The 144179-nt window shown below is 41.2% G+C and overlaps 6 protein-coding genes across 16 annotated transcripts in view; 1 reads left to right on the top strand and 5 right to left on the bottom strand.

Annotated features, from left to right (window-relative positions):
* Positions 1–10738: 10738 nt before the first annotated feature.
* On the bottom strand, positions 10739–19319 carry LOC307004196 (uncharacterized protein). Of its 2 annotated transcripts, none has more exons than XM_079623291.1 (5): positions 19267–19319; positions 12482–12788; positions 12008–12326; positions 11384–11680; positions 10739–11294 (listed from the first exon to the last, which is right to left on the bottom strand). In XM_079623291.1, exons 3-5 carry the CDS (start codon positions 12246–12248, stop codon positions 11146–11148), a joined length of 687 nt encoding a protein of 228 aa, XP_079479417.1. In that variant the 5' UTR covers positions 12249–12326; positions 12482–12788; positions 19267–19319; the 3' UTR covers positions 10739–11145. The 2 variants fall into 2 exon arrangements, with proteins under 2 accessions (XP_079479417.1, XP_079479418.1); XM_079623292.1 differs by lacking the exon at positions 19267–19319 and adding an exon at positions 13194–14996.
* Positions 19168–35116, bottom strand: LOC307004195 (uncharacterized protein). The gene is made up of 7 exons (XM_079623290.1): positions 35037–35116; positions 34496–34912; positions 21521–22252; positions 21272–21441; positions 20931–21185; positions 20543–20842; positions 19168–20456 (listed from the first exon to the last, which is right to left on the bottom strand). Exons 2-7 carry the CDS (start codon positions 34848–34850, stop codon positions 20331–20333), a joined length of 1938 nt encoding a protein of 645 aa, XP_079479416.1. The 5' UTR covers positions 34851–34912; positions 35037–35116; the 3' UTR covers positions 19168–20330.
* A 435-nt stretch (positions 35117–35551) lies between these two features.
* Positions 35552–99560, top strand: LOC307004308 (uncharacterized protein; the record flags this gene model as incomplete). Of its 5 annotated transcripts, none has more annotated exons than XR_013799005.1 (4): positions 35552–35611; positions 36254–36388; positions 60943–61984; positions 63348–63446. XR_013799005.1 is itself a non-coding variant. In XM_079623432.1 (4 exons), exons 3-4 carry the CDS (start codon positions 65599–65601, stop codon positions 76141–76143), a joined length of 801 nt encoding a protein of 266 aa, XP_079479558.1. In that variant the 5' UTR covers positions 62412–62531; positions 65322–65412; positions 65493–65598. The 5 variants fall into 5 exon arrangements, 3 of the variants coding, with proteins under 3 accessions (XP_079479556.1, XP_079479558.1, XP_079479557.1); XM_079623432.1 differs by lacking the exons at positions 35552–35611; positions 36254–36388; positions 60943–61984; positions 63348–63446 and adding exons at positions 62412–62531; positions 65322–65412; positions 65493–65608; positions 75353–76143; XM_079623430.1 differs by lacking the exons at positions 60943–61984; positions 63348–63446 and adding an exon at positions 75353–76143.
* On the bottom strand, positions 65136–65620 carry LOC307004309 (uncharacterized protein; the record flags this gene model as incomplete). The annotated part of the gene is made up of 2 exons (XM_079623433.1): positions 65501–65620; positions 65136–65410 (listed from the first exon to the last, which is right to left on the bottom strand). Exons 1-2 carry the CDS (start codon positions 65598–65600, stop codon positions 65136–65138), a joined length of 375 nt encoding a protein of 124 aa, XP_079479559.1. The 5' UTR covers positions 65601–65620.
* A 10448-nt stretch (positions 99561–110008) lies between the features above and the next one.
* Positions 110009–118059, bottom strand: LOC307004480 (uncharacterized protein). 3 transcript variants are annotated; one of them, XM_079623798.1, is made up of 3 exons: positions 117930–118059; positions 117005–117155; positions 110009–111573 (listed from the first exon to the last, which is right to left on the bottom strand). In XM_079623798.1, the coding sequence occupies exons 2-3, from the start codon at positions 117087–117089 to the stop codon at positions 110381–110383; spliced, it is 1278 nt and encodes a 425-aa protein (XP_079479924.1). In that variant the 5' UTR covers positions 117090–117155; positions 117930–118059; the 3' UTR covers positions 110009–110380. The 3 variants fall into 3 exon arrangements, with proteins under 3 accessions (XP_079479924.1, XP_079479925.1, XP_079479926.1); XM_079623799.1 differs by lacking the exon at positions 117930–118059 and adding an exon at positions 117754–117892 and having other exon boundaries at positions 110065–111573; XM_079623800.1 differs by lacking the exon at positions 117930–118059 and adding an exon at positions 117479–117514 and having other exon boundaries at positions 110065–111573.
* A 14892-nt stretch (positions 118060–132951) lies between these two features.
* The window catches only part of LOC307004456 (uncharacterized protein), an 11271-nt gene continuing 43 nt past the window's right edge, over positions 132952–144179 (bottom strand). Inside the window, exons 1-15 of one of the 4 annotated variants that reach the window (XM_079623755.1) lie at positions 143488–144179; positions 143317–143405; positions 141696–143196; positions 141208–141262; positions 140856–141057; positions 138036–138114; positions 137641–137753; positions 137426–137545; positions 137284–137340; positions 136978–137115; positions 136704–136887; positions 136443–136602; positions 136259–136353; positions 133552–133643; positions 133050–133241 (exon numbers count right to left, since the gene is read on the bottom strand). The exon at positions 143488–144179 is cut by the window's right edge and continues 43 nt beyond it. In XM_079623755.1, the coding sequence (XP_079479881.1) occupies positions 133157–133241; positions 133552–133643; positions 136259–136353; positions 136443–136602; positions 136704–136874 (603 nt within the window). In that variant the 5' untranslated portion in view covers positions 136875–136887; positions 136978–137115; positions 137284–137340; ... (6 more) ...; positions 143317–143405; positions 143488–144179 and the 3' untranslated portion in view covers positions 133050–133156. Of the gene's footprint in view, positions 133242–133551; positions 133644–136258; positions 136354–136442; positions 136603–136703; positions 136899–136977; positions 137116–137283; positions 137341–137425; positions 137546–137640; positions 137754–138035; positions 138115–140855; positions 141058–141207; positions 141263–141695; positions 143197–143316; positions 143406–143487 lie in introns of all 4 variants that reach the window. The other 3 variants (XM_079623754.1, XM_079623756.1, XM_079623757.1) reach the window with 3 other exon arrangements.

Here is a 144179-nt window from a genome sequence, read left to right on the forward strand (position 1 = left end):
TCCCCAGCCCGAGGTTGACGCGTCCGTCGAGACCACGGTGCGCTGTGTCACTATACCCAAAGGAACTCCTGGGCTGAACATATCCGGGTTGCTCCACGGTGTCAGAGTGCTGACGCAGCTGTGAGTGATCGTAATGCGCTTGTGGCCTGTGGACAACGCCCTCGGCGGAACTCTAGTTTTCAGCCAAAACTGCAGCGGCCGCATATGCAGCAGGCCCAGATGGCACACTGAAGAAGCTGCCGCCATCAGTCCCAGAAGCCTCTGAAATTCCCTCAGTGAGACAGACCTGCCCGGTCTGAAACGGCGCAGAGTCGATGAGATTGTCTCTATGCGCTCTTGAGAGAGGTGGGCTCGCATCGCCACAGAGTCCAAACATACTCCTAGATAGGTTATAGTCCGATTCGGGATAAACACGCTCTTCTGCATATTCACACGCAGTCCCAGTGTATCCAGGTGGCGAAGCAGTGTTTCCACATGACTGATTAGCACATCTTTTGAGTGGGCCAAAATCATCCAATCATCCAGATAATTCAGGATGCGCATCCCGCTCGATCTGAGGGGGGAAAGCGCTGCGTCCACACACTTTGAAAATGTTCGGGGAGCCAGGGCTAGTCCGAACGGTAGCACCGAATACTGATAAGCCGTGCCTTCGAAAACAAACCTCAGGAAGAGCGCCTGTGGCGCGTCGCTATTTGAATATGAAAGTACGCGTCCTTTAAATCCACTGAAGCAAACCAGTCCCCGGGACGAATCTGTGGCAGGATCTGTTTCAGTGTTGTCATTCTGAACGCGCGCTTGTGAAGCGCTCGGTTGATGGGTCTCAGGTCCAGTATCGGACCGAGTCCTCCATCCTTCTTTGGCACCACGAAATAGTGGCTGTAGAATCCGCTCTCCTGCTCGCTCGGAGGGACACGCTCTATCGCGCCCTTCTCGAGCAGACCGAGAACTTCCTGCCTCAGAACGGGAACGTTTTGGGGCAAAGTCAGTGACGGGACCACGCCATTGAAGTGAGGTGGCCTGCGTTTCAACTGGAGAGAATATCCGTGCTGAATTACTCCCAGTACCCACAGCGAAACGCCCGGAATAGCCTCCCATCGGCTTCAACTGGTCCAAAATGCAGCAGCCCGTTTGCTTACAGGCATTCGCAAACGAGATCACATCACACCTACATTACGTATATTGAACTGGCTACCTGCTCAGTATCGTATTGAATTTAAAGTCTTGTTGTTTGTGTATAAAGCATTAAATAATCTCGCTCCTCAATACCTGACTGAGCTGGTTATGGAACACAAACCAGTCAGATTGCTCAGATCACAGACCAATTATCTGATACGAGTACCCAGATCCAGATTGAAATGCAGGGGTGATAGAGCCTTTGCGATAGCTGGACCCAGGTTATGGAACAAATTGCCATTATACATCAAAACAGCGTCCACAGTGTCTGAGTTCAGAAGTCTTTTAAAAACCTATGTACTCTTATGGGTTCAATGTCTTGTGAAACTTGTACAGCACTTTGGTCAACCAAGGTTGTTTTAAATGTGCTTTATAAATAAAGTAAACTTGAAACTTGATCATTGCAACTGAACGAGAACCCTGGAAGACAACTTGGACAGTTTAGTCACGTGGGAACAAGATTCTGATGTCCAGGCAAGAGTACAAGTTGCAGCAGCATCTTTTAAGGTCAACTCAGAGAATCAACAGAAACGCAAATGTCCTAAGAGAGAGGGCAGTTGTTATTGCTGTGGTAAGCACGGACATTGGAGAAGAGAGTGTAGAAAAAACAAAAATAATTTTAGAGACGTTAACAATATTACTCTATGCTGTTCCCTGCTGCAGTTTAAAATTTAGCGACCCCTAGAGGCAATCTCAGCTCTTCATGCAGGACCAGCACCTTGGATTATGGAAGATTCTTCTACGCCAATGGATGATCATGATGGGGACCAAAGTGAAAGTGCAGCAGCTGCCACTACCTCCATGTGTACTGAAGTGTGCGGAGGAGGACTCAATGGTAAATCCTGCTCTAAAATCTGTCTTGTAAATGTCTTTCCAAAGGGTCATCCCGAAAAGAAAGAATGTATGTGCTATTGGATGACCAGAGTAATGTGTCGCTGGCTAGATCAGCTTTCTTCGATGTTTTTAAAATCCAAGGCGCTGCTTGTCCATATACGCTTAAGACTTGTTCTGGAACGGCAGATGCTGCAGGGAGGAGAGCAAGCGGTTTCATTGTAGAGTCGGTAGATGGAGAAGTCCGCTTATCACTGCCAACTCTCACCGAATGTGACTTAATTCCTAACAACAGGGATGAAATACCAACTCCAGAAGCTGCACGCAGTTATACCCATCTTAAAGCTGTAGCTGACAAGATGTCGCCCCTTGACCATGATGCAGAGATTCTCTTGTTGCTTGGCAGAGATATCATTCGTGTGCATAAGGTACGAGGTCAGTGCAATGGTTATCACAATGAACCCTTTGCTCAACGTTTGGACTTAGGATGGGTTATAATTGGTAACGTTTGTCTTAATGGTGTTCATAGACCTGTTTGTTCTTATAAAACTAACCTCCTCTGGAACGGACGTCCCAGTTACCTGACACCATGTGAGAACAGCATCTATATGAAAGTACGGTTGTCAGGTGAACAAAACAAGCCACCTGTCAGATCAACACACACCGATGTGGGCAAATTGATTTTCAGTCAGGCAGACAATGACTATAGGCTTGCTGCTTCATTTGAGGATGAACTCTTCTTAGAGATCATGAATCAGGAATTCTGTAAAGATGGTGCAAATAGTTGGGTAGCTCCTCTGCCATTTCGCACACCAAGACAACGTTTACCCAACAACAGACAGCATGCTTTGAATCGACTCCTGTCACTCAGTCGCACTCTGAAGAAGAACACTGAGATGAAGAATCATTTTATAGATTTTATGGAAAAGATTTTTGAAAACAATCATGCTGAAGTAGCACCTCCCATCGACAGAGACAAGGAATGTTGGTACTTACCAAGTTTTGGAGTCTACCACCCTCAAAAACCTGGGCAAATTAGAATTGTGTTCGGTTCAAGTGCACGGTTCAATGGCGTGTCGTTGAATGATGTTCTCCTTCGAGGTCCAGACCTTAATAATAGCTTGCTTGGAGTCCTCATGCGCTTCAGAACTGAGCCAGTTGCGGTGATGACAGACATCAAGCAGATGTTTCATAGTTTCCTTGTGAAAGAGGACAATCGCAACTACCTCCGTTTCTTGTGGTTCCATAACCACCAACTTGACGGTGAGATCATGGAGTATCGCATGAGAGTTCATGTGTTTGGTAACTGCCCCTCACCTGCCGTGGCCATTTATGGTCTGAGAAGGACAGCCATGGAGGGGGAAAGAGAGTTTGGAAAAGAGGTGAGAAAGTTTGTAGAAAGACACTTTTATGTCGATGATGGCCTCAAATCATTCCCCATGGTGGAGGAAGCGGTCAGCGTGCTGAAATCAGCTCAAGAGATGTTAGCCCAATCCAATCTTAAGTTGCATAAAATTGCATCCAATAAACTGGAGGTAATGAAAACCTTCCCTGCTGCCGATCTTGCCAAGGGCTTACAGGACCTTGATGTTGGCCAAGACCTTTACACTGTGCAGAGAAGTCTAGGCCTAAAATGGGACCTTGTTGCAGACACACTCACTTTTCAAGTGGTTGATTCTGAAAAGCCATATACTCGACGTGGGGTGTTATCTGCTATAAATAGCCTGTTCGACCCGCTTGGGTTTGCTGCTCCTGTGAGTGTTCAAGGTCGAACAATTCTAAGAGATCTGACCAGCGACATCTGCGATTGGGATGCACCTCTCCCTGATCACAAGTTCGAGGAATGGCGGAAATGGTGTACTTCTCTACAACATCTGAAAGAGGTGAAGATTCCAAGAATATACACATCAATTCCTTATTCACAAGCTCAGGAAAGAGAAGTCTATATATTCTGTGATGCGTCAACTAAAGCCATTGCCGCTGTTGGCTATGTAAAGGTTACAGATGCTCATGGACAGACTGAAGTTGGATTCATTTTCGGTAAAACAAAACTGGTGCCAAAACCTGACCTAACCATTCCCAGACTTGAATTATGCGCTGCCGTTCTCGCAGTGGAAATAGCAGAAGTAATCTCGGAAGAGCTGGACCTGGAGCTGAAGAACATGAAATTCTATACCGACAGCAAGGTGGTTCTTGGTTACATATTCAATGAATCAAAACGCTTCTTTGTATATGTTAATAACCGAGTGCAACGGATTAGACGTTCAACTCAGAAACATCAGTGGCACCATGTTCAAACTGATCTCAACCCAGCCGACTGTGGGACAAGAGCGGTTTCAGCAAATCAGCTTACTGTCTCTGCATGGCTTACTGGGCCAAAATTCCTGTCGCAAACCTGCCAACCAGCTGTGGAAGCCTTTGACCTCATCCATCCTGAATCTGATGCAGAACTGCGACCTGAGGTAATGACATGTATAACCAAACTTTCTTCATGCCTTGGAAGTGCACGTTTTGAAAGGTTTTCAAGCTGGACGTCAGCTTCAAGAGCTGTAGCACGACTCTCACATATAGCTCATTCCTTCTCAAAAGAAGTCAATCAGGATTCCTGCCATGGCTGGCATATGTGTAAGGAACCTTTGAGTGCAGTCCAACTGGATGAAGCAAAGACTAAAATCATTCTTGCTGTTCAAATTGAGACCTATCCAGAGGAAATGCAGAGCATCAGAAAGGGAAAATCTGTTAATAAACGAAGTCCCCTTGTCAAACTGTATCCATTTGTTGATGCTCAAGGAATACTTCGAGTTGGAGGAAGATTGTCGAAAGCACAAATTCCATCAAATGAGGCTCATCCAATTATAATTCCAGGTAAACACAATGTTGCTTCTCTACTTATTAGATATTACCATGAAAGAGTTTGCCACCAAGGCCGCCATTTCACTGAAGGAGCTGTCAGAGCAGCTGGATTCTGGATCGTTGCCGGTAAGAGACGTATCAGCAGTCTAATACACAGCTGTGTAACATGTCGTAAGTTACGGGGTAGGTCTGAAGAGCAGAAGATGGCAGACCTACCAGTTGATCGCTTGAGCACCGATCCTCCGTTTACTTATGTAGGTCTAGATGTGTTCGGTCCATGGTCTGTCACTGCCAGAAGAACACGTGGAGGACAGAGTAATAGCAAGCGCTGGGCAGTCATCTTCACATGTATGAGTACACAAGCTATTCACATTGAAATCATTGAGTCACTTGATACATCTAGTTTTATCAATGCCCTTAGACGATTCTTTGCAATCAGAGGACCTGTGAAGCAACTGAGGTCTGATTGTGGAACAAACTTCATAGGGGCCAGCAAAGAACTACAGGTTGGTTCTATGCATGCCAACAAACCTGTAGAAAGCTACCTCTCAGAGCAAGGTTGTACTTGGTTGTTCAATCCGCCACATTCCTCACACATGGGAGGTAGTTGGGAGAGAATGATTGGAGTGTCTCGTCGTATTCTTGATGCCATGCTTCTCAAACTTGGATCTGCTAGACTGTCACATGAAGTTTTAACAACTTTTATGGCCGAAGTTACAGCCATCGTAAATTCAAGACCATTGACTTCTGTGTCCTCCGATCCAGAACAACCTCTCATTCTTACCCCTGCTATGCTCCTTACGCAAAAGATTGGAGCACATTCTGTACCACCAGGGCAGTTTGACGATAGTAATCTCTATAAACGGCAGTGGAGACAAGTCCAGCATCTGGCCAACGGATTCTGGAAAAGGTGGAGAAGCGAGTATATCTGTGGTCTCCAGAAGAGACAAAAGTGGACGGATGAGAAAACAAATGTGAAAGAAGGAGATCTTGTCCTGCTAAAGGATATTCAAGCCAAAAGACACGACTGGCCTATTGGTTTAATCACTCAAACCTTTCCAAGTGATGACGGGAAAGTAAGGAAGGTCGAAGTGAAAATTGTCAGGGAAGGTGGCTCTAAGCTGTTTTTGCGACCGATCTCTGAAATTATTATTCTCTTGAGTAAGGACGGTAAAGGACTCTGTGGTTAGTTCTATAGAATGGACACTAAAGGTTTATTTGCTTGTATGATTTGGCATCTTAAAGATGCCAGGTGGGGAGTATGCTGTTCCCTGCTGCAGTTTAAAATTTAGCGACCCCTAGAGGCAAGGTGCCTCTATTTAAGTAGAGCATGTGCTATTCAGCCATTTTATTATCAGGCATTTGAGAGAGCACACGGATGAATTCCATCTCCATTCATGTTTTACCCTTGGAAAGGCATTGTCTGTAAGTGTTTTCTAAAATTAATGTTATGAAAGTTATTTGGTGCTTTGTCATATAACGTAGTGTTGTATTTGAATATGTTAGATGCGTGTACACATTTAACTATGAATATTGTCTATGCTATTATGTATGCTATGCTATCTATGTTTAGAAGGCATGTTTTAGAAGATGTTTATGCTCAAAGTGTCTTGTAAAGTTAATGTATTTCTATTGTTGTTTTTTGCAGTTTTACACCACTTCCATTAAATTAAATTCAAGTCAACTCTGTCTTGGGTACTTTTTGGAGGAGTGTTAAGCTCGCTGCATAGCTATGTATCAATACACATAGTGAGGACAGAAGATACTCAGCTTTTACTCAGTCTGCTTGCTACTCTGAAGCAGCCCCTCCCCTCGTCATTAAACTTGTGGGGCAACTTGTTGAGGTGTTAGCCATTTGTGCTGTGAGTGCTTAATTTCCCCAGTAACTTACAACAAAGATGAAAGACTTGTTTTTGTTTAATAGCACAAAAGGAAAGTGACTGTCACAGTTTTCCTTTGGGGGACACTGATTAAGTAAACTCACAGCCTAAAATGTTATGCTACAGCACAGGCTTCATCAGTAATGGTGTTAGGTCAGACTGTAAATGTAAAATGCCTTCATGCAGTGACTAATGAATCAAGCAAAAGAAATTGGTTAACTACCCTCACACCTCTGAAAATTGTTTTACAGCGTGCACCAGTAACGAACCCATCCTCATCATGTATGATGTCTACAATGACTGAAGTTGTGTTAGAGGATGAAGGAGAAATGACTCACAATTGTGTTACGCTTACATACACACCTACGAGGGAAGTAAAAGAAACTCCCATAGAAAATTTAGTTTGAAAATAGTTGTTTTGTTGATGGTTCAGCTCAAGAAACAAGCCGTTAGAACCTAAGTGGTACAGACCACATCGAGTGATGTTGATTACAGCAGCTGAAGTATTGTGTCAGGGAAGGGAAAACTTGTAACTGAACATGTCACACTGTTCCCCCACCTACAGGGATAGGATAGGACACGGACCAGTGAGGTGCCCTGGGAAGAACTGAACGCAACAGGCGTTCGGGGGTGAACCCAGGGTGAAGATTTCCCTTATAGGCCCTTCCCCTCCCCTAGTCCATCCTTACCTCACTGGTTCATAGGTGTCTCATGAATTAAGAATTAGGGAAAGAAGGAACAACAAATAGCAGACTCAGATTGAACAGAGGATACAACCAGTCTTTACAAAGAATACTGCTCTGTTGCCGTTTTCTCTTTTGTTTTCTTTCTTCCTCTGTGCAGATACCACATGGCTGTCCCGAGACCCATATGCACCGACCTCCTCACCTGCGTATGAAGCCACAAACTTCCAGAAAACGACTCGACCCACTGCTGAGCCAACTATCACAAAGAAAAATGTCTCATTCCCGCCTCTCAGGGAACCGAGGTTACCATAGTAACCGGAGACGTTTTCTGTCCCTACAGGGTAAACTACTCAATATCTTGATTAAATCAAATTCCTATTGTAACATTTGTATAATAAATTTGTATTTATTGTAATGTTTTCATTATTTATTAAAGAAAATCATTGAAGATCATAATTTCCTTCTTTATTTCATCCCTATATCATAAAGAATGCAAAAACACAAACACTGCTGACTAAAGTTGGTTAGTATTGACAATGTTTCTATTTAAGTTTAATTTATTTCAATGTTTAGTTTAAATTAATACATTACTAAAAAAGTACATAAGTACACATAACCTACTAACATGCATAGCTTTTCTAAATGTACATTAAAAACTGAGCACGGGCTCACAGTCTTAACATTTACTAAGCTTGAATTTGGTCTAAATAATAAACGCCTAAATTCATTTTCAGTACTAAATTTGGTGATTATGAATTCATTTAACTACAATGTTTCACTTTACTTTATCCACCACAGCCCCCAACGAGCCCAACGGCTCAACAGTGCAACAGACTAATATTTGAGAGTCACTTTTTAACTTTTTAAAGTCTATGGTTATAGCGCCACTTCACAAATTCACACTTGCATAAAATTAAGTAGAGTAAGGGTTATGCGTATTTGGCGTGCTGTCCGGGGGGAGGGCTCCGAGCTCGGAATTTGGCCCGAACCCAGTGTACTCCCCCCGTTGTGATAAGAATAGTTTGGACTACAAGTGAGGAGATGGGGGCGACTGATAAACTGTCAACAAACAGTGGCAAGCCATGCATTCTCATTCCTAAATGACAAAGATTCGCCTGTCTATTAAACCTTTGACAATATAACACCGGAACTTTAAAATTTGCGTTGGCATAGTCGGTGTTCGCAAAAAACAGCATCGCAAAGTTGTGTGGTTGTCTGAGCTTTCGACCTGTGGTTAGAGGCATAGTTTGTTTGTGTGGCAAGGCGGGTTAGATTCCGCCCTGTGATTTGTGTTGAGTGACGGGGATGACAACCTATCGGCAGCCACCCCTGGCTTACTTAGGGCGGAGTTCAGGTCACCCGGGGATACGTCATCGTCACAGACGTTGTTCTGGGTGCGTGTGCAGTTCCGTGGGAACCAGGTTACTGTTCGAATCAATGCGACGTTGTTTTTGGGTACAGGCTGTCCCTTATGGGGTTATTATTGTTGCAATATTCCAAATAAATAGATTAATATTCACAAATAAATGTAAAGAGATTCACACAAATGCATCGAATGCACAAATTAATAGATTAAGATCCACAAATAAATGTAAAGAGTTTCACAAAAAATTATAAAATTCACAAATAAATAAAATGAGATTTGCAAATAAATAAAATATTTACAAATGTTTTCTTATTTTACAAACACAACTCTGCCTGGCATTTATTTGTGAATCGGTTGCTGTGCATTTGTGAATCGGTTCCTGTGCATTTGTGAATCCCCTCACGCATTTGTGGATTTTGAAACACTTCTAGCGTAGACGTGCAGAGAAATCCACAAATGAGTGGACTCCACCCACCGCCTACTCAAGCCAATCAGATAACGGCCACATCGAGCTGGCCAATAGTAGCACGTTATCGCTTCAACCAATCACGTTTGAAAGAAAGGAGCACTGGAGCGCAGTAGTAGCGCTGAACTGTGTGTGGTCCGCTGCAGTTTCAAATAATGTAAAACTAGCATGTTTGAAATGTGTTAACACATATTCCCTATGTGACGTCTGCTTAGCTGCAGACATGTCTGCATAATCGTGCTCTTAACGGCTCTGATCGTAGCCTGCTTATTGACTAGTGCTGGTTACTTAAATCATATTTCGTGATAGTGTACTGGACGCGGGGCATTCATTGATAGTAAACGGATGCCCGCACTTCTGATGTAGCGGATGTGCAAAAACATTTGTCCTAATTGCGTGAAGTAGCCGCTACATCAGAAGTGCGGGCATCCGTTTACTATCAATGAATGCCCCGCGTAGCTACATGTGATGGTATAATTTAGCCCCACTTAATGTATATTACCACCAGCCGTTTGGTTATCCTTGAGCCCTGTGTGTTCCTCACAGACTGTGAAGTGAGCAACATCTTCTTTTCTGTTTTGTAATCCTGGATTCGATTTCTGTGATTTAATGTTTAAATTGTATTTTTGTTTGTGTGTGGTTCATTTCATTTTTATTCATCATAGCCTTTGGCTGCTGTAACGTGGCCACATTGTAAACCTGCTAGGTCCCCACCAGCCAGGTTAACTACTGTGCTCAGTAATTTGCAGAGTGTTGATTTCTTTGTTGAATTTGGTTTATTATAATTTCATAAGTTTGCAGCCAACTGTGAAAGTGTATTATATTGTTTTTTTGTTTCTTTCAGGAGCTGAAGGCCCACCCCGTGCAGGGGAGCTGGCTGTCTGTCCCCTTTTGGTGGTGGTTTCTTCACAGAGTGTTTTGCTGTTGGCACCTGTGTCTTTCACCTAGTGAGTGTGAGTGTAGTGTGGAGTGGAATTTGATGAGTGGTGTGACCTTAGGACACTCACTGTCCAGCTAGCTCCCTGCACGCAAGACCAGGCCAAAAGTGTTTTTGTGTTCTTTACTTTTGTTTTTCTTTATTTCTGGCCTGGTGCACACTTAATAGTGCAAAACTTTTGTCTACCTCAAAGTTTTTATATATTAAATTATTGTTGCTAAAATAAAAAAAGGTATTTTTGTATTCTGATCCACGTCTCTTGTCGTCTGTGCTCACAAACCAGCGTGTCTTGTATAAATTTCTCCGTTTAGTGAAACGGAGTGGCGTAGTCTGCTCTTCATTTAGTTATACTTTTCCTCATAAGTGTAACTGTAATATACCCGATTCACCACCTCGCCACATTTGCATGACATGTGGACTCAATAAATCCTTATATTGAATAAGCAAAATAAGCAAGCTGACATTCAGTACAATCTATATCTTTTATTTAGAATACATACCAATGTCATTTACGTCTTTTAGTTTATCAAGAGATTTAAAGCATGGTTTTCGTCGTTTCGTGCTAGTACGTAAGAATGAAATTTAATTGAATCTGGAAATAAAGCAAAATAACTGAGAAAAATAAGAAATAGTTCACCGATGCCATGTCCGTAATTTATAGCAACACATCTAGCATTAATTCGACCTCAAACAGATTCATTAAAAGTAGTTACAGTATTACTCTACCACCTGCGTGACATCATTAACCAAAGTGGTTATACGACCAATTTGCGACAATACGGTTTCGGGAAACAGTCGAGACTAGCTAGTTGATTTCTTCAACGATGCATCATATTATAGTAGTTAAGCAGCGAGTTACGTAGTTGTATGGGAAACGCACTCCTGGTTGAGAACCATCTGTATGAAGTCATATAAAGCCAAAAAAAATTAAGATCCAGAAATTGCATTATGATTTAGTTTCCTGATGTGGGAATTTGTTCTCGGTCATGTTCAGCTCTTCTGGATCTGATGTCATAAACCAGCACAACAATAGCAGCTGAAGCAGCCACGCCCACCAGAGCAGTAACAACCAATCGGACCACAGCTTCAACAGCATCAGAGTCTGAGGAGTAAAAGCATGAAACTGAGATCAGCTCAGTGAATAAATGCTAATATCACTGCCGACATCAACTAATATCAGTGCTGCCGTACCTGAACATGTGTGACAGAGTTGACTGATGTCGAGATGTTGAGTCATGGCAGTGAATGAATTGTTCAGCACACAACTGTAGGTGTTTTTATCCTGATATTCCACCTCCAGAGGCAGAGAGAGACTGATGCTGAAATCAGACACACTGGTGCTGGAGAATAAACTGTTTCCTTTGTACCAGGAGAGAGTCGCTTGACTCACATTCAAAACTGAACACAGCAGCACATGTCTGGACACTGATGATGATGATGATGGAGTTGAAGGACAGTAACAGAAGATGACAGGAACAGGCAGAGGTGCTGGAAAAAACAAGAGAATAAAGATAAATGAGCATGAATGGAGATATTAAATTAGATGAGAAAGAAACATTCAGAGAAACCAAGACTGATCAAAAGTAGAGCATCTATAAAACATGCAGTAGAAGATAAATATAATAGAAGTTAGATGATATAGAAGTGCTACATTTACCTGGAAATCAATTAGGCAATTTAAAGTTAAGGATCTAAAGAAGTGTGTTATCTTTTACATGTTATTTTATATGACGTCTAAATGATAAGATACATATTTAGATCCACTTTAAAGCTGTAATAAATAAGAGGTAAAAATCAACTTATTATTAAACTCACAATAGACACTGAGAATGAAAACCTTCTTCACACGGTTAGTCTGCAGTTGATAAAATCCAGTGTGTTCACTTCTGGTGTTTGTGATGTACAGAGATCCAGTTTGAGGATCCACCTGCAGTCTGTCTCTGAATCTCCCTTCAAGAATATCATCATATACAGTAACGTTATCAGCCGTTTTATTGATTTGAACTATTAAATGGTTTCCAAAACTCCATTGAATCAGATCATCATCATCCTCCATTTCGCTTTCACTGTGTAAATTGACAGTCTCCCTCCATCACTGACAATAACTTCACCTCATCTTTATCACCAAATACACCTAAAGAACAAGCAGAAACAGGGCTTGTCACAGATCAAGACTTTTAAATACCTTTATGATGGTAAACAAATACAACATTCACTAAAGTAAATCACTTGAAATTACATACAAAAAACTTTATAGAATAAAAAATATGAAAGTGATATTTAACATACCATTTAAAGTGACGATAAAAAACTTCTTCATACGGTTGATCTGTAGTTCATAAAGTTCCAGCATGCTCAATTCTGGTGTTTGTGATGGTCAGACATCCAGTTTGATGATCCACCATTAATCTGCCTCTGAATCTCCCATCATAATCATCATTTACAGTCACACTGCTGTCCGCTACATTGATTTCAGCTATTAAAGTGTTTTCAGGTCCAAACCTCCACACAATCAGATCATTATTCCTCATTTCTCTATCAGTGTGTAAAGTGACAGGGTCTCCCTCCATCACTGACACTGGCTTCATCTCAACACCTAAAAAAACAAACAGAAAAACAGAGTGAGACTTTACGATGGTTTACAAAAGAAAATAATTTGAAGTCTATATTTGAAATAAATAATACAGTACAATAAAACAACAGAATTGCTACCAAAGAAGAAAAATAGTGTGTGGATTAATAATTGTATCTTTGTGGGGATTTTGAATAAAACACTCATTCACTGAACTGAACTTCATTTGAACTCCAAACATCATACACAGAAAACACTTTTCTTAAGAAAATCGGTTATACGGATGAGAATAACGTCTCCAATAACAACTAATGCTGCTGGTATTTGAGCTTCAATGTAGTTATATAAAGGATACTGAGGAAAAACAAACACTGAATCTGCTGCAGAAAGGACTAAAGTCATTAAAGTAAAAAAATATTTAAAACTCACCAAACAGAAACCACAGACACAAACAGATCCCAACCATGTTCAAAATTTCTTTCAACAGTAGTCCACAAATATAAATGACAGATGCACTGATGTAAGACTTTGCAGTCTCTCTTATTTTACACATCCGATTTAGATAATCAGCTCAGTAGGAAATATGTTCTTGAACTGAATAAATTGCGTCAGATAAGAGAAACAACATGAACATGTGCATTGCAGTAGGACCTCTGGACTGGAATTGATAACCATCTATAGATTGATGATAGAGGTGTAACTGGTAGTGGCCTTTCTTGGGCTTGTACTTTCTTGTTTCTTGCCAGTTGTGCTGCTGTGTTTTGAATCATTTGTAGAGGTTTCATTGCACATGTTGGAAGAGCATTTCAATAGTCCAGTCTAGAAATGACAAGGGCCTGAAGGAGACCAGGGTGTGAATTATGGGGCTTGGAGGGTTCTAACCCCCCTAAAGAAGGCGTGATCCTAGGGGGTTTGTAAAGAGTAGCCTACTTGTAATGAGAAGCTTTACTTATAAATATGAAGACACATTTTTATTGCTCTGACTGATTTTAAATAGTAATTTCTGCAGCCTCTGAAATGGATCCCATTAAATGTACCTGAGCAGTTGAATTATGAAAACCCGGCTCATGCAAGGATATGCATTTATTGCATGGATGGATAATGTTTAGAAATGCACATGCACAGTTCAGTTGAATGATAAAGTTTTAATTTACTGTTAAACTGAATGTATGAAGTAAACTCTTTGCACGCTGTTTATCTGCGATTACACGTGTGATTTGTGTTCCTTTCTATTGCAAGAGTGATCCTGTCACTTTTTCTATCAGAATTATCTTTGGCTGATAAAAAGTTTTTTTTTTTTAAAGAGCAGCATTTTATTTCAAATGTATAATAATAATAAATTGATCAAGTTGATTTGTGTTAGACCCATCTGTAAGATTATGCAGCTTTTTTAATGAGTTTATTTTGTGTTATATAGTATGTGTCAAATTTACAGATGCAGAAAAGTGCTGAGATATTCTAAGAGTGTCATGTCATCACTGCTCATCACAATACAATATTACTTGTAATTACAGCTGGTCATCAAAGATTACCCCAAAATCTCTAGCTAATCACAATCTCAATGGGATTATTGTTGATGATCCTAGCTGTAGATGTAGTGTTGGTGATGTAGAAAAAGTGATATAGAGTTGGAGTGGCTGGAAGGACGAGAAGCTCTGTTTCGCTAGATTTAGTATTGAAGGCACGGGTCGGGTATTGGTAAACATAATGACCGCTCACCACTGTCTTTTTGTGCCTCTGATTCATGTCTCCATGTCACTCCGCATGTAGTTCATTCATTTGTCATAATGGAACTTCATTCAAAGCAGAGCTCCAACAAAGAGCCTGCACTCATTGCAGAAGATTATCTAAAGTGTGCTAAGAATTTTGGACGTGTGGGGCGAACTATTTATTTTCTTATTTGAAGCCGACAACGGGCAATGTAAATGTAAAGGACAAATGTAAAGAGAGACATAGTGGAGTTCCTATTTTCGTTTTGACAAGTATTATAAATTCTGTAGTCTACCCCTTACATGACCTGGCAAGTGACATTATTCTAAAACGGATAAGATATTTTCATGCAGTAATGTGATGTACATGACACCAAGACACGAAGTAAGCAAAACAGAGAAAGGAAGTAAACCGTGCCCAACAATCTACTCACGTGAACAGCTTCAGTAGACTGACAGACGATGAACACGGATGATTCAGGTGGGCAAAGCCAATATGGTCTTTCATTTTTAAATGCGGTCACAGGTGTATGTTTGTTGAGTAATTTACCACGGCTTTGAATGCGGCTCAACCAATCAGGTAAAGTTTTGTCTAGGGTAAGGAGTAAACAGTGAAAAGTGAAAAAAAGGTTGGAGTGAGTGAGTGCGCCAGTCCCCTGCCCTGCACGACAGACACATCAAATTTCAGATCAAAAATGTATTAACAAAATATGTGTATTGACATAGTAAATCAAAAAGAAGCAAAGCAAACTTCAGGAGGGGGTAAAGGCAAAATAAAAAACATGAGTACCTTCTGACTAGTTAGGGAGTAAAACTACTTAACCTGCCAAAAGAAAACAAATAAACAACAGAGAAGTACACTAACTCCCTAACTAACCAAAAACAGGAGAAAATATATAAAAAATAAAATAAAACAGGCACCCACCACCTACGACTTCCAGCACATTTGGGCTTGTGAATGAAGTAACAGCAATAATAGACCTCAGTAGGCTACAATAAGAATTAGCTTGGTGATAAATATTGCACAATCTTAATGCTACACAATACAACAGCAAAAACAAAAGCAGGTGAGGGACACAACACTCTGGAAGGCAAGCTTCAGTTTGAATATTCTTCCAAGCCTCTTTTGAGAGCAGGTGTGAGCGATCACATCTCTCTCTTCCGCACCTGGTAGAGCGGCAGAGACATGCAGAGACACAGAGGCTGCGTTTACACTTGGCATTAACATGCGACCTGTATCTGGATGTTGTCCACATACAGTAGGTAGTCAACCAGAATGCCTATTACCGCCGTGCCAGCCACCGCGGCAAAACTACCGCGGTAAAATAATCCAGTCGCATTTCAAAGTCATTCGCGAAATGACCGCCAGGTGGCGCAAAGGGATATTGTGCAAAACAGCAGCATTTGCCGTATTTTGAAACTTGGTTAGAAATTCTGTGATTATTCACGATAAAAAACCTTATGTTTTTAATATATTTTATAATGTCATAATTTCACATTTAATCTCCAAATTAATGTAGAAACAACAAAGACAGTATGTCTTTAGTATTTGTCTAAAAGGTAGGAAATATACAGACATTTAATAAAGTTATCAAACAGTTTGCACTGCATAAATGTTAAATTATACATAGATGAATCCTTATTAAAGCTACACATGTTTATTCAATTTCCAACGTCGATCTGCGCACGTCAACAGCGCTACTGAGTTGAAGGTTGCCAGGTTGAGCTCACAAATGGGTTGAAATGTGTATGATGTGTTGATTGCGTGAGTAGGATGGGTTTCATGCAAGATCTGGTAACTGGGCAACCTTGGAATAATATATTAATGTGATTATTCATATAATGAATCGGACCATCTCTCACTGTTCCTGGTCCCTGCATACACTCCCCTTAGGAGGAAATCAAAACCTGCCATAAAGAACGTTCAAACCTGGCCTGATGGAGCACTCTCTCAGCTCCAAGATTGCTTTGAGTGTACAGAGTGGAGCATATTTGAGCAACTAGATTTACAGGAGCGCACAGAGACTGTACTGTTCTACATAAAAAGCTGTACTGATAATGTCACAGTGGAGAAGCGCATCCGGATATATCCTAACCAAAAACCTTGGATGACTTTGAACGTCCGGACACTCCTGAGAAACCGTAACTATGCTTTCAAGTCGGGTGATAGAGAACAGTACAGGGTGGCGAGGGCAGAGCTGCGGAGAGGCATTAAAGCTGCTAAGACGGCCTACAAAAGGAAAGTGGAAGAACATCTCGTCAATAACAACTCAAGGATGGTGTGGCAGGGGTTACAGAGCATTACCAACTACAAAGGGCCCTCACCTGTCGCTACCATCACCGATGTATCACTGGCTGAAGAATTGAATATTTTCTTTTCCCGCTTTGAGAGTAAGGCACCACACACAGCAGCGCGGCCACCACAGACCTTCAGTCACAGCACACTCACGCTCCAGGAGCATCAGGTGAGGCAGGTGTTGAAGACTGTGAATACAAAAAAAGCAGCTGGTCCGGATGGGGTACTTGGTAAAGTACTTTTTGCCTGTGCCGAACAGCTAGTGGGAGTTTTGACTAGGCTTTTCAACCTCTCACTGTCACAGGCTACCATCCCTCAGTGCCTGAAGTCAGCTACCATCATACCTGTTCCAAAGTCCTCGGTTCCAAAGTGCCCAAATGACTATAGACCTATCGCTTTAACATCAGTTGTTATGAAATGCTTTGAGAGGCTCATTTTGCATCACATCAAGGCCTGGCTTCCCCCAAACTTAGATCCATATCAGTTCGCATACAGAGAAAACAGATCGACGGAGGATGCCATCAATACAGCTCTATATACAGCACTTAGCCACCTGGAGCAGCCAGGGAGTTATGTCAGGATGCTGTTTATAGATTACAGCTCGGCATTTAACACCATTGTTCCTGATATCCTAGTGGATAAACTGACCACCATCGCTATCCCTCCTTCCATTTGTGCCTGGATTAAGAACTTCTTGACTGACTTGCCCTCAAACGGTTAAGGTAGGCACCACCTGCTCCCCTACCCTGTCTCTCAGCACAGGCTCTCCCCAGGGCTTTGTGCTGAGCCCTATTCTGTATTCTCTGTATACGTATGACTGTACATCTACATACTCCTCAAATACCATCATTAAGTTTGCCGACGATACTAAGCTCATCGGTCTCATCAGCGGAGAGGATGAGTCTGCATACAGGGACGAGGTAAACAGGCTGGTTGACTGGTGCTCTGAACATAACCTACTGCTTAACACCGGTAAAAACAAAGAAATGGTTATAGACTTCAGCAAAAACAAGGGGGAACCAGATCCACTGAACATCAATGGGGATTGTGTTCAGCGTGTTTCCTCTTATAAATTCCTAGGTACACACATAACCGATGACCTCTCCTGGTCTGCTAATACTTTTGCTGTAGTAAAAAAGGCTCGACAACGACTCCACTTTCTAAGAATACTTAGAAGAAACCACCTAGAAGAGAAATTGTAAGTGGCCTTTTATCGCAGCACTATTGAGAGTGTTCTGTCATATGGTATCACGGCCTGGTATGCCAACTGTAAAGTGGCGGACAGGAAAAACTTGCAGAGTTATTCGGACGGCACAATACATCACTGGCAGTCGCCTACCCTCACTGGAAGATATCGCCAGCATGCGGTGTCTCAGAAGAGCTAAGGCTATTACTGCTGACTCCTCACACCCAGGGCAGCACCTGTTTAACCTCCTGCCCTCTGGAAGAAGGTACAGGTGCATTAAGTGCAGGACTAACAGACTGAAAAACAGTTTTTATCCTTGGGCCATCAGGACACTGAACTCATAACCCATAATTCATGTGTACAATATGGAGTGAGCCGTAGTCTCTATTTCTTTTATTTTTATATATTCCTTTTATTTTCATATGTTTCTTATATATTGTTTTAACAATTTTTATATTTATTATTTATTATGCACAGGCCGTAGAGCATTGCAATTTCATTGTATACTTCATGTACATTGACAATAAAGATTCATTCATTCATAACGTTTGGGAATACAAATTACGGGAGTTTCACGGGAGAAAGGACAAAACGGGAGGGTGGCGGGAGATAGGTGTGAAATACGGGAGACTCCCGGGGAAAACGGGAGTGTTGACAGGTATGAGTGTAAACGCGTTTCTGATCGGAACACGTACAGCAACAGAGTGGCACGTTCCCAATAATAGCTTGTGATTCGGTCCACGGAATACGTGCTTTTCTATGGCAAGCAACTATGTTGGGCTTGTTTCAACAGTGACAAGTCAATGGTCTGAAGAAGAACAATTAAGTGTAATTGCCATTTGATCCCTTTATAAAGTAACCACTATTCACAAAGTTTAATCTATCAACTAGCTCCGCTGGTGGGAAAACGCATGCATAGTGGCTCTGACTACGTCACCTTCTTCGTTGCTCTGGTTGGTTGTAGCGCTATCCTATTCAGTGCAGAGGGAATTTGAAAGACGACCATTTATCCCACCCCTCGGATTGAGCCCTGGCAATGATGTGTGGCTTGTCAGGCTATTGCAGATCTTTTTTATGCTCAAACATGCGATATTAGACTTACTAAAGATAAAAAAGTGAAAAGCATAAAAGGAACACACAATTTAAATTGCTAAAATTATAAATGTGAAACACAGCAAGACTTATTGCTTTTATAAAAAATAAACTACAGTGTAGAACCAATTAAGATTACTTTATGAACATATGAACATTTTCATATTATTATGAAAAAAAAATAAACACGCTGGACCACTGCACAGTTTTTATATTCACCTAAATGGTGCTTCTTTACAGTGAACAGTTGCTAAGGAGGTCTGGGAATTTCCTCTTATTTGCCACACACAGCAACTGAACTGGTGATATGCAGAATACTAATACTCTCTGTTGTCGACCCCATGGTCCTGTCAGTCATTGAGAGCAACAATGTTGCTCTCTGTCTGTCTATCCAAATGTACGATGCTCTCATCAAGACAATACCATTCCAGATGGACATTCCTGCTCAGACTCCAAAATCTCTTTGGATTTTGACTTCAACAATTATTTTCTAGATCTGTTGGCATAAACTGGCAGTTGAGGCATGTGCACCATGCAGGCTCTCCTCTGTTTTGTACATGTGTTCCTGTTGTCGCTCGCTGGTAATCCATAATGTCCAGAAAAAACCTGGCAGACGTGTGACTACCATTTGCAGGACTTCGCCCCTTTGCTCCGGTGACAGCTATTGCAAGTCTCTGTAGAAATTAAACAAGAATGGCTAGATTCACATTTTGGTGCTGTTTTGACACCTCTCTCACAATCCACCTGCACCTCTGCCTGGACCCCTACCTGTAACATCATTGTCACTGCTCTCATCTCATGAAAAGCAATGAAATGTTATGCAACTGATATGCTTTTTAATAGTAACAGTGACAATGTTAATCTAATAGTTCAGCAAAGTAAATTCTACAATGACCTATGAAATGAATGCTTCTACAATGTTCAGAATAATGCCATAAGACACATCCTGTACTGTCAGGTTACATGAGTTAAAAAAAGAAGCATATTCCATTATTATAAAACAGTGCATTGATTTATCGAGAGATATTTATATGAGAGTTGTGATATGAAGTGTGACAACATGTTTATGATGTGCCATCTATTTTTACAAACAGTTACTGTTATCTTCCACCAAATTTAACTTGCTATTAATACAGCTGGCTAGCTAGCTAACGCCAACATTCCCGCACTGGAGGGTTAAATGTGGGGCCTGTCCAAATACCCACACTTGGGGTCTTGGCCACTTGAAAGCGTGTGCATGCGTGTGCATGAAAAATGGCAAAGCACGGTACACTTAACGCACACTAAATACACACTATTGGGGGGGCAAGCTTGTTGAAAAGTTCTTTTTTTTTCTTTTTTTTTATCGGCATGAGGTTTATCTTCTTTTTCGGCCTGAAGATCTGGCGCTTCGCTGGGCTTTGTCCCTCCTGAAAAGAATGAGAAAGGCAAAGACTCAGCGAACACGCCTACTCGTCACAAACGATAAAACCAAACGATGAGAAGATGGACTTACCAAAGCAGACTCCCTCGCCTCTGGACCTTCTTTCATCCGTGGAAGGGTGGCGAAGGGTGATGGGCTGGCTGCGGTTGATGGGCTGGCTGCCCGCTTGCAGGGCCTTTTGCTCCTCTTTGGCCTGGAGGTTGCAGGGTGCTTCCGGGTCTCGCCCTCCACAGCTGACTCAAAAAGGTGGCGGTGTTCTGCCACCTGCTTTGCATTTAAGTTCAGCACATAAAATCCATCAACTGTGGAGGTATCATAACACATGAATTGTGCCACTTTATACCAGTCTCCAGGGCTGTGGGTGTTTTTCGCCTGTACGGAGAGAGGAAAGCATATGTGACGAGTTAGAAACAAACACATCAGAAACTCATACAGCAGAAACAGGCACAGAAATACTTACATGGGTGGCGATGGAGGTCCTGACATCAGTGAACGTGGGCGTCCCAGGCAAGCCCATGCCAGCCCATGCCTCCTGGAAATACTGGTTCAAATTTTTGCAGGAGCCGGGCTTGGACGTAAAAAATAAGTAGTTGGCATCCTTCCCACCCACCAAGGTGGACCTCATGGATAAAAATTCCTGCAGCCACCCATATTCTTCAGCATCCAAGGCCAGCTGGGCTGTCCAGAAGGCCTGGTTGGTCTTGTGAGTTGATATCTGCGGAAAAAGTGACTAGCAGGGTAAGCATTTGGGGTTTTACGAGACAACTGTGCAGAGAGAGAGCAATAAATAAAACCACTCACATTGATTACATAGCTGCCCTCTCTGGCGGTCTGCTGGCCTTTCTCCACCTCCTTTATGGTCATGTTCTGGAACACCTCACCGCGATGGCCATAGATGCAGGCCAGGTACGCGGTGAGGTGTCCGTAAAATGACCACTGGTCCTTCTTGTCCCCCGACTTCCTGAGGCAAGCTGCACAAAGAAAGGGAGAAGCATTAAGGGGCTCTTTGGGACGCCACAGTTTGATAGGTGAGGTGAAGCAAAAACTTACCCAGAATCTCTGGAATCTTCCGCTTGGCGGAAGAGCGGCACTCTTTTAATACTGCCTTTTGAATGAGGCAGCCTTCCGTGGCCTGATTTAAGGCCACCTTGTGCACCACTACCTTCCTCCGAAGCGTTTTTTCCATTGCTGTGGCCTCCACTTCCTTCTCGGGGGAGCGAAGAGACGTTAGAAGTTTTCTTGTGACCCGGGCAACCTGGGTGGAGGGGGTGGACCGCAATCTCCTCCTCAATATGCGGTAGCGGCGAGTCACATCTCTGAGGGCGCTGCTCAGTGTGTCTACCTGCCTGTTGAGTTCCACCACCTGATCCTGGAGCTGTTTGCGAGCCTGCTGGCAGCAGGGTTTGTCACAGGTCCCCTCCTCTGGAGGGGGTGGGGCATCCTCCAGATCTTGAGCTTCCTCCAGATCCAGGGTCGAGGCCATAGGCACGGCCGGGTTGCTAGCCCGTAACTCTGTGAGATCATGAATAATCTTCTTTCTCTTCAGAGCCTGCATGGTCTCTTGCTGGGCCACCTTTGTTAACTCGGTATGGTCCTTAAGGTGGCGATCCATGCGGGAGGTGGACTTGCCGCAGGAGGGCACGGGGCAGGTACCCTTGCGGACATCGACCCTACCCGAGGAAATGGCAAGCAGCAGCTTGCGCTCCTGGCTGTTGATGACCTTATGGGTCACCCTCAGATGCTGGCTGAGCTTGTGGTACCCATGAAGGCACAGCGGGCAGTCTTCAAGACCCATGGCAACAGTATAGAGGAACGTGGCAGGAACCAAATGCAAATGGACAAAGAGTATGCATTAGGGGTTTATTTATGCCCTTTACAGGTTAAATTTGCAGTCTATTTGATCAAAGTATAATAGATCAAAAAATTGGACCACTTTTTCATCCCAGATTATTTAGTGGCCGCCAAATAGTAGCTTTGTCGACACTGCATAAATAGATGCTATTTCCTATTTAATACCAATTCTTGCTGATTAAACCACATCTACTGTACTAAGCACTAGGGGTGGGAATATTTTGGTCTTGAGGTCACGATTCGATTCAAAATTGATTATCGTTTTTGACTAAAATTTTGATTCGATATGTGCATAGATTTGATTGTAGTTTATTGTTTTGTGTTACTTTTCTTATTTGACTGCGGTAGACAGTTTAATAGGTCTAGAAGGAAAAAAATCCTACTGAATTAAATGTGAAACTTGACATTTATTTAGTTTTTCTTCCCTTTTTAGTCAACCCAATATTATAAAACAAATGCCCCTTAAGCTGACTACAACCATTATTTTTTTTATTAACATTATGAAACGTATGACAACAGTTATGAGGCTGCTAGCTGTCCCTTTAAGAAAGAATGCATGGATATAGTTACATATCCGATTTTCTCCCATTTGTTTTCGTTTGCGTAGGGCATAACCATTGGACATAACAGACTCTGTTTACATAGAATGAATAGAATGATGTACTACTGTACACCCAAAGCACTTTATTACAATCATATCAGGGGGTAGGGCTGTGCAATTAATTGAATTTCAATTTAGGCTCCCAACGATCACCAAAATAGTACAATCGAGTAAAAACTATTATTTTGCCATGTTCTGTTGAGCAAGAACACTCTTATTTTGTCTTGTGTTCTGAATGACACGCGCACATGCACGCGGGGGGGGTTGTTAGTTGCTTACATTAACTAAATGAGCCTACAATAGCAGACATAAGCCCTTGAAATAAAAAAAATGGCCATGTTTTATAAAAAGGTTGACAAAACTAAATAAAAACATAGAAATTCGCCTTTGGCTAAGCCACGCCCTAGAATGTAGATTGACCAATCACAGCGCAGCCAAGAACGAGCTCCCACAGAGGGTCCGACACTTTTTCACGGCGCTCCATTGACTTCAACGTAGGCGGCTCATAAGTTTTGGGCTCGGCAGGCTATTACGTCGTCGTTTTATAAAAAATATGGTTAAACGTTGTGCCTGGGGCATTTGTAACACAGATACGCGTTTCCCAGAGAGGTTGGAGGGGGGTGTCCGTTTTTTCCCTTCCCAAAACCGAAGTTAAATACTGACAAGTGTCGTCTTTGGATTAAACTGTGTGGACGTCCTCACAGTCAGCGAAACCCCTCAAGGATCAACAAGCTCACTTTTGCTCTAAGATACATTTAGCTTTTAACCTTACTGTGAAGTTATACTAGTTAGACAGTTTTATGCTGGTTTAGGTTATGATTTCGGTGCTCTGCCCTGTTGATACGCTAGCACACGCTGCTAATAAATACAACTTTATACTCGCGTAGTCCGTTTGCTTTGTAAATAATAACGATTATAGAAGTGAACAGAGACCTACCCAGCTTTGCATGAACAGTGTTTCTCCTGATATTGTTAGTCACAGCCTCCGTCTCGATTAGGATATGCTGTGGTTAATTTTTTGACTGTGACCGTTATGCTTTTGCCTCTATTTGGATGCCTTGTTGTTGCTTGCGTTTCTCCGGTATGTCTTGAATATAGCCTTCGAACGCATATTGCAGCCCATTTTGCCTACTTCTATCGGACACTTTATTTGCTGCTTTATAAAAGTTTGATAAAATTTCAGCAGGAAGAGCCGTCACAGCATAAGCCATGTTGATACCAAACCAGAGCCCAGATGAGGTTGTCGGAGGTAGCAACAGTAACTAAGGGGGGCGGGGCTTAGCCAAAGGTGAATTATGTAAGATAACTTTAATTTAGTTGTAGATTACATTCTCATATCCATTTTTTTTTTCTAATGTCACAAGGAATAATCTGTTTTACTGCTTTGCACGATTCTTTCGTAGTGTGGTTTTGGTGTAGCCTACTAAAGTGTACTAAAATAAACATTCACGAGTGTACCTGACTTCTTCTCACCGCTGATTCCTGATGGTTTAGAGGACAATTACACCGAGTCGCACCCTGTCTTTTCAAAGAATAGTACACCGGCGAGCGCGAATACCTTTATTATTGTTCGGTCTGAAACGGCGCCCAGTGACGGATGGTGTAGCAATACTGTTGTCCAGGTGGAAATCGGGAGAAATTCGGGAGAAAGGTCGGTCCGGGAGATTTTCGGGAGGGGCTTTGAAATTCGTGAGTCTCCCGGAAAAATCGGGAGGGTTGGCATGTATGGCCATAACCTCTCTCAGCTTGAATGTTTAAAGGGGTCATATAATGGTACATGCACTTTTACAAGTTGATTGCACTGAAATGTGTGTTGGCAGTGCCTGTACACCATCATAAAATGATAAAAATCCATCCAGTTTTTTTTTTTAAATCTCCTTAGGCTATATGTTTTACCCTGTCTCAAATTGAGCTGTTCGATTTTGTGATGTCACAAAATCGACGCCCCTCCCACGATTGTTGATTGACAGCAGCGTTTCAACACAGACCCGCCCTCGCTTGTGAGCGAGCTGTCAATCATAGACCGCGCGTCATTGTTGATATACGCTGGAGCACTGTCTATGAGGAGAATGGCGTCTAAGCGATTGTGGTGTTCTGTTCTCGGGTGCAATAAGGAACACAGCAGTCATTTTAATGTTCCTAGATCAGACCCGCTGAAGACGCAGTGGCTGAGTTCAGTGTTGCCAACTATTTTCAAAGGAAAGTAGCTAACGCCTTCCCTAAAAGTCGCTAAATGGCGTCATACGTCAATTAGCATATTAATGACGTCATCGCGTCGTACTTGCGTTCTGCTTGCCTAATGTGTTTTCTCTCTAAATGAATGCTCACATAGGCCTACTGTATTTAATATATTGTAATATAATATAATATAGCCAAATTAAAAATAAAGCTGTTCTCATTTCCTATAGCCTATATTTTTTTGTCAGACAATAGGCTAGAACGACTATAATATAGGCCTAGTGAATGACAAAAATAAATAAAAATTAGCCTAGGCATATGTGGAAAATTATCTGAATTGAGAGCTCTGTGATATTAGTGATAGTCTATTAAGTAATAAGCACAAGAAAGAAAGGAACTTAAAATGGTCCAACTAAATTATTTAAATAAAAACCCGAAGAAAAGCAGATAAGAGATAAGTCTGTGAAAAAACACTGCTCATTCACGTCTGTCAGCAGCCGTGCGCTCAACAGATGAACAGGGTAGACGCAGCTAACAGTGAGTGACGGCCGGGAGAAAGCAAAAAAGTCGGGGTCTGAAAAGTCGCTAAAAATAGCAACAAAGGCGCTAAATTAGTACATTAATCCCGCACATGCGCGATTCATGTGGCGGAGGGGTTAACATCTCCTGCTCTGACTGCAGCTGGGAGCGGCTGCTGCGCGAGGACTGGGCCGCCTGTGAGTGCTTTGGGACGCGGATGGGACCCACGGCAGCACCCGCTGTTGAGAAGACAATATTTGCTTTCACTTCAGAGAGTCGCCAAAAGTCACCAATAACACCAGAAAAAGTCGTTAGATTTGTCGCTAGTCGCTTTTTTGAAAATGTGTCGCTAGAGGGGTCTGAATACTCGCTAAATATAGCGACAAAAGCGCTAAGTTGGCAACACTGGCTGAGTTTTGCTTTAGAAGGGAATATTCCCCAGGACAAATGTTTTTTTGTTTGCGCAAATAATTTTTCACCAGACTGCTTTACAAATGAGGGTCAATATAAAGCTGGTTTTGCTAAGAAGCTGCTCCTGAAAAAAGGATCTGTACCAACTATTCGTGTTCCTGCTGAACCTCCAGAAGAAGCGAGTGTAACGTTTTATTAACCTTTATATTAATCCTTATATTCATCTTTGCAAATCGCTAGCACGCTTCACGATGAATGCGGCTAACTTAAAGGGACACTTCACTCATTTGCATTAAGCTTTGTATTGTTAGAAACTCGGTCATATATTATAATGCGTATACAGGCAGAACCCATCTTTGAAAAACACTCTCTATCAGTCGATCTCCAACGCCGATCCAAATGCGCTGGACCATATGAGATTCTAAACAGTTCAGCGCATTTGGATCGGCGTTCGGAGATCGACTGATAGAGACTGTTTTTCAAAGATGGCTTCTTCCTGTATTCGCGAAGTTGACTGTATGTATAAAATATCTTCTTATTAAAGAGGCTATATGCGTTTTTCTGAAATTTAAACTCGCGACTGACACCTGTGGCCAAAAAACCGAACTGCTCTTCCTTTCTGCTCGCTCGTACGTGCACACTTCACAAGTCATCTGCTGCAAGGAGGTCAGGTCAACATTATGTTTACAGAGGTAAGAACAGTCAAATACATATATTGTTTGAGACAAGTGTTCTGAGTGATCTGAAACGTTTAACAGGAACGCGCTTGACGTCACATCCGCAGACAGCGCGGGAAAAATCCGACCCGACAGAAAATAGGAAAAATAGGATACAGGCTTATAGGTGCACCCACTGTGAGCAGACAAGGTGTCGGTATGCTCATCAGGAGATGTTTGAGTCATAAATGGTAAAATAAAAAGGCTATTGTTTCGTTTATTTTGGGGAAAAAGTTCCATATAGCCCCTTTAAACTGTCTGGACACTGTCAAAGTTCTCAATGCTTCGGTTTGAAGGTAGGGACCCTCATTATGCTACCGTGTTAGTGTGGGGCTATTTTGAGCCTTGTTAGTGGTATTAACAAGCGATTTTTATTTGTCATTACTCAATGCCCTATATACTACCGTTATACTAGCGTTATAGGCTAAACTGTTTTTAGAGATAAAACTATTTACATTCAATAATCATGAAAACAAATCTCCATTTCAGTGGTAACAGATAAGGTGATGATGATCATCATCTTTCTTTATTATTGTTAGCACTACCTCAAACTAAAGTGGCTTCTCTTCGGTTCAGAGCTGTCATTTTCTTAAATGAGCCGCGGCAATGTTTCAAATGAGCTTCTAACGCTAGACAAACGCCTTTATTTTCAACGCGATCACCTTGTACCCAAACCATTTCGAAACTAAGGAGCCATTTGTCCTCCGATTACATACAAGCTCCTCAGTGTGTGTGTGAGGGGGAGGCAGAGCGGCAGAGAGATGCGGCAGAGTTGCGAAATTGCAGGCGCGGATCGAAATGGCTGTTATTTCATATAGCGTAGCATATTTTAGCGTAGACCTAAGGGAATTAAATGTGTGGTTAGGACCTAAGGGCCTCAAATTATTGTTCATGGGGCCCTCAGATACAACAAATTAAAGAGCCAAATTCCTCAGCATTTTAAAAAAATCATCAAATATATTCAGCGGAAAATACAGACATGTGCTCATCCCTTTTTTGATCTTTTGACCCCCAAACGAGGCTATAGGGCCACCAAATTTTTACACCCGCTCCAGGGGCCCATGGCGAGATGCGAATGGCACCCTCTAGTCGATCTGCCCTTTCTGAGCAGCATTCTGAGAAACCACTACGGTAAGCCAATTCAAACTGCTATGGTAATACCATTCAAATAAATGGCGAGTGGGATTGTTTTAGAAATGTTTGGGGTTGTTTTAGAAATGATTGGGGTTGGTCCAAATTTGACGGGGGAGTTTGGGGGGGTGCCCCGGAACTCAATATCGAGATCAGTCAGACGGTTGATCCCGCTGTGATTTCGGCCCAAAAAACGACAAAAACCAAAGCAGACAACAGAAACAGACAAACATAAGCATGGCGGACACCTAGGGGTTGCCTCGCAGTCGTGCCGACTCGTGCTTTTTGTAAATTTGTTAGGTAAGCAGGATGCTGACCCCCCACCTGAGTGACCCCTACATGACTTGGTCAAATGGACAAATAGTGGCTTGGTGGGATGTAGGGTTGTGCCGATAGACGATAGTATCGTGTATCGACGATAGTCAGAGATATTGCCGGCAGATGCCTTTGACAATATCAATACGATAATTGGCTCGTTTTCCAATTAATGTATTAAATTATTATTATTATAAAGCTAGTAGTGTTGTCAAAAGTACCGACTTCGGTACCAAGTCGGTACTGAAATTTTAAAAATGTGACGCTTTGAGCGCTGTTGAGCGGAATCATAAACACCTCTGATTGGCCATTGTGTTCACGAGCTCATCGGATATGTCTGTGATTGGCTACAATGATCAACGCACGGGAGCGTTTGAGAGCACACGGAAGTGTTTGAAAGTGTTTTGAAAGCAGGAGCGTTTGAAAGAAAAAGGAGGCGTCTATCAGCGCCAGTGGATCGATCCGCTGACAGACGCCTGCTTTCAAACACTCCCGTGTGTATCTGTGTAATCGCTCGCTGAAGAGCGTTATTGATGTATATTTACAACATGTTTTTGAAGCGCTGATCATTGTAGCCAATCACAGACATATTTGATGAGCACGTGACAATGGCCGGCCATTCCGAGGTGTTAACGATTCTGCTCAGCAGCGCTCAAAGCGTCACATTTTTTACATTTCAGTACCGACTTGGTACCGAAGTCGGTACTTTTGACAACACTAAAAGCTAGTATTGTTATTAAATTAATATTAGGAACTACAATTAATTTGCCTTGCCTAAATTCATAACGACATCACCACAAAGGCCAACACGCGCGTATGAGGACTCCTCTAAGAAAATGTTTTTAAAACAGACTAAAAAACTACATCCCACATCAAAATTGAATTGCAAGGTGATTCATTCACAAGTTGTCAAGAGTTCTTGTTTTAACAGACGGCGCATCGTTCTTAAACGGATGAAAACGGCCTCGTTGTTCGTCAGTATTTTGTTTCCATAGCACATAAACAAAACATGTAATGACACTAATAACACTAAAAACAATACAATTACAAAATATTAATAATAATAATTACTAAAATGATATAGGCCTAATAACAGTCTTTAGTTAACGAACCCAGCACAACTATTGAAAATATATAGGCTAGAAATATTCTTCTTATTTTTTCACTGTCATTGATCTAGATTCCACAAGAGAAATATTAAGCCAGTAAATTAAGATAGTTGCTATACCGTTATATCCATCACGTCTCTGAGAGAACGCGCCGTTAATGCAGCGACAGATGCCGAAACCTCAGTCCGTTTCTACTTTCAGGGAATGAGCGCGTTTACATGCACGTTCTTAACCCTATTATCTGAATAAACTGACAATGCATGTGGTCATGTAAAACGCATTAACCCGTTTTCCTTTATCAGAGTCAAGTCATTAGTTTAAGTATAAACCGATCGACTTTTAGATTTTTGCCCCTTACTCTGAATTCTCCCGGTATTTGCGTTCGTTGGGCTTAGTGTGCATATAGGCTAGTGCATCCAGACAGAGAGAGCACTGGTAGGAGGACATATCGCAAACTCCGACTCTTTCTTGACCCAAGAAATTATTAAAACGTCATCTTGTGCAGATATACAGTCAAAATGCTGCATCTGTAACGGCATGAAAGGATAATGTGTGTCCGTAAATTTCCCGCTGACATGCTGAAATACTCTGAGTCAGATACAAATAAGATTATCTGTTTTTTACCTCACTATACCGGGAAATAACCTGATTTATTCAGGTTTAACAAAGCAACTATGCATTATTTATGCATTTAACAATGCAACTTTTCAACTTTGACTATCGACGTGCGGAGGATTCTTCAAAAGGTGAACCCCAGGAAGGCTGCTGGTCCAGATAATATACCTGGGCGTGTGCTTAGAGACTGTGCTAACTCACTTACAGATGTTCTCACAGATATCTTTAACATCTCTCTGAGCAAAGCCATCATACCTAAATGCTTCAAAGCCACTATTATCATACCGCTACTAAAGAAATCACCAGCCACAACACTGAACGACTACCGGCCTATAGCACTCACGCCCATTATGATGAAGTGCTTTGAAAGGTTGGTCAAGGCTCACATAACATCTAGCCTACCTGCCACATTTGACCCTTTCCAGTTTGCATACGGTCCCAAGCGCTCCACTGATGATGCCATAGCAGCAGCACTTCACCTCAGTCTGGCTCATCTGGAGAACAAAAACAGCTGTGTGCGGATGCTGTTCATTGACTTCAGTTCTGCCTTCAATACAGTTATTCCACAACACCTGGTGAATAAACTCAGTGCTTTAGGCATCAGCACCCCACTTTGCAACTGGTTACTAGACTTTCTCACCAACAGACCACAGACAGTCAGAGTTGGCAAAAACTCTTCACAGACCACCATCATGAACACTGGGGCCCCTCAAGGATGTGTGTTGAGTCCTCTGCTATTTACACTGTTTACTCATGACTGTTGTGCCAGATACAACTCAAACAACATCATCAAGTTTGCAGATGACACAACGGTGGTGGGCCTCATCAGCAACGACGACGACTCGGCATACAGAGATGAGGTACATCAACTCATCAATTGGTGTGACACTAACAATTTACATCTAAATGTAAATAAAACAAAGGAAATAACTGTGGACTTCAGGAAAAATCACAGGCCACACACACTCCTCACCATCAATGGCAGCGCTGTGGAATCAGTGAAAAGCATCAAGTTCCTGGGGGTGCACATCACTGATGACCTATCATGGTCTACCAACCTCACCTCCCTTGTCAAGAAAGCTCAGCAACGCCTCCACTTCTTACGCAGGATGAGAAGAGCCAACCTCCCCCACTGGCACTCACTACCTTCTACAGGGGTGCCATTGAGAGCATCCTCACCAGTAGTCTCTCAGTCTGGTATGGTAGCTGCTCTGCTGCTGACCGGAAAGCTCTACAGAGGGTGGTGGAGTCAGCTGAGAAGATCACCAGATCAGCCCAATCACCCATCCAGGACATATACCCATCCCGCTGCCACTAAAGAGTCACCAACATCATCAAAGATCCCACCCACCCCACATATAAACTGTTCACCCTTCTACCATCTGGCAAGCGCTACAGCAGTATGCGTTGCAGGACTACCAGTCTCAGCAATAGCTTTTTCCCACAAGCCATCAGACTGCTCAACTCACTCATGAAAACTGGATTACAACACCCCCCTCCCCTTCCCCCCCCCACATCCCACACACATAAAGACCTGTGAGACTGTGGGAAAGGCATCTCAATGGTTGCAAAATACTCGTACGTACACATGCCAATATCCCCTTGCACAAGAATGAAACAAGTTTACAAAAATGTATTTCCATGCTGCTATTTGCACTTTGCTATACTGCACCTTATATGCGCTGCAGTGAAATACCTTAACCTGACTATATTTTGAACCTCTGTGATAGTCTGGTAACTGTAAGTTCACTGTAGGCCATATGCTATGTTGATCTGTCTATCTGTTGAATATCTATTTTGTACTTGTTTAGTGGTGTCCTATGTTAACTGTATATCTAGTTTATACTTAGTATGTGTCAAGTTTTGTTTTAATATTGCACCATTGGAGTATGGGAGAAACGCAATTTCAGTCTGCTGCGTAATGTACTGTTGCATGGTTTGATTGACACTAAAGTTGACTTGAACTTGAACTTGATTTAGCCTATTAAAAAAAACTCCACCTTAGTAAAATAGAAAAAGATTCTCATATATAAAACAAAGCAATAAAATTAGTAAGTTAACGTTTTCTAATGTTAGGCTAACGTTAGCCTAACCTTATGTTAGAGATGATAAAGCTAACGTTCAAATACGTTGTTGGTGACTTTCCTTAGAACAGATGTAGACATCGTTGTTTAATTTATCCACGTTTAGTTGGTGTAGTGCCAACTAGTCTCTCCCTATGGAGGATCCCTTTACCACTCAACAGATAAAGCATTGTGGAAATTTCGCGTATCTACCCCGTAGTGATAAAATAAAATTCTGTATAAAATTTATAGGCAGGACAAGTAGTTTGTATAGGCATGGTTTGTAGAGAATTACAAACATGCGCACATATATTCAAACACACATAACTATAGAATTAATCATTGATGCGCACGTGAGCGCCATCATTGTTTATCACAGGTTCACGTTTAAAGTCTGTGTAGAAAGAACGGTGTCGTCTTAGCGGCCTCTAATTTAATAACAATTTATCCTTTCGACGGAAGTGAATCAATCAAAACTAACTTTAGCTGGAAAGTAACATTATTCAAGAACCGCTATAAAGCCAAAACAATCTGTTACCTTAAATTATACGTTTATCTCTGTAAAGCAGCTTTGAAACAATCTACATTGTTAAAAGCGCTATATAAATGAAGATGACTTGACTTGACGTCTACCGCATAACTTAATCCAGAGCAGACACTTATCTCGGTTGAGATGTGGCTTGGGAAAGGGTAAAAAATACACACCGTCGCCCAGCCTCTCGGAATACCTAGTGTCGGAGTTGCATTACCCTATGCACAACGTTTGACCATTTTAAACTTAAAATGACAAGAAAAAACATTTAAAAAAACGAATGAAAACTGACAAACTGCAATGCATTTCAATGGACGAGGAAGCAGAGAATGTCTGAGTGAATTGGGTTAGCTATGCGCACTGTGATTGGCTCATCGCGTTTGAGGGCGTGGCTTAGCCATAGGTCAATTATAACTGCAGGTTAGTGCTTGGTATTTATCATGGATTCACTGCATTTACAGCCAGCAAAGCAACATAATAAAATTCGAATAGCATTTTATTTTTCGAATAATAATTATAGATTGAATATTCGAGTGCACAACCCTAGTCATAACTGTTATAACGTTTTTGCAGAAACAGTTTCACGAACAGTAAAAAAATATTCACGGCCGGTACATTTACTTAAAGGAACACTCCGACTTTTTGGGACTTTAGCCTATTCAACGTATCCCCCAGAGTTAGATAAGTCCATACATACCTTTTTCATCTCCGTGCGTGCTATAAGTCTGTTTGACGCACCCACCGCTAGCCTAGCTTAGCACAAAGACTGGATGTAAATGGTTGCAGCTAGCATAATCCAAATAAGTGACAAAATAACGCAAACATTTTCCTATTTACATGTTGTGATTTGTATAGTCACAGAGTGTGCAAAAAACAAAGTCACATGAAACACAGACATATTTTAACCGTATAAATACTGGGAACTATATTCCCTGAATATAGGGCGGAGTGATAACCGCAATCACCTGAGACGCGCTCTGAACGAACTCTCTGCTCCTCACCACGGCGCGTCTCAGGTGCTGCGGTTATCACTCCGCCCAAGTAGCAGTGCTTCGCCTTCAGAGAATATAGTTCCCAGTATTTATACGGTTAAAATATGTCTGTCTCATTTGACTTTGTTTTTTTGTACACTCTGTGACTATACAAATCACAACATGTAAATAGGAAAATGTTTGCGTTATTTTGTCACTTATTTGGATTAGTATGCTAGCTGCAACCATTTACATCCAGTCTTTGTGCTAAGCTAGGCTAGCGGTGGGTGCGTCAAACAGACTCATAGCACGCACGGAGATGAAAAAGGTATGTATGGACTTACTGTGCGGATGAATATGGTTATCCTACTGCTCATTATTAAGATTATAACCATTTATTAAGAGATATAACCAGTTTAGATGGAAAGGACCTCAATCTGAAGCTGAAGATGCTACTATAGCTTTACACATTAATATAATCTGTACTTCCGTGAAAATAAATTCTGGCACACAGCGCTAGATCAACCATAATGAAATGACCCTTCACAATAGATGATGCTTTACAATTAACTGTTAGAGAGCTACATGACAATTAACCTCTGTTCCGGCGAGTTTGATTCCCGGAGGTTGGAGAATTAGCTGCTTCAAGTCAACCTTTCTCACTTGTTGTGACAAATAACTTAGGCCTATGCTACTCCCACACCATACATGTGTCAAAGTGTCTAGAGCGAATTTTCTCTATTTACGGATATGAGACACACATGGGTGAGTGACGTACAGTTTCCCATGAAAACCATCCTGACAGGTCTAAAATATAGGCTAAACTTATTATAGACTACCCAAAGTGAATCAGGTAAAATCTAGGGCTATGAAAGTTTTGATTATATGCTGTTTAATGTTGATCTGCTAGCATATGATATCGTTTGTTTCTGCTTATTTTTTTGCCTGTGTTTTGATCTGGAGAATGATACTCTTTCAGAAGATGTGTAATTAATTTTGAGAATAAAACCAACCTGTAAAGTCAGTGTTGTCTTGTTTCACTCTGAATGATTCTTCAATAGTCATGCCTTCACTGTTTTTAATAAATACCATATTTGTTTGGTCCTCACAATCCTCAGTATCTTCTTGTTTCACTCTGAATGATTCTTCAATAGTCATGCCTTCACTGTCTTTAATAAATACCATATTTGTTTGGTCCTCACAATCCTCAGTATCTTCTTGTTTCACTCTGAATGATTCTTCAATCTTCGTTTCTTCACTCTCTTCTTTAATAAACACCATTATTGTTTGTTCCTCAATATCTTCTTGTTTTACTCTGAATGCTTCTTCAATCTTCGTTTCTTCACTCTCTTCTTTAACAAACGCCATCTTTATAAGTGTATCTCGTAACGTTATATCTCAACTGCTTCACGAGGAGTTTTTCTGAGTGGCTGAACAGTTTGACATGATTAAGATGAGAATATTTAACAGAAAGAAAAATAAATCCAAACTAAATCTCCGTGTGCCTCTCAATCAGATCCCTAGTTCACCGTTTGTAAAAACTTAAATACAAACCTTTCTCCAGCAGTATCACAAGTTCACAACAGACGCAGGAGCATGGCGCAGCCTTATGACGTCACATGGAAATAAACGTCCAGTTCACATGGTTCTGTCTTTACTTTATTTTTGCATTACTTTATTTTTGTATTACTTTATAACTCTATCTTTGTGTTATTCTTGTAGGTGAAACTGTTCTCGTTGTTATGTTTATTCAATAAAAAAAAAAAAAAAAAAAAAAAAAAACATGGTTCTGTCTATAACCACACAAGTGCAATGATAAAATACATGTCAGAGAAATTTAGAGTTGGAGCTTGGATAAATACATAAAAGGATGCGATGTAAAAAAAAAAAAAAGATTTTTTTTTTGCATCCTCTTTCATTAGTAGCTCTTAATATTTTCGTCACGTAATTTGACAACATGTATTTAAAAATTTATTTATCCAATAATTAAACTCTAGATTTCTTTAACATGTATTTATTATTGCAATTTGGTGATTTTAGACAGCAGAACTGGACTTGTATTTTGGTCTGGGGACATGACCTCATAAAACTGCGCCGTGGTCCTTCTTTTATTATTCGGCTGAAGAAAGGTTTGTATTTTACGCATTTAAAGTGTTTACATCAATGCAACTCGGTCAGGCAGTTATATATATATATGAACGATGTATAATTGCTGAATCATTATTGAAATTAACATTGTAATACTTTATCTAACATTAATTAACTTTAGTTTGTGTGTAAAGTGCATCCACACATGAGTATCAGAAAAGGTGCGTCTCATTTCGCTCCCAATTGTGAACAAGTTGGTCGTAAACATGAATTTGGTCACTGGCGAGTAGTGATGAAGAAACTTTAAAATTTAAACTCGAAAATCTGTGTTAATAATTGAACCAGTTGTGTCTGAAAATGATTTAGTTATTCGAAACGCTCGATTCAGCGCACGTGCTGTGTAAACAGTGTAATCTACAAATAATTGACATGTCTAAATATGAAGTGTCAGTATAATTTGTGTTCTTTTATTAATTTGAAGCACTTGTTTAGAAAGGTTTTGTCTAATCAGGCCATTTAAGGCCATTATCTCTCACTCTAACTGACTTGCCCTAACCAGTGTGCTGAACTACTGAACTAGAGCTGATTGAGACGAACCCAGATATTTAGTTTGGATTTATTTTATATGATTATATCTGTTGATTATTTTCATCTTAAACCTGTCAAACTGTTCAAACACGCAGAAACACTCCTGGTGAAGGTGCTGAGATCTACGTGACACATTATTATAAAGATGGCATTTATTAAAGAGGAGAGTGAAGACATGAAGATTGAAGAAGCATTCAGAGTGAAAGAAGAAGATACTGCAGAACAAACAGGTTAGTTTCATTCTCAAAGCTGAATACACTTCTTAACTCCTTAAGTGTCCAAAGTCATATTTAAAACAGTAATATCCTATACTAAACCTAAACTAATCTTGACAAACTATATATCATTTGAAAGCTTACAATCTCTAGTTTGCATATTTGGTGACTGATTTTCAAAATAAATTACAGAGGAGCCGTAATTTATCAATGTGCAACAAGGATATTTTCATACTCCTATGGCGTGTTCAGTCCTTTATTTTGAAATGGTGATGAACGTGGAAAATCACGGAAGAATGGTAGAAACCTCAGTTTGTTTTCATGCCAAGAGTTCAAAAGATAGCATCCGTTCAATTATTTTAGAAAAAAAAAGTCAAGAATTTTTTTCAATATAAAGAAAAAACACATATGGAAATTGAGGTGCCCTTATATGGGCAATAATGGAGTAAAGTTTGGTACTGCGCCAAACAAAATCGCACTGAAAGCTAGTTTTTTGAGATCAACCTAAAATTTGAAACACAACTTGTTCAGATTTTTGCCTTTGATTTTTTTGCAGTTTTAGAGTCCACCAGGTTTTGAAAAAATATATTTTATATAAATTATGAATAATATTTTTTTTTTCGTTGTACATTTTCATAAACTCAAACTTCTACAACTTTTCACTTTCTTAATTTATTTCACTTCTACAAAAATCTGACATGTCTTTAAAACAATGTCTATTCAAAAAAAAAAAAAGGGGGGGGGGTGACACTTAAAGTACTGAATCTCAAAACACAGGCGAAAAAGAAGCAGAAACTAAAGATGTCATATAAGCTATTATGACTCCTAGTATGTTCGAATCAAGGGGTAAAGTGGTGTAACATTAAACTCTGGAGAAAACACGTATAGATACAAACGCATATGTCATAACCAGGGGCCTCATTTATAAAACTGTGCGTAGGATCCTTACTAAGTGTACGTGCGCCCAAAAGCCAAAAATGCGCAAAAAAATATTCAGACTTATAAAACCGTGCGTATGCCAGAACCTGCGCAGGATTCACTTTATAAATCCCAGTCAGCGGAAGATTGTGCGCACATGCGTCTCGTCTCCTCCCCGAAATAACCATATATGGAGCTTACAACGCCTAGTTTTACTATGCATATCCTCATCTGCATATCATTTGCATATGATTATTCATCCACGTGATAACATGTTTAACGGTACAAGACATTAGGAAAATATGAAATACGGATGTGCCGTCACATTACATTAATACAAAATAATTTACCGGTAGTAGCCTATCCTTGCCTTGTTTTTGAATAAATAAATCAAATAGTGTAAAATACATTTCAGAGAAAGTTTTTCTTAATCTTTTCCACTGGCCAAATAGTCTTTTTAAATGATTTATTTGTAATGGGAACCGATAGACCTTGTTGTGCATTATATTTGCACAATCTGCTATTATCACGATAAGCATTATCTCTGTAGTTAAAACATTGAAACACAGCACGCCAAAGAAAAAGTGTTCAAAAGCATTGCATCCACAACAAATATTTATAGGCTATTTATTGAATATATATATATATATATATATATATTATATATATATATATATATATATATATATATATATATATATATTATATATATATATATTTTTTTTTTTTACTTTTCAGTAAATGTCATGTAGTTTAAGTGTTACACTCCGTTAATGATATGGCGTATTTAATCTTAATGATATGGCGTATTTAATCTAAATGTTTATATCAGAAATAAAACATAGTTTAAATCATTGTTTTATATAAACTGTAGCCTATTTATGATTAGGACTCATAATGAAGATTTACAGTTTTACTTCATCTGCCGTTAGATATGCGTCAGTTTCACTAAACGGCCCAACGCGCTCGCTGGCGCGGACATTTAAGGTGTGGATATTTGCTTAAAGTGATAGGCTTGGTGAGTGAAATTATATGTATTATCTTTCTGTATATGTATAATTTTATTTTGATTTTCTGTCTAAAAGTGACCAAAAAGACATTTAACTCCAGCTCACCATCGGCGTCGCCAAACTGCTCCGTCTCCAAAACGTTCGTACGCATGGGTCAGAGTTTGCGTGCAGGTGCGCAAAAGAGAAAATGGATCATAAAAACACTTTTCAAAAACAAATGATTACAGGCCCGACAATATATTGCTATATGAAATGCCAAATGTAAACATTTACAATAACAACGTTATTTTATCACTGTTAAATTTTTATTTGCCAGTCAACCAATCACAAATTCAAATAGTACAGATATTGAAAAAGTAAATATCTAAAAATACCTCCGCTTCGCATCGGGCTCATAATCAGCCTGTCGGGAGTTGTATTCGCTATAACAACCGCCTCGCTTTACATTATCCCTTACTTATCGTTCACTTTAGATAGGCTACTGTAGCCTTCATATAGTATGAGTCATATCAAGCATTTGATGATGCCACTGTCAAAACAATATTTAGCCCAGGCATACCTCTTCATGCATTTACTGAACATTTGTGTAATAATTCATGGCAAGTTAATAAACTGAATATGATGGTGGTCCAAGAGCAGACCATGCACCGGACCATGCATCAGACCGGTGGCGTGGTGCACTTTCTGGATGATCACTTTTTAATTTTCACTTGTTGTGGATATTAAGATATTAAGAAAATACATTAAATGTTATTACAATTAAGGATGAACTATAACTTCATGAATAAATGAGCATGGACCTCAACCTGTCCTGTCAGCAGAGTGTCCTGCGTCATAAAGGGTTTTGAAATAAACACACAAACTGACTGAACACACGTGTTGACGACTGAGCGGTGATTGCAGTCAGGTACAAAGCACTGCACCATGTTGCTAACGTTATCGTTAACCGCTTTCACACACGCACACGATATAAAATACACGATGATAAATATAAAATTCAACAAACAATAACTATATAAAACACTATTATTTACACGATTACTACTGAAAGAACTGCTATTAACTGCACATTCACTATATAAAATTCACTTTAAAACTTTTAACACAAAGTTTGCGTGGTCGTCGTCAGATTCACGTCAAAAGGCTCTTTCGCGGCTGTGGCTTCAGTCGACTTCAGTGAGGCGCGGTGGTTTATGGGATGAGTAGTTCCTTCGCTCGGAATTACATCGCTCGGCGTAAGAATCAAGTAACTGTGCGGCCGTACCATGGGTGCAGCAGGCGTAATGATATGACAAAGCACTTGCCGTCAACAAACCAACGTGACAACCTGCTTGCACATGGAGCGTGCCTTGTAGCATGGAGACATTTGTGAGAGACGATTTAGATGACATTTACTTTGGTGCTGATCCCGAACCGTATTTATTAAAACTACACAAACTTAGTCCCGGTCATGTTGGAAGTTACCGAGCTGGGGACTATTTTTGGGGGCCATATAGGCTTGGAAAATCGCAACTTTTAATTTTCCGTCGATCTTAGTACACGGTTTAACTACAGAAGAGTCAAGTTTTAAATAGGAAAGATATTGAAACTCGTTGGTCATTTTGAAAGAAATGCTACTGTACTCATCAGAATCAATGATCTATGCTAAGCTATGCTAAAAGTGGTACCGTCAGACCCGGAGTTCGGCTGAATGGATTCGAAAACGGTAAAACTCAACTGTTTAACTCTGGGGGAGTTGTAAAATGAGCCTGAGGAGGCTGAATAGGCTAAATTAACATAATCCAGCGAGTCCAACAAGTTACCGTTAAGCAAGTTCACCAAGCTCCCACGATCTCATTCCACAGCACTGAATCCATTAAATTCTTCCTCTGTGTCGCTTCTGAACAACTCCGCTAACCAGAGCGCCCTCTCGCGGCTGTAGACGGTAATGTTTTCTCTTGGTTCATCTCAGTTAATATTAATTAATTTTGATATATAAGTCGCACCTGACTAGAAGTCGCAGGACCAGCAAAACTATGAAAAAAAAGTGCGACTTATAGTCAGGAACATATGATAAACCGAAACCGAAAAGGCCTGGCCAGATGGCTCAATTTGGGGAGACATTGACGGGGTATGATCAAAAACTCGAAACCACTCATAACTCCTAGACCGTTTGCCATAACCCGCTTTTCCACTGTCGGGCCGCCTGGCTCTTAGAATGTTAAGGAACGGTTCCAGTTGTGTTTCCACTAGAGCCTGGTTCGGGACGGTACAATTACAAACCGTTCTCGGCCCGGAATTCTCAGCATTCCGTGCTGGTAGAATCTGTGAAGTGACGTCGCCACTCAGGATTGGTCATTTGTCAGTTGCCTGGTCATTGGTCATTTGTCAGTTGCCCGGTTACCAGTTTCTCTTGAAAAATTCTTAGAATTTGAGTAAAGTAAACAAAGCAATAATAAAATGAAAAGCAATAGCTGATCCATCTCATATCATCAGTAAACTGTCGCGTTACCAAGGCAATGACTGACGCGTTTGTATACATTCCAAAAAGCGTCCCGTAATGAGAACCATTCGGCCCGACGGTGGAAAAGCGGCTATAGACTCAAGTGCTTTATATCATTGGAATCCTCCATAAATTAATGGACAAAAAAAACACTTATTTAATTTCTGCGATTAAAGGGCACCTATTATGTAAAATCATCCTTTACATCGTGTTTGGACATAAATATGTGTTGGCAGTGTGTGAACACAATCACCCTACAATGATAAAATTTAGAGGGTGACCGATAGTGGATTTTACTGATATTTAGGTTTTGACCATACGTGCCGATAACCGATTAATCAACGGATATTTTTAAAATAGATACTGGATTAAAAAAAACATAACACTCCAACTAAAATAGTGCTGAACTGAAATGTGCTAAAAGAAAGAAATATATAAATATGAATATATTAAAATGAGAAGTTCTACAGAACGAATTCTACAGAAAATTATTTAAACATTAAAACATTACAGGTTTCTTTAGCTATAACCTAGAAACATAGGTAATTTTCATAGGTAACACTTTACCTATGAACTATTCCCATTTGTTAACAAGGATGTATTAGCTAGCTTTCATGAACTATATGCTGTAAAAAAAATTACAGCATGTATTAATATTCGAGCAAGACAATTGTACCTTGATCATTCATGTTAGTTCATAGATACAATAAAAATGTAAAGTCAATTTAAAATGTATTCGTAAATGTTGATGTTAACAAACTAACAATGGACAATACTACAACATTTGTTAATGCTAACAATGTAATCTTATTGTAAAGTGTTACCATTTCATTTAAATCCAAAGAGTCTGCTATGCTTAAAGGTGGCCATCTTTAAATATCTGCAAAGGCCAGAGCATTAAAATGTCATAAATGTATGTTACATGTATAGTCTCTCACTTTATTTGCTTCTATTTTAGAACACTTGATGATTATCTAATCAAAATAACAATATGTATTGCAGTGATAAAAAAAAATTGAATCGAATGCATTTCTGATTTGTTAATGTTTGTGTCGGCTGCATGAACATATCAATGTTGAGAAGGCAATCACATCACTAGCTTTAAATATGCAACTTCGCCAGCTAATGAATGCATACAAGTGACCAGCTGGATATAAACTAATGCAAATAGATGGTAACAATTGTGACATTAAACATTTGGGTCAGGCCCACAAATATATATTGATAATCCATAATATTAAAATGACAAAATCACATAGTTACAATATGCTGTCGGTAGGAATAAAAATTCACAAGACTCAATTTTACATCCGTAAAACTGAGAAATGTTCTTTATTTGCCTAGCAGCTTGTGCCCCCATGTTAGCAATCCCCCTATCAAAAGCAGAAATGGTTTGGCCTTGTTGTCCAGTGAAGCGGCTGCGGTTAAAGTCAGCTTGTGGCATGGAAAGGAGCCTCGGCTCACAGTACAAAAAATAAGCCTAAGTCAGGTTATCAAAAGAGTGAAGAGAAAGGGAAAGAAAGCCGCAGGAGGGCAGACAACTTCTGACTAGTTTTTTTTTTGATGGGAAGGAAGAATGGTGAGGCTTGTGAGAGAAAAGTGTAACTTATTACTTATCACTTTAACTCAGTGAAAGTAGTATTGTCAAAAGTAGCCTACCGGTACGTTAAAACAAAGTAAATCATTAAATTGGGCAAATGTGACGATACCAGTCTCTCTGCACGGTTTTACTGAGTACAGAGATTTAATTAGATACATGCAGATAGATGGCTGCTGCATTCAAAAGGTCCACGTTTACAAGCGTTCCTGTTTGCAGCACTGAGCACTATAGCCAATCACAGAGAAGTCTGTTGAGCGTATGAGTGTAGCAACAAATCAGAATTCCGGCCGCTAAAAATGTAAAAATATTTGAAGGCTACATTTTAATGTAGCTATTATTTATATTTATATTATTAATGTTAATAATTCACTTATTTAATTTATTTTTTATTTTCTAATAAATTAAAGGTCTGTTGTATAGGACTAGATGTTGATATCCCTCTATAATGGCATAGTTGAGGCACCGATGGGACTCCGTGAGATGGTCAAATGAGTGATGGCACCTTTTGGGTTATCAAGTGGGCGCCTTCCTTCCTTCAGTGTTTCGCTGATCGGCCCACGACACCTCCAGAGGGTTCAGCAGTGGTCGCAGCGTCCCAGGTTCACTCCCTAGGTGCCTTCAACTTACTTGAAGGCCCAAACGGAGACCCTTCTCTTCATCCACAGCCACTGACTCCCCTTTTCAGCAGCCCCGGAGAGGTCTTTGACTGCCTGCCGATGGGCCTTCCCTCGCATTCCCATCTCCCTCAGTAGCCTGGATGTTGAGGTGGCTACGAACCCTTTGCAGCCTACTTCCACTGGGCGTATTCGCATTCCAGCCTTGTTGTTGCGCATCGGCTGCAAGTTCAGCGTACCTCAGCCTTTTCCGTTCGTAAGCCTCCTCCACTGCACCCTCCCAGGGCACGGTGAGCTCGATGATGTAGACAAGCTTGAATGAGGCTGACCATAGAACAAGGTCTGGTCGCTGGTTTGTAGCTGCAATCTCATCTGGGAAGCAGAGTTTCTTGCCCAAGTCTGCCAGCAGCTTCCAGTCCCATGCACTGCCCCGCTGCCCAGTGTCTGGTCTTGTGGTGGTGAGGCTGGCTTGACCCTCGCCCTCCCGAACAAATGGTGTCGGCTGCCACCGAGATGATGGGAGAGGAAGCGCATTCAACACTTGTCCGTCGACTTTCTAGTACTGCTGCAAGACTCTTTAGCACCTGGTTGTGCCGCCAGGTATAACGGCCTTGGGTGAGGCTGGTCTTTCATCCCACTAAAATGTGCTTCAGTGTTGCTGAACTTGGACATAGAGGTCACGTGGGGTCTTCGGCATACCACTGGCTTAGGTTTGCGGTGGAAGGCAGGACATCGTAGGCAGCCCTGATTGTAAAACTTGCCCTGAATGCCTCCATCTCCCACAACTCTTTCCAGGAGATCCTCCTCTTCTCCACTCCTTTCCATGCCATCCACTCCCCTTGCTTTGCCTGCACCACAGCTTGGACGCACCTTCCTGCGTCTTCCTCCCGACGTACCTCCTGGACCACCAGCTTGCGTCTCTGAGATGTAGAGGCCTTGCTCCATGCTGTTGCACTGGCCCCAACACCAAGACCACTCCTCCCTTCCTGCACTCGGCCCACGATGTCCTTGTCTCGGAGTGCTGCCTTTGCCTGCTCAGTAGCAGCCAATGGGGTCCACTTCCTCCCGGTGGCTAGGATGGGGGCAGCTTGGGCTACGAATGGATCACTCAAATCCAGCAGCATCATCTCCAGTCTGACTGTCAGACTGGAAATGGGCAGGTGTAACATCCCTTTGCCGTAGAGCCCAATTCTGCTTAGGCACCTGGGAAGGCCAAGCCACTTCCTTATATATGAGCTGACCAATCTCTCCAGCTTCTCCACCTTTGAGAGCGGAATTTCATAGAGGGTTAGCGGCCACAGGAGACGTGGATGTAGTCCATACTGCATGCACCAGAGCTTCAGCTTGCCAGGAAGCATAGTTCTGTCGATGTTCTCCAGGCCACTGGCTACCTCCCTCCTGAGCTGCTCTACTTGCTCTTTGTCTTTGAGGAAAGCAATCATACCAATGACCTAGGCTCTTCACTGGCTTCTCGGAAACCATTGGAATGGGTTCCTCACCAATGTGAAAGCGGTGGTCTGACAGCTTGATAATGGAGATGCTTCTGGACTTGCTCGGCTTAATGGTCATTTTTGATAGAAATAGTTAACATTTGTCTGTTTTAATGTGTCTTATGTTATTGCAATTGGTACACTGAATTTAACCTTGTGAAAATAAATGCTTTGAATAATAGTGAAAATAAAGCAGTGTTGTAAGGGGCCCATCCCTTTGTTCTGTGACCGGGGCCCAACATTTGGTGCTACGCCCCTGCCTGCATTACCATAGTTTCCGCCCTCAGCGAGTTGTACGCTATCTGCCATTTTTTTCCGCACTCGAGTGACATGTCTGACAATGTCTCTTAAGCAATCCAGGTGTTCTGTTGTTGGATGTAAGAGTGGACATAAGTCTTAATTTTCTCCCATCATCCGAGCCACTAATGGTTGCAGTGGATTAGTTTTGTAATGCGCCGCAAAATCGCCGCGGTTGGCAAAAGTGAAAAGCTATTTATTAGGGCCCAAGCCTTGAAAAGGCGAAGGCCCTATTGTTTTTCTAAGGATTATTATTCTTCTTCTTCTTCTTTATTATTATTATTATTATTATTATTATTATTTTACTACCTTTTGGGCACTTTTGGGGGCCTTAACGTGCTCAAAAACTCTTGAAACTTTGCACAAATGTCAGAACCCGCGGCCATTAGGGCCGCGCTGAAGCTGGGACCCGGGCGTGGCAGGGGGGCTCGGCAGCGCCCCCTGGAATGGGATTCAAAAACATGTCCATATATCAAACACGCTTGCATGTAATAATATGAAACTCGGTACAAATATAGATCTCATCGGGCCGAACAACTTTCGTGCTCTAAGTTTTACGCCAGTCCAACAGGAAGTCGGCTATTATGGGCTGTATGGAAACGCATGTTCTGGCATTTGAAACACTTCTCCCAGAGAATTCATCCGATGACCACGAAACTTGGTGTGCATGAAGTCAAGACATGGAGGATGCTAAATTGCGAGGGGATTTTTGATATCTCGAACGGTTTGGCCGTGGCGAGGAAACAAATTTATGGCGAATATTGGAAACAGGAAGTGTGTTATAACATCCTCATACATTAATTGATCTTGATGAAACTTCAGCAGTGTGTTTGTTGTAAGAGGCCGATCACATGGATGTGACTATTGTGAGTCAAAGTTATAGCGCCACCAACTGGCAGCAGGAAGTGTGTCACTTTCAAAATGCTTTGAAATCACCCTCTTATTTTTACCGATTTGCTTCAAACTTCATCTGTATAATGTAAACACACGGCAGATGTAGACCTGTGAAAGGATTATTGATATCTTTAATACTGTCGCCATGGCAACGCATCAAACTTTAATATTCTTTTTTAAAGTTTTTGAGACTCTTAGCATACTTCAAATTGCATGAAACTCGACAGACACTTTACATTTATTGCCTAGTACACTTGTGCACAGTTTCAGAAACGGGCGTGGTAAGGGGCTCAGTAGCGCCACCTTTAGTCAAAAATGGGGTATTAGTTTTACCTACAGTAACAAAAATCGGTATCTATATTTATCTCCCCGATCCGGACAACTTTCTAATTGACAGTCATTAGCTCCGACCAACAGGAAGTCAGATATTTTGGTTTGAATGTGATTTAATGGGAATTTTGCCAGTCTCTCTCAGTGTCTGTGTGTGTGAGAGAGGAGGGGGGCTTTATTTTAACCCTTTCTCTGCTGTGTGGGACTTCTCGGGCACTTTTGGGGCCCTTAACGTGCTCAAAAACTCTTGAAACTTTGCACAAATGTCAGAACCCGCGGCCATCAGGGCCCGACTGAAGCTGGTACCCGGGCGTGGCTGGGGGGCTCGGCAGCGCCCCCTGGAATGGGATTCAAAAACATGTCCATATATCAAACACGCTTGCATGTAATAATATGAAACTCGGTACACATATAGATCTCATCGGGCCGAACAACTTTCGTGCTCTAAGTTTTACGCCAGTCCAACAGGAAGTCGGCTATTATGGGCTGTATGGAAACGCATGTTCTGGCATTTGAAACACTTCTCCCAGAGAATTCATCCGATGACCACGAAACTCGGTGTGCATGAAGTCAAGACATGGAGGATGCTAAATTGCGGACGGATTTTTGATATCTCGAACGGTTTGGCCGTGGCGAGGAAACGAATTTATGATTAAAAAAGGATGCATAAAGTGTGTTATAACTTAGTTATAGTTTTACCTACAGTTACAAAACTCAGCGTGTATATTGATCTTATCAAGCCGAACAACTTTCTAATTTACAGTCATTAGCTCCGACCAACAGAAAGTCAGATATTGTGGTTTGAATGTGAATTCTGTCTCTCTCTGTCTCTCTGCCATTCTGTGTGTGTGTGTCTGTCTGTGTGGGGTGGGGAGGGGAGGGGGGATCTGTGTATGTGTGTGTGTGTGTGTGTGTGTGTGAGGAGGGGGGCTAGTTTAGTTTAACCCTTTCTCTGCTGTGTGCAAAATCTCGGGCACTTTTGGGGCCCTTAACGTGCTCGAAAACTCTTGAAATTTTGCACACAGGTCAGAACCCGCGGCCATCAGGGCCGGGCTGAAGCTGGTAACCGGGCGTGGCAGGGGGGCTCGACAGCGCCCCCTGGAATGGGATTCAAACACTTGTCCGTATATCAAACACGCTTGCATGTAATAATATGAAACTCGGTACACATTTAGATCTCATCGGGCCGAACAACTTTCGTGCTCTAAGTTTTACGCCAGCCCAACAGGAAGTCGGCTATTGTGGGTGGTATGAAAACGCATGCCCCTGGAATTTGAAACACTCTTTCTAGAAAATTCATCCAATCGCAACCAAACTCGGTCAGCCTGACGACAAGACATTGAGGATACTAAATTGCTGACGGATTTTTGATATCTCGAACAGTTTGGCCGTGGCGAGGAAACTAAATTATGGCGAGAAAAGAGAAACACGATCTGTTATAACGTCTTAATACATTTATTGATCTTGATGAAACTTCAGTAGCGTGTTTGTTGTAAGAGAGCGATCACATGGATGTAACTAATGTGAGTCACCCCCCTTTTCTGTGTGTGTTTGGAGGGGAGCAGAAAGACTCACACTGATACAAGCTCTAAAGCAGACTTCTTCTCGACAGTCAAAGCGGGGTTACGTTATTGCCCGTCGTGCACAGGAACCCGAAAGGCAACGGGGTGGCGGCTTTTTATATATATATATATATATATATATATATATATATATATATATATATATATATAAATAAATATAGCTGCAAGCAGCGATGGAGGGCCCAAGCCGGTGGCAGCGCCAGCCCGGTGCCTTTAGTGTAACTAAAGGCACCAGGGTGGCGGTGCCACCGGCTTGGGCCCGTAATCGCTGCTTGCAGCTATATTTTTACTTTTAAGTTTTAAATATGAATATTTTTCTCACACAAACTCATTACTTTGCTTCAGAAGGCCTTTATTAATCCCCTGGAGCTGTATGTAGTACCGGGGTGGAACGGTACATGTATTTGTATTGAACCAAAACGGTACGGGCGTCACGGTTTGGTGCATGAATTTACACAGAGAATACACGGTATAAAAATAAATATAACTCGCTTGCAAATTAATGAATGTAATGCGGAACTACTGTTAGATACGCGGGTTCTTTATGGATACCTAATCTGTAGCCCCGCCTTAAGCTAGGTTTGTTTATACTCAGTGTAATTGTCCTCTAAACCATCAGGAATCAGCGGCGAGAAGTAAGGTACATTCATGAATGTTTATTTTAGTACTACACTTTAGTACACCAAAACCACACTACAAAGGATCGTGTAAAGCAGTAAACCAGATTATTCCCTGTGTGACATTAGAGAGAAAAAAATGGATATGAGAATGTAACCTACAACTAAATTGACGTTACATATTTTCTAAACATTTTTGTTTAGTTTTGTGAACCTTTTTATAAAACATGGCCATTTATTTTTATTTAAAGGGCTTATGTCTGCTATTGTAGGCTCATTTAGTTAATGTAAGCAACTAATTTAGATGCAAGAACTGGATGCCGGTGCTGTGAGATGGACATGCTCGTCCAGATTCGGCTTGAAGTCGTGCATCTTCGGATGCGGAGCCGCGAGCGCTGTTACAAAAAAAGCTGTGCACTGTACACCGCCACGCGAAATGTGGCCTTGCGCACCCAACGTGCACGACCACACACACCGCAATGATGACATTTTTGCCGCGCGCACTTTCGCGCTCGTGTATCCGCACATAAATAAGAGATGCTGTATTTTCAGTTAAGTCACCAGGTTTTTGCGTAGTTTAGAGTAACAAATCGTACTAGTGTACTTTGAGGTCAAAATGCGTGCCCGCTATGAAAAATGTGTACAGGTTGGCAGGTCTAGAAATGTAAAAGCACCTATTTAAGTGCTTGTCATTGTACTTGTCATTTTGTTGTTGTTTTTCCATTAAGAATAATAATGAACTAATTCAAAAGCGAAAGTAAAATGTGCATGGCCGGACAGGCATTCCTTTATAAAGGTGCGTACTGATGCTCAACTTCCATATGAATTAATTAAAAACACTTACTCTGCTCCACAGCGTAATGAATGCCTGTATGAACTAGCAATTTAAAAGCCAGGTGCAAAAGAGGAAAAAACTCGTCCCTCCACCCGCTGATACTGGTATTATTGGTGTTGTCACACGTCGATTAACCGGTGGGAAAATTTCCAGACCGTCACAAGGTAGACGCACATCCGAAACATTCGCCATTAGAATAGACAAACAATAACACACAATAAGAGTGATGAGTCTAAACAGGACAGGCGATAGCTGAGACCACTTTAGTGATACTAATAGGCTAAAGCTAGTAGCGGATGTTTGGAAAATATAATTAAAGTAGCGATATCAGAGTAATCTGATTGTTTTCGATGTAGAATAATATTGGGAATATGTTCACCCACTGTAAAAAATTGGAAATAATAGTTTATAAAATTGATATAGAGAAGAAAATAGAGGATTAAGAATCAACTTTGACAGAGCTCCAAACTCGAACCATGCGGCAGCAACAGACACAAAGTGGCGTAATGAAACTGGGTGGAGTAAAAACACCAGTTTAAAATAATAAATTTTAATGAACCCTTTTCACATTACACAAGTTGGAAGTTAGGTTAACTTGTATAGTGGTGAAAAGTAGACTACAGTAAATATGATTTTCGCTTTCCAATTTGTGTAAATTATGGAAATGAATAATTTAAAGGTACAGTTCAGTTCAGTTCAGTTTAGTTTATTGTCCCCTAAGGGAAACTTGTCTTGCAGCCAGGTAAACATACAGGTAGCACAACAAGTAAACACCAAATATACAGACAAATAAACAACACAAAACTACTAATTAAAACACTGTTACACCACTACTCATTTAGGTCAACGAATTGTGCAAATTTAGCAACCGAATTGCACTTGGTATAAAAGAGTTCTTTGTCCTATTGGACTTAAAACCAGGGACTCTGAATCTCCTGCCTGAGGGGAGGACCTCAAAAGAACAATGAAGGGGGTGCTTTACACAGTCCAATATGGCATCTGCTTTCCTCATAACCTGCCTCTCATAAATATGTGTCAAGGAAACCTGTGGACACCCTATTAACTTACCAGCCACTTTCACAATATGGCTGAGGTTATTTTTCTCCCTCAGGCTGATGCCCCCATACCAAGCAATAAAAGCAAAAGTAAGGACAGATTCAATAAAGGATTTATAAAATAAAGACAGGATAACCTTATCAACATTAAAAGAGTTAAGCTTCCTTAGGAAGTACAGTCGTTGTTGTCCCTTTTTACATATCATCTCTGTATTTATGTCAAATTTGAGTTTACTATCTACCACAGTACCCAGATATTTATACTGCTCCACCACCTCTATGCTGATTCCTTTTATATAGGTGGGTGGAGGAGAACCAGGTTGTTTTCTCCTAAAATCTATGAGCATATCCTTAGTTTTAGAGGTGTTAAGCTGGAGAAAAGACCTGTCGCACCAACTAACAAACTCGTCTACCACTGGCCCATGCTGAGATTCATGTTTCTGCAGTAAACTAACAATAACTGTATCATCAGCATATTTCAGGATGTGTCTATTTCTATACTGGCTCCTACAATCGTTAGTGTAGAGGATGTATAGTAGAGGTGAAAGTACACAACCCTGCGGGGAGCCAGTGGAAGAGACACGCCTTTCAGAGAGACAACCGTTTACCTTAACTCGCTGTGTTCTGTTTGTTAAAAAATCCATAATCCAGCTCACAAGATTGCTCTCAATATTAAATTCTGATAATAATTTACTAACTAAAACATGTGGCTGGATAGTATTAAAAGCAGAAGAAAAATCCAAAAACAAGAGCCTGGCATGTGTACCAGGACCCTCTAAATGTCTGTACAGAAGATCTAAAAGTGTAATCTGGGCATCCTCTACCCCCCTGCTGGCCCTGTACGCAAATTGCCTGGGGTCCAGGGCCCCACCCACCCTGAACAACAGAAGCCGCTTTACAATCCTTTCAAATGACTTCATGACCAGTGAGGTCAATGCCACTGGTCTGAAGTCATTTAATGTGCTTGCAGAGTTGCACTTTGCCACCGGAACTATGATAGACTCCTTCCAAGCCGTTGGGACCCTTCCCTGTTCCCAGGACATCACAAAAATGTCAGCAAACACCCCACAGAGCTGCTCTGAACAGCACTTCAACAATCTCCCAGTAATTCCATCTGGTCCTGGACTCTTATTTACCTTAGTTCTCTTAAATACAGACCTAACCTCCTCCTTTGTAATTGAGAAGGGTATAGATTCTACCTGAACCTGTTTCTCAGTTAATTTCTTTAGTTTGTCTGAAAAATCATGAATATCAAAACGTGAAAAAAAGGTGTTCAACGCTTCAGATAACTCGCTATCATTTTTATACATTGGCAATTGGACTGATTTATTTTGTGTTTTTTGCAGACCTATCATTCTTTTTACACCATCCCATGCTACCTTCAAGTTGTTACTGCCCAGCCGTTCCTCTATCTTATTTTTATATTGCAATTTAGCCTTCTTGGTTTCTACTCTGACCTCCTTAGTTGCCTCCCTAATTTCATGCTCATCCCCCTTATGAAAAGCCCTATGTTTTTTCATTAACACTTGTTTCAGTGAGCTAGTGACCCATGGCTTATTATTTGCATACACTTTAACATACTTTTTTGGAATAATTGAGTCCACACAAAAAGAAATATAACAACCTACAGTGTCAACAAGCTCATCAATGTCTGAAGCAGAGTCAATGAAGACAGACCAATCGGTGCAATCAAAACAACCTTGTAATTTCAGAACAGACTCATCCTCCCAGGTCTCAATCTCTCTAGCTTTAACTTCTCCCCTTTTAAGCACAGGTCTGTACACCGGGATGAGATTGATAGTACAGTGATCTGAGGATCCTATGGGAGCCAAAGGGGAAGCCTTATAAGCCTCCTTAATTGAACCATAGCACTTGTCCAAAGTCTTATTTTTCCTAGTTGGACATGTGACGTATTGATAAAGGTTGAAGGTTTTACTCAATTTGCAGTTATTAAAATCCCCCATAAGCAGACACGGGGCATCCGGAGAAAGAGATTGTAGTCTTTGAGTCACTTTGCGAATAATATCGGCAGCATTCTGTGTGTTTGCTTTGGGGTGTATATGTTACGGTCACAAATATCTGGGGAAATTCTCTCGGGAGATAAAACGGGCGAACGGAGATGGAAAGCAGTTCGATGTCAGGAGTGCATATCTTTTCCCTGACGGTGATGTTGCTACACCACCGCTGGTTTATGTATACACACACACCGCCACCCTGAGATTTCCCCGTGGCTTCTGCGTCTCTATCCAACCTGACAGGTGCCCCAAAGCCGCTGATCGATAGATCCGTGTCGGTGTCTTTAGACGACAGCCACGTCTCACTGAAGGCTAAAATACAGGCGTTCCTATATTCCTGTAAATAGTTAGAATTTGCTTGAAGCTCATCAATCTTATTTCTGAGCGACTGAGCATTTGCCAGTATTATTGAAGGGAGCGGAATACGGCGTATTTTTTGTCGTTTAAACCGAAGTCGGACGCCACCTCTCCTTCCTCGCTTCCTCACTTTGCGGGAGTTTTTGCGATCTTTTCCAGGAGACCTGCGCCTAGAAATCTCAGCTAGGATGTCTTCAGATACAAGCGGGTCCAAGTATATATTTCCCATACACGGATTGTCCCATCGCATCAAACATTCCCGAGAGTATGTCCTTACCGGCTCACGTTGCTGGCTGCGTTCGCCTTGGGCGTAATAAATCCATAAAGTCCATAAGATGACAGCATAATATATCTCCATGGCGACTGCTTGAATGGACAATCGTATCTAGTCCATTTGTCAAACAATGTATCAAAACAGGAAACTTATTCAGCACTTCTGACAAACAAAACGCAGACAAACAAACACACCTGCTGCTAGTCGCTACAACAGAGTAGCGCCACGCCATAGCGGTACACTATGTAATGTTTTTTATCTTCAAAATGAGGTTCATTCTTGTTACGCAGCACGTTTGAGCTTCAGCAAGAGGTTTGTTCTCGCGCATCAAGCAGGTTCAGTTAAAGGTCCCATGACATTGTAGGAAACTTTTCCTTCTTCTAAGCAAATACCAGGAGACGTTTGGATCACGTTCAAGCAGAAGTTCTTCTTTATTGCGCGTGGCTGCAATTCTTTCAAACAGTCTAAATCTAAACAGTATACATTGTAGTTATATACATTCCCAGGGGGAGGAGTCTTCTTATCCAGCAAAAACCGGTATGGCAGGTTCTCTAGATTGCTCTAGAGAACCCGAGCCAATCAGCTATTGTATTGCTAATCCAATCATCCTGACTTGATTGCTCAAACCTTAACATTATCATAGAGACAAAGGCACCGCTGTACCTTGAGCAAATGGCTCTGAAAGTAATTTGCAGAACTAAAGGTGAGAGAATTCAATGATTTGACTCATTTACAAGTCTGGCCGGAATCTACTGCTGGAAACTCAATAATCATCAGTTAAACCTAAAATGAAATAGATTCTTAAAATTTGTTATCCTTCAGTCCCCCGTTTGAGAGTTCTTTAAAACTCTCACATAATATACAAATTTAAACACTTAAAAGTTCATTCTTGTAACTTTTGTAAGTTACAGGCACGTAGCTTCGGATCTGTGTAGTTCTTCTGTAATTGCATGCGGACACAGAAACAAACATGCAATTAGGGTTCGTGAACCTTTCAGTCATCTGGTGGAATTTTGCTGAAAGATCAAGAATGTCTTGTTGGATTTTGTTCAAGTTCTCTGTTGGATCCATTAAACCTGTGAGATGGGATTAAAGCTCCAAAAGTTCTTTCACCACCATGTTTGTGCACAAGTGAGTCCTGTAATGCAGCCATGTTCTTTGTTTGTGGCAGAAGCTGAAGTTGCGTGTGCCATGCAACGTTCTTTCCAGCAAACAAGGCGTTCTTGACATATTCATTAGCTCTAAGAATATGCTGTTTCTGGAGTCTACACTTTGCGCGATGTCCATGATGGTTAGTAGTGTGACAATCTTGATCATGTTCGATGGATGACTGAAGGTTCCACTGTTGACATACGGAACGTATGTGAGTCTCTGCGTTGTGTATTTTTTCTTTTTCTTTGTGATAGTTGGCTCAGCAGTGGATCGAGTCGTTTTCTGGAAGGTTGTGGCTTCATACACAGGTGAGGAGGTCATTGCATATGGGTCTCGGGACAGTCATCCAGTGGTATCTGCACAGAGGAAGAAAGAAAACAAAAGAGAAAACGGCAACAGAGCAGTATTCGTTGTAAAGACTGGTTGTATCCTCTGTTCAATCTGAGTCTGCTATTTGTTGTTCCTTCTTTCCCTAATACTTAATTCATGAGACACCTAACGAAACAGTGAGGTGATGATGGACTAGTGGAGGGGGAGGGCCTATGAGGGAAATGTCTTCACCGCAAGGGTTGGCCCCCGAAAGCCTGTTGCTTCCGGTTCTTCCCTGGGCTCCTCACTGTTCCATGTGTCCTATCCTGTCCCTGTAGCTGGAGGAACAAATTTACATTGTGACACATGAGTCCAAGTTTTCCTTCCCTGACACAATACTTCAGCTGCTGTAATCAACATCACTCGATGTGGTCTGTACCACTTAGGTTCTAACGGCTTGTTTCTTGAGCTGAACCATCAACAAAACAACTATTTTCAAACTAACTTTTCTATGGGAGTTTCTTTTACTTCCCTCGTAGGTGTGTATGTAAACGTAACACAATTGTGAGTCATTTCTCCTTCATCCTCTAACACAACTTCAGTCATTGCAGACATCATACATGAGGATGGGTTCGTAACTGGTGCACGCTGTAATACAATATTCGGAGCTGTGAGGGTCGTTAACCAATTTCTTTTGCTTGATTCATTAGTACCTGCATGAGGGCTTTTTAAATTTTCAGTCTGACCTAACACCATTACTGATGAAGCCTGTGCTGTAACAACATTTTAGGCTGTGAGTTTACTTAATCAGTGTCCCCCAAAGGAAAACTGAGACAGTCACTTTCCTTTTGTGCTTTTAAACAAAAACAAGTCGTTCATCTTTGTTGTAAGTTACTGGGGAAATTAAGCACTCACAGCCCAAATGGCTAACACCTCAACAAGTTGCCCCACAAGTTTAATGACGAGGGGAGCGGCTGCTTCAGAGTAGCAAACAGACTGAGTAAAAGCTGAGCAATATTGGTTACGTCTCTAAAATTCTTTTTGTTTTTTCTACATTCTTTCCCAAAATGTCCGTGCTTGCCACAGTAAGAACAAGTGGCTTCTCTAGGACTTTTGCGTTTCTTTGGCTTCTCTGAGTTGACCTTAACAGTAACTGCTGCAATTCTTACTCTCTCTCTGACATCAGAGTCTCTTTCCCAAGTGACTAAACTGTCCAGGTTGTCTTCCAGGGTTCTACTGGACCATGTTAATTCTAAGTAAGGCAATGCATTTTTATGTTCTGACAGAAGACCCTGAAACCATGTGCGAACTAGGGGACCATTATCACCTAGCACCTTCTCTGACGTGTCTGCAATTCCGCTGTAAGCTGCAGCGGACTGACAGAACCTTTCTGTGTACTCACAAACAGATTCACCCTTCTTCTGTACACAATTAGTGAGCTTTGACCAGTCCATGTGTGGTCCAACAATGTTCTTTAGAATTTTCAAGACACCTTCTCTCAACTCATCTTTACTGGCATGTAGCAGTTCAGAAGTAACAGCAGATTCAAAACTGTTGAATTCAGATTCAGTTAAAATTTGTGACATCAACTGTGTGACTTCTGTTACCGCCATGTCATATAGACGCATTTTGCTGATCAATGCCCTTCTAAATTCAGAAAAATTTGTGCGTGCTGGAGGTAAGCTCTGAGATATTCTCTCTATATCTTTAGGAGCTAACGTTGAAATGACTGCTTGTGGCTGCAGTACGGAGGTTGCAGATGGAACTGTGTCAACCCCTTTTACCTGAGGCTTTTGTCTAGCTACGCACACTTCAACTGCATTTACATCTGCATTGACATTGTCCTCTATACTATCAAAAGACTGTAGATCAGGATAGCTTTCATCTGACTGTTGGTCTTCTGAGTCACATTTGGTTGAGGCCGTGTTATGGCCCACCTTGTCTGTGAGACAGGACATTCGAGTATGCAATTGTTTGTTCTGTTCTTTTAACTTATCAATACAACGAGCTTGTTCTTGTACAATGGATAAGCTAAACTCTCTGTGACATAAGATAATACCTTTCACATTTTTCTTCCTGATACATGCACCCAACACCTTCTTGCATTCTTCAATTGACCAAACTTTGTCTGCATCAATGCCAAATTTCTTTGTTAAATTCAATCTGACTGGCTCAGTCACAATGGAGTCCATGTGCTCTGATAACAAAGACTTGAATTCACTATCTGTCCATAAAGGGGTAGTCAGTCTAGTACTTTTCCTAAACATTGTGAATTTCTGTTACCACACAAACAAACACTAAACTTCTCTCTACTGTCTTACAAACAGAGGGTACAATCTTATTAGCACATGACGCTAATCTTCTCTAGCTTACAAAGGACAGGCTTTCTCTAGCAAGAGGATACACACAAATCTTTAGGGCTGTAATCAACCAAAGGAAATCTTGGTCGACTGAAGTCCTGAAGTTTTCGACTAAAAATCGACTAAAAATGACGTTAGGAAAAAAAAACGTTAAATGAATTAGCTGCGCACTGTGCGCAGTACTTGGTAGCCTTGTTGTCCGCCTAAATAAATTATAAATAAACAAAAAAATAGTAGGCTATTTGCAGTATATTAAATCGTTTTTGACCCAATTATTTTGCACTGAAATGAGTCTGACACACGAGTCTGTCGGCTCTGACAGCGTTGCATCACGCGCACCTGTGCAATAGCCTATGATTTCCGAAAATAGTACTGTTGTCAACTAGTGACATCATCACAAGAACTTTTGAGGAATATGCAACATAATTTAGACAATTGTTTTTATCATATGTATTATAATAACTGACAGCTCGCAGAGTGAGGCTGAACACAGGAGCGCAGCTTCGCGGCTGAGACACGAATAGACTATTAACTTAAAGCTTTACTCAAACACAAAAGGCACGTCCATTTTAATAAATAAAAAAATATTTATTAAAGAAACCAGATCAAGAGCAAAAACGAAATAAAGTGCATAACTGAAAATAAAGCATCTAGGCTCAAAACTAATACAAACAGTGGCACAGCGCATTGGGCTCCAATCCTTTTTTCCCGTTTTCTATAAAAAAAAATGCTGCCACACTGCCGATGTCTTTGTTGACATGGTAGAAGAGGACTGACTATGAATTAAACGCTCACAATTAAATAAATAATATTCAGCTAACCTTCTAGTAGCCGTCTCTCTTCTCCGGTGGGTTGGGCTAATCCAAAAGAAGTGAAAACAAGGGGGGTGTTCTGAAGACAGACTGTTACCTGTGGAACAGGGGTGCTCTGAAAACACCCCCATTAGCAATTAGTGCTTTCCACCTGATGAGACGAACGCGGCAAAACTGATGAAATGGACGCGGCAAAACTGATGAAATGGACGCGGCAAAACTGATGAAACGAACGCGGGAAAAAATCGACCAATCAGAATTTTGGTCGAGCCAGAACCTATCGACCAACAATCGACTAATCGACTGGGAGATTACAGCCCTACAAATCTTAACATGTAATGCTAACCTTCTCTGTGAAACAAAGGATAAACAAACTAACTAGCACGTAATGCTAATCTTCCCTGCCTGAGAACAGAGGATATTAAAATAAAAGAAATGAATCGTCTCTAGCAAACGTAGAGGGTAACAAAATATTAGCACGTAATGCTATTCTTCCCTGCCTGAAAAACAGAGGATAACTTTCATCTCTAAAAGACAACTTTAGAGGATAACTTAGTTAACAAAACTTGCAGCTGTTTGTTTAACGCTTCTCTGTCGGCGCAGAGGATCACACTTTTGTACTGGTATTGTAGGTTCTTTTGGATAGTCGCACTCACCAGACCTTGCTTTGTTCAGCTGGAAGTTTTGCTCTGGATTCCAAAAGATGCAGTCTGGAAAGCAGATCTTTGTTTGAGATTCAGTCTGGAACTCAGTCAGATCTTTGTGAGTAGCTCTATCCGGGTCACGGCACCAAAACTGTAGGAAACTTTTCCTTCTTCTAAGCAAATACCAGGAGACGTTTGGATCACGTTCAAGCAGAAGTTCTTCTTTATTGCGCGTGGCTGCAATTCTTTCAAACAGTCTAAATCTAAACAGTATACATTGTAGTTATATACATTCCCAGGGGGAGGAGTCTTCTTATCCAGCAAAAACCGGTATGGCAGGTTCTCTAGATTGCTCTAGAGAACCCGAGCCAATCAGCTATTGTATTGCTAATCCAATCATCCTGACTTGATTGCTCAAACCTTAACATTATCATAGAGACAAAGGCACCGCTGTACCTTGAGCAAATGGCTCTGAAAGTAATTTGCAGAACTAAAGGTGAGAGAATTCAATGATTTGACTCATTTACAAGTCTGGCCGGAATCTACTGCTGGAAACTCAATAATCATCAGTTAAACCTAAAATGAAATAGATTCTTAAAATGTGTTATCCTTCAACATGAAATTTTAACTTTTTTAGGTTTTTTAACATTAATATGAGTTCCCCTAGCCTGTATATGGTCCCCAAGTTTCTAGAAATTTCAATCGGTGTAAATCGAGCTTTTGCTATCTTTCTCTGCCTTTGAAAAAGTGGAAGCTCAATCGGGCTGATCTTGAATCTCCTCCGTATGACGTCATACGGAGGAAATGTTACCTCCCCTTTCTCTGCTTTGCCCGCCCAGAGAATATTTCCAGTCCATGAGAAAATGAGCTAGGAAGTAGGAACGCGTGCGCGTGATTTTAGTTTGTCCACGGGAGATATCATGGCTTTTGAGCGAGCGAAGCATATATTGCTCAATAATTGGATGTACAAATGAACACCGAAGCCTTTTTTTAGTTCCTTCATCCAAGCCCCAGAAGAACCAGTGGATTCATTTCATTTCCTCTGGAAATGCGCCGACACAACTCCCCAAAGTTTTGCATGTCTGCGGCAAACATTTCACCGACGACTGTTTCCTCAACTTGGATCACTACAGAGCTGGCCTCGACGAACGTCTGAAAATAAATCAATCGAGCCAAGCAACACTTTCTGATGTGTAATTGTTCAAGTTCAGACAGGTAATCTTTCTCTCAAATCGTTCAATACTGCTGTTTATGCCTCAGTAAGTCAAGCCAGTGACTAAAATATCAACTTCACATCGTTTCTTTTAGTAGGATGAAAATAATCGTATTTAAATTGTGAATAAATTATATACAGAAAGCGATCAAAGAACAATCTTTGTAGGAATCGCGCGCACGCGTTCCTAGTTCCTAGCTCATTTTCTCATGGACACAGCGCGATCGAGTTTATCTGGACACTTGCCAAACTCGTTATGAAATCAACGCACGTTACACTGCACATGATCGCTCTTACTGTATTTACATCATCGTGTTTGCATTGGTGAAAGCAGAGAGAGTGCAGAAACTGCGTTGCAATGATAAGATCTTCATTCTCGCGATCAACAACAGACTGTCATCTGCTTGCGCAATGCTCATCACGGCAACATTTTATGTGATGGGAATAGATCTAAATACTTCTGACGATTTGTTAATCTCGATAGCTGTAATAATAAAAACGTATAATAACTGTAGTAAAAGTACTCGAGAGTTTCACATAATAAGTAGCTATTTCATATGCAAGCATGTCAGCCAATCACAGCATTGGCCGGTTACACCGAAGTCTCACACAGACACGCCCCTTCAAACAGAGCGTTCAAATCAGAGGCTAAAACTGGGCTAGGAAAAAGGCCTTTTGTTTCTAAATTATGACTATTTTCTATCTAAAAAAACATACTAACATTATAAGGGCAACCCAGGACACATTATAAAATAATATAATAACCCCATGTCATGGGACCTTTAAGCTTCTGTTTATGTTTGATGATCAATTTTTATGTGAATAAAAGCCTAAATTAAATCGGTTCATCAAAGCGATCAAGTCTATTCAGAAAATTTCAACGTAGTAGTTGCGTAGATGTCTATGGAGAGTGCAGAATTTGCTTTAATAAAAATATCTTCAGTTGTGTTCCAAAGATGAATGAAAGTCTTAAAGGTTTTGAACAACATGTGGGTAATTAATGGCAGAATTAAAATGTTTGGGTAAACTAACCCTTTAACATCCAGTCAGCCTTGTCGACAAACATAGTGCTGTTCTCTACTAATGCAGCCAGCATCTAATCAACAAATCAATTCCCTGTAGTGGACACGTAAATCAGTGAAGATGAATCTGCAAAATCTGTCAGTCAACCTCTATAATTAACTATTCCAATACACTGATAGGCAGTTAACTAAGAGAAGTTTTGGTAATATTTTTCAAAAATAATAATAATTACATTAAAAATGCAACTAATTTGTAACTTTAAGCTCAGGTTCTGTAGTATGATGGGGCTTAAATTCTAACTGAAATTCTCCACAATTATCCATACTGTTTTCTGCAAATCTGAACATAGTTGAGAGAGGATACGGTTTCTAATATTTAAGACATGAATGGGAATATTGAGATTGTCTATAATTAACCAGTTATCCCAAGTAAAACCTTTTTTACAACTGCTTGAAAGGTATTTGGATGTGTCCTAAAGAAAGTGAAGTTGAAAATATTGAGAAGTTCCGAGATTTCAGGTAACACTTCTTTCGGTAGCTTAATTGGTATAGGATGTAGCATACATGCTATTAGTTTAGATGCTTTATGTTGGTGTTAATGCTTTACATGTCTAAATGTTTTGATGTCTGTTGCTTTGTGCCATTAAACAGGTTAATTTGTATTTGTCTTTTTTTTTTCACCTTAGACCCGATGGTGCTGAGAGTGGAGAATCAAAAACTGTATGAAAAGGAAGAGAAAGATCAGTATGAGATTCACCATGATTTCTTAACTGAAGAAAAATCTTGCTCACAGACTGAAAATACTTCCTCACAAAAGACGGGAGCTAGAAGTCATTTCACCTGCCAAGAATGTGGAAAGAGTTTCAATCAACATAGACACCTTGAAGTCCACATGAGAATTCACACTGGAGAGAAGCCTTTCTCCTGCCAACAGTGTGGAAAAAGTTTCACTGTAAAAGGAAACCTTAAAAGACATATGCGAGTTCACACTGTTGAAGAACTTTTCACCTGCCAACAGTGTGAAAAAAGTTTCACTCGAAAATATAGCCTTAAAGCCCACATGAGAATTCACAATGGAGAGAAGCCTTTCACCTGCAAAGAGTGTGGAAAAAGTTTCAATCAGAAATACAGCCTTAAAGTCCACATGAGAATTCACACTGGAGAGAAGCCTTTCTCCTGCCAACAGTGTGGAAAAAGTTTCACTGAAAAAGAAAACCTCAAAAGGCATATGAGAATTCACAGTGTAGAGGAACCTTTCACCTGCCAACAGTGTGGAAAAAGTTTTACTCAAAAATACAGCCTTAAAGCCCACATGAGAGTTCACACTGGAGAGAACCTTTTCACCTGCCAAGAGTGTGGGAGATTTTTCATTCAAAAAGAAAGTCTTAAAGTCCACATGAAAGTTCACACCGGAGAGAAGCCTTTCATTTGCCCTCAATGTGGAAAGAGTTTCAGACAAAAAGTAACCCTTAATTCCCACATGAGGATTCACTCAAGAGAAAACTGAGAGTTCACACTGGAGAGGGAGAGAAGCCTTTCATATGTCTTCAGTGTGAGAAGAGTTTCACATATCTAGCAGACCTGAAATGTCATTTGCAAACTCATTCTGGGAAGAAATTGCAGAAAAAGGAGCAATTTCAAAAATCACCTTCACAGACAATTTAATTGTGGTCAGTGTAAAAAATATTTTGCCATCACACTTAGGCTACGGCTACGTTCTGACTGCAGGTAAATGTGGCCCAAATCAGATTTTTGACTGTTTTTTGTCATGACAGTGTGAACAGCACAAACTACATGGAATCTGATCTTTTTTTTCAATTCTGATTTGTGCCACTTCCATATGTGGTCCTAAATTCGATACAGGTCAGATGTTTTACAGTGCGACTGCAGTCTGAAGAGTCATATCAGAATTCATGCAACGTTTATTCAATGTCATTCTTGATCGCCATGAGTCTGCACTGCACTGGCATCTACTATCGGTTAATTTTTTGATCGCATCATGGAGGAAAGCAGCGAAGTCAGTCAGTGGAGAAATAGTGAGGTGATAAACCTATTAAGTATTTGGGGTGACCGCTCCATACAAGCTAAGTTTGAGGGGTCTCAACAGATTTGTGTTTGAAGGTGTAGCGTTACAAATGGCCAAACAAGGCCACATGGAGAATGTGGCTGCAGTGTCAGTGATAGGTTCAGAGCCTTAAATAAACATTTAAAGAAGCTAAAGTCGCAAACCAACGAAGTTGTCATGGTCAGCTGGGTGGCCCAGCCTGGAACTCCGGTGAGTGAAACGACATCAGCCGACAGCATAGGTGTCACTAGGCCCTTTTTAGGGGGGCTTCAGCCCTAAAAATTTGTGATTTAAGTGTATGCTACACAAATTCGTCTTGTTATAATCAGATTCAGTGCGTTCTTCATCTTCAGTACGCAGTGGCGCAGAGCAAAGGGCATGCCAGAAACAGAGGACTGTGTGTGTGTGTTCATCTGAGCCTCATTGGTCTGTCACTGCTCGTCAATGTCAGAATATTTGAGATGACCAATCAAATCAAAGTAGGCTGGCTTTGTTCACAGAAGCTTCAGGGCGTGAATTTTAGCAGAGCAACTCGACGCTTCAGATTATGGTCAAGTGAGAGATAAGATGCAAGTAGCTAAACTAAACTTTTCATATTTGACAGTTTTTTAGGTCATAAATGTTAAACGAATGTCAAAAATAATCAGGCAAACGAATTAACTTTTGTCTAATTTCGCCATTTTGAACTGAAAATAGGCCTATGTAACGTGACTTATGTAATATATTAATTAGTTTACTTTCATTGTGAGGGGACAAGACACATTAACAAAGCCGTTTTCATCATGTTAGGCACAATATTAATAATGAATGTATACATATTGAGAATTAATATAATACAATTTGTAGCCTTCAGTAAATTAAAAAAGCTCCGCTTAAGGAGGGGAAGAGACAGGGCAAGATGAGGAGACTGAAAGGAAAAGAAAGGGTGATGGAGATGAGGAGAGGGCAGGTATTGACAAATAATCTACTGCCCCACTAACATGGTTTTAAAGCAATTTATTATCCTTTTTTTGGCCTTCAATACAGTGATTGGACTCATCTCGGGAGATGATGAATCAGCCTACAGAGATGAAGTCCAGAAACTAGTGGTGTGGTGCTCTGCTAACAACTTGTCTTTGAACACAGCTAAAACAAAAGAGCTTATTCTTGACTTCCGGAGGCGCAGCACGAAACCAGCCCCTCTTTATGTCAATGGGGACTGTGTGGAGAGAGTCCACACCTTTAAGTTCCTGGGAGTCCACATATTCAACGACCTCTCTTGGTCTGCAAACACCACAGAAATAATAAAAATGGGGTTGCAACGGTTACACTTCCTTAGAGTGCTAAGAAAAAACAACCTAAAGGGAAAATTGCTGGTGTCCTTTTACCACTCTACCATCGAAAGCGTGTTAGTGTACAGCATCTCATTGTGGTATTCTAGTTTCAATGCAGCAGATAAGACAGCCATCCAAAGGATAATAAATACAGCCCAAAAAATCAGTGGCTGCTCACTACCCTCCCACGAAAGTATTGCTTGCTCCCACTATCTATTAAGGGCTAAAAACATTATCAAGGACATCACATCCAGGATATCACCTGTTTAATCTTTTGCCTGGCAGATGGTACAGGTCCATAAGAACAAGAACTAAACTTTTACAAAACTTTCTTTCCAGTTGCCATCCGGACCCTAAACTAAAAAATGCACCAAAGGCAAAGTATGTCAACGTGAAATATCATCACGTGAATTCGACATATATATTTCTAAAATTGTAAGTGTCTTATTTATTGTCTGTGGTTATATGTTAGTCTTGTAAATGCGAGTCAGGTGTAGTGTTCCCACTCGTGATTCTTGGGTAAGGTTTAATGGGAATCACCCATGGGCGAGGCCCCCTCCTCTGTGGGAAATAGGCCTGCCAACACAGCTGGAAAAAATCCTAGAGGAAACACTGTGATCACACGGAGGTCCTCTTCTTGAGGCAGCTTGATGTATTGAGGCATGAAGACATGGCACATGGCCTTGCAAATCTAGTGGACAATCGAGTAAATGGAGGAGTTTGCAATGCCAAACAAGTCAATGACAATGTGCGGTAACCCGCCCCTTTTGCCAGCCAATACAACCCAACTCTTATGCGTTTCTCATGATCGCCTGAGCTGAGTGGTTTGCCACAAGAGTGATCCGGAGAGGCACTGACGGATGTAATTGAAAGTAGCCATTGACATCCTGAAATTGTGGATAAAATCAATTTCACTGAAGCCATCCATGTCAATCACTCCTGGCTCCGATTAAAAAATACCTTTTTATCTCCTCTTCATCTTTAACTGCTCATGCATTTGCTGCCTTTCACTGCACATAATGGGCTTTATTCACACTCTTCCGCATTCAAAGTCAGCCAGCTTTGTCACATCCGCCGCATGTAGTGACCTAGTAACTATAGCGTTTTTCACTTGGTCGCTTCAAGATGTACCAAGGGTTACAGTCAACAACGTGAGTCAGCACAGGTGTTCTTCTACAAAGTCACCAGATATTGATGATAACAACTCCACGCTATCAGTTTCTATTGTAATTATCAGACAGAAGACCATCTACGCAAAAACAAACTTGTCAATTTAAAAATATATATATATATATATATTGACAAAAAAAATTATTCATAATTTATGCTGTTATGTATTTAGTGGAGATGTGTTTAATTGGCATATCTAAAACTGCAGCCAGGATATATATATATATTTTTAAAAAAGCGATAGAAACGCATGGAAACATTGCTCTTTTCTTATAATGTGGGTACTCTTAAAAGAGTCTTTGGTTTGGTTCTGAAAAGACTTTCATGCCGGTCACACCTGTGGCTGCCAGGGAACCTCAGCACAGAAGTACTCAACAAGGGTCTCCCTCACACGCGTGGCATCCCGGGAAGCGTTCTTGCTCCCCATTCTGCTGATGTTCTGCAGTGCAGAGGCTTCTCCTTCTCCTTCAACAGCCAGAGTTAATGAGTTCCACACAATCCTTGTTTTCCTCCGTAGGAAGTTGTGCAGAACCCGGGTTGCCTTCACACCGGCTTCTGCATTGTCAGGGCTGACACCAATTACACGCCGGTCCATTCGCCAACGTGCTGTGAGTATACCAAACGCATTGTCAACTGTCAGTCTTGCCCGTGAAAGCCTGTAGTTAAATACTCTGTGTCTACTGGGAAGGATGGTACCTTGGAAGGGTCGCATTAAGTTTCCGTGGAGAGGGAAGGCTTCATCTGCCATAAAGACGTGAGAGGGGGGCCCCAGGTACTCTGCTCCCGGCAGCAGCATGTCCTCCGGTAAGACAACGGTTCCACTGCGAAGAGCATTAACAAATTCCCATTACCAGAGTCCCACCATCACTGATCTTCCCATAACTGCCAACATCTATGATGCAGAAACAGTATTTGGCATCTACAACTGCCAAGAGGAAAATAATGTCTGTAGTTATAGAATAGTGATTCAGTGTTGTTCAGCCTGGATCACTACATGTTTACCATCAATAGACCCAAGACAGCTTGGAAAATTCCAGCGATGGTGGGACTGCTGCAATGTCCTGCCAATCTTCTGTGGTAGAACAGGCATGTAGTCCTCCATCATGAAGCCCCACTTCTGCCAAAATACCAACTATAGTGCTGTGCCCAACCCGGTAGCTGAGGGAAATACTGCGGTCGTCCCCTGTTGAACCTGTGGAAATATGTATTAAGAATTAAAGAAGAAATTTATATGAAAAGCAAATGAACCTCCAACAATTACACCAGTTTAAAATAATAATATTATATATGTGTATGTATGTATATTTTTTATAACCGACACATCCAGATTCAACATATATACGGTTCTTCTTTGGCTGTAAATACACACACACACAAACGTATAGATAAATACACACACACACATACAGTGTATATATATATATATATATATATATATACACTGTATGTGTGTGTGTGTATTTATCTATACGTTTGTACAACACTGAATCACTATTCAGTATATGTGTGTGTGTGTGTGTGTGTGTGTGTATTTACAGTACAACCAAAGAAGAACCATATATTATAACATGTTGAATCAAACAAAGTTGCAGTTAATTCTACATATATTAAATATTACATTTTACATATTATATTTGAATTGAACGTGATATGCTATATAAAAGCATCTAAATCGATCAAAATATTAAAATCAACCGGGTTCAGTAAACGCATTTATGAAGGCATACTCACCGTAAGCAAATTGCCAGCTGCTCACCGGGGGAAATGGCTTGTCGGAAACATGTTTTTTCCTTTGCAATCAGGGGACCCACTGAGTCAATTTATATTTAGTCTTTTCCAGAGGTGAGACCAAGTCATTGTTTTGCAAGTCACAAGTAAGTCTCGAGTCTTTGCATTCAAGCCTCGAGTCATGTCCCAGGTCAAGACAGGCAAGTCTAAGTCAAGTTGCAAGTCCTTGATTATAAGCTTCAAGTCTTAATCAAGTCATTAGTGCTTTCTGCACAAATTAGTGTCTCAGTGTTAATTACGTAGTAAATTAAATCTATACTAATTTATCTCAGGAAGGCTTTTTTTGCAATACAAATTTAAAAATAATAGTAACTGTTCATTGGGAAAATTAATTGTGATTTGCTACACATTAAGTTAAAATATTGAGTCCCTGGTTAAATTATTTTGTTAACGCGACCGTAATTGTAGAACATTCCTATTTCCATGGCGACGTATCATGCATCACGTGAAACTTTTTGGAGCTACGTGCCTGTCAGATACAAAACGTAAATCCATCCATTTCTCCCGAAAGAAAGTAAGTGAGTGGCTGGTGAACAGGGAGAAGACTTTATAGTTAAAATGTGCATTTGAGAAAAGGTCACGTGACCCAGAGCGAGATGGCTGCCTGAGTTCTCTGCTCCGCTCTTATGTTTATTTAATTTGCATTTTTACCTCCAAATCTATCGCTCTATCTCATTTACGGACCGTCAACTATGTCTGACCCCAGTTTGGACAAAGAATTTTCGTATTAACACGTTCGCAGAAGGCAAAAGAAAAGGACAAAAAGAAGACCACCTCGTCGCCAACAGAAGCTATTGCTAATGTAACGGAGGCCCAATCGGACATGGTGCTGATACTCTCTGAAATAAAAGCCAACGGCTCTCGTCTCGATGGGATAACTGATCAGCTGGAGGGAATAGCTGGATCAGTTTCCACGCTACAAAACTCATTCGCGGCCCTCACTGAGAGGATCGAGGCTATTGAGACTCGTTTAACGGAGGCTGTAGGGAGGATTTCCCTTACGATATAAGGGAGAATTATATCGCGGATTCGCCTACCCTGCCCGGCTCAGGTGCTCACACATGTGGAAGATTCGCTTGTTCGATGATCCGAACTCGGCTAAAGCTTTTCTGGACTCTCTGGACAGATAACTCTGACCTGCTGTAATGTAGTCCTTATTTCCTGGAGGATTAACTTTCTTTTTGAACCCACCAGACTTGTTTAGATTTTTATTTTTAACTAAAACTATTTATTTATTTAATTTTATTTATTTTTTTGGACCTTCACTGTGCACCGCTGCTTTTAATATTCGTTACGTATGATCGTTTCTTTTTTTCTCTAGATGCATTAGTGACATACGTTTGTTCCATTTTTTCTTTCCCGTTTCTTTCTTTCTTTCTTTTTAAATCTATTATTATTTTCTCTATTATTATTTTTATTTTATCTTTTATTATTAAATCAGTGGGGTCAGTTATCTAAAACACGCATTCTATTCTATAGATTATATAGGAGCGACTCTTGAGGAGGCTATTTTTCTCAGTGGCATCAGTATGATGACAGGTTTATTTATGTTCATCATCTCATTTTGTGACTTTTTGATGTTATTTGTGCCCTATTGTTTGGGAATGGGGCCTGGGGGGTTGGGTTTATTCGGGGTAAATCAGCGTTCAATGCGTGGTACTGTTCTGTTCAAATTTGGGGTCTCTTATGTGCAAGATTTACTTTTATCAGCCCATCAGCATCTTAACATTTTGTTTTTGGTCCTTTCTGTATGCATGATATTGTCAAGCTTGTAACGTGAAGGGTATCGGCCATGTTATAAAGAGGAAGAAAATTTTTACATTTCTTAAAAAATAACACGTATTCATTGCTCTGTTGCAGGAAACCCATTTGTCAGATACTGAACATTCCAAACTTAAAAGAGACTGGGTCAGATATATTACTCTTCTTTCACATTGAACAGCAGGGGTGTAGCCATTTTAATTCACAAGAACATCCCATTCAGTCTGGATCATGTAGAATCTGACTCTGAGGGTAGGTTTGTATTAGTTTCGGGCTATATTTTTGGAGTGCATCTCACTATTGGTAATGTATATGCCCCAAATATTGATTAATATAGTTTTACATCCCAGACAGTTTTGCAGTTTAACCGGTTTTGTGGAAATCTGGGGTTCTTGGGCGGCAATTTTAACTGCATAATGGATAAAAACCTGGATAAAAGGTTATCCTTTCTCACCTCTCTTATTTTCTTTGGTCATTGAACCCCTGGCTGCAATAATGAGGGCAAATACAAGCTTACTGGGTATTAGAGTTGGCTCAGATGAGCATCGTATTTCACTCTATGCCAATGATGTGTTGTTATATTTTAATTACCCTGAGACTTCGGTTGATGCAATTCTTTCCATTATCGGAGAATATAGCAGATTTTCAGGATATAAAATTAACCTAAATAAATCCCAGGCCTTGTACTTGTATGCTCCCCCTGAAGCTGGTTTGGGTTCCCCATTTCGCCTAGCTCCCTCTGGTTTTCAATATTTGGGAATACATATTAAACCCGATTTGTGTGATTTAATAAAGCTAATTACACCCCATTAATTACCAAAATTAGTCAGGACTTGTCCGGCTGGTCAAACATTTTATTTCTGGGCAGGGTTAATGTAATTAGGATGAACATTCTTCCCAGATTGAATTTTCTATTTCAAAGTTTGCCCTGCTATTTGACTGTTGCTTTCTTTAAAAAAATAAATTATATCATATCAAAATTTATTTGGAATAAGAAAATGCCTAGACTCAAATTTTCTACTTTACTGAAACCCTGAGAACTAGGAGGGGTCTCACTCCCTAACTTCCAGTTATATTTTGGTCTGCCCAGATCAAGAATATGATCAATTGGTTTCTTAATAGAATGGATTCACGGTGGGTAGGAATTGAGTCTTCGAGATGTTTCCCAAACTTGTTATGTACTTTACCATTTATTTGCAGTGTACATAAAATCGAATCAGTGTCCAATATTTATACGGTCTCAAATACTCTCCTGGCTTGGAAAGATGTTCTGAAGTATCTGAATATTCCTTATATTTTATCTTCAAAATCTCCTATTTAATCCAATCCTGATCTACCCTCTGCTATTCAGAACATTGGTCTTCGATCATGGAGACTGAGGGGAATTTTGGAGCTTGACCAGTTATTTGACAAGGGTAATCTGAAATCATTTCAGTTATTAAAACAGCAATTTAATTTACACAATAATGATTTCTACAAATTCTTACAACTAAGACATTTTCTGGAATCACTTTTAAAGGATGATAGAATTCGTTTGGATCTTTCTGATGTAGAAAAACAATTATATTCTTCAATTTCCCTCAAAAGGAAGATTTCTGTTTTTTATAATATGTTATCTAATGTCGGGTCTTCCTCCTTCCACCCTTTGAAATTGATATGGGAAAAAGACCTTGAGACAAATTTCAGTGATGAGGCGTGGCAATCGATCTGCACCGGTGTCTTTTTTAGAGGGGCTTCAATATTGAATCACGAGCAAAACTTTAAGTTCATTCACAGGACTTATTTAACACCGGTTCGCCTCCATAGGATTTTTCCTAATGTTTCCCAATTTTGTTTCAAGTATAAGTCTATTATTGGCACAGTGATGCATATGTTTTGGAGCTGTGACATGATCAAGGTGTACTGGAAAGAAATACATAAAATTGTTCAGAGGATTACTGGTAAATCTTTTGCTCGATCCCCGAGTATCTATCTCCTGAATTATAAAGCGGAATTACACCTCAGTCATGATCTAGAATGTGTTTTACATCTTTGTACCTACTTAGCGAGAAAATGTATACTCCTGTTGTGGTCCACTCCTCATGTCCATTCTGTTAATATGTGGATGAATCAAATGGCTATTTTCCTCCCTTTAGAAAAGCTTACTTGTGACTTACGCCGGAGGTCTAATGATTTCTGGCGTATTTGGTCCCCTCTTTGGAACTTTCTTGAGAATGAATACTGAATTGGCGCTTTTCCACTGCATGGTACGGTACGGCTCACTTATGGCGCATTTCCACTGCATGGTACGGTACGGTACGGCTCGCTTTAAATGGTACCACCTCTGTTGAGGTTCCAAGCGTACCGTACCGATACTAAATGTGACGTGATAACACTGCAGATCACTGATTGGTCAGACAGAATCGTCACTTCAGCGTCATTGTATTTGCGACACGAGACACTAAACCCGCTAGATTTAAATAGCCAGACAACAGCCAACGCGGTAGCACCTGTTTTTAGAGTATTTACTTGACAAAAAAAGAAAAAGAAAATCAAACAAGAAATGGCTGAATAGTGGTCAGTGGACGAGGTGCAGACGTTCATCTCGTTGGTTGCCGAGGAGCGGAAGTAGCACAGCTCTTAGCCGCACACGGCTACCACCGGACCTACAACTATTAACGATCAGTCCCACCCACTTTGAAGCGGTACTAACTGCAGTGGAATAGCAACCGAGCTAAAGCGAACCGAACTGTGCCGTACCGAGTCAAGTCGTACCACGCAGTGGAAAAGCGAAGCGAGCCGAACCGAACCGTTCCGTGCCGAGTCGAACCGTACCATGCAGTGGAAAAGCACCAAATGTCTTTATTTCTTCACTCATGTTTTTTTTTTTTTTTTGCTATTACCCTTCACCCAATACTTTAACTACCAGTTGATGGAGGATTGTATGTGCTGCCATGAGACGCCTGTACCACGGTTTTGATATTGTAAAACTACAAAAACAATTGTTTAATAAAATAAAAATGTGCATTTGATGTGGGGGAAAAAATGTCTCAAAATTATATTTGAAAGGTGTATTATTTCCGCTTACTTAGACACTGCAGATTTAAATAAATAAAAATTAATATAAATAGTTTGCTAGTACTTGTGTATTTAATTGCCTGAAATGAAACAAAAAACAACATTATTTGGTTGAAAACTGCCTGAACGTGTAATAAATGACAACTGACAAGCGCTGCTGAATGCACTCTATCAAGCGCTCTCTGGCTCAGTGCCAAAAGTGCGAAAGCCGCGCTAATCAGCGCTGTAAACATGCGTCAATGATACAGTGCTATACTACAGTGATTACAACTCTAATCTGTGATTTTAGAAGGTAGGTCACGTCTTTCCAAGTCACAGGGCTCAAGTCCGAGTCAAGTCGCGAGTCATTGTTGTCTAAGTCGAGTCGCAAGTCATCTTTGATATGTATTTTGCGGCAAGAAAACTGATTCGCTGTCACTGGATGTCATTCATAAACGTTACTAGGCAACCGGTAGGGGGAATGCCCACTAGCGACCTGATCACAACCACTGGCGACATGCAGCGACAAAGTCACTTGTAGTGTGAACACAGCTTTACTGTTTTGAAATGGAGGCTGTTGGGGCTCTAGTGCATGGATGGAGGAAGACACTGACAACTGCACATGGGGAAAACAATGGTGTCAAATCTGGACTATCATGTCCATATATTGTACAATAAGTCGATAATGTAATTATCACGACAGACCTAAGGTACACTGTAAAAAATTTTTTTTTGAAAAAACGGTATTATTCCGGCAGCTGGGGCGCCAAAAAATAACAGCAATAAACAATCTCGTTAAAATACAGTAATTTTCCATAATTAAATAACAGATTGTATCTTTAATATTACATTAAATCTCATGTCATTATTGGGATTTTTAATGTTTAAAAAAGGCATATACACCTTTAAAAACAATTACCTATAAATACAGTTAAACGCTGCTATAATACAGAAAAGTGCCACTATTATTTGAGTTTTGTAATATATTATTATGTAAAAATTGTGTTTATTTAATAAATATTTAATGTAATAAAGTGATATATCACCCACAAAAAAATTGGATTTAACTTTTTTTTTTTAATTAAAAATACTTTTGTAAAACAGATAAGCTTTTTTTTCTTTCTTTTTTTACAACAATCTACCCTTAATTTTAGATCATATCAAGTTTTTTTTATAAGTTTTTACATATAAATCCCATGTATTTAATTGATTTTTAATGTGGAAAAAAAAGCATACTCTGTCAATGAATTTAAGTACAATTACAGCAATCTACCATTCATTTTAGAATTTTTAAAGTATAATATGAGTCTTTATATGTAATTTTACATAAAGATCATGTATATTTAATTAATCTTCAATGTCAAATAAGCATACTTTGCCATAAAAACAATGGATTCGCCTTTAAAAAGAAAAGCAAATACTGTTATTAAACAAGTATGTGTGAGTACAATTAGAGCAATCTACCATTCATTTTAGAGCATATAAAGTATTATTACTTTTTATATTAAATTTTACATAGAAATCATGTATATTTAATTTATCTTTAAAGTTTAAAAAAAGACTACAATGGATTTACCTTTGTTTTAAATGTCCAAAGAAATATTGATTATACCAACAATCTGCTGATAATTTTGTCAAATATCATAACACTATGCTATAATAATGATAACTAAACATATATTTATAAACATTCAACCTGCAAATGTAATGGACAATTTCAAAAATATCAAGCTATAACAGTACTTAAATGACAAATGATTTAGCTTAACAATAAGAACCAGAACACACTAACTACTGTTCAACATTTATTTTAGTCTGTTGACCAACAGATCAGAATAGAAAACAGTTGCTGCTCTAGCGACATACTTGCTTACAAAGCTTAACGGCATAGCTACATAGTGCTATCAGTCCAACAATTGGCTGCTTGTAGGCGAAAGTTCAAGAACAGTTCACAATAGGTTCAGCCAATATTCACAGTGAAATAAAAACACTTGAAACAAAAAAACAAGCAATACAATTTAAAAGTCTGTCTGGTACTTCAGATAAGATAAAAGTCAATCTAGGTGCAGTGTAATGCTTGCTTCCACTGTTATTGCAGTAACTTAACTGAAGGTACTGAAGCCTATCATTTTTAAGTAGTATCTTTGTCCAGTACTGTGAACCAATTCTATACTTAAAATATGGTTACAATGTGTACCCAGTATTCATCTGGGTCGCAGTGGTACTATCTGACAACAATTAAAGAACACTCAAGAATACAGTAGTGAGAACAACATGAACTGTGCATGAGAAAGAACTAGGGACATTTGATTGCAATAGTCTCCCTTCTGAAAAGTGTTTTTTTTTTTTTTTTTACTCCATTCATGGTCTGTTATTTTTGTAATCAGGGAAAGAACCTTCGGACTGACCGCCAGCAGCCTTTTGGTAGAAGTCTTCTCCACTTTCGATCCCTTGTCTGGGTTGATCTTAAAAAGGCATCTGTCAAGTGAAACACATCAAACAATTTTAGTAATAAAATGTGGACTCCTGCAAAATATACCTTATATCTTGACATGAGGACGAATCAGGAATAAATTGGAAAACATACTGTACGTACGCAGTGTTTCCCATCAGAATTAAGTTAAATATATCATATATATATATTATATGTTATATTATAGGGATTAAGTTAAATATATAATATATATATATATATTGCCAACACTTGCCTTAAAGGGATGGTTCACCCAAAAATGAAAATTCTATCATCGTTTACTCACCCTCAAGTTGTTCCAAACCTGTATGAGTTTCTTTGTTCTGCTGAACACAAAGGAAGATATTTGGGAGAATGACAGAATCAAACAGATCTCGGTCCCCATTGACTTCCATAGTAGGAAAAAATATATACTATAGTAGTCAATGGGGACCGAGATCTGTTTGGTTACAAACATTTTTCCAAATATCTTCCTTTGTGTTCAGCAGAACAAAGAAACTCATACAGGTTTGGAACAACTTGAGGGTGAGTAAACGATGATAGAATTTTCATTTTTGGGTGAACTATCCCTTTAAAGACATTGCTACACTTTCTATGCTATGACTGCTCCACAGACTTGTTGCAAATTTTGCTCACACACACAAACCTGGAGATGGACACACACACACTCAAACTCACTGACACACTCAAACACAGGCTCACACACTCCAACATTCAAAAAGACTCACACACACACCAAACTGGACCTGGAGGTAGGTGGACACACACGGACACGGACACACACACGGACACACACAAACACGGACACACACACACGGACACACACACACACACACACACACTTAGGTGGACAAAAACCAACCTGAACCTGGAGATAATAATAATATAATGTCTAGTCTGGTGGCTGTGATATATATAAACCTACCAACGTCCGTTGCCATGATTTTTGGAATGACTGATCGCGCGCGAGAGGAAAAAAATGACGTTTTAGTCGCATAACATCGGTTAATGGAAACGGCGTCATTTCTTAATAGTTGTTTATCGATATTTAGAAAAAAAAAAAACAGTTTTGCGCGAATCTGTAATGGAAACGCGACAGCGCTTAACATAGACTAACTTCTCAGAGTTATGTTGAGCAACAGTGTTCATTACTTTTTAATGATTTAGAAATGAGCATTTTCTATTTTTCCAGCGTGTGAACATATCTCCGATACTACTCTCTATAAAAAACAATCGGATTGCTTTGATATCGCTGGTTATATCCAACTTTCCGAACTTCCGTTACTATCTCTAACGTTAGCCCGCTAGCATTTGCACGCGTGGTCTCGCCTATCGACCGTCTTATTTACACTCGAATCACTGAAAGGATACGGGTTCTATCCATGATTTCAGTCCTAAATTAGTAGTGATATTGGTAGCATCACTGCTAATTTATTGTTCATCTGTCATAATGGCGAATATATCGGATGTGTGTCTACCTCTGAGTGCAGGTGAGGACACGTTTGAGCTGCATGCGGTGCGGTTGGAGCTGGAGTCCGTGGAGAAGCAGATCCGTTATCTGCTGGGGAGGCAGGCCGAGCTGCGAGACCGACGATCAGCGCTTGAAGCATCACGCGCCGATGCTCACAAGTCAGTGGTTAGTAACTTTTCGACTCCGGCCTCCTCTACTCCGTGTATTTCTCTGCACAGGACCCGAGCATCCCTGCCCTCATTCACCCCGGCACCGACACAGCACCATGGACCCTGGATGATTCCACAACGGAAGACGCGAGCCAGGACCAGAGCAAGGACCTCTCCGCCCCTCCCGGTCTTCGAGATCTCCACCCGGAACCGCTTCTCCCCTCTTCGCGAGACGGAACGCGACGACGCTGTGATCATCGGCAGTTCCATGGTCCGGCATGTCCGCGCTACCTCAGGTAAAGGTATGGTGCGCACTCACTGCTTTCCTGGCGCTCGTGTTCTCGATGTCGCTGCGCAGGTCCCCGAGATCCTGAACGGTGACGAGCTCGTCGGAGCTGTCGTGCTGCACGCGGGGGTGAACGACATCAGGCTGCGGCAGACGGAGGTTCTAAAGAGGGACTACAGGAGCCTGATCGAGACGGTACGCAGAACATCGCCTGAAGCAAAGATCGTCGTGTCTGGACCGCTTCCCACGTACCGACAAGGACAAGAAAGGTTCAGTAGATTGTTTGCACTAAATGAATGGTTAACCCTCTGGGGACTAAGCCCTTTTTGGTCCGTTTTCTCTATTTTTACTTTTGGGCTTATAAACCATATGTAATGGAGATGGAACACCATGTGTTTGGTATCTATGGATTCAGAAGACCCTAAGCTAACATAAGCATGCATGTAATGTGTTTATAAAGGAAGTATGAGTGAAAAATGTACAATAATCGAGAGAATTTCAAAAACGAAAATTAGATTTTTGTCATTTATTACTGAAAAACACACCTCACACAACAATAGTGAACAGTTTTTGAACCAAAAAAATATTTGTCAAACCCTTTGCTTGACAGACATTTGTAATTGTTCAATCAAATGTGTAAGAACAATGAAATAAGGAACTTTTTTTACAAACAGTCCCAGGCGTGAAAAAGCTGTCTGCTTCGAACTAAATGAGAACTGCTTGCTCTGAAGAACAGACACACTCACAACCTGGCAGATTTACTTTGCAGTAATTGTTCCAGAGCTTGTTCTTGTACTGCTTGCCATCATAAAAGTGCTAAAACAATACAATAATAATGCTATTTAAGTTATTCTGTCTCTCTCTTATATAGATCTCTGTGCGCTCTGTAATACTCCGCTCCGTTCGCTATCTGTCTCATTCTCCGTCCACATGACGCTGTTTGTTTGTACATGTTGAAGGCTACAGAGTCCTCTGATTGGCTAGAATACGTCATGGTAAGCTTCCTCTGATTGGGTAAAAAAAAAATCCTCCCAGCGGCAATTTTTCCATTGGTGGAGTTTGCCTAACAACATTGATTTCATTGGCCTTTTTATGCAGTGGTATTGCGCAACAGCGAAGTGTGTGTGTAATACAAACGGGATATCACTGTTTTCAGCGGAATCTGAGGAAGACGGCAAAAAAGACCGCACCTCTCTATCATTAATAGTTTTGAAGATAATTGCACATTTGTAAAAGTATGCCATTTTGGGCGGTACCGCCCAATTCGTCCCCAGAGGGTTAATGTCATGGTGTAATGAACAGAGACTGCTCTTTGTAAATAATTGGAATCTGTTTTGGGAGCGACCTAGGCTCTACCGTGCTGATGGCCTGCACCCCAGCAGAATCGGAGCGGCTGTTCTGTCGGACAACATCTCCAAGACGTTACACACCATATGACTAGTAAGTCAAAGTCCAAATCACATTCTTTGCTGTCCCAAATTAATTGATATAAGTACCAGTGTAGAACACTATATAGAAACTGTGTCTATTCCTCGTTTAGTGAGGCCAAACAAAAAATCTACTGCAGGATCTAAGAAAAATCTAATTGTGATTAAACCAGAAAATATTAGTGAACAAAAACAATGTCTAAAGCTAGGTCTTCTAAACATTAGATCGCTTACACCTAAGGCGGTTATTGTAAATGAAATGGTCACTGATAACAGCTTCGATGTACTCTGCCTTACTGAAACCTGGCTTAAATCGAATGATTATTTCGGTCTTAATGAGTCCACTCCACCAGGATACGGTTATAAGCATGAGCCCCGTGCATGATTGGTCGTGGCGGCGGTGTTGCAACAATCTATAGAGATATTCTTAATGTTACTCAGAAAACAGGTCACAGGTTTAATTCGTTTGAAGTACTTGTGCTAAATGTTACGCTCCTAGATGTAAGAAAGAAATCCCTATTATCTCTAGCCTTGGCTACTGTATAAAGACCACCAGGGCCTTACGCTGATTTCCTAAAAGAGTTTGCAGATTTTCTCTCAGATCTATTGGTCAATGTCGATAAGGCAATAATTGTTGGAGATTTTAACATACGCGTAGACAGTGTTTGCTCGTTACTCGTTACTTCTTAAAATAGTAATCCGTTACTTTACTTAGTTACCCCTTTTGCAAAGTAACTTTTTACGTTACTCGTTACTTTTACGTTACTTCTATGTTGCTTGAGTTTGGGCAAAACCCAATATCTGTTCCTAAACGTGTAGGCCTACATAAAGTTATACTACCTTCGTCTTGGTTCGACTCGCATTGTCAGAATGCTGAAAGGCAGCTGCCGATGAAAGCCGAGGAAAGCCCCCAATCTGGTTGGGAAAATTACAAAAGAAAAGAAAATGATTGACCAAAGACATCTTTAAATCTTTACTGTACCTCATTTTCATTTAATGATCATATCATATCAAATCAAATCAAATCATATCAACAACAAATACAGATTCCTTCAAGATTGCCAGAAGTATTTGAGCATTATTTACCATGTCCAACTGCTGGATGGGGTCTGTAATATTGGACACACTCTCATGACGACCTGTGAGCCTGTTTAAATATGTTCTGTATCCCGGCCGCCATCTGAGAATCCTGGAGCTCCCCGGCTTACCTTTCGTCACGTTGTAGTTTCTGTAGAACACATGAATAGTCTGTAATCTTATGAGACAGAACTGTACAGAAGACATATGTACCACAGTGACATCAGTGTGTGTTTTTGTGTATAAATGTATGTGTGTGTTTGTGTGTGCTTACCAATTTTTCTGTTTCGGCACATAAGCTCGTAAGCAATGCCCTTTGCTGAACCAGTTGGTTTTGTGACTGCTGGTATTCAAGTTCAAATTGCTTATATTCCTCTATTGATTTGTGCTCTGGTGCTTCCCTCATCACTGCCATCTCTTCTCGCATTTCCTTCTGCAAAGACTGCACTGCCTGATGTTTACTTTTTAAAGTGTTCTTCAGTTCAAATGGCATTAAATAAGGGGGAAAGAGAGAGAAAGATGGGAACATTAGTATAGAGTACTTTAGATATAAAAACGGGGATAATGTACAATTCCAAGAAATGCACCTTGTCTTTAAACATAAAAAAATATATAAATCAATAACTTTATGCAGATATTTTCTGCTTAATCGTTCAGAAAACTTAAAATTGAACCGCACATCAAATAAGACCAAGCCAAACTTGCGATGTGATTGGCTCTTCTAATTGTAAGGTGGGACTATTAGCCTATTATTAGTATGATAACCATGACTACCTTTTTGCCTCTCTTCTCTCCCATTCTTTTTTCTTCTCCATGAGGGCATCATATTCTGCTTGTAGCTTTCTTATTTTTTGCTTATTAATACGAGTCTGTGCTTCTGCAGACGCTGCTGCTTGTAAGTCACGGTCAATGGCCTCGTTTTCCTGGAGAGAAAGACAAAAAGGGGGTTACTGAGTCCGTTTACACATTATCCATTCATTATCTATGGAGTTGTTTCAGAATGTTGCCTTACTTGCAACATCTCATCATGCGCCGCCTTTGCTCTCTTTCTTTTTTCTCTTCTATTTCTACCTTCTCTCTTTCTTTTAGACGTTCTTCCCTCATATTCAACTCCTGACAACAGCACACACAAGATAGAGCACTTTACACTCATTTAAACTGGAACAGCCAAAATGTGAATATATATATATATATATATATATAGGTTTTATACTACCACCTTTTCCAGAGCATCCAGTGCCCTGGTCTCACTCTCAGCGTCCTCATGTACATCTGAAAGCCGCATTGCGATTGTGGCATCTCTCATCTGCCAGATCCACACCCAAATCCTTCCTATATCTGAAAATATGATCAATCTCTGAGTACACCCAATTCACTCGGAGGGCTTAACACTTACTTTTCAGTGTTTTTTGGCTTAATAAGGGGATAGTATTAAATTCAATTCACATTTATTTGTATAGTGCTTTTCACAATACACATCGTTTTAAAGCAGAAAATGCCACATTACAATTAGAGTGATCTGTTAACAGAGGTAACTGTCTAAGTTATGCATTCCAGAAATGTACTAAATCAGTCAGCGAAATATGTATTAGCCTAATTTAAACAATGTAATAATTTAATGCAGAAACAATGAGCTCATACAAGTAATGAATACTTGTTTGTTAACAAATGATTTTGACATTTAGAAAATGTAGCATCTATAACGGCCACCAAGTGTTAATAAGTAGTGTTCATGACATAAATGTTGATATGCCTTTGTTTAAGATGACTTCTATGGCTTACGTTATTGTATGCGCGCTGTTCTTATGTGAGCGCGCACGCACAGTGAGAGTAAGAGTGAGAATGCTCGCGCAAAGAGGAAGATGACCGCTTGCTGACTGCTGTGCTATTTTATTTTACTGTGTTTAACTGTTACTTCCACTTTGATTTGTAGCGTGTTTCAGAGTGTTTTCTTTTCCTTGTTAGCTAACATTCGCTCTTTGACATGTATGTGAAGAGTGTGCTTAACTGAGAGGACATCTATAAAAGACTCGTTGAACTACCAGTCCGTTTGCACTGTCTTTCCTATTCTTCATCCGGGCAGACTTCAAACAGTCTGACAGACGTTACACATCGGTGCATTTTGATACACATTGTGCATCATCTGAAAGGATATAGCTACAATACACGTTTTTTGTTCTGCTTTAAACTGTTTTTAGTCATTATTGATAGTCTTACTTTAAACTGTATATAGGCATTTGATGGTTTTCACATTTTTTGAATGATAATTGCTAAAGTTTTTTTTTTACAATGATAACGTTAACGCTCTCAGAAAAAAAGGTAACCTAATGTTAGCTACAAAACACAAGTGTGGTTCACTTTAAAAAGGGTAACGGTTAGGCCTACACCGTTGTACCTAAAGAGTTTATACCTCAAAAGGTACATGTTGGTACCTAAATGGTAGGCCTACATATTAGAACAATTTTAAAGTTTACCGTCCCAGTGACAGTTTTTACCAATAGAGTTCAGTGGAAACAGCTTGAAACGCATCCGTTAACGTTAATCTCTGAAACCGAATCTCAGCTGTTATAACGACGACACATTAAATTAATACTTGCTTCCCACAAAAACGGTTTAGGCTGTAATAAGCAGTGATGGGAATAACGGCGTTATAAATAAACGGCGTTACTAACGGCGTTATTTTTTTCAGTAACAAGTAATCTAACTAATTACTGTTTCCTCCATAATAACGCAGTTACCGTTACTGACAATAAAATGCGCCGTTACTATAATTGAGTTCACTGAAGCGGTTTTCATCCGATCGGGCTCTTTTCTCCGCCATAGGAACTGCAAACTCTTTTCTCTGGTGTGTGTGTGTGTTTCGAGGCGCCGGACTGGACAAAAGCGAAGCGAACGTCGTCAGCGTGCGAGAGAGACCGAGTGTGATCCGTCCGAGAGCGCGCTCGACAGTTCGCGAGAGAGACCGAGTGTGTCCGTCCGAGAGCGCGCTGGACAGTTCGCGAGAGAGACCGAGTGTGATCCGTCCGAGAGCGCGCTGGACAGTTCGCGAGAGAGACCGAGTGTGTCCGTCCGAGAGCGCGCTGGACAGTTCGCGAGAGAGACCGAGTAGGCCTATGTCCGAGCATAATATAGTTTATCATCTGCAACGTTTTAATTAGTTTACATGGTTATAAAATAAAACTCCAAAAATAACCTGAAGGGAACGTTCAAAGAAAACATCTTTGTTTGACCGGTTGTGAACACGTGCGGCAAACACGACTAGAATTTGGCTTAAATAACCTCTGATGATGACGTTCTCTGTAGGTTATACAAATAAATAAATTATTATTTATGTTGGTACATTGTTCAATATTATATTGAGAAGACTTTTAGTTAAACTGTTTACATTTGTGAGGAAGAAAATACTTCAAGTAGGCTAGTATGTCTACCAGTTGTAAGTTTTATCATTTTAATTTGCACTACAAAGAGTGTATGTGTATGTATATTTTTTATTAGTTATTTTTGGTACATTTCTTAAGAAGCATACCGGTAATTTATTTTTGGATTTGTTGGCCAGTTGTGGTCTGTGCAATAAATATTAAAAGTTCTAAACCATCAATGTTTTATAATAATAATTTGTTCTAGTGTTTATTTCATTCATTTAACATATTTAATATTGGGGGTATCCAAGATATTTCACATATTTAAATTTTTCTTTCTTTTTTTAAGTTTTTTTTTCAATAGTTACTTTGCCTGGTAATTAGTTACTTTTGTAATGATATAACTCAGTTACTAACTTTTTGTGAGAAGTAACTAGTAACTATAACTAATTACTTTTTTTAAGTAACTTGACCAACACTGGTAATAAGTTATACACAATGTATAAAGTATACTTACAATTCCTTTCCTTTTTGGAAAGCCATGTTTAGATCGAAACTCATCTTCGTAGGCTAACGTTAGACTACAACAAACTTTCTGCTGGCGTGATTTAAACTTTCAAAAAATGCCAAAACATGATTACATTAACAGACCTTATGTAGCTCCGCCCCTTCAAATCAATCAATCAATCAATCAATTTTTATTTATAAAGCGCTTTACAACAACCAAAGTTGATCAAAGCGCTGGACAGAGACAAAAAGTACAGACAAAAAAAAAGAAAAAACAAATACAATAAAATAAAATACAGAACATCTATAAAATCATTATGCTAATCAGTCGTCCATCAGGTGTCAAAGGCCAATTTAAAGAGATGGTGCTTCAGCCTGGTCTTGAACAAGGGCAAGCCCATGATGGAGCGTAATTCCAGGGGCAGAGCGTTCCAGAGTTTTGGCCCCGCTACCGCAAAGGCACGATCACCCCACTTTTTGCACCTGGACCGTGGGACCACCAGCAGATGTTGTTCAGAGGAGCGCAGGGCTCTGCTGGGCTGGTGGAGGGTCAGGATGTTACACAAATAAAGAGGTGCAAGGCCATGGATGGAGCAGAAAACGAACAGTAAGATCTTAAACTGGATTCTGAACTCGACCGGGAGCCAGTGGAGAGAGTGCAGGACAGAAGTGATGTGGTCATGTTTACTGGTGTTGGTAAGAAGCCGGGCCGCTGCATTCTGGACAAGCTGTAGACGGTGCAGAGAGGCCTGATTTAACCCGATGTAGAGGGCATTGCAGTAGTCCAAGCGTGAACTAATAAAAGCGTGGATTGTTTTCTCAAGGTCACTACAGCTGAGAAATGGTTTGACTTTGGCCAACCGACGAAGCTGGAAGAAACTTGCCCTGATCACAGAGTCTACCTGTTTATCGAGCTTCAGACTACTGTCCAAAATCACTCCAAGATTCCTGACTACAAAACTGAGGTGGGTGGTCAGAGGTGCAAGATCGGGAGCTGCCTTTGTTGAACTAGAGGTATCAAATAGGATAAATTCAGTCTTTGAGTCATTTAGACAGAGCAAATTCTGTGACAGCCAATGTTTAATGTCATGCAGACATGTCTGGATGGACAGTATGTCTGGGGAGTTCTGGGCAACTGGCAGATAGATTTGTACATCGTCTGCATACAGATGGAAAGAGACATTATACCGGGATATCACAGAACCTAAGGGGAGCATGTACAAGGAAAATAGAGCAGGGCCAAGGATGGAACCCTGTGGCACACCAGAGGAAAATGGGGCTGGAGAAGAAGAGAGATCATTGATCATCACAGAAAAAGTTCTATCTGCTAGGTATGACTTGAACCACTGCAGCACTGGTCCTTGAAGGCCCACCTGCTGGGCCAGACGGGTCAGGAGGATAGAATGGTCCACCGTATCAAATGCTGCAGTAAGGTCCAGCATTACCAACAGCACAGGTTTTTTGGCGTCCAAGGATAGCAAGATGTCGTTCTGCACTTTTAACAGTGCAGATTCTGTGCTGTGGCGTGCCCTGAAACCGGATTGAAATTTTTCAAAAATGTGGTTTTGATCTAAGAATGATTGGAGTTGTATGAAGACGAGCTTTTCCAGAACTTTAGAGAGAAAAGGCAGATGGGACACTGGTCTGAAATTTGAGAGAACTGATGAATCAAGATTAGGTTTTTTGATTAGTGGCCTGACCACAGCCTGCTTAAAAACAGTTGGGACAGACCCTGAGCTAAGGCTAGCGTTGAAAAAAGAGAGAAGACATGGTCCTACTGTGTCAAAAACCTGTTTAAGCACTCTAGATGGAACAATGTCCAGGGAACAGTTGGTAGATCTCAGCTTCTGGACAACTTTGGAGAGCTGAAAGAGTGACACTGGCTCAAACACATCAAAAACAGCAGGAGGAGAGGGAGGTAGTAGGTGCACGTATGAACCAACAGCTATACTGCTGTTTACACTCTGTCTAACTGAGGCCACTTTGTCTACAAAGTAATGGAGAAACTCGTCACAGGTTGATTGAGATACATTTTCAAGCACGTTAACAGATGGATTTGTAACAGACTGAATTGTACTAAACAAAACTTGGGGCCGATTACAGCTATTGGAAATAACATTTGAGAGGTATTTACATTTGGCATCTTTAACAGCAATTTGATAGTCAGAGAGACAGTCTCTCAGAATACCCAGGGACACATGCAGCTTGTCCTTTTTCCACCTCCGTTCAGCCTGTCTACAGCGCCTCCTCAGGGCGCGCGTGGTGTCATTCAACCAGCAATCAGGTTTAGGTTTGATGGACCTCATCTTTAAGGGTGCAACTGAGTCCAAAATCTCTGAGCAGATGGAATAAAAAGAAGAGATGAATTCCTCAGGGCACAGAGGTGGACTTTCGCAAAGGGCATGAAAACCTGAATTCATGAAGGCAGTAGCAAATTCATCAGCTGTAGTAGAAGTGATGATACGGCGGCTACAAACTGGAGCAAGGGATCTTGCTGGAGGTGAGGGGGGCGTGAAGTCAAATATAATGGGGAAGTGGTCTGAAATGCAAGTGTCCAGTATTTCTATGTTTAATATTGGGAAGCCATGTGACATTATGAGGTCGAGCGTGTGACCATGTTTGTGTGTGGGAGCATTCACTGACTGAGTTAGATCAAAAGAGGTTAGCAGGTTTTGAAAATCATTAACTAATTGACTGGATGGACAGCAGACATGAATATTTAAGTCCCCACAAATAAGAAAATTATCATATTTTGGCATTACATCAGCAAGAAAATCAGTAAATTCAGAAATGAAATCCTTATTATATTTAGGAGGGCGATATAGAACAGCACACAGTGTAGGGGGTGTCAATTGTATCAGGAATAACTGCAGTTCAAAGCTACTGTAATTCCTACATGAAATGGAGCGACAGTTTATGTTCTTCTGATTGTACACTGTGGCAAGCCCGCCTCCACGGCTTGTCACTCTCGGTGTATTCAGGAAAGAATAGCCAGGGGGGAGGAGCTCAGAAAAAGCGCTGTTGTCACCTGGTTTGATCCAGGTCTCCGTCAAAAAGAAGACATCCAACTCGCGAGTGGAGATGAAGTCATTCAGGACAAACGTCTTGTTTGTGACCGAACGAGCGTTCAACAGAGCTGCACGCACCGGTCTGTTGTTACCAGTCTGGCGAGGAACTGCGCGGTTGAGAGGGAGATTCTCTTTCACGCTGCCCTTCCGATGGATCCGCGCAGGCCGGCGAAGAGGAGGCGGACAGCAGGTGACTGGGAGAGCCGGTGGGAGCCATCGGCAGCTGTACTGTAGAAAGCGATGTAGATCAAACCCTCCATAACCCTCGGATATATTCTTGAAGCAGCCGGAAACACCCATGCCAACGGAACAAGATGCCAGGTATTCTTTAATTTTTACATGAAGACCGCCTCTTTTTCCTCGTCTCCTGCGTCTCCTGTTGCGAGGCGACGGACAAATAGGACGCCACAGATAGGGCGGCACGGAGGCTAGGAATGGTGGTAGATTTGAATCTTCGGCAAATCCAGGCAAGTTGGTGGTCATGTTACCGCGTATTTGTAACAGTGTCAGACGGTCGTACACAAATATCGATGACACATTGCGGATGAAAACAGGGATTAGCACAATGATCGCCAGCAAACATAACAGAAAAGGACGGCGTACCAAACACAAACACAGCGGCGCCATCTTGGATGTCTCAAATAACATGACACTCGTAAATCAGTGTAACTAATAACTGTGTAATAAGCATATTAATACTAGGCTATAAATTAAATATTTTTTGTTGTATGGATCAGTAGCCTAAATAGGCTAACCTGTTCAAATGTAAAGTCTATTATTCCATACTGTCTGTATTGTATATGTATTCAGATCGTCTCAGTCAAATGCACTTTATTGTCTACATTTATATACAAAATTATAAAAAATTAAATAAATTAAAGCTGCAAGCAGCATTTATCGGGGTTCAAGCTTTTAAGGCCTTTAAGCACATTAGCATCAAAAGACATTAAGATTTATTTAGCAAGCATTTAACCATTTAATTATATCATATGGAACCGATCCAACCGATATAGATATTATACCGCAAAGTGATGATATCACTGATCATTACATGGTAACTTGCATACTACGTACGGCTGAAATGTGTCATGTTGCGCCACGTTATCGACCAGGCAGAACAATCCTTCCAACCACTATAGATAGATTCTTGAATAGCTTACCTGATCTATCTCCGCTCCTCAGTGAACCCAAACAAACAGAGGAACTAGAGGAAATGACTAGCAGTATGAGCACCATTTTCTCTAGTACATTAGAAACTGTTGCACCAATTAGATTAAAAAAGGTTAGAGAGAAAACTAAAGCACCATGGTACAACAGTGCTACGCATGTTATCAAGAGAGAAACTCGTAACTTAGAGCGCAAATGGAAACAAACTAATTTAGAGGTCTTTAGAATCGCGTGGAAAGACAGTATGTCACGTTATAAAAAGGCTCTAAAAGCAGCCAGGTCTGAGCATCTACGCAAACTAATAGAAAATAACCAAAACAATCCAAGGTTTTTATTTAACACCGTGGCTAGATTAACAAATAAACAGACATCACCTGAACAAAATATTCCGTTACATTTTAATAGTAATGATTTCATGAATTTCTTCACTGAGAAAATAGAAAGCATCAGAAACACAATTGTAAATGTACAATCTTTGACAGCGTCTTATGATTCAGCCTCAATTATCGCCCCTCAAGAACAACTACAGCGCTTTACAACTATAGGACAGGAAGAGCTAAATAAACTTATCACTGCATCTAAACCAACAACATGTTTATTAGATCCAATACCCACTAAACTACTGAAAGAAGTGTTACCTGTAGTGGAAGAGCCTCTTCTCAATATTATTAACTCGTCTCTATCTTTAGGACATGTTCCAAAAACATTCAAGCTGGCAGTTATAAAACCTCTTATTAAGAAACCACAATTAGATCCAAATAACCTAGCAAATTACAGACCCATTTCAAATCTTCCATTTATGTCTAAAATACTAGAAAAAGTTGTGTCCGCTCAATTGTGCTCTTTCTTGCAAGAAAACGATATCTATGAAAAGTTTCAGTCAGGATTCAGGCCACATCATAGCACAGAAACTGCGCTGGTTAAAATTACAAATGATTTACTTTTAGCTTCTGACCAAGGCTGTATCTCAATACTAGTTTTACTCGATCTTAGTGCTGCGTTTGACACTATAGATCATAAAATACTCTTAGATCGACTTCAAAATTACACTGGTGTTCAGGGACAGGCATTAAGCTGGTTTAGATCGTACCTATCAGACCGTTACCATTCTGTCCATTTAAATGGGGAAAAATCAAAGATAACGTCAGTAAATTATGGAGTGCCACAGGGATCTGTATTAGGCCCCCTGCTATTCTCAATTTATATGCTGCCACTTGGTAATATTATAAGAAAACATGGAATAAGTTTCCACTGTTATGCTGATGACACTCAATTATATATTTCATCTAGACCAGATGATAACACTAAATTATCTAAAATGACAGAGTGTGTTAAAGATATAAAATATTGGATGACGTGTAATTTTCTTCTATTAAATTCAGATAAAACGGAGGTATTACTGATTGGTCCAAAAAACTGCCCACAAAACCTCTTACAATACAACCTTAATCTAGATGGACGTCCTGTTACTTTATCCTCTACAGTAAAAGACCTGGGTGTTATACTAGACCGCAACTTGTCTTTTGAAAATCATATTTCAAATGTCACAAGAACAGCCTTTTTCCACCTTAGAAACATTGCTAAGCTACGTAATATGCTATCAGTTTCTGATGCAGAAAAGTTAGTTCATGCATTCATGACCTCGAGACTAGATTACTGTAATGCTTTATTAGCTGGTTGTCCTGCATCCTCAGTAAACAAGCTACAGTTAGTCCAAAATGCAGCTGCTAGAGTTCTTACTAGGTCAAGAAAATATGATCATATAACACCAATTTTATCATCTCTACACTGGTTACCTATTAAGTTCCGTATCAATTACAAAGTATTGTTACTGACCTATAAAGCCCTAAATGGTTTAGCTCCTGTGTATTTAAGAGATCTTCTATCGCCATATATTCCATCGCGCTCTTTAAGATCGGTAAATTCGAGGCTTCTGGTCGTACCTAGGATATCTAAGTCCACTAAAGGAGGGAGGGCGTTTTCACATCTAGCTCCTAAACTCTGGAATAGCCTTCCTGATACTGTCCGAGGCTCAGACTCGCTCTCCCAGTTTAAAACTAGATTAAAGACGCATCTCTTTAGCCAAGCATTCACATGATGCATCTCATACCTTTTATACTACAGTTAAATCAGATCAAATGCATTCATATTAAGAACAGCAGCTACGCTAATTATTTCCCATCTGCCTTTTTTGTTGTTATCTCGGGACGCCTGTCCCGAGATAACTCAAATAGAGTTTGTCAGCTCCAGTTATGTATCCAGCCTCTCATGGAGACTTCAGATGCCCCAACGCCTGTGATGAGACGACTCGACGCCTGTGAAGAGACGACCCAACGCCGGCGATATGTTATGCCCTAAATTTCATGATTAACTAACTGTATTTTTGTATGTATATTTTAAAAATGCATTTTCTGTAAAGCTGCTTTGAAACAATGTGTATTGTGAAAAGCGCTATACAAATAAACTTGAATTGAATTGAATTGAACCACTGACATAGATAGAAAATACCATTTACAGCCAATACAGGCAATTTACCATAAGAAATATGGTTTTCAACGCTTTTTACCAGTTATGGCGCCACCTATGGTCCGATCTCCATGATATTTTGCATGCTTGTTAAGGATGTTATGACACATATGTCCACCATTTTTGCAAAGTTCTGAGTTTTCCTTTAGGACTTATAAGCTTTTGAGTGTATTTTGCCACGCCCCTTTCCTAATTGACCCGGTTATAGCCATCTAAATGCAAAAGTTAAACTTTTTATTGATAATTATTGATCTAGATTGTCATAGACTGGTTTGATTCCGATCGGGCGAAAAACCTAGGACTAGTTTGCAAAAGTAGGTTCAATCAAATCGTTCATTAAATTTGACAGTAGTGGTTTTATAGGCAAAGTTGTTCAGTATGAGAAGATCTATCAAATGATATTCATATATTGTGTTGATGTGTAACACCACGTGATAACAGCCGTAAAATTTGTTAGCGCCAACTATTGGCCGCTTTCTTTCAAAATTCTTACAGACCTCTAGGATCACGAGTTGAACCTGCCCATTGAGTTTCGTTCCAATCGGCCTCCGGTAATGTAGTCTAAAAGGTGCTCAAATTCATTGGCCGATGGCTGCCATGTTTTTTGAGATACACCAATGTCCTCAAAGACATACATGGCTGCTTGGACCAAGACACTGCATACCAACTTTCCAAGTCAAACAGTCAGGTGGTCGTAGCCCTTTTAATGTTTTTTTGATGTTATAGCACCACCTAGTGTTCAATCGTCAATTTTTTTACTGTGACCTCAGATTGAACTCATACATACGTGTATCGAGTTTGGTGAAGATATCTCATTTACTTCTTGATTTATAGCCATTTTAGTAAAAGTGGCACGTGAACAGCATACGTTTTGCGCCCCTTAATCGAAATTTCAACTTTTTCCGATAGTGATTGATATTCTGACTCAAGAGAACATTACTACACTGGTTTAGTACCGATGGACTAAAAACCTAGGACTAGTTTGCAAAAGTAGTTTTTTGACAAAATTCAAAATGGGGTTAAAATTTATCATGGTGGAAATGAATTTGGAGTTATACGTTTTGTTCGCCATGAGGTCTGTATTCTAGTGATATAAGACACTTGAGTCTATGACTCAATGAAAGAATGGATAGGAAATCAAGTCAAATTACTTTTGTTACAGGTGACTCATTTTTAGCTTTTTAAACCATATGAAATTACTTAGATTTTTTTCAGAAAGTAGATAAATTAAGAGAAATGTTGTTTGGCAGGACCAGTTTGCCACATATTTTATATCAGTATTGAAAAAGGGATTTTTTTCTTTAGCTTCGAAAGATGCAAAGGCGTGTCCTGGAGCGTCGCCACAGAGCCTCAGGACTCACTGTACATTTGCAGGTGTACAGAGAACATCAGAGGTCCTATGCAAGCTCCCTGAGACATGCACGTTCCCAGTTCTATTCCAACATTATAAATAACAACCCTGGCAACTCTAATAAACTTTTTTCCACCGTGCATGATCTTCTCAAACCGCAAACGCAAACTCTCTCAGAAGAAACAGAAGAGAGATGCAATAAATTTATTTACTTTTTCAGGAAAAAAGTAGATTCAATCCGCTCCCAGCTATCAAGTTTCTCCATACTGCCTGTCCCGACTGCCGAACCACAGCCTGGGATTTCGCAAAAACTAAGCTGTTTTCTGGACATCTCTCAGCAAGAGGTTGAGGACACTATTAAAGAGATGAAACCATCCACTTGTTCTCTGGACCCCTTCCCCACAACACTGTTAAAATCAAACCTCCATGCCATAAGTCCAATTATCACAAGAGTCATAAACTATTCCCTTCTGACTGGTCATGTTCCTTCAACACTGAAAACTGCTGTCGTCAGGCCCTTTCTCAAAAAACCAAACTTAGACCCAGAAGTGTTTAACAACTACAGGCCTATTTCCAACATTCCATTTCTCTCCAAGGTGATGGAAAAAGTAGTTGCTACACAGCTTCTAAATCATCTAAAGCAAAACCACCTGTTTGAAAAATTTCAGTCTGGTTTCCGTGCCGGCCACAGTACAGAAACAGCACTAGTCAGGGTCACAAATGACCTGTTGATGGCTGCGGACGACGGCTCTCCATCTATCCTTGTACTGCTGGACCTGACTGCAGCATTTGACACTGTAGACCACAACATTCTCCTCCACCGCCTAAACTCTGTGATCGGTGTGTCTGACTCTGCCCTTGAGTGGTTCATCATACCTTACAGGGAGAACAGAGTATGTCACCCTGGGAAAGGCGAAATCTCTGCCCCACAACGCCACCTGCGGTGTCCCTCAAGGCTCAGTGCTCAGCCCCACCCTGTTTATTCTTTATATACTCCCCCTTGGCCACATCATAAACCGGCATGACATTTCCTTCCATTGTTATGCCGATGATACCCAACTATACATCAGGACAAACCAAACCTCCACCGCTGCCGTCACAACATCCACTCTGACAACCTGCCTGGAGGAGATTGAGGTTTGGATGAGGCAAAACTTTCTCCAGCTAAACAGCTCGAAGACTGAAGCCATCCTAGTTGGCACTCCACATCAGGTGCGATCATCAGCCATAAAAAACATCACTTTCTCTGGGCAAAACATTCAACTCCAAAAGTCAGTCACTAACCTTGGTGTTAAAATGGACTCCCATCTGTCATTTGAATCTCACATCAAACATCTATACAAGACTTCCTTCTTCCATCTCAGGAACATTGCCAAACTCCACCCCATTCTCAACCCCGCTGATGCTGAAAAGCTTGTCCACGCCTTTATCTCCTCCAGGCTGGACTATTGCAATGCACTGCTCATCAGGATCTCTGGAAAAAAACGTTCAAAAGCTGCAGTACATCCAGAACAGTGCCGCCAGGATCCTGATGAGGGTGCGGAAGCACGAACACATCACCCCCATCCTCAAATCTCTCCACTGGCTTCCTGTGTCTCAGAGGATTGAATACAAGATCTCCCTCCTTACCCACCAATGCATTTATGGTGAAGCCCCACCCTACCTCAAAGAACTTCTCACCCTGCAGACCTCAACACGTGCCCTTCGATCTGATACAGCGTTTCGTCTGAAACAGCCCAGGACAAAGCTTTGGGCAATGGGAGATCGGGCCTTTTGCTCAGCGGGTCCTAGGCTGTGGAATGCTCTCCCTGACCACCTGAGGACACCACAGTCTATGGATGCTTTTAAACTAGTAGGGTTTTTAATTGATTCCCTCTGTCCTTCTTGTTTTATATTTTCTTTTTGTTTTATCGTGTAGCACTTTGAGATTTTTCTAAAGATATTATAGTTGACCAACAGTCGACCAATAAGTTTGCCACCAGATATTAGCAAAGTATTGAAAATGATAGTTTGTTCAATAGCAAATTCAATTATTCTTTAAGGAGAATAATTTGCCCTCTAATTTTCAGCATTGATATTGAGAGAGCACAGATTGATGACAATAACTTAGTAGGAACAGTATTGTTAGATTTTAACTCAGCTTTTGATGTACTGGATCATAAATTATTAAACTGAAATGTTACAAATGTATTTCTCATACTGTACATTGGTTAAAAAAAAGTTAACTGTCTAATGGGACAATGTGTATTTTATAATGGAAGTTATTCAGATGTAAAAGAGTTGCAATGTGGTGTGTAGTGGACGACCGATATCGGCCTATATTCAGCATTTTTTAAATATCGGCATCGGCCGATAAGTTTTTCTGATTGGCCGATGTATTGGAAGCAGGACTTTTATTTTGACGGGCGGCACTGAGAACACCAGTGCCTGAGAAGAGAACGGCAGCGCCAAATCACACAGTGCTCACTCACATTCTCCATCTTCATTAGTTCACGATCTGTCAGTCATATATAATACTTTGTTAGATAGAACTGGTGAACAAAGAAAGTAAATGGTATGCGAAAAAATAAAGCGTTTGCTTTTATATTATTTGTAAATGAAAAGGCAAACAATCAGGTTAAAATACTTAATTTACTGTCTACATTCAGCAAATGCGCATCTACATAATTTAAACAAATATCTAATAAACATTTAATTTCACAAATCTTGCAGATTTAAAAGTTTTTTTTTTCTTCGTCGGAAGAAACCAGAGGTTGCGAAGCAAGTTTGGTTGCATGAACAAAGGGCGTTTTCCACGAGCAGAGCGAGAGAGCCCCTCCGGCCGCGCACTCTCACCGTCTTCAAACTGTCTTGCTCTCCCACCCTCACGCATATTAATCAAAGTGTGTATTACCATCAAAATCAATTGATAATTGACACAATGGTAATAGGTCGGAAGACCGAAGTTTCACGTGAAGCATTCAGATATTTTTTTCCCTGAATTACCGCTGGGTGTGAATTGTACTAAAATAATGTTGCCTTATCTTCTCTGAAAAGTGTTCCGCACATTCAGCTGACATAAACCACACTTTAAATAAACGAACAAAACCTATCCAGTGATGAAATGTTTTCTGTGTCGATACACATATTGTGCGATGTCCTAACTCCGGGATAATCATATGCTGTCGCCGCGTCTGGTAGGTGTGCCTCATATTTTCCTGCTTTTTTGTCCTTTGCCAATCACAGACACCTATGAATCAGAGGAAGGTTAAGTTTAAACATGTTTTAATGTAATATATTTTTCTCCTGGTCCTTATTTTAAGTGGGTCATAAAAAACTATAAGTAATTATCGATATCGACCGATATGAAACACTTATATAATGATACAGTTTTTAGCCATATCGCCCCGCCCTAACCTAAACGTACAAAAATAAATGTAATCATATATTGGATTTTAGAGGTCGACCGATTCATCGGTTTTGCCGATTAATCGGCACCGATTGTTGACTGGTGGAACTATCATTATCGGCAAAAATATATACCGATAGTTTTTCCTGGTTGCGTCCATTGCTGGAGCGGCTGAGAAGCGCGCGCTGTCATTCATTACACAGTGTAAGAGCTGAGAAGGGTCTGCTGGCATGATGCAGTACAAGAGCGGCCTCTAGAGGTGTAATAAAAACTCATGCCTCGTGTTGTTTATTTCGACACGTGATTCTGCGTGCTGCACTGAGAGCACATGCTGCGGGAGAGCGCTGACATCAGATGCGCGTTTAAAGCACCGACAGCTCAAATGTATGTATACAGTACATTGTCATATCATTATAAAGTGATACATTTGTTGACTAAATGCTGCATTAGTAGAGAAAGAACAGCACAACAGTATGTTTGTTTGCCTTCGAGGCGGAGAGGACGCTAACAGTAGTACCTCAAGCGGTTAAAACACTGACAAACATAAACGTAAGTCCGACCCGAATGTTTAATGTCACAATTGTTACCTCTATTTGCATTAGTTCATATCCAGCTGGTCACTTTTATGCATTAAATATGCAGAGAAGTTGCATATTTAAAGCTAGAGACGTAAGCAAACTGATATGTTCATACAGCCGACAGAAACATAAACGAATCAGAAAAGCATTCGATTTCGTTTTTTTTTTTTTTTTCCATCTTCACTTTAATACAAATTTTGTTACTTTTTTATTAAGTTGGCTTGAAAAGAACAGTTAAATAGTTAAATTTTGAATGTAACTGGTTTTATTTGTTATTTAGAGTATTACTTTTTGTTTCAGTTTGAATGAATGTCTTTTATTGACTTAAATATTTATTCACATTTATATATTTATTTCATTTAGCATGTTTTCATGGTTCAATAGTTTTTTTTTTTTTTTATAATAAAGTTCAGCACTGTTTTACTTGGAGTGTTATGTTTGTTTTTATCCAGTATCAATTTTAAAAACTATCGGTTCATTAATCGGTTATCGGCAAGTATGGCCCAACCTAGCTATCGTTATCGGTAAAATCCACTATCGGTCGACCTCTATTGGATTTGACTCAAAACACAATGCGATTTATAATTCCTTCCAATAAACCACCTTTACTTTCAATAGTAAAGAGTATGTTCAACAATATGAATTGGAAATGCTGGCAAGATGAATTGATTCAGTTGAACAAAGTTCATGAATCAAACGACTCAGTTTATCAGAGCTTGTGAATCAAACGATTCAGTTTAAAGAGTTGGTCAAACTTCTCTCGATCAGTTCAAGTACAAAAAAACAAAGTCTCTCCACTTCAGAAGCTAAAAAAAAACCAACCAATTCCACCAATTCTTTTGAGTCCAAAAAAAATGCTTAAATTCACAATATATAGCTTCGGGTATATACTATTATATGACACATATAAGTTAAAATACATTTATGACTCGTTATAACGTAGGTCAAACGACTTCTTTAATTATGTGATTTTGTATGATTTGTAACCAGGCACTAAAGCGATTACCCATAAAACGTGCTTTGAACCAATCGGATTGCTTGGGTCCTTAGCCCGGACTCAACACTTCATGCGGACCCAACACTTCACCACACCGGCAGAATCTGACTCCCCTCTCGAGCACGCGCATGACTTCAATTTATGTCGCCTCACCAGCTGCTAAAACATAAACGCATCAGACAGCGTAAATGACATGATAGCAATGTGTGTGTTGATCTTTGATCATGTATTTCCTAGTTATGTGTCTTCGATCATGTATTTTATTATTTTTTGATTATGTAATTATTATTAATTTTTCTTTGATCAAACTAGTATGACTGTCTAGCTGTGCTTTTTCTCTTGTATTGTGTTTTTAACAACAGTAGGGCCTATTATAAATCCGTTTTCTTAAAAAAAAAACTAGTATTTTTTGTAGTAAAACAATAGTTTAGTTTCTGGGAAAGTTTCTACACCTTAACATAAACATTACTAAAGAGATTTGACTTTACTGCCTGCACATTTTCTTATGAAAACAAAACAGTGCTGCCAAAATCATATCAGCCCTGTGTAAAGTACTTATTGAACTTAAAGACTTGTGCTTTTCTCTAGGTAGTCTTTAGGATGAGATGTGTCTCCAGAATAAGTTTTTTGGGTGTCTGACCCAACTAAAGTGATCTCGGGGTGGGGGGTGTGAATTCAGCAGTGCTGCCAAAATGAAGGGAAGTTTTTTTTATTTCTGGTTTCGAAAACAACTGCAAAACAATGGACTGTAATGTATAGAGGAATGCAAATATGGAATGATTAACCATTGATCTACACATTTTTTCAAGTTTAAAAAAAAATATTTAAAGGAACATTTAATGGCACAATAGCCTATATAGTAAATTGTTGATTTTGATATTTGGAATGAATGTTGGATTAGTATGTCTCATTGACTTGACTTTTTATTGTTGTTGATTAAATGTAGTTTTGTATTTTTTACTTGAAGAGTAGCCACTGCCTCACAGTGGCTAATGGGTATCCTAATAAACAAATAAACTTAGATCATAGATCGAAAAGACCATTTACAGTCAATACAGGCAATTTACAAAGGAAAAATATGTTTTTAAAGTTTTTTTTACTCTTAAAGCACCACTTTTCAAAACCACTAAGAAATCTAGTTGTAAATATAATTCTCTGAAGTGTTGGTGCTTAATGTAAAAATATATAGTGTAAACGATAAATCACGTTTGAAAATTCTGCTGGCTACTGTATACAGGCCACCTGGGTACCATACAGACTTTATCAAAGAATTTGCGGACTTTCTATCAGAATTAGTATTGGCTGCAGATAAAGTACTAATTGTTGGTGACTTTAATATACACATAGATAATGAAAAAGATGCATTGGGATTGGCATTTAAAGACATTGTAAACTCAATTGGAGTTAGACAACACGTGTCAGGACCGACTCATTGTCGTAATCATACTCTAGATCTAATACTATAACATGGAATAGATGTTGATGCCGTTGAAATACTGCAGCAGAGCAATGACATCTCCGATCATTATCTAGTCTTGTGTAAATTACATTTAGCCAAGGCTGCAAAGCCGACTCCGTGTTATAAATATGTTAGACCGATCACTTCTGCTACTAAAGATTGCTTTATCAATAATCTTCCTAATCAGTTTCATCATCTCAGCATCCCGGATAGCTTAGAAGAACTTGATATTGCAACAGAAACTTTTAACTCTCTCTTTTCCAGCACTTTAGACACAGTTGCTCCGCTGCGCTTAAAGAAGATTAAAGAACATAGTCCAACGCCGTGGCACAACGAGCACACTCAGGCCCTTAAGAGAGCAGCCAGAAAAATGGAGCGCAACTGGAAGAAAACAAAACTAGAGGTGTTTCGGATTTCATGGAAGGAGAGCTCGATTGCTTACAGAGAGGCTTTAAAAGCTGCTAGATCTGCTTATTTTTCAACCCTATTAGAAGAAAATAAACATAATCCTAGGTATTTATTTGAAACAGTGGCTAAACTAACGAAAAAGAAAGCTTCAAGCCCAGAAGCTTCCAAGAAACACAGCAGTAATGACTTTATGAACTTCTTCACTTATAAGATCGATAATATCAGGGACAAAATTATAACTATGCAACCGTCTATTACAGTATCGCATCAGGAAGTGCATTGTAGTCTCCCTGAGGGAAAATTTGATTCATTCATTGCTATAGGAGAGGAAGAATTTTGCAAACTCGTCAAATCATCTAAATCGACAACGTGCATGTTAGACCCTATACCGACTAAGCTGCTGAAAGAGATGCTTCCAGATGTCATAGATCCTCTTCTTAATATCATTAATTCATCTTTGTCTCTAGGATACGTACCAAAAACCTTTAAGCTAGCTATGATTAAACCGCTTGTTAAAAAACAGCAACTTGATCCTACAAAACTAGTCAATTACAGGCCGATCTCTAATCTGCCATTTCTGTCAAAGATATTAGAAAAAGCAGTATCCTCACAACTGTGTTCCTTTCTTGAAAGAAATGATATCTGCGAGGATTTTCAGTCCGGATTTAGACCGTACCATAGTACCGAGGCAGCTCTCGTTAGAGTCACAAATGATTTGCTCTTATCATCCGATCGTGGTTGTATCTCTCTATTAGTATTACTGGATCTTAGTGCTGCATTTGACACCATTGACCACAACATCCTTTTAAATAGACTCGAACATTATGTTGGCATTAGTGGAATTGCACTAGCATGGTTTAAATCATACTTATCTGACCGTTATCAGTTTGTAGCAGTAAATGAAGAGATGTCTTATCAATCACAAGTTCAGTATGGCGTACCACAAGGCTCAGTACTAGGACCGCTGCTGTTCACTCTGTATATGCTACCATTAGGAGATATCATTAGGAAACATGGAATTAGCTTTCACTGTTATGCCGACGATACTCAGCTGTATATTTCTTCAAAACCTAACGAAACCTACCAATTCACAAAATTAATGGAATGCATAGCTGATATAAAAAATTGGATGACTAGTAATTTCCTACTACTAAATTCAGAAAAAACAGAGATTCTAATTATTGGACAAAAAACTTCCACACGTAATAACCTAGAGTACTGTCTAACACTTGATGGCTGCTCTGTTAAGTCTTAGTCGTCGGTTAGGAACCTGGGTGTGCTCTTTGATACCAATCTTTCATTTGAAAGTCATGTGTCTAGTATCTGTAAAACCGCTTTCTTCCATCTTAAAAATATATCTAAATTACGTCATATGCTCTCAATGAATAATGCAGAACAATTAGTTCATGCGTTTATGACCTCAAGGCTAGATTATTGTAATGCTTTACTGGGTGGCTGCCCTGCACGCTTGATAAACAAACTACAGCTAGTTCAAAACGCAGCAGCTCGAGTTCTTACCAGAACCAGGAAGTATGAACATATTAGCCCCGTTCTGTCAACACTGCATTGGCTGCCTATTAAACATCGTATAAATTTTAAAATATTGCTGATCACTTACAAAGTACTAAATGGTTTAGCTCCGCAGTACTTGAGCGAGCTCTTAACGCATTATAGTCCTTCACGTCTACTGCGATCTCAAAATTCCGGCCAGTTAATAATACCTAGAATATCAAAATCGACTGCTGGCGGTAGATCCTTTTCCTATTTAGCACCAAAACTTTGGAACAGTCTTCCTACCATTGTCCGGGAAGCAGACACACTCTGTCAGTTCAAATCTAGACTAAAAACACATCTCTTCGGCCTAGCATACACATAACACATTATAGACTTATATAATTAGGCTGCATAGTTTAGAACAGCCGGGACCGGGAACACTTCCCGTAAATCCTGATGTACTTGGTACATCATAAGAAGGATGGCGTCTACGCTAATATTAGTCTCTCTGTCTATCCCGAGGTTTACCGCTGTCCACCGGAACCAGGCCGTATCCAGATCTGATGAAGGACCAGCGCCAGGACACGACGACGACGCCGCTGACCTGAATGTCAACCAGTCTCTCCTCCTCTCCACTCCGACTTCAACCAACCGGAACTGGACAAATACTCTGATTCATTCTGAACTTCATACACTGTTCACTCATTGGCCAGAGGAGAACTGGCCCCCGACTGAGCCTGGGTTCTCCCAAGGTTTTTTTCTCCATTCTGTCACCTGATGGAGTTTTGGTTCCTTGCCGCTGTTGCCTTACCTTCTGGCTTGCTTAGTTGGGGACATTTAATATTCAACAATATTATAGATCTGCCTTAAAGGTGGATGATGATGAAATTGTTTTTTTTGTATTATTTTCATGTTATCACTGTGAAGCTGCTTTGATACAATCTGTATTGTAAAAAGCGCTATATAAATAAAGATGACTTGACTTGACTTGACCACGTCGTGCCTGATCTCCACCACTTTTATTAGGTGTCCTCAAAGTGTGCCCATACATATGTGTGTCAAATTTGTTGTAAATATCTCATTTCGTTTTGAAGTTTAGACACTTCTATTTATGAGAGCATAAAAATTATCCATGGGTGACATTAATTGGATTTTATTTTTGTCAATTCCTATCATAATTTTGACATTTGGGTGTTATTGTTTAGCTATTGACCTATGTTTTAAAATTTCCTGTGGTGTTTTTGTCTCGATTGGACTAACGGCTTCGAAGATAATCGCAAGTTTTTTAAGCGCTAAATGACACCATTACACAAACCATAAGGCAAAACCTGGCATGTTTGGTATCGTTGGACTCGAAGAGGATTCAGGAGTCTAAGGAGGTGTTAGGGGTGAACAGTTATAAGACCCGAGACCAGATATGTAGAAAAGATGACCAGGAGTCGTGAGGTTCAATCAAAAAGATAAAAATTTACTGAAGAATAGTTTGCAGTTTCATTGGTAGAGCGAGCGTCAAAGTCTCACGAGGAGGTCGCAAGCCAACTCTACCTTACACAAAATCATACACCAATTATACCATTTTGCAAGGGCAAGCATAGCATCATCATACATCTGATTGGCTGAGAGAACATAAAACCATAAACAATTTCACACATGTGAGCAGATAAAAGGTGCCTATCGTCATTAGTTAGGATAGCTGTCGCCAATCCTCAGATTTAGGTCAGCGTTGACCTCGCAGGTTAGAGGAGAGCGCCAGTATGGCTGAGCGTTGTGTCCCCAGTGCCTATGTAGAAAGTCAAACGCACACACACAGAACAACACCAAATAACATCACCAAGGCCAAAGAGTGCTTGAGCTCTGCATTATCAGTTAACCAAAACATAGCTCCTCAGGAAGGAAGGGAGAGAAATGGCATTGCTCTCTAGAGAAAATATACATGACAGAATACATTTAAAACACATGTAAAACACTGTATAGCTTGATCCTCTGTTCCAGAGAAAAGGAGCCACATGTCACCCTTGACCCCCGGAGAGTTGGGGGTGTCGTGAAGTACGTGCGAAACGTGTCCCTCGTGTTTAGGCCAGGACTGGAATGCAACATGTATTCAAGAGAAAAATATAATTTCACAAGCACAAAAGAATATAGAAATGATTATGTGATAATGCATATACTTGATTATTGATTATTATAAAAGTAATGTAAGCATTCAAAAGGATATGGAATGAAATATATATATATAACTGACTGAAGAGACAAGGGATTTTGACCAACCCTTCAGTCCCCCGTTTTAGACCTATGTGGGGCCCAATACCGCCACGTCTGGTCTAACAAGTGAGGTCACTACGGAAGGTGGAGTGGTGACAAATGCTTCCCTGGCGGGTCACAAAAGTCTCTTCGCCTCTTTACGGACATGCTGGAAACTAAAAATTCCAGTCCCCATTCCGAGGCTCTCCCACCTTCCACTCACAACAGGGCATCAATGTTGTTCTTTCTCAGTTTATCGCTCAGGCGGTTCGTCAAGAAGACCTGCAAATATATGAGAAGAAGAAACGAACACACATACACACACAAAAACATATAAGAGCCAACCCACGCCTCCACTTCTATCCCACCGACCTTTTTGCATAATGAGGGTATTACCGGGATAATTTGGGGAGTGACCAAGCCAAAAGGTCACCGTCTCATTTCCGTCCAAGCGATAGCAGCGATCATTAACGTTCTGATACATGGTTGGAATTAAATTTAGACCCTCAGTTGAATTTAGGCATGGGTATTGAACCCATGATGGACGGTTATAAATCTCCTCACAATCCCAGTGAGTGGAGAACGCATGGAGTCTACCGGTCCAAATTGAAATCTGAATACATCAGGAATGATAAGGCTATTATAATCAAAGCCACAAACGAGAGAGGGAGTGCCAATCGAATGATGGCCCACCTCACTTTCAGTCGTTTGGTATTTCGCACTTCTTCCTAAAGAATTAGCAGCTGCAATATATCGCCGGATTCCGCCATCTGTAATGATAAAACATTGTTACAGAATTTTTACACTATCACACATATAAATTACCTTTTAGATATAGTTTGTTATTATGATGCGGTGATTTGGTTGGAACCTTTATCGAGTGGTTTCACCTGTGACCAATGTCTCCAGACAGTACCCAGAACCCCTCTGTCAAGTAAAACAGATGTATTAGTTGTCAAGAGCACCTGGTAAGGTCCATCGAATTTTGGACCTAGAGGAGAAACAATCTCTCTTTGCAACATTACATTGTCACCTATTTCAGGCAAGGCAGGCATGTAACGACCTGTCATTATTTCACAAGGGCTGATCTGAGTAGTTTTGTTAGGACTGGCTCTCATACTTAAAAGAATCATTGGAACAGCTGCGTGCCACCCTTTCCCCCACTCCAACAATCTCTTTCTCAATGACGTTTTAAGTGTTCTGTTTGTACGTTCAATGGAGCCGCTAGACTGAGGCCTAAACGGGATGTGGAAGTGTTGTTTCACTCCCATCAATTTATGACATTTTTCATTACCTTTCCCGTGAAATGTGTACCCTGATCTGAATCAATTTGTAAGGGTAAGCCCCATCTTGGGAACATTTCATTCAACATTATTTTTGCAGTTGCGTCTGCGGTGCAGTTTCTCAGTGGAAATGCCTCCACCTATCTGGAGAAAAGATCAACAATCATTAGAATGTATGTGAACCCTCCACTAGGGGGCAATGGACATATGAAATCAATTTGGAGGTGTGTCCACAGACCCTGAGGTCGAGGGGCATGTCCTAAGGGAATTTTCAGCTTTGAGGAAGAATTAACCTTAAGGCATAATAAACATCTCTTACAGAAATCATTGCAAGAAGCCCTCAGCTTTGGCCACCACCAGGTTTTTGAAATCATTGCATGTAATTTCTCAGGCCCTGCATGTGCCAACCCATGATACAAGGACATTAGTTCGGTTCGAGCAGAAACAGGGCAAACAAAGCGTCCATTAAATTTCCATAGTCCTTCAGAATTTTTCTGTGCTCCTAACTTTGTCCACTGTTCTATCTCTTCATGGTCATCCTCTGCATAAAGTTAAAAAATGTCTCTGTAAGTCTCATTCTCAGTGTCTGCAGCTTGGTTCCCTTTGGCTTCCGGGGAGCTGTCAGTAGCGTGCCCGGTGACTTTGATGACTGCTCCTTCTGCGGGAAGATCACAGGCATTCATAAGTTATTTTACCTGCTGTTGATGTGAGATAGGAAGTCCTGCGGTAGTCAGAAATCCCCTGCGCCTCCTTACGGGGCCGAAGCGTGTACCCTGCTCATGAAAGCTGGAGCCGTCATAGCATTAGACAGGTGTTCAGATTGAAGAGGGCTTTGGCTGTCCGTCTCGATCAGTCGGGCACCGTTGTGTGCAGTTCCTTCTTCTGGAAGCAAGGAGGCAGGATTGATAGCAGTTTCAATGTCAATTTGTATGTCCACATTTTTACTCAAGAGAGTGGTCTCCCATTTGGCTCGTCGTTGATTAGAGATGGAGCCTAAACGGGTATTTGTTAACAGTTTCAAAATCTGGTGTCTGGTGTGCAGTATCACCTTTTGATGTGTCACAATGTCACTGCCCACTCTGCACAGTCACATATCAACAGGCACGGATGTTGCCCTGCCATTGAAACAGGAATAGGAGCAGAATAATATCCTACCATCCCATACGAGTTCCGGCCCGAAACCTTTTGCAGCGGAGTAAGACCGGGTCCCCACCCATGTCCATAGGTGGAAAGGCCTGCTGGCATCGGCATGTCGTAATGCTGGGGAGGAAGCAAGAGTTTCTTTGATACTCACGAAAGCCTCCTCCATCTCCTCAGTCCAGTCGATCAAATCCGATCCAGGTCTTCCTCCTTTCAGTGCCTCTGTGAGTGGTTTAGAGAGTTTAGTGTATTCAGAAACATACTGGCGGCAGTAATTCAAAAGACCCATCACTTGCCTTAAACCAGTGACAGTGTTTGGCTTTGGAAGTTCAATAATAGCTTTAACTCGTTCGGGGGGGATGCGTCGGCCACGGACCCCCACAATCTGTCCCAGATAAGTCACTTCAGGTAATGCTAGCTGTGCTTTCTTCAAGTTCACTTTGAATCCCCCGTTTTGGAGGGCCTTCAAAACAGTCTGAATAGTTTCAGCTCCCTCTCGTGCTTCATTTCTCAAAGGGTATTGTCTTTTGGCTTCATGCAAGGGACCTGGAATGCTCAGAGGCTGAATCTGTGCCAGACCACAATCATATTTGTCTTTTGCCCATACATTTGGGAATTTAGAAATTATAAACTTCCACTCAGGGCAAGCGTCAGCGATACTCACAGAATCAGCCACTGCACATCTCTCCTCATGGTGGGGGCCAGTCTGAGATAAGCGAATTGTTTCATTGCAGCCAAGCACTAGCTAATTTTTAGAAAGCAAAACATCAGCTTCAAGGTTTTTCAAAATGTAAACACCAATAATTGTCCCTACAGTGTTTTCTCCTACCCAAAATTCAGTCTAATATACATTTTCAGAGTTAGAAATGGTTAGAGGGACAGAAACAGATTTGTGATACACCTGTTTGCCATTTAGACCTTCTATATACAAAGTTTCAGAAGTGATTTCAAGATCGAGATCGGTAATTGATACAGTTGCGCCCGTGTCAATCAAAGCAATGCATTGCCGGCCTCCTAACAACGCGTTTATGAATGGGCGGGTGTCTGCATAATTACATGAACCAGAGGCCGCTGACCCCTATGCGTCACCGATCCGCTGTCTCAGCTTTTCAAGCTCAGACTGAGACAGCTGGTGAGGAGCGTTTTTGGGGCTATTGCTGCTGGAAGCATCATTTTTAGGACCTTCCTTTTTCGCAGTTCCCTGATTTTTATTTTTATGGCAGTGTCTAGCAACATGGCCATCCCTACCACAATTTCTGCATTTACTAGTGGTTTTTCCATGGGGGAAAGTTCAAGATTTCTGACCCCCGATTTTAACTCAGTTTGCTTTGCTTGCATAGCTGTAATCACTGACATTGTATACGGTGGGGGGGTTACAACAGCCACATTCAACAGTCCGCGCACCTCAGTATAGGGTCCATCATACTAGTTCTCAGTCTGACCGGCTAAAGCTGCCGCCTGAACAGTCTGAGAAGAGATGGTGGGGGCGGAGGGAGCACGAGAGACCGTCTCACATTTCGCAGCTCTCTCAGCCTGATCACACACTGCCTTTAGACCTTCACTCAAACTGCACAGATCAGATCCTATCTCTCGTCCGATAATTTTTGTCATCCTATCAAGCTGGACCACCCATTAATCATGTCAGGGATTGCTTTTTCAGGAGTTATTGGTATACCACCCATCTTACAAATCCATGAATAGGCAAACACGGATACAAATTTGACTTTATCAGCTTCCTTTTTTGTTTGCAGCCAGTCTAACTGCTGTGTGATTTTCCAATCAGAATCAAACCCCTGACTGACCATTTTCATTATGAGCTGTGTGTATTTCTTTGATTTGAGCCCGTCAGAGCAGAGCTGTTTACAGCGTTCGCTCTCTTCCATTTGGTCAGGACTATTTTCTTTATCAGTCATTCTTATTGGTCACAGATGAAAAAGCACCACAGAAAAAAGATTTAGCAGCAACAACAATAAATTTGGCGGAAAAATACGTTTAGCAACAATAGTGAGACTTCTACACAATGAAACTACAAAGTATGTTTCGCTTCCCAAGTCACATACTGGTCTATGCCAATTTGGGTCACACTATATATATTTTATTTGTTTGGGACCGTTCCTGATGCATCCCTGGCAAACAACCCTATATTTTACTATTTTTATTTTATTTTATTAATCTAACTAACATCTTGTTCCCTACCTGCCTGAATCACTAACTTCGGGGTACCCCTATCTGAGATGGAAGAGATTGATCAGGTTTTGCGGTGCCACTGGACCTAATCCAGGGACGCCCTCTGCTGGGGTGGTGTACCACACCAGTATTGCCCCACTGGGCCCCCACAGAGTGCGTTTCACTTTTGCTGTTTTAACCAAAACAGCGACCCTTTATACTCTCGTAGTATAAATAATCTTCACTTGCCTCGTCGGAGTGAAGCTCTCCCGTTCCCCTTCAAAATCTCTTCCAATCAGACAGCCCTAATACTTAATAAAATCTTTCTACCTTGTTTGCTGATTTGCCAGAGATGTCACCACAGAATGGTTTCCCGCCAATCCTCCACCAAAACTGTTAGGGGTGAACAGTTATAAGACCCGAGACCAGATATGTAGAAAAGATGACCAGGAGTCGTGAGGTTCAATCAAAAAGATAAAAATTTACTGAAGAATAGTTTGCAGTTTCATTGGTAGAGCGAGCGCCAAAGTCTCACGAGGAGGTCGCAAGCCAACTCTACCTTACACAAAATCATACACCAATTATACCATTTTGCAAGGGCAAGCATAGCATCATCATACATCTGATTGGCTGAGAGAACATAAAACCATAAACAATTTCACACATGTGAGCAGATAAAAGGTGCCTATCGCTAGGATAGCTGTCGCCAATCCTCAGATTTAGGTCAGCGTTGACCTCGCAGGTTAGAGGAGAGCGCCAGTATGGCTGAGCGTTGTGTCCCCAGTGCCTATGTAGAAAGTCAAACGCACACACACAGAACAACACCAAATAACATCACCAAGGCCAAAGAGTGCTTGAGCTCTGCATTATCAGTTAACCAAAACATAGCTCCTCAGGAAGGAAGGGAGAGAAATGGCATTGCTCTCTAGAGAAAATATACATGACAGAATACATTTAAAACACATGTAAAACACTGTATAGCTTGATCCTCTGTTCCAGAGAAAAGGAGCCACATGTCACCCTTGACCCCCGGAGAGTTGGGGGTGTCGTGAAGTACGTGCGAAACGTGTCCCTCGTGTTTAGGCCAGGACTGGAATGCAACATGTATTCAAGAGAAAAATATAATTTCACAAGCACAAAAGAATATAGAAATGATTATGTGATAATGCATATACTTGATTATTGATTATTATAAAAGTAATGTAAGCATTCAAAAGGATATGGAATGAAATATATATATATAACTGACTGAAGAGACAAGGGATTTTGACCAACCCTTCAGAGGTCACTCTCGTGAAAAATGCTGGCCTGAGACTTCTCAGGCTCCTTCAGGGCATTGTGCCGATGCAGTATACTGAGTTTTTTTAGATACACCAATGTTGTCATACACTATCATGGCACCCTGGACAAAGACACTGCATGCCAATTTTCATCGGACTACGGGTTGTATGTGGTTATACCCATTTTCATGATTTGTTTTCCATTTATAGCGCCACCAAGTGGCCAATCGTCGCGATTTTTTTCATGTGACCTCAGATTGAGTTCATGAACATGTGTCCCAAGTTTAGCGAAAATATCTCTTTCCGTTCACAAGTAATAACCGTTTAGGTAAAAGTGTCTCTGGTGCCATCAAACATTTTGGTTCCCCTTAGCGACCGTCAATTGAAATTCAGAATTTTTTTAATGATTATTGATAGTCAGACTCCAGAGAATATTTCTGCAGTGGTTTGGTTCTGATCAGGCAAAAAACCTAGGAGCAGTTCGCAAAAGTAGGTTTTACAAAGAACCTCAATTTACTGTAAATTGGAGCCTGAAGGGCGAGCTAATCCGAGGCATGCGTCTCGTCCGCCTTGAGCCAATTTCACGAGGATTCCAACGATGTAAGACACTTGAGCCTACGCCTAACCAAGGGGCTAATCCATCCGCCGGAAACTGAAGCCTCCCCGGGCGCCGCCATTGTAGCAGAACTTCACCTGCTGTTAGCATTCCATTGACTCCCATTCATTTTTGCGTCACTTTGACAGCGAATAACTTTACATCTGAGGTGTCCAAAGACTCCATTTGTCCATTATTTATTTCTAAAGAAACACGACAATGTATAAAAGGCTCCATTACTTTGTATCTTACGTTATGACTTCGTAGAAGCCGTTTTTGTAAAAAATAGGCTAACGATTGCGTCATACCCACACGACTCTCTGTCGCATTGTAGAGAAATTACCGTATAGACCGGCGGAGAAGCTCGCAAGCAATCGGGGGGACGTGGAGGCATAAAGTCAAGGGAGAAGCCCATAGAGATTCATAAAGTTGCTCCCGCTGCTAGCTCATGGATAGCTAATGCTCACGCTCTCCGTCTCTGCGAGATTCGGAAGGGAATGATTCAGATTTCCCTCGGCACAGCTACTAGAAGACCTACAGGTTGCTCACGTCACATCTACGACGTCAAGCTCAGTTTGAGTCTGCGCAGTTCGCCTGGCGATCAGGAAGTGAGTGCTTCAAATGGGCTTCACTTTTCTCCGTTGAAATCTTTGGGGTCGCTGTGTCCATCTTATATACTGTCTATGCGCCTAACAGTTTAGGAGTTATGAGCCGTTTCGTACTTTTGACCGCTGTAGCGCCCCCGTCAGGCCGATCGGGCGAGCCCTGCTGACGTTGTAGGCGGTGTGAGTACTACCAGCCCTCAAAGTTTCAAGTCTCTACGACTTACGGTTCGGCCTGCCTGATCAGTTTTAGAGGAGAATGCTGCATCATGGGAAAATTAACAATAACAATAGGGTTTCAGCACTACGTGCTTGAACCCCTAATTATTGAGCGGTGGTGACGCGTTCATGAAAAATATCACAAAGAACCGGCAAAAGTAATGATTATGAATATGTCAAATATAGCAAGGAGACATTTTAATAGTTTATTAATAAACAAGTGTTTTCTGTCAGTGTCGGCTGCAAAGATGAAGTTGACGCTGACTCGCGATCTTTGCAGTAGTAAACGCGCCAGAGAGAAATGCACACTTCATACGGATTACATAAGCAGAGTGTCTGTTTTCTTTCGTTTTGAAGTTTTGTTTAAAAGTAAACATTTCAAGCTTGCTGTATATCTCTCAGGTATTTGAGGCAAAGCTTAGGCTATACGCTGAGTTTGGGTTCATTTATGAGACAAGCTCCAGTTCACGCACTGGCACGGAGCTCCTGAGAAGTCCTGATTTTCTTATTTATTAAATCCAGGCAATTGGTTGATGAAACATTGATTAAAATTAAGATACAATTAATACAAAACGAAATTCACTTTAAAAAAGGTTTTCTACAAAAACAAATTTAATGGGGTGGTCAAAATAATTTCTGCCCACTCTATTTGTCTCCCGATTGCATATCTTATGATCCTACTCTTGCTTTTCACTTTTCATATAATCAACATAGATTAAATAAAAAATATATATTTTATTTAAACATAAATATTAAACTAAATTGTTTTATTTAATGGCTACAACACGTAGGCCTATTAGACTACAGTACAGAGAAATGTAATGTCGGAGCGGGATTTGAGCGAACGCCGTCTTACCGGTGAGCATGTGGGGGAGAGGTACGATTTTCGAACAATCATCAAATAATATTTAGCTTGATATGCCAATCCTTAATATTTGGTGTTTTAAATGCAAACCCTTCTTCATCCGGTGGGTAGTATTACTTTTAGTTTGCGCAGTGTAATTCACAGAATTGACTGCTCTGCTGCTACCAGTCTCTGTCTGTACTGTGATCCTCTACAGTAAAAGACCTGGATGTTATACTAGACCGCAACTTGTCTTTTGAAAATCATATTTCAAATGTCACAAGAACAGCCTTTTTCCACCTTAGAAGCATTGCTAAGCTACGTAACATGCTCTCTGTTTCTGATGCAGAAAAGTTAGTTCATGTATTCATGACCTCGAGACTAGATTACTGTAATGCTTTATTAGCTGGTTGTCCTGCATCCTCCGTAAACAAGCTACAGTCCAAAATGCAGCTGCTAGAGTTCTTACTAGGTCAAGAAAATATGATCATATAACACCAATTTTATCATCTCTACACTGGTTACCTATTAAGTTCCGTATCAATTACAAAGTATTGTTACTGACCTATAAAGCCCTACCCTAAATGGTTTAGCTCCTGTGTATTTAAGAGATCTTCTATCGCCATATAATCCATCGCGCTCTTTAAGATCGCTAAATTCGAGGCTTCTGGTCTTCATATTATGAACAGCAGCTACGCTAATTATTTCCCATCTGCCTTTTTTGTTGTTCAGGCGTCCCGATATAACTCAAATAGAGTTCGTCAGCTCCAGTTATGTATCCAGCCTCTCATGGAGACTTCAGATGCCCCAACGCCTGTGATGAGACGACTCGACGCCTGTGAAGAGACGACCCAATGCCGGCGATATGTTATGCCCTAAGTTAATACATGATGTACATTTCTGAAATGCATTTTCTGTAAAGCTGCTTTGAAACAATATGTATTGTGAAAAGCGCAATACAAATAAATTTGAATTGAATTGAATATTGCGATATACCGTTACAGTGAATTCTTTTGTCCACGATAACCGTGGTGTGCAAAAATCTGATATCGTGACAGCCCTACAAGTTGACAACACTTGTGTTTTCTCACTAAAGAAGAATCAAGTAAGGTAATTATTTCATTCAGTTTCTGTCCTTTTATTTATAAACTTTCATTCACATTGTTGAATTTCACAGCAGGAAAGAAGATCAACTAATATTCTGATTCAGAGGTATCAATGTTTGGAATGCAGCAACGTCTCCATACAATCGAAATTATATGGCACTTTCCGCAACCACTCAATATTTGAAACTATAGCAAAGGAGAAAGTCAGGTGGGGCCACAAGTGATCACATGTAGTTGACAAAAGAAAAAAAAACAAGGCGAAGTATAAAAAGGTGAAGGATGCTAACAAAAGTAGTGTCATGAAGGTGGACAAACAGATTTGGTCCACATTTAGCTGAGGTGTGAATGCAGCTTTGACTTCACACAGAGACATATTTTCTGGTGCCATTTTAAATGGCCAAGCCATTTGAAACACTTTCCACACAAAGAACATGAATAAGTTCTCACATCTGCATGACTTTTCAGGTGTATCTCTAAGTGTAATGGCAAAATAAATGTTTTATTACAATGATCACAATTAAATTGTCTTCCTCCAGGGTGAGTGCGCCGGTGAAACACGCCATTTTTAAAATGGCTCCTTCTTTTAAACTTCTTACCTCCCTCAGAACACTGCAATTTCTTTTCACAGTGAGTCTGCAAATGATGTTTCAAATCTCTTTGATATCTGAAACTCTTTTTGCACTGAAGACACATGAACGGCTTCTCTCCAGTGTGAATTCTCATGTGAGTCTGAAGGTTTCCTTTCTGTGGGAAGCCTTTCCCACACATGTTGCACGTGTAAGGCCTCTCTCCAGTGTGACTTCTCATGTGGGAGTCAAAAGATGCTTTATATGTGAAACTCCTTCCGCACTGAGTGCATGAATAAGGCTTTTCTCCAGTATGAACTCTTATGTGAGTCTTAAGGCTTATTTTATAGGTGAAACTCTTTCCACAGTAATGACATACAAAACAGTTCTCTCTTGAATGAATCTTCAGGTGGTAATTAAAAGATGCTTTACGTGTGAAACTCTTTCCACACTGATCACATGTGTACGGCTTCTCTCCAGTGTGACTGCTCACATGGGAATTAAAGTAGTTTTTATATGTAAAACTCTTTCCACACTGTTTGCATGTGAATGGTTTCTCTCCGGTGTGAATTCTCATGTGGACTGTGAGGTTTCCTTTTTGAGTGAAACACTTTCCACACTGTTGGCATGTGAAAGAGCTCTCTCCAGTGTGAAGCCTCATGTGGACTTTAAGGTTTTGTTTTTGAGTGAAACTCTTTTTACACTGTTTGCAGGAGAAAGGCTTCTCTCCAGAGTGAACTCTCATGTGAACTTTAAGGTTTCCAAGATGATTGAAACTCTTTCCACAGTGTTGGCAGGTGAAATACTTGTTAGACTTGTTCCGACGTCTTTTTCTTGATGATGTCTTTTCAGTCTCTGTGGATTTTTCTCCAGTCATGAAATCATGATGATTTTCATACTGATCTTTCCCCTCCATGTCATTCAGTTCTGGACTCTCCTCTTTCAGTGCCACCAGGTCTAAAGCGGAAAAAACAACCAAATACAAGTTAACACCAGTTTAATGGCACAAAGGAACAAACATCAAAACCTACTGAAAAACATAGGCATTTCCTGTAATCTCAGAACCCCTTCTCAATAGTTAACTTCACTTTCTTTAGGACACATCCAAAAGGCCTGCAGTCCAAAAAAGATGGCAATTATCAAACTCCTTTTTTATTTTTTTTATGAAGCACATTTCTACTGCCTCAAGTGCAGCCCAAAGTGCTATACAAAGCAATCAAGAAAACCAAACAAAGACAATACAAACAACTGTGGCGAGCAGGACGAGGTCGAGGGACGTGAGAGAACGGCGCGAGACCGGTGGCGTGATTACTGATGAGCGGCACCTGCGCGACGCACCGCATCTCGTATCTCTCACATCCCTCGACCTCGTCCTGCTCGCCACAACAACATTGAAGGAATGTTAAAATCGGGGTGATTCTGTCCATCTTTCTTGTACTGGGCAATAGTCTAGCAGCGGCATTTTGACCCAGCTGCAATCATAATTATTATTGTAACACGCTTATTAAAACACAATTTGAAGTTACAAATGACTTGAAGCGAGATGTAGCAGCAAACAGATGCCAAAATCAAGTGCTATTTAATTTTTCTACAACATTGAACACAATATTTTCTTAGATAGCTTGAGAATTATGTTGGCATTTGTGGGCCAGCATGGTTTACCACAACCACTTTGTTTGTGTAAATGAAGAGACATCTAATGAAACACAAGTATGGTGTGCCACAGGGCTCAGTATTAGGTCCTCTGCTTTTTTTCATGTATAAGCTTATCATTAGTATTCACTGTAATGCCAGTGATAGTTTTTATTTACTCACAACCTGGAAAAAAGCCACAACCTTGCAAGTTTGTGGAATGCATTGTTGATATTAGGGGCTGCGTCAACTAATCAATAAAACTGAAATAAAAGTAATAAAAAATTATCACCAATGAATTTGATTATCACTTAACCGGGTCAGCGCACTGTGCATGAAAAACATCTGTCATTTTACAGTAGTGAATAATGCCAACTATAAAAAAAAAGGTGGAGGCCATAACGCGAGCTGCTGAAGCAAAAGTGCATCACCCAAGTTTTCTTTTGAGAGATATGTTGTTGTTTAATGCTTTAGAGACATGTTTTCCCCAGTGCACAACTTAGTTATATCCTTGCCTGGAAATGTTAGAAAGACACATGATTATTTCCATTTTGTGTAAAGTTGCATAAAAACTAAAAATGTTCACCATATGGAAATAAAGCACCTCTAATATGTAGCAAACTTTTAAAAATAAATAAATAAATAAAGAGTTGGCCATATTCCCTAAATTGACCGTTCGCAAAACCCCGCCCTCAAACTTTTCTCGTCCAATCCTAGCTCAGCAACTGTAACTAAGGAGAAGGACCTCCGTCAAACATTGGGATTTCAGCAAGATAGTGAAACGATGCACCTATGGCAGTGAGGTCTGAACCCGGCCCGTACCCGAAATAATTTAACCTGACCCGACCTGAACATTACGGTTATATTTTAAGCCCGACCCGAGGTCCATTTCTCACCTTTTAAAAAAAATGTTTTTTCATATGCTGTATTTTATGATTGTTTGCAACTATAATTAAAAAATAGGCTACATGTACAAACACCGTTTTACTACGGCACAGTTGCACTTCACCACGTAGACTCACTATTGGCCGACGCTGGTCATGTGTGTGATACGTGGTGACGCGCAACACAGACGCGCTGCGCTAAAACACTACGTGAACTAACTCGAGGCCCAGAGAGAAGGAAATTAATAGTGGAATAAAGTCGTTATTTTTGTTGTTTTTCCGCACATAAAGTATTGACGTCGCATGATAAACTTAATGCAGAGCCACTGTAGTCACTTGGACTATTGTAACGATGTTTTAATAACTATTCTGGGCCGGCGAGTTTGGGTCCCTTTGAAAGCCTATGGAGGAGTGAGACTGCCTTCAGATTTCATCAAAAATATCTTAATTTGTGATCCGAAGATGAACGAAAGACGTACATGGTTGGAACAACATGAGGGTGAGTAATTACTGACAGAATTTTCATTTTTGGGTGAACTAACCCTTTAAGTGTGGCCTACTATGTCACCAGAGGGATCATGGATTTTACATCGCAAGGCGCTCGAGGGAGAGGCCCTATCAATGGATATGTCAACTGGCTGGGGTCTTGTCAGTGCAACCACGGCGGCGACGTATCTGTTTACTTAGTCTGCGTAAGCGACGTAAAGCGCCGGAAGGCTCCGGAAGTGATCTCTCGCACATGTACGTCACTCATTGTTTACACCAGAACCTATGCACAGAACAGAGATTGTAGGTAGGACGGCTAATAGAAATGGTACTCGTTTGCGCTTATCCGGGATGTTTAAACCGATGTAAAAAAATACATTTGAAATACTGTTCGTTTTATCACACAAACCGCTTGTTTCGTGTCTTAGGCCATCAATGTGCACTTACGATGGGGAATTTTTTAATTTGGACTTTTCTCTGCATGCTATTAGAGACAGTACCTATATACCTGCATTATATGACTGACAGACAAGAACGGTTTGACCTAAAAATATCAAAATTGAAACTACTGTGGAGACAAAGACTCCTACATCTTGGATGCACTTCAGGTAAGCTAAAACACACCAAAATTTAATTTCAAAGTGAACTAGGGCTGCACGATATTGGAAAAAAATTACATTGCGATATTTTTTTCCCCAACGATATATATTGCGATATTGAGAGCCATAACTCCAGGCTATAGTCAATAATTACCATTCCATGATATTAATAATTTCAATAATAAGCAAGCTTCATTACAAGTGACAAAAAGGTCACTTAATATTTTATTCCAAAATTAGAACATTTCTGTAAACACAAAAGCAGAACACATTTTTAAATAAAACAGCAGCTTTACACCAACCCCCTGATTGGTTTACAACAATATAACTTAAAATAAATATATTTTTTATAAAACAACTTAAGCATTTTGGCTCACAATCTTTTAAGTTAACTTTTCTTAGCCAAAGTGCCAAAGTAAAACAGTGTTGGTGTTGGTCATCATAATCATATGAAATAAACAAAAAGATATAAAACTTTAATATATTTTGTATTAAATCTTCTAAACAGATTAGAGAACATGTTTCTGTAAGCAGAAAAGCCAAACACATTTAAACAGCAGCTTTACCGCCTCTGTCAGCGCCGCCGCTCCCACCACGCGCATCAAGAGCCGAGGGAGCACCAAAAAAATAGCCTAATGAAATATCAATAATTCTAATGGCGATATTATTTCAGTATAGAAATACAGACATCCCAAGTCTCCCGGAAGTTCCGGGAGTCTCCCGCATATTGATAGCGGCTCACTGATGCCCGCGAATTAGCTAGTTAAAATCTCCGGAATCTAGAGCGAGCGCGCCCGCGAGACAGAGACTGTGCTCCAAACCGCGCAGCGCGTGCACGGCAGAGAGGGAGAGAGAGCTACGCGCGTGCCTCATGAAGCGCATGTAATATCTCCCGCTGGTGCTACTGTGCTACTACCCTTCACATCGCATGTTCCGGCGATGTGACTATCGCTCACTCGCACATCGCGATGTCGATGTTAAAACCGAATATCGTTCAGCCCTAAAGTGAACTATCCCTTTAAGTATCATTTCAGGCACCGTTACCGTTTTAAAAGTATCAATTTGGCACTGGTATCGTAAAAAACCCAGACGATACCCAACCTTTATCCATGTAAACTAAAACCACTTTAATTAGGCACTCATATGACATTCTTCAAAAATATAAGAGATGCACGATGTATCGACAGCCATATAGGTATCAGTCGATATATGATCATTTTTAATGTTATCCTTGTTGATAAGATTTGGCCAATATCTTGGCAAATAAGCTAATAAATAATGTACTATTTCCTTCAACTGAGAGACTTCAGATGTGCACTGTTCACAATGATGGTTTTTAATATTTTGAAATATGATTGGAATCACTTTGAAAGGGAAAATACAGCACAAATCTGTCATAGGCTACATAAAATTACAAAGAAAACACTACTGTAAAAGAATGTTGTGAATTCTTGAAGCCACTAACAAAGCGCTTCAGTCAGTTACCGCTGTTCATTCAGCTCTTCAGCTTCAGCAATGCTGTTATTTGAAACAGTAACATTAATTTTAGATGTTTCTTTTTCAGAAACATTGATGCATTACTAATAATAACTAGCACTTTTCTTTTTCTCTTATTTCATCAACAATATTTATTGTCTGTACATATCCAATAATTTTTTTATTTATCCATGGCATATGCTTTTTGATTCTTTATACGCAAGTAATGTTGTCCAATGACTTGTTTGCATTATAGGGGCATTATTTTATTAAGTAATAAAATAATTACAAATGTATTATTTGTAAGGCAACAGATTTTTATTATTAAGATATTTGGTGTAAAAAACATTTTAAAATGTACACTGGATCACTATAGAGCTGGTAAGTCCCGCCCCTTCCGCTAACCCCGCTGGACCTCTAGGTTGAAAAATCGTCAATGCAAGTGAATGAGAGAAAATAATTATTTTCTAATCCCATTTGAATTTTGCAATGAATGTGAACATATGTTGTCTGTGAATTTTTTATATAATTTTTCGTGTAAAGAATGCTACAATTTAGCGGGTATAATTTTCATACGGTTAGACTTTGTGTGAGAGCACTTTGTGGACTACAACTCTTCGCTGCTTTCGACGCGTTTGATATACGTCACCACCACTAGCACACGGATCCCGCTAAACATGCCTGTGTCTTTTGGGTACAAAACACACAGGCATCTCGATCTAATTTCTTAGATTATCGCACCGTGATTTGTGGAGGGAAAATGTGTTATGCGGTGACGTCACATATGCAACGTGTAGTCTTTCTCGTTATGTCTATTCCACAACTGCTAGCCAAAGAATCATACAATGTCAAACTCTTTACATGAGAAATTATATAAAAAATTCACAGACAACATATGTTCACATTCATGGCACAATTCAAACGGGATCAGAAAATAATTATTTTCTCTCATTCGCTTACATTGACGCTTTTTCAACCTAGAGGTCCACTTGGAGTTTTACGGATGGGCGGGACTTAACAGCTCTATAGGCAACTGTACTGTATATGTTTGATATAGGTTGAAGTGCTTTTAATGGTTAGACTTTTGCTTTTGTAATCAGGCTCTCAATTTTATAAAAATTTTTTGGATTTACATTTAGATTTATCGGCCAATATATCGGTTTTCAAAATTGAAGAATTATCGATATGAGCCAAAATTTACGTATTGGTGCATCCCTAAAATGTTTTATTAATTTCTGCAGAGCTGGACATTTGACGGATGTATCAAATGAGGATCAAATGACTGAGTTCAGCTTTGAGAATGAAACCAACCTGTTTGCTCCTCGGTATCTTCATCTTTCACTCTAAACGTTTCTTCAATCTTCATGTCTTCATTCTCCTCTTTAATAGACGCCATCTTTATAAGTGTGTCATGCGTATCTCAGTCGCTTCACCAGGAGTTTTTCTGTGGGTTTGGCACACTCTGTCATGATTGAGATAAAAAAATATATATTAATAATAATTAACAGAGAGAAAAATAAATCCAAACTAAATCTCAGTGTACTGTACACCTCAATCAGCTCTAGTTCAGCGCACTGGTCAGTCAGAGTGAGAGTTCATGGTCTGATTAGCTAAGAACACTTACAACTAGCACTACTAATCAATAAATTAACACAAATTATATGTAAGGTTCATTAGGCATTGGAGCTTCACATTTGGTATTTATTTTGTTCGTTTATTATATTTAATAGACTTTATTATATTTTAATGAAAATATTTGCAGTTGTTTGTTAAAGTTGTGATTACATGTTAGTGTTTGTGTTCTCGTTGTATTTCCAAGTTTGACCAGCATGTCTCGTTAGCGACTGCGTGTGGTGAATCGAGCGATTCGAATCACTGAATCATTTTGCGAATCATTTGGTTCGGTTCAATTCAATGTTAAATATTTGTATAGCCTAGCTCTTTTCCTAATAAATGACTTTGAGTTTCAAAACCTCCATTTGCCCATCACAACTTGCCAATGACCGAATTCGTGTTTATGTTAAACTGCTTTACGATATAGGGAGAGAAATTAGACGCACCTTCTGTTACTCCTGTGTGATACGCTTTACTGACAAAAAATCCCGTTCATAATGTTAGATAAAGCATTACAATGTTATATTCAATTATAAATTATTTGCTTTCCACCCTGTAAAAAATATACATTTACTAAACAGTTTGTATCGATGAAAACACCTAAAATACTTTAAACACAAACCTTCTTCATCCGAATCACAACAGATGCAAGGAGCGCAGCGCAGCTTTATGAGGTCATATCGCTAGATCAAAATAAAAGTCCCTTTTACAAACTGCGGCAACAATTTAGTTGCAGTGTTTTTTTATACCTGATATCATATGGAATTACTTTTGTGTCTTATTTATTCAATCAAACATAATGTGCTTGAGAGCTAAAAATATGACATTGTAATTAAAAAAGAAAAGTGCAAATAAATGGTCTTGTTTTAATTACAAAATAAAACAATTGATAAGAGAACTCTTAAGGAGCTTTTTTATTATTATTATTGCAATATTAACAAACAGAACAAGTCGATACATACAAGAAATATAAACAATCTTCAAAACAAAAAATAAATTATGGTTCAGTATACATTAAAAGAGGAAATGTGAAATAAATTTAAATCTATTTAACAATAGTCTTAAAAAAGAAAAAGGGAGAAGAGAAGAAAAAAAAGAAGAACATATTAAGGGAAAATATTAAACATGGCACACATTCTGGATGTTTTCATTGCTTTCTTGTTAACAGAAGTTTAAATTGTATTTAAATACATCTTCAATTCTTCTTTGAAAAAGCTAAAGTGGGGTTTACTTTTCATATTTACATTTATGGATATGAAACTTTCCAATATATAAAAGAAGGTTTATACAAACACTTGCATTGATTAGATTATTGTCTTTAACATAAAACCCCAAAAGAATGTGTCTATATGAAAAAGAAAAGTTACAAAAAACCTTTTGGACAATCAGAGCATCAATATTATTCCTGAAAGACCGAGCAAAAGGACATTCCCAAAACAAATTATCAATAGTTTCAGAAGAGGCTTCACAAAAAGAGCAGGATGTATCAATATCACTTCTACATTTCTTTAAAAAGTACTTAACTGGATAAAATCTTTGAATAATTTTATAGGATATTTCTTTAACTTTATTTGTTAAAAATAATTTCTGAGGAAGTGACCAAACATATGACCATTTAATATCATCAAAAAGGTTATTCCAATAAGAAATGGAGGAAGGAATTGAAGTAACAGGGTCCAAAAATAATGACCTGATTTTATAGTTGGATTTTTGCATTGAGAAACAAATAGAACCAACCACAGTGGATTCAGGGCTAGGGGGATAAACAGAAGTCACTGTAGCACTATTATTGTTTCTAAACAGCATACAGATTTCCAAAGAGATGGCCTTGAAAACTATATTAAATTCTTTACTAGATACTGGGAATAGGTATCTTGAAACAAAGTCGGAATAATTAAATAAATTACCTTCACTATCAAATAGCTGGTTTACTAACATCACTCCATTATTGAACCAGTTTTCAAGAAATAAAGATTTCCTCGTAGAATATTACAGTTGTTCCAAATTAAAAAATTGTGTGGCGAGAAATTATGCTTGTAAATAAGTCTCCAAGCCATAAGCATCTGCTGATGATAATTGGAAAGTTTGACAGGAAGTTTACTAACGGAAAAATTACACATTAAAAGAAAATGTATACCTCCTAATTGAGATAAGATCTTGGGATTATACTCCAAACAGAAGATTGATTGTGAAGGAAACGTTTAAGCCAATTAATTTTTAAGGTAGGGTGTCCGCGGGGTCTTAAAAAGTATTAAAAGTTGATAATCCATTTGGGGAAAATTAAGGCCCTTCAAAGGTATTAAAAAGTCTTAATCCTGATTTTATGAGGTAGTCCAAAACGTGGGTTCGTGGAAAAAAGCCCATGTTAATAAGCTGCCATTGGACGCATAATGGGTCGGAGGGATCGTAGTGTGAATTGGGAGGCCGTGGCCCCACAGACTTGGTGGGAAGTGGGCCTTTATTACTACCCCCCCTATTCACGGAATACGACCTACTTGCCACGGGACCGTGGCTTTTTGGACACCTCTAGTGGGCGACAGAGAGCATGTTGCCCCCAGGACCACCCCCCCCAACACCCCCCCAACACCCCCCCCGTCCCACGAACCCACTATTTGTCCAATAACCCACTATATTGGGCAAATGCCCCCCCACCCCCCCGGAACACCCCCCCACCACCCCCCCCGTCCCACGAACCCACTATTTGTCCAATAACCCACTATTTGGCGCAAATGCCCCCCCACCCCCCCAAACACCCCCCGCCACCCCCCACCCCCCCCCACGTCCCACGAACCCACTATTTGTCCAATAACCCACTATTTGGCGCAAATGTCCCGTAGCCCCCCCCCGACACCCCCCCACCCCCCCCGTCCCACGGACTCACTATTTGTCCAATAACCCACTGTTTTTTTTTTGTTTGTTACGGATCACCCCGCGCCGTCAGTATGTCGCTCGGGGCGGGCCCCGGGGCCACTGTGCCGAATTTGGGGCCCCTGGGACATTTCCATCAAAATCCCACTTCCCCATTAAATGAATGGGGCCCCATAGTGGTTTCGTGGACACCGCTTACGAAGGGCCGATCGACTAGGGGGTGACGTTTTCCTTCTCGCCACGGCCCCCTGGTGCGGCCCTGAAAGTTTAGGGCCCCGGGGACCTTGTTCAGGGGCCGCAAAGTCGAAAAAGGGACTCACGTCCGCGAAACCACTATGCCTTTCAAATGGCCCGTGGGACGGCCCCCGTACGCAGACGGAGGGTCGTGGTTCCTCGATACTTCAGATCCTGACTCTCCAGGGGCCCCTTACGTGGGGCCCCGAAGCTTGGGGCCCTAGGGCCCTTAAAAAAAATTGCCCCTCCCCCACCACCATGTGCTTTTGACATGTCGCTCGGGACGGGCCCCGGGGCCACCGTGCCGAATTTGGGGCCCCTGGGGCCATTCTGTCAAAATCCCACTCGCCCATTAAATGAATGGGTTTTCCACCGTGGTTTCGTGGACACCGCTTCCGAAGGGCCGATCGACTAGGGGCCGCAGTTTTCCGACTCGCCACGGCCCCCTGGTGCGGGTGGGAAAGTTTGGGGCCCCGGGGACCTCGTTCAGAGGCCGAACGGTCGAAAAATGGGCCCCCCGTCCGCGAACCCGCTATGCCTTTCGAATGGCCCGTGGGACGGCCCCCGAACGCAGACGGAGGGTCGTGGTTCCTCGATACTTCAGATCCTGACTCTCCAGGGGCCCCTTACGTGGGGCCCCGAAGCTTGGGGCCCTAGGGCCCTTAAAAAAAATTGCCCCTCCCCCACCACCATGTGCTTTTGACATGTCGCTCGGGACGGGCCCCGGGGCCACCGTGCCGAATTTGGGGCCCCTGGGGCCATTCTGTCAAAATCCCACTCGCCCATTAAATGAATGGGTTTTCCACCGTGGTTTCGTGGACACCGCTTCCGAAGGGCCGATCGACTAGGGGGCGCCGTTTTCCGACTCGCCACGGCCCCCTGGTGCGGGCGGGAAAGTTTGGGGCCCCTGGGACCTTGTTCAGGGGCCGAAAGGTCAAAAAAGGGGCCCCGCGCCTGTTCGTGTGGCAGAGATTAGGGTTAGAGGGTGACAACGTTTTGCCTTCGCTCAAGAGCCCGGTGCTTTCGGTACATCGCTCGGGGCGGGCCCAGGGGCCACCGTGCCGAATTTGGGGCCCCTGGGACATTTCCATCAAAATCCCACTCGCCCATTAAATGAATGTATTCGCCGTAGTGGTTTCGTGGACGCCGCTTCCGAAGGGCCGATCGACTAGGGGCCGCCATTTTCCGACTCGCCACGACCCCCTGGTGCGGGCGGAAAAGTTTGGGGCCCCTGGGACCCCGTTCAGGGGCCACGAGGTCAAAAAAGGGCCCCTCGTCCGCGAACCCGCTACGCCGCTAAATGGTCCGTGGGACGGCCCCCGTACGGAAACGCAGGGTCATGGTACCTCGATACTTCAGATTCCGACTCTCCAGGGGCCCCCGACTCAGGGCCCCGAAGCGTGGGGCCCTAGGTCCTTCCTGCACAAAGTTTCCCCCTTATAACCAACTTTCACTCAAAAGGCTCTTAGGGTACATGAGTGGAAGAGACACAAGGCCGAGATTAGGGTTAAAAGGGCGGGAAGGTGTTGCCTTGGCTCTAGAGCCTAGCGCCTTTGGTATGTCGCTCGGGGCGGGCCCTGGGGCCACCGTGCCGAGTTTGGGGCCCCTGGGACATTTCTATCAAAATCCCACTCGCCCATTAAATGAATGTATTCGCCGTAGTGGTTTCGCGGACGCCGCTTCGGAAGGGCCGATCGACTAGGGGGCGCCGTTTTCCGACTCGCCACGGCACCCTGGTGCGGGCGGGAAAGTTTGGGGCCCCGGGGCCCCCGTTCAGGGGCCGCGAGGTCGAAAAAGGGGACGCTCGTCCGCGAAACCACTATGCCTTTTAAATGGGCCGTGGGACGGCCCCCGTACGCAGACGGAGGGTGGTGGTGCCTCGATACTTCAGATCCCGACTCTCCAGGGGCCCCTGACGTGGGGCCCCGAATCGTGGGGCCCTAGGGCCCTTTTGAAAAACCGCCCCTCCCCCGCCAAAAAATCATTCAAAGGCCTGAAAAGGCTTTCTGAGAGTCAGGCGAGGGAGAGATTTTGCACAGAGGCTAAAAAATACTTGCCCTCGCTCTAGGGCCTGGTGCTTTCGGTACATCACTCGGGGCGGGCCCTGGAGCCACAATACCGAATTTGGGGCCCCTGGGACATTTCCATAAAAATCCCACTCGCCCATTAAATCAATGGGGCCCCATAGTGGTTTCGTGGACACCGCTTCGGAAGGGCCGATCGACTAGGGGGCGCCGTTTTCCTTCTCGCCACGGGCCCCTGGTGCGGCCCGTGAAAGTTTGGGGCCCCTGGGACCTTTCTATAAAAATCCCACTCGCCCATTAAATGAATGGGTCCCCATAGTGGTTTCGCGGACGCCGCTTCGGAAGGGCCGATCGACTAGAGGGCGCCGTTTTCCGACTCGCCACGGCCCCCTGGTGCGGCCCTGAAAGTTTGGGGCCCCTGGGACCTCGTTCAGGTCGAAAAAGGGCCCCTTGTCCGCGAACCCGCTATGCCTTTTAAATGGGCCGTGGGACGGCCCCCGTAAGGAGACGGAAAGTCGCAGGAGCCCGAAACTCGGCGAGTTCCGTCGTCTAGGGCCCCTGAGTCGGGCCCCTGAGTTTGAGGGCCCTAGCCACTTGGCAAGCGTTTAAAGTCCGGGTGAGTGTACTGCCGAAAACGGGCCTGTTTTCCAAGTGGAAACAGGTCAGAGAGGTGGACGAAAAATGTGTCTCAGGCCCTAGGGCCCGGGCCCTATCGGTACGTCACTCAGGGCGGGCCCAGGGTTCACCGTGCTGAGTTTGGGGCCCCTGGGACCTTTCTATCAAAATCCCACTCGCCCATTAAATCAATGGGTTTTTCTATAGTGGTTTCGCGGACGCCGCTTCGGAAGGGCCGATCGACTAGGGGGCGCCGTTTTCCGACTCGCCACGGCCCCCTGGTGCGGCCCTGAAAGTTTGGGGCCCCTGGGACCTCGTTCAGGGGTTGCGAAGTCGAAAAAGGATGCTCGTCCGCGAAACCGCTATGCCTTTTAAATGGGAGGTGGGACGGCCCCCGTAAGGAGACGGAAAGTCGCAGGAGCCCGAAACTCGGCGAGTTCCGTCGTCTAGGGCCCCTGAGTCGGGCCCCCGAGTTTGAGGGCCCTAGCCACTTGGCAAGCGTTTAAAGTCAGGGCGAGTGTACTGCTGAAAACGGGCCTGTTTACAAGTGTCTGCCATTGACCTCAGTGGCAGACAGAGAGATGGATCAAGTTTCTCAGGCCCTAGGGCCCGGGCCCTATCGGTACGTCACTCAGGGCGGGCCCAGGGTTCACCGTGCTGAGTTTGGGGCCCCTGGGACCTTTCTATCAAAATCCCACTTGCCCATTAAATGAATGGGTTTTTCTATAGTGGTTTCGCGGACGCCGCTTCGGAAGGGCCGATCGACTAGGGGCCGCCGTTATCCTTCTCGGCACGGCCCCCTGGTTCGGCCCTGAAAGTTTGGGGCCCCTGGGACCTCGTTCAGGGGTCGAAAGGTCGAAAAAGGGTGAAAAACATGTGCAAGGGGTCAAAAAGGTCAAACCAACGAAACGCGCGTCCGTACGGAGACGGAAGGTCGTAGGAGCCCGAAACTCGGCGAGCACTGTCGTCTAGTGACCCCGAGTCGGACCCCCGAGTTTGAGGGCCCTAGCCGCTTCCTAAGCGTTTCCTGACCCCCAATTGTAAAATAACCCAGTGATTGTGAATGGTGACTGAAAATGTGGATGGTGACTGGAGACTATTTTATTTTTCATGATGACCCACTGGGTCCTATGGACACCTAACGTTTTATCGTCTTTAGAACGGGTCGAGACCTTTACTTTGAGACCACCCGCGGCCTCGTGGGCCCCTGGGGCCCCGAGATACAGATATAAACGAACAATTATCAAGGCCAAAACTCGACGGATCCGGCGGGCCCCGGGCTCTACGGAACCGTCTGGTCGAGCAGAAAAGAATGGTAAAAATTTCATGAATTTCGGTGGTGTTTTGGCCGAGATATTAGTCGAAAACCACGGCGCGCCAGTCAAAATGGCGTCCGAAAGCTGACCTCTCGACCTCTGGGACAAAACGGCTCGTATCTTGGCAGCGCAAAGACGCAGAGAGCTCAAACTCGGGTGAAGGTGTCCCGAGGGGACCCTCTCCTGAACGGGAGAGTCACGGGCCCCGGGGCCCCCCCAAAAAAAAATCATTTTACAAAAGTATTGGGTTATTGGACAAATAGTGGGTTATTGGACAAATAGTGGGTTATTGGACGTTTGCGCCAAATAGTGGGTTATTGGACAAATAGTGGGTTATTGGACAAATATAGTGGGTTATTGGACAAATAGTGGGTTATTGGACGTTTGCGCCAAATAGTGGGTTATTGGACAAATAGTGGGTTATTGGACAAAAATAGTGGGTTATTGGACAAATAGTGGCTTCGTGGGATGATCCCACGTAGCATTTATCCCATTGTAAAAATAGTGGGTTCGTGGACAGTGGAATTATGGGATGGGACTTGGTGCTATGGACTCAGGGGAGGCCCCTGAGTACAGTAAAGTAGTTTTCATCAAGACAGGAACTTTAATTAAAATGTCTATCAAAGGAACTGACTGAATCCCCATTCAACCGATGGCACGTGGGATTGTGTCCAATTGCAGCATATTTTCATGGGTGGCGGGAAAATCATTTTCCAAAAATAGTGGGTTATTGGACAAATAGTGGCTTCGTGGGATGATCCCACGTAGCATTTATTCAATAGTACAAAATAGTGGGTTCGTGGACAGTGGAATTATGGGATGGGACTTGGTGCTATGGACTCAGGGGAGGCCCCTGAGTGCAGTAAAATAGTTTTTATCAAGACAGGACCTCTTAAAAAAAAACTATGTCCAATATTGACTCGTCGGGAAATCATGATTCAAAAATAGTGGGTTATTGGACAAAAAGTGGCTTCGTGGACACGTGGTTTATGAGCCCATCTTTAATATTTTTTTGATAAAAACTATTTTACAGCACTCAGGGGCCTCCCCTGAGTCCATAGACCCAAGTCCCATCCCATAATTCCACCGTCCAGGAACCCACTATTTTTTTCCATTGAATAAATGCTATGTGGGATCTCCATATCTCAGCTCTAGAATGATCTAGAACCTCCATTTTTGCATTCCTCTCTAGGCCTCAACACCCTCTAACAGAATCCAGAGTTTCAAGAAGATCAGAGAAACTTTTTTTTCGGACCCAAAAAAACCGACAGGCATACCCCCTTACGCTTTTTTTGGGTCTGGAAAAAAAGTTTCTCTGATCTTCTTGAAACTCTGGATTCTGTTAGAGGGTGTCTAGGCCTAGAGAGGAATGGCAAAATGGAGGTTCTAGACCCTTCCAGAGCTGAGATATGGAGATCCCACGTAGCATTTATTCAATGGAAAAAAATAGTGGGTTCCTGGACGGTGGAATTTTGAGATGGGACTTGGTCCCACAGACTCAGGGGGGGCCCCTGAGTGCTGTAAAATAGTTTTTATTAAAAAAAAGTGAAAGCTGAGCTTAAAAACCTCGTGTCCACGAAGCCACTATTTGTCCAATAACCCACTCTTTTTGCATCATGATTTCCCACAAAGTCAATATTGGACATAGTTTTTTTTCCAAAGGTCCTATCTTGATGAAAACTACTTTACTGCACTCAGGGGCCTCCCCTGAGTCCATAGGACCAAGTCCCATCCCATAATTCCACTGTCCACGAACCCACTATTTTTACCATTGGATAAATGCTACGTGGGATCTCCATATCTCAGCTCTGGATGGCTCTAGAGCCTCCATTCTTGCACTCATGTCTAAGTCTCATCACCCTCTACCAGAATCCCGAGTTTCAACTGGATTGGAACGGGTGAGTTCTCGGGAGGATCCGGGTGATTTCTCGGAAGGATGAAAGTCCCATTTTTGACCGGGCATAACTCAGGAACCAAGCCGACTTTGGGCTCCATACTCTGGGGTCATGGGGTGCCCATGGGTGCCTCTCCACACCAGGAGTTTGGAGCTCCAACTCGGCTTGGTTCCCGAGATATACCCGGTCAAACCTGGACAGGAAGTGGCCGTATCTCGGAAACGGAAGGTCCCAGGAGCTGGGGACGGTGGGGTCTGAAGGGGTCCCATGGGCCCTCCTCATGCCCGGAGTTTGGAGCCCCAACTCGGTTGGGTCCCCGAGATACACCCGGTTATACACAAGGGACTTTTGGACAAAACGGTCGATATCTCGGAAAGGAAGAGTCCCAACGGGTCATCCTTCGGGGTGGTGAGGGTCCCCTAGGGGCCCTCTCAGACCCCAGAGTCCCGAGCCTCTGGGACCCTTCCTTATGAAATGCACCCTTTCCTGTTGGGCCCCGTATCTCGGACCGTGGGGCCCCTAGAAGCACGGGCTAGGGCGCGTTGGAGAGGGCCCCTGGGGACCCTACTTTGACCCGAGTTTGGTGCCTCTAGGTGGCTTGGTCGCTGAGTTATAGCCGTTCAAAGTTCGGGGCCTATGGATCCCACATAGCATTTATTCCATTGTAAAAATAGTAGGTTCGTGGGACGGGGGGTGGGGGTGGGTGGTGTTGGGGGGGGCAACGGGACGTTTGCGCCAAATAGTGGGTTATTGGACAAATAGTGGGTTATTGGACAAATATAGTGGGTTATTGGACAAATAGTGGGTTATTGGACGTTTGCGCCAAATAGTGGGTTATTGGACAAATAGTGGGTTATTGGACAAATATAGTGGGTTATTGGACAAATAGTGGGTTATTGGACGTTTGCGCCAAATAGTGGGTTATTGGACAAATAGTGGGTTATTGGACAAATTGTGGGTTATTGGACAAATAGTGGGTTATTGGACAAATTGTGGGTTATTGGACAAATAGTGGGTTATTGGACAAATTGTGGGTTATTGGACGTTTGCGCCAAATAGTGGGTTATTGGACAAATAGTGGGTTATTGGACGTTTGCGCCAAATAGTGGGTTATTGGACAAATAGTGGGTTATTGGACACATATAGTGGGTTATTGGACAAATAGTGGGTTATTGGACAAATAGTGGGTTATTGGACAAATAGTGGGTTATTGGACGTTTGCGCAAATAGTGGGTTATTGGACAAATAGTGGGTTATTGGACGTTTGCGCCAAATAGTGGGTTATTGGACAAATAGTGGGTTATTGGACACATATAGTGGGTTATTGGACAAATAGTGGGTTATTGGACAAATAGTGGGTTATTGGACAAATAGTGGGTTATTGGACGTTTGCGCCAAATAGTGGGTTATTGGACAAATAGTGGGTTATTGGACGTTTGCGCCAAATAGTGGGTTATTGGACAAATAGTGGGTTATTGGACAAATATAGTGGGTTATTGGACAAATAGTGGCTTCGTGGGATGATCCCACGTAGCATTTATCCCATTGTACAAAATAGTGGGTTCGTGGACAGTGGAATTATGGGATGGGACTTGGTCCCACAGACTCAGGGGAGGCCCCTGAGTGCAGTAAAATAGTTTTCATCAAGATAGGGACTTTAATTAAAATGTCTATCAAATGAACTGTCTGAATCCCCATTCAACCGATGGCACGTGGGATTGTGTCCATTTGCAGCATATTTTCATGTATGCGGGAAAATCATTTTCCAAAAATAGTGGGTTATTGGACAAATAGTGGCTTCGTGGGATGATCCCACGTAGCATTTATCCAATGGAAAAAAATAGTGGGTTCGTGGACAGTGGAATTATGGGATGGGACTTGGTCCCACAGACTCAGGGGAGGCCCCTGAGTGCAGTAAAGTAGTTTTTATCAAGACAGAATCTTTAAAAAAAAATGTTATGTCCAATATAGACTTATTGGAAAATCATGATACAAAAATAGTGGGTTATTGGACAAATAGTGGCTTCGTGGACACGTGGTTTATGAGCCCATCTTTAATATTTTTTTGATAAAAACTATTTTACAGCACTCAGGGGCCTCCCCTGAGTCCATAGAACCAAGTCCCATCCCATAATTCCACCGTCCAGGAACCCACTATTTTTTTCCATTGAATAAATGCTACGTGGGATCTCCATATCTCAGCTCTAGAATGATCTAGAACCTCCATTTTTGGATTCCTCTCTAGGCCTCAACACCCTCTAACAGAATCCAGAGTTTCAAGAAGATCAGAGAAACTTTTTTTTCGGACCCAAAAAAACCGACAGGCATACCCCTTACGCTTTTTTTGGGTCTGGAAAAAAAGTTTCTCTGATCTTCTTGAAACTCTGGATTCTGTTAGAGGGTGTTGGGACTAAGAGAGGAATGGCAAAATGGAGGTTCTAGACCTTTCCAGAGCTGAGATATGGAGATCCCACGTAGCATTTATTCAATGGAAAAAAATAGTGGGTTCCTGGACGGTGGAATTTTGGGATGGGACTTGGTCCCACAGACTCAGGGGGGGCCCCTGAGTGCTGTAAAATAGTTTTTATCAAAAAAAATATTAAAGATGGGCTTAAAAAACACGTGTCCACGAAGCCACTATTTGTCCAATAACCCACTATTTTTGTATCATGATTTCCCACCAAGTCAATATTGGACATAACATTTTTTTTAAAGGTCCTTTCTTGATGAAAACTATTTTACTGCACTCAGGGGCCTCCCCTGAGTCCACAGCACCAAGTCCCATCCCATAATTCAACTGTCCACGAACCCACTAATTTTTTCCATTGAATAAATGCTACGTGGGATCATCCCACGAAGCCACTATTTGTCCAATAACCCACTATACGGGGAAATCATTTTTCAAAAATAGTGGGTTATTGGACAAATAGTGGCTTCGTGGGATGATCCCACGTAGCATTTATCCCATTGTAAAAATAGTGGGTTCGTGGACAGTGGAATTATGGGATGGGACTTGGTGCTATGGACTCAGGGGAGGCCCCTGAGTACAGTAAAGTAGTTTTCATCAAGACAGGACCTTTAGAAAAAATGTCTATCAAAGGAACTGTCTGAATCCCCATTCAACCGATGGCACGTGGGATTGTGTCCGATTTCAGCATATTTTCATGTACGGCGGGAAAATCATTTTGCAAAAATAGTGGGTTATTGGACAAATAGTGGGTTCGTGGGATGATCCCACGTAGCATTTATCCCATGGTAAAAATAGTGGGTTAGTGGGACGTCTTCCCGAAACAGTGGGTTATTGGACAAATAGTGGGTTCGTGGGACGGGGGGGTGGGGTGGGGGGGTGTTGGGGGGGGCAACGGGACGTTTTCCCAAAATAGTGGGTTATTGGACAAATAGTGGGTTCGTGGGATGGGGGGGGGGCGGGGGGGTCAACGGGGGGGTCAACGGGACTTTTTCCCAAAATAGTGGGTTATTGGACAAATAGTGGTTCCGTGGGACGGGGGGGGGGTGGGGGGGTGTCGGGGTGGGGTGGGGGGGCATTTGCCCCAAATAGTGGGTTATTGGACAAATAGTGGGTTCGTGGGACGGGGGGGGGGGGTGTGGGGGTGTCGGGGGGGGGGCAACGGGACGTTTCCGCCAAATAGTGGGTTATTGGACAAATAGTGGTTTCGTGGGACGGGGGGGGGGGCCCACTAAACCAGTGGTCAAACGGACAAATAGTGGGTTAGTGGGACGGGTCACGCGTGGCGCCACACCAAGGACGAAGGCGGAACTGCTCAAAGGGGTCTCCCACTACGGGGGCCTCCCGTCGGGCCCCCGAGGGCGTGGGGGCCCCTCGCGCCTGCCCGCGTGTGTCGGGCGCCCGTCCTGGGTCGGGTGGCGGCGTCGGCCGGCCCCCCAAAAATTTCGGGGGGCCGGCGCGCTCGTCCGCGGACCAGCGTCCGCGAACCCGCTCTCCAATGACGAAAAGGACACTTTTTTTTTTTATGGACTAGCTAGAGGTATTAAATTTTGTTCAAGCTTTGTCCAAAGAGTTTGACTCCAAAAAGTATGCATGAATTTATTTATTTTCCTCCCCATTACTAATAAAAAACAACGGCGTAGTCGGTCAGTGAGATCAGCTCGGGGCACACGCGCCGCATACAGGTGACGTCACTTATTTTGCGAAACGCGCGGTTAGGTGATGTGTCGTCGTCTTCTACATGGCGCGAAACTGACTGTAAACTGGGAACCTCAGAGTTATCGGAATGAAAGAAATAGCGGGTGAAGATATCCGAAAAGAAGTCATCTCGTTGTTAGCCGAAATTGCTCCACACCTGCAGCACAAACTTGAAGACAACATATATGTCAGGATGCTTTTTGTTGACTTTAGTTCAGCTTTTAACACCATCAACTCCAGCAAGCTAGTCAACAAACTGCTGTTTCTTGGCCTGGACTCTCACCTCTGTAAGTGGATTAAGAACTTTCTCACTGACAGACCCCAGCATGTCAGACTTAGAAATATTACCTCCTCCACCACCATCCTCAACGCTGGCACTCCCCAGGGTTGTGTTCTTAGTCCGCTCCTTTACTCGCTATTCACCTATGACTGTTTTCCCATTCATGACTCAAACTTCATTTTCAAATTTGCAGATGACACAGCTGTGGTGGGGCTGGTAACCAACAATGAGGAGATCGCTTACAGGGAGGAGGTCCAATCACTGGAACTGATGAAATAATTTAATCCTCAACACAAACAAAACAAAAGAAATCATAATTGATTTTAGGAAGTTTAAAAACAACAGACATGATTATCTTGAGATACATGGAGAGGAGGTGGAACAGGTCCAAAGTTTCAGATATTTAGGGCTGCATCTGGCGGAGGATCTGACGTGGGGAGTGAACACCAAAGAGCTAGGGATAAAAAAGCTCAGCAGAGACTCTTCTTCCTGCGAACCTTAAGACGTACTGGGCTTCCGTAGACACTCCTCATAAACGTTTACAGGTGCACAATAGAGAGTGTGTTGGCATACAGTTGCACAGTGTGGTTTTCTAGCTGCACTACTGGGGGAAAAAAAAGACCTGCAACTGCCCTGGCTATACCCTGTTTGATACCCTACCCTCAGGCCGGCTCAGGGTCATGAGGGCGCGGACAAACCGCATGAGAAACCGTTTTTTTCCAAGGGCCATAAATGAGCTGCTGAAAGGCTGAAAGGTTGGAAGACTAATTAAATCTGGACTTGAATCATACATGTGTGTTTTTAAATGTATTGTTTTAAATATTTTTATTCTTTTATTATATATTTATCTATTAACTATTGTTGACAGTGTCACTTTTTATCTCTTAGGCTGCTAACTAAATGATTGATGTCATCTTAATTTCGTTGTGTAGAGATATGCAAGGACAATAAAACTATCAAATCAAATCAAACTATCTTCAATTAGCATATTCTGTCATGGTAATCTATAAATCGCTCGTATAGGAACTGTTGTGAGATGCACACAGAGTGACTTTCTATTGCGTGTGAAAAGATGGATGCTAAAGTTTGAGCTGACTCAGAAATGTACTCTTATACAACAATTTTTCCTCTTCTCAACATGGACTGCGTTCCCGGGGGCGGGGCTTATGTACATTTTAGGGTTACTGGTGTCACTAACCCAGGAGGAATGTTGTGTAGTCCCTACCAGCCGTTTGTTGTAGTCCTTTTCTTTAAAAGCATATATCTTCCATTGCTTTGAACTTTGAGTGTTGTAACTTTGCAGATGTTGTTTATGCTCAAACAGCAACATTACACACTAACTAAAGTTAGAAAAGTGAAATCACACTTTACCACCCCTTTAAGCTCATCCTGGCCCAGTTGATGAGCTTCTCTAGTCCTTGGAGAATCCACTTGCTACCCGGGAGTCGGGACGGATGTGGTGGTCACCATCAGGTCATCCATGAAAGCTCTTATTGGGGGCTGTCGCACTCCAGGGGTCTCATTTATAAAACTGTGCGTAGGATCCTTACTAAAAGTGTACGTGCGCCCAAAAGTAAAAAATGGCGTATGCAAAAAAATATTCAGTCTTATAAAACCGTGCGTACGCCAGAACCTGCGCAGGATTCACTTTATAAATCCCAGTCAGTGGAAGATTGTGCGCACATGCGTCTCCTCCCCGAAATAACCATATATGGAGCTTACAACGCCTAGTTTTACTATGCATATCCTCATCTGCATATGATTATTCATCCACGTGATAACATGTTTAACGGTACAAGACATTAGGAAAATATGAAATACGGATGTGCCGTCACATTACATGAATACAAATAATTTAGTAGCCTATCCTTGCCTTGTTTTTTAATAAATAAATCAAATAGTGTAAAATACAATTGATTTATATTTATAATGGAAACAGATAGACCTTCCCAGCTGACACAGTTACGTTGTGACGACGTAACCGGACCAGACCATATTCGTCGTAGCGACATACTACATAACGTTCCAGCAACGTAACTTTGTGATTCCCATAATCGTCGTGGCGACGTTATAGTGGTACGTCTCAAGAACGTGATGAGGAGGTCTCAGTGACCAAACTGGTATGTTGTGAGGACTGCATACATTTAATCAGCATTTATTCAGTGTGTTACCTGTACTATTGTGTGTATGCACCGCATGCATCACTGTGTCACACACATGTGTGCCTCAAGAATCAATCAACTAGAAAACATTTATATAATTTATTAATCAGCAGTTAGTTAATGACATTTTCCACAGTAAGATAATAAATAATTAACATATAATTTTTTTTACATATATTATAAGTTAACAATAAAGTTATTGAGAAGTGAAAATTTGGCATACATTAATTTTAATTAATTTGATCTTACTTTAAGGAAAAAAATGAAAACCAATGAAAATTTCTAATGAATCAAAAAGTCTTATTCGTCTTCAAAAAGTAGGAGTGTTTCATCATCGTCATCATGCTGCTGCACAACTTTTCTCTGGTCCTGCTGCTGCAAAATGAAAAGTATATTTCAGTTTTATACAATTAATTGCGCACATTTTTTTCCATTTGACTTTTTCCATTTGTTGAAATTAAATGTTAGATTCACCTGGTCAATATCATGTATTTAAAATATGATGGTTTCATTGTAGGCCCATTAATCATGTAAGATAACTATAAATATACTATAAATCCAGTAATTGTATTTGCTAAATGGCTCAAATGCAGGAAACAAATAAATGCAATAGTGAGTTTATTAGGATTAATGGATTAAAAAATAGGATATAGCGATTACGTGAGAAAACCAGTTCTCTTCACACCTCATCACAGTAGGTGGCGGCATGCACCTATTGATGTTGGTTCGCAACCCGCCATTAAACCAAATGAAGAAGAGCTGACGGTTGTTCGGCAGCTGTTGAACGATAAGAAAAAAACTCCAGCTGCTATGTACTCTATGTGAGTACCCATGAATCATATCTTTCATTTTCATTTGTCAGATGTCAACTATATGTAATGACTAGGTGAGATGCGCTAATCATGTTAGCTTATAGCACGAGATCCATGTTTGGCTTTATTAGACTTCATCACTGGTAAGCGTTGATCACTATGTTGAACAGGAGGTTAACGTTAACGTTACATTTGTTCAGTTCACGTATCGTGGGCACTACATATTAATTCGTGGGAACGTGATATGTTGTGGCCAAGATATGATTGATGTAATGACATCCTTTTGCCATGTGAGGTTGTGGCCTCGAGATCCCATGTTGAGGGAACGAGATATTTTCTTCATGGCCACAGGTTTAGGCCCCGTTTACACGTACATGGTTATTTTGAAAAACGGAGACATTTCCCTTTGGTTGTGCCCCTCATTTACACGCAAACGGAGAATTCTCCTCTGAAAACAATTCTTTCTAAAAACTCCGGCCAGAGTGGAGATTTTGGAAAACTCCGTTTTCACGTTTGCATGTGTAAGGACCACCCATTGGCCCAACGACGGAATCCAACGGGGTGGGCGAAGGGATAATGCGTGTATATCTTTCCAGCGCTCCAGTGAGGTTCACTTAATTTATTAGAATTTAGTTTGAATATTACTTTAGCTCTACGCTTAATCTGACTCCAGTTTCAAGTGATAATCAAATTTAGATTGTGTTTCTTATTAGAAAATAGTCATAAATATTGATTATGAATTAATTTAGATCTTTGGTTATTCAGAGTTTCTTATCTTTCATTTATTTATTCATTATGGACCCAATGCCGCACAGAGATCACGTCGGCCACGTTGTGCTTCTCACGGACACAAAACTTGTCAGTTCTGAAGTTAGTCAGAGGATGTAGGGTTAGCTAATACCTCTTAAGTCGGTTGCCTACTGCTCACTCATACAAAAGAGTGTAGTTGATTTTAGCCATTTCCATACAACTTGCTAAATCAGTAATAGACAGAAATCAAAAGGTCTTCAAGATGACGTGCCTACTGCTCCATTCATACATGCGCCTTTAGTTTGACCTATCCTGCAAGATTTGCGGTAGCACCAGCCTCCTATAATCTACTAAAATAATGATTTCAGAAAACTTCAGAATAAATCAAGATGTAACATTTATTTGTCAGGTATAAATGTATCATGCCAATTACACAAGTAATTAAAAGCCAATTCAGAAATAATAGATGCATGACATAAATTTCTCAAAGATGACTCTAAAAGTAAGCAATGCATTCCTGACAGAGACACACAGCGGTGTGTGAGTGTTTTCCAACGGGAGAACACTGACACAGCACTGTATGGGGGTTTTCCTGGTTACAGGATCCCAAAGACAGCTCTGTTACCTAGCCTTAAATACCCAGACCAGAACAAAAGGGTTGTGCCAATATTTTCAGAGTTTGTTTTGGGTCAGTTCCTGTACCCCAGGGGGTAGCACCTGGTCTCGGGGGAGTGGGGAGATATCTTGAAGAGACATCACCCAAAGAGGAACGCAGGATTCTCCTAAGTTCTTAATCTTTCTAATATTACCAATGACTGCAATGAAATTAAGACCATTTTACCAATCGCACTGAGACATCTAAAATGATACCAAACATGAAAAGGCAAAAACAATAGATTTACAAGATACATCATATGTGATATATAGGCATTCTTAGTGAACTTTTGGTGACTTGACTCAGGGGGAGAGGGGGATGCAGAGATAAGGGAAAAGTGTTTGGACAGGACAATGTCCTATGCTCTGTCTTTGCGATCTTCTGTCCAGGGTGCGTTTTATGACTATATTGCAGGGTGAGTTTTATTTTAACAGGAAAATCAGTTCTTACACATGTAAACAGAGAAAAACTAAGTTTTAGGCAGTCGACGTCACATTATGCGACAGAACTTACACTGCATCAAAAGTGCGACCTATATTTTCGGGATTCTGATTGGCTAACGTGGGCTTGAGCTTCTCGTTACACTGCCACCTATAGGTTTGGCATGCTCTTGACGGCATACGGCTTTGTGTAAACGAAGACTTTTCTGAAAACGGAGAGGGGTGAAATGTCCGTTTATGAAAATAACCGGCCACGTGTAAACGTAGCCTTAATGCGCAAACTAATGTGCTGCGTGACCATACTGCAACCTGGAATTACCAGAAATGTATATTATTAATAATATAATTTAATTTAAATAAAGAAATTATATTAACTAGGGTTGGGAATCGAATACTTGGATATCGGATAATTGTCATAAAATAAAAATTTTGAATCCTTTGTGAGCAACTTTTGGTTTACCTAACGTTAATTACATTCGAATGAGCGGAATTTGAATAGTTACAATTCAAACCTACCCCAAGCCTAATTGACCTAAACGACAGACTGTGAAATGTTCCACACACATGTACAGTCAGATGTTCTTTGTTTGCGTGAGTAAATCACTAAACGGTCAACTTCACATTGTTTCTACTTTTACTAAGTGAACTGAACATGTCATCTCCCTTTTTTAAATGATGTAATTAGAATATAATGATAATAACTATTTTACAGAAAACTACACCAAAGGAGCTTACATTCTGACACCTTGCTGGAGCGTGCTTTAGTGTGTCTGCCACAATGTCCTCCACTGTTGCTTGCTGGATTCTAGGATTGGACATCATCACTGCCTCTGTAATATTAAATTCCATAATTATGCAGCAATGGTTTAAAAAGTACTGGTAATACAGTTTTTTTTAGTCACTAACATATTTGACTTACTTTTTATGACCTTCATATTGTTCAAGTTTTCCAGTGGTCTCTTCCCTTTCTTCCCCTTCAGACTAAACTCCTTCCAAACACTGTAGGAGGCCAGTGCACGCATCACCCGCCGTGTGTTTTCCCCAGGGTTTGGACCTCCAACAAGACTTAAATGGTGTGTCTACAAGATGGAATACATTTTCAAAATGGTAATAACTTTTGCTATTTACCTTAATTCTAACACTTTTTTGGCATTTTAAGGATAGTTCACTATTAACATACCACTCTATTCCGAAATGTCTCCTCTTTAATTTTTTCTTCGAGAGAGAGGAGTTCCTCCATAGTGCCACACACATCAAGGTTAATCTCCTCCGCTCGCTGACTAGTCTCATCACCCAGGGCACGAGCATAGAGTTCATACAGGGCTGCTGTTGAGCTCCTCATCGCCTTCATCTCACTCTCTATGCTGATGCTTCTCTGAGTGAGTAGGCTCAGGAGGTGATCTGGGAGAATCAATATTGATTCATTCAAATTTCAAATTATGTTTTGCATTTACCATTCTTCTCGATGTCTCTAGGAGGCGCTGGTCTTAATGATGCATCAAGAATGGTATAATCTTCTTCAGGTCTTGATGGCGTTAGTGTGGTTTGTTTTGGGGGTTTAAATGCTGGGGGAAATGGCAGCTGAGGTTCCACTGTAAATTAAAAGTTAATTAAAATAGGAACAAACGAAAAACTATAAAATGTACTGGTATTGGTATCAATCAACTAATGAAATGTTGGTATTCTGAAAACCCCCAAACACTTTTTTAATATGAAAAAAAAGTGGTAAATTAAAATAATTAAAACTAAGAAAGGCCTACCAGTTGTTGTACAGTTCGTCCGGCTCTTCTTTTTGGGGTGAGGTACCGAAGAAGTATCTTTAAAAAAAAATGAATACAAATTATTTTAGAATTACTTTAATTGTTTACTTTTTAAACTTATTTCACATGATCAGGTTCATACCTTCATCAGAGCTGCTGAGACACACTGGTCGTTTTTTTCTCTTGGGAACGTCATCAGAGCTCTCCACAGAAGACTGCACAGCTGCTCTTTTGGACCACTTTTTAGCAGTTTCATAGTCACCTGAAGTAAAAATACAGTGAGTATAATTTAGCATTCCTTAACAGTAGTTGCACTAACATTTTGTTTGAATGATCCTTTAAAGTAAAATTAAATACCTGTTTTTGCAAACACTCTGACCCTTTGCCTGGTCCAATTTTTTTTATCAGGCAGTTCAAGCCTTTTAATTTTTTTTGGTCACATTAATTGGTGGCCAGTGACAGTATTGTACCTGCATTAAAATAGTACAATTAAATTATGAAATAAATATTGTAGAAGTAGAAAATGAATTCAAACTGTAATATGAAAGCAAGAGTAACTGAAAATCTAACTCAAGTAAAAAGATTAAAAGGGCTTTACAAAAAAAGAGCATGAATCATTTAAAAAATGTACTGTTATGTTCCATAAAAGAAAGATTTGTCCATTTTGATTTTCATGGTGACTGTACAGATATTTGTTAATGTATGTTTGTAGATGTTTGTTAATGTATGTTGATACAAGTGAGATTTAATACCTCATCTTCTTCAAAAAGCCAGGTCTGTAGTACCAAATCACAAGTCCCCTCCTCCAAAAATTAAACTATTGCATACATTCTGCAAGAAAGCAAGAAAAATAATTATAAATGGAAAAGAAGCTGATTATATTTACCAATCGCCTCTGTCATGAAACTGCACATGGAACAGACAGTGGTGATCCAAACGCAGCCTTTATTATGAGGAGAATCCAGAGACAAGTACAAGGAAACCGGCAGGGGTCAAAACCAGGTAAGCAGTCCAAACAAACATCAAATCCATGCAGGAATAAGGCAAACGGGAAACCGGGAACAGGCAGATAAACAGGGAATCGAAACACTAGAATACTAGGAAACTGGAACAAGGCTAGGTAATGCAGTCAGACACATACAATACTGAGCACTGGTACAAAGGGCAACTCAGGCTTAAGACAGGTGCGCTAAACAAGATAATAAAACACAGGTGCATAAAATCAACCATAATCAGTCCAGGGTAAAACATAATAAAGAATGAAAAATAGAGAAGGAGTGCCCCCCAGTGGCTCACGCGGGCACTCCAGACGCTGATTGTCACATAACCCCCCCACTAAGGAGCGGCTTCCAGACGCTCCTAAGAGCTCCAGGGGGAGGTCAACGGGGGATGGGATGGAGGGCCAGACCCGTGCAGGGAAACGGGACCAGGACACAGGCGGGCCGTGGAGCGTGGGCGACCAGGGCGGAGCACACTCAGAAGGGAGCCAGGGTGGAGCACACTTGGCAGGGGACCAGTGCGGAGCACACTTAACACAGGACCAGGGCAGAGTACACTTAACAGGGGACCAAGACGTAGGGAGCACAGGGCTGGACAGGACCAGTGACATGGTAAGCTCAGGCGAAGGTGGTCGTGCAAAGGTCCATGTAGGACCTCCATGGCCCTCACAGGGTACCTACGCCCCCCCCCCCAAAAAAAATACTTGGGGAAATCTAAAGCTAAAGCCTCCGGGCTGGAAACCGCCACTGCAAAAGGCTCCCGAAGCTTGAGAGGCGCAGGTAAGGCGAGGCGCAGAGGCGGGGCCGGCAGGGCGAGGCGCAGAGGCGGGGCCGGCAGAGCGAGGAGTCTGGGAACGCCCTCAAAAATAGTTGCTGCTCAACTACATACTCATCTTTCTTACAATAATCTATATGAACAATTCCAGTCTGGTTTCCGTCCTTATCATAGCACGGAAACAGCATTACTTGAAATCACTAACAACCTTCTTCGGCTGACTCTGGCTTACTATCCATTCTTCTTCTGCTTGATTTGAGTGCGGCCTTATTGATACTATTTCACACACCATCCTTTTGGACAGACTCTCATTCTGTCCCTGTCATAACAGGTGTGCCCCAGGGCTCTGTTCTGGGGCCCTTACTGTTTATTATTTATCTTCTTCCCCTTGGTTACATCTTCCGTAAACATCAGATTAATTTCCATTGCTACGCAGATGACACCCAGCTTTATCTTTCAACTAAACCTAATTCCACACTTCCACCATCTTCCCTTATTAACTGCCTTCTTGACATAAAATCCTAGCCTGGGAAAACCCAGACCACTCTCAGTTGTAACTGAGTTAGGGTCTGGCAAAGCTCCACAGACAATTCATTTCCACAGGGGTGTCACCAACGGACGTCGGATAGATCTAAAACCAATCAGAGCGATGAATGTCATGACGTATGCAGAGCGATGGAGAAACATCTCGAGACTCTCAGCAATTCTCTGTTTGTGTTAACGAAAATGACAATTTTAAATCGCTTGAAACAGACGCTATAGCTGATTCGAACGAGTGATGTTGTGATGTTCCACGCATAGACAGTATATAAACGGTTCCAAGGCGGCATCCATCTTTGTAATGTACAAAATCTGCGTCACCGTCTCTGCTCTGTCGTCATCGTGTAAAGCACGCCCCAACGTTTCTGATTGGTGCCGCGATCTCGACGGATTGGAAATGGGTTTCAATGGGCTCTTTGCCAGACCCACTTGCAGAGCAAATCTAAATTTGCCGGAAGTGGTCTGGGTTTTCCCAGGCTAATAAAATCCTGGTTCACATCAAATTTCCTTAAATTAAATAGCAATAAAACAGAATTGCTTCTTATAGGTACAAAATCAACATTAAACAAACTCCATAATTTTTCTATTCTCATTGATAGCTCCTTCATTTCCCCCTCCCCTCAGGTTAAGAGTTTGGGTGTCATCTTTGATAGCACCCTGTCTTTTACATCTCATGTTAACAATGTTACCCGGTCTGCTTACTACCATCTTCGTAATATCAACCGTTTGCATCCTTACCTTACGCCTCACTCCACTGCCATTCTTGTTCACACCTTAGTCACCTCCCGTTTAGATTATTGTAACTCCCTTTTGTTTGGCCTCCCACATAAAACTCTTCATAAACTTCAACTGTTCCAAAACTCAGCTGCTCGTATCATTACTCTTACCCCTTCTATTCATCACATCACTCCTATCTTACAACAGCTGCATTGGCTCCCAATTATTTATCGTAACTACAAAATACTCATATATTTTTGATCTCCTCCATATACCCACACACACGCGTACTCTTAGATCCTCTTCTTTTATTCATTTATTTATTCATTCTTCTTTGATTCTCTCTCACTTTTCAAATCCAAAATCAAAACTCATCTGTTTAGAATAGCTAATTCCCTTTGACCACAACTGCACTATCTTTTAATTGTATTGTATCTCATTGTTTTTTAAATTTTGTTATTGTTGTTGATGATGATGTAAGGTGACCTTGAGTGTCAAGAAAGGTGCCTATAAATAAAATGTATAATAATAATAATAATAACCTTGCAAGGGTAGGGATGGACGAGGTGGGGCAACGTGGAAGGATAGATCTCTATGTGCTGCTGCTGGCTGTTGGTAGGCAATCGGGCTTCCGGCTTGCACCATCCCAAGGGCAGAGTTGACCAATGGAACCTCACAGCTGATGTTCATGCTACACACCATTGGTGACTCCGCTCTGGAGAAGTCGGCATACGTCTCAGTCACCTTGGGATGGAGTAGTGTATAGTTTAGCAATACAACTCAACATCAACTAAGCACAATATTAGTTCTATGCACACAGTATCTGGCACATTTTGTACATCTCCACACAACATTACAAATGGTAAGACTGGTTAAATAAGAGGGTAAACTCACCCGGAGGATGGAAAGATCAGGTAGATCCCCACTGAGGCCTTTGTAAAGCGTGCTCCTGCGAAGTTAAGTGTAAAACATGTATAAGTGGAAATGCTCATTGTATTGTTACAATATTGCTTTTAGGGCTGTCACTTTTGAGAAAAATCTAATTCGAACGGATATCAAATACCAAGCTATTTATTCGATCATCTACCCCTCCCCACGTTGGCTTGACGCTTGATGAATAGATCATCTGTGGTGATACGTGTTGCAGCGCGCCGTCATATCTGGCTATAACATACAGCCTGTAACACGCTTTCAAAATAACACGCTTTTTTGTAAATAAAAAACAAACGGTCTAATCATAGACTGTAAAAATGCGCTACACATGGCACTTTAAAAACCGGATAGTTTATTTGTAGTTCGATTACGGATATTTCAAATCATGTTCGAATGCATATTCGAATATCGAATAAAAAGTGACAGCCCTAATTGCTTTTACCTTATACCCTCTGTTGTTGCTTTAGGACGGCTCTTCGGTTTAGCAGACAGCACAGCCATTTTGTCCACTGGGCCTGGTTTTATACCCTGTAGTGTTTACAGGACATACTTTAAGCACATCTCCAGTAAAACAACATAACAACTACAAAACAGTAATTAGTTATGTTTTTGGTTGACTTACCAAAGTCCTAGGTTTGTGCCACTGCTGTTCTCCCTCAGTACAGCTTAGCACAGGGGGGACTACAGGCACCTGCAGCTGCGAGTAGTGGGCTGACTGGTACAAAAGAGCAACACAGTGGTTGCACAGCGCAGCTCCAGCAATGCAAGAACATTTATGGTGAATCAGCTGCACAGGCTTGCTGTCTTTAAGCACCACCTGCAATGTCAGAATGTCATAGTAAGTCACAATTTATCATAGCCTGGTCAGTCATTCTTTTAGTATACTCATTGCTTATAGATTCTTTTAAGATACAGTCTTGCATTGTGACTCATTTCTTTAGACCAGCAGACCACTCCTGATGTTGAATCCTCTGTCTAACATTTTGAAGTTAGGAGATAAGACAATATTCTAAGGCAAGCTATGTGTTGGATTAATGTGCTGAATATTATGCCATATAATTTTCCACTTGTATTTCAGTAGTAGTACCTTTCACTCCAGGCTGTAGCTTAATTGAAGGATCAAAACAATGAGCAAGAAAACCTTCACCCAGTGGGGACCAGCTAGGTAAACTTACCTTTTAACCTGCTTGCTCTTACATTAGTCACTATTTTCTAGTCACCATCGTCAATTCACTAAACTTTACTCTAGCTGATTCCCCACCTGCTAACATAATGCAAGCAAAAACCCAGTGGGGACAAGCAATGCACAGTAAACCTGTAGCAGCTAACTTAGCTGCTAAGGTACAGTAAACATGTAGCACTACAGTAAACATTGCTAATCCCCAGGAACATCAAAAACGCTGGGTTATTTGGCTGATAAGCAAACTCTTATCTTATCTGCTTACATTATCTTATCTTCTTACATTATCTTATCTTATCTTATTCATAACTAGCATCACCAAACACTCAAGCTGTGAGGTTTCTCTTTTTCGTCAGCGACCTGTAGCACATTGCCCTGACGACCACCTCTCCTGAATCCTGATTTTTTTTGGAAACTGACGGAAGGAGGAGTATATCATTTGTGTTGAATAACAACATTAGTATTTGATAACAAGCAAACATTTATATTCATTTATATTAAACATTTATACATTTATAGTCACAAACACTAGCTGGTACTTTTACTAGGTAGCGTTAGGCAAGTGCTAACGTTAGAAGTTATCAGACACTTAACCTCATAGTTGTGAATGTACGAAGAAATGTACATTTTAAATCCCTTGTCCCTCTTACTTGTTGGGGTGCGGGACAGGGCACTGACGATCCTCTGGATGTCGCTGACGCTCACTGCCGGTAATTCCGAAAGACACCGGGAAAAGGAAAAGGAAGAACTGCTAGCGGTGACTGCCATTTCTGTGGTAAAATTCTAGTAGTGAAATCGACAGGCTCATAACCGGAAATTGATATGCCAACTCTGAATGAAATCGAACGTTCGCTCCGCCCATTGTGCACAGAGGCTATAGAGTGTCCTACCTTTTTCCACAAAGAATTGCAGCAGTTCATTGACATATTTGGGATGTTCCTGCACAAGACTTGGACATACTAGGATTGCCATGGTCACACTGAAAGAAAGGAAGTGTAAGTACACGTCATCTGGCAGTATTTCCTTTAACACAATCTTCCCTGTGTATAAAAGGAACTGACGAAACTCGGTTGCTTTCCATCTGTCCAGCTCCTCAAGACCCCTAGGCTTTTGCACAAATGCAGATGGGATGCAGTTCCGAAGAGACAGCAGTCTTGCACTAATCTCTTTGGTTTGGCTGGCCGAAACACTCACAGCTCTGTCTCCTCTGGTCCAGATGAGAAGGAGCCTTTTCATTACACAGAGACAAGCCTGGTGCATGTAATCAATGGGAAAGCACCTCACCATGTCTTTGGGGAGGTGAGACACAGGTGTGTTCCCATGGTGATGCTGGAATTGTGTTTGCTTTCTGAATGCTTCATTTGTCCGGAGTATGAGGTCAGCAGTCTCTTGGTATGTGACTCAGTTTAACCACACACCTTTTTCCAGATGATTGCTGTGTGTCAAGTTGCCGGGGAGTGTGCAAAAGGGTCCGGGCAGTTGAGGGTAATTCACTGTGTCCATGCCTTTGTAACAATTTAAGAAGGTTGTCAAGTGCATTGTGTTTTATCTGGTATTCAATGGCCCAAGTAGACAGCTCTTCTGCCAGTGACATGTCCCTTACTGTCGTTGTCTTCAAGGTAAAAGGCCAAGGATTCATTCAAGCTGTTAATTACCTCCCATGTTGTTGCTATAGGCTGTTCTCTTGCATTTTCAGAGTGCAAATGATGTTCAGTGTCAGATGAATATTCCCCACAATTCTGCTCCATATCAA

Source organism: Phoxinus phoxinus (genome assembly GCF_949152265.1).
Source record: "Phoxinus phoxinus genome assembly, chromosome: 9".
In the NCBI taxonomy this organism is placed as follows: domain Eukaryota; kingdom Metazoa; phylum Chordata; class Actinopteri; order Cypriniformes; family Leuciscidae; genus Phoxinus; species Phoxinus phoxinus.

Bases quoted from the DNA above. Each gene is read 5' to 3' on its own strand.
- LOC307004196 (XM_079623291.1), bottom strand. From the start codon at position 12,248: ATGGAGGATGATGATGATCTGATTCAATGGAGTTTTGGAAACCATTTA. The intron at 11,681-12,007 runs GTGAGTTTAATA...TGTTTTTTCCAG, and splicing joins TTTCATTCTCAGTGTCTATT to CACCTCTGCCTGTTCCTGTC. The intron at 11,295-11,383 runs GTACGGCAGCAC...TTTACTCCTCAG, and splicing joins ACTCTGTCACACATGTTCAG to ACTCTGATGCTGTTGAAGCT.
- LOC307004195 (XM_079623290.1), bottom strand. From the start codon at position 34,850: ATGGCGTTTGTTAAAGAAGAGAGTGAAGAAACGAAGATTGAAGAAGCA. The intron at 22,253-34,495 runs GTTGGTTTTATT...TGGGTCTTGAAG, and splicing joins AGACAACACTGACTTTACAG to ACTGCCCGCTGTGCCTTCAT. The intron at 21,442-21,520 runs GTAAGTTTTTGC...TTCTTTGTGCAG, and splicing joins GAAGATTCCAGAGATTCTGG to CTTGCCTCAGGAAGTCGGGG.
- LOC307004480 (XM_079623798.1), bottom strand. From the start codon at position 117,089: ATGGCGTCTATTAAAGAGGAGAATGAAGACATGAAGATTGAAGAAACG. The intron at 111,574-117,004 runs GTTGGTTTCATT...TTTCCGCTTTAG, and splicing joins AGATACCGAGGAGCAAACAG to ACCTGGTGGCACTGAAAGAG.